Source organism: Rutilus rutilus (genome assembly GCF_951802725.1).
Source record: "Rutilus rutilus genome assembly, chromosome: 20".
Taxonomy (NCBI): Eukaryota; Metazoa; Chordata; class Actinopteri; order Cypriniformes; family Leuciscidae; genus Rutilus; species Rutilus rutilus.
The window spans coordinates 23,315,527-23,442,624 of NC_140225.1; the positions used below are offsets into that span (position 1 = coordinate 23,315,527).

Genomic DNA, 127,098 nt, shown 5'->3' on the forward strand with positions numbered 1-127,098 from the left:
CAGCTACTTGTTTTTATTTGTACATACTTTAAATGTTTACACGTCTGTGAGCTTTATGAGAGAAATGTTTGTGACAAAAGTAGCATGTTCTGTTGATAGTGTATTTCAATTTTACCTCAGAAGGACTGTTTTAGATTCACCGGCATATTTCTAGCAAATCACATCCATAACTGTGCGCAAGGTGGGCTGCACCTCAGAAACAATTACCGTAACTTCCATGCACAGATTTAGAAGCAAACAAGAGAAATTTTAAAACGCCCACATGGAAAAATGCCCTACCATCAAGAGAAAATATTTAACAATTTCCTTAATTACCTAACCTCTGTTCACATATTCGCTGTCAATTGAAAACTAGCAATTTAGTTGTTTGTGTGCCAAAGTTGGTGTGACTATGTGCTTGAATGCAGGTCCTTCCCACTGGGTAAACCAAGACAGGAAGGGGGGGACTGTTAGAACAGCGAATCAAAGAGAAATCTTGCCAACTGACTGGAAGAGAGAGAAACAGAGCCAAAAATATACATCAGCACCTCAAATCAACAAGATTGCTATTTCTACCTATATACATATACATTATATGTGACTCATCATGGGTGGCATACGTGACATACACTGGCAGCCAAAAGGACACACCCACTCATTCCTTATTATTACTGTTTTTCCATGTTTTATAATAATGGTAAAGTCATAAAAACTATAAAATAGCACAAACTGAATAATATATATATATATTCATACAGTAGATTATAGCTGTGTATATATATATATATATATTTTTTTTTTTTTTTTTCATACAGCAGATTATAGCTGTACTCACTCAATCAACTTCATGAGAATTTACAAAATTAAAAGTTACATTGTGAGTTACATAGTCCCAACTGTGATTTTAGTAGCATTGAGATATAGATTCGCTATTATATGGTAATTATAAAGTCACAATTACACAGAATATAAAATGACAATTGTGAGATTAAGTGGCATTTTTTTTTTTTAACTCTAATTAAAAGTCATCTGGATCAACTATTAAAAAAAATAAATAAAAATAATTGTTTTCTAAAGAAATTACTTTTATTTTAACAAATAAGCAAGTGCTCAGTAAATTGACCAAAAGTGACACAAATTATATTTCAAATAAAAAATCCTGGAAAATTTCCACAAAAACATTAAGCAGCACAACTGTTTTCAATACTGATCATAATCAGAAATATTTATTGAGCAGAAAATCATGTGACACTGAAGACTGGAGTAATGATGCTGAAAATTCAGCTTTGCAATTACAGTAATAAATTACATTATAAAATATATGAAGATAGAAACAGTTTAAATTGTATTAATATTTTACAACATTACTGTTTTTTTGCTGTATATGTCTGACTAAATGCAGCCTTGGTGAGCATAAGAGATGACATTTATTTTATTATTAAAAATCGTACTGACTCCAAACGTTTGTCTGCTATGTACTTTCAAGCATTTAAAGCATAAACCTTTTTGATCAGTAACGTTTATAAGACCATGAGAAACAAATTCAGACAAATGCATCCTAACTTTGGCTGTTAGCATACTTCACCTTTAATATAATACAATGCTAGTAGAAGCATAATTAGCTTAGAACACAGGTGGCATCTTCAGCATTATGAATGGACATGTCTAATGGACATAGATGGCAAGTCCTTGTTGACTGACTGTGTGTGTGTGTGTGTGTGTGTGTGTGTGTGTGTGTGTGTGTGTGTGTGTGTGTGTGTGTGTGTGTGTGTGTGAAGGGAAAGCAGAGGCTCTTAAGAGACGCTGCTGTGGTGGGGCGCTGCCTCAAGCTCTGTAATTACCCACCGAGACCCGGCTCTGCCCTTAGCCACAATTTGCGGTGCCATGAAATAAATACATGCTCTTCAACAATAAACAACTGCCTTTTCAAATTATAGCACCTCCTCCGGTTTACCCCCACTGTTTTCTCTCTCTTCTCATGAGTCGCAAGTTTCATAACGCAGGCCTCGCACGTCCATGAAGGGCACCACTGTCTGAGAAAATACTGCCATGGTGTTCACGAAACGGTGCATAAAGCACTGGAGTTTGTTTTGTAAATGTACTGCCAGACTTCAGAGAAAAGTGTTACAATATTGCACAAATACACAATTTTAGTTGTTTAAAAAAAAAAAAAAAAGTGAAGAACATGTCACTACTTTAAAATATCTTCTATTGTTTCTCTGTTTCCATCCGAAGTTGCGAATTTAAAGTCCCCATGAAATCAAAATTGAAGTTGTTTGGCTTTTAGTATGAATATGTTAGCCTTACTGTTATAAGCTGGTGTGCTCCAAAACAATGACAAAATTCACATTTAGAAGATATAAGCATTCAAAACTTACAGTCTCTCACCTCTACCAATATGGATCAATATTTTGATGACATCACTCTGCACTTCAGCTTCTCATCAGATTTTCTGTCCAATCAAATGCTCTCTAGAATCTAAAGTGTCCCGCCCCCAACATTGTAAATAGACGCTGAAGCTGAAGCTAAAATCGGTCACTTGTTCACACATTTAATATTTTCTATATGGTGAATGGCACAAAATACAGAAAACGTATCAGACCCATTCGAATTTTGCACAGAATTCTATATTGTAAAGCGATATGGAGAAGATTAGGAGGAAACTTCAGCTTTACCGAGCTCCACGCTCTGGCCGAGCTGTGATATAAACTAAACACTATTGGCTATTTTAAAAAGGAGAGGAGCTGTTCGATGTGTCCCGCCCTGTCTTCCTGTTTGAGTGGAAATTATGTCAACACATTGAATAATGCTGCGTGCTTCAAGGCACTTCAGTGGGCCTTTAAAGGGATAGTTCACTTAAAAATAAAAAATCTGTCATCATTTACCCACTCTCAAATTGTTATAAACCTGTATAAATGAATGTGTTCTGCTGAACACAAGGGAAGATATTTGGAAGAATGTTTGTAACCAAACTGACTACCATAGTAGGGGGAAAAATTAATACTGTGGTAACATGGGTTACAATTTCCAGTAACTTAGCCTACTACTATAACCTATTTCCTTTGTGCGTCACCGCCATTTAACTATGAGGAATTGCTTCATCAGCCCATTTCACGGCGTGGTTTCTCAGCTGCCACAGAGTTAAATTCGTTAAAGGATTAGTTCACCTCAAAATGAAAATTTCCTGATAATTTACTCACCCCAATGCCATCCAAGATGTTCATGTCTTTATTTCTTCAGTGGAAAAGAAATTAAGTTTTTCTGAGGAAAACATTTCAGGATTTTCCTCCACACAATGGCCCTCATTTATCAAAAGTGCGTACACCAAATTTCCAGCATACACCTGGCCAAAACCACGCATACACCCAAAACCACGGTGACTTTGAGATTTATCAATATGGACGTTGGCGTAAGGCACGCTCAAATCCTACGCCAGCTCAGGAGGTGGTGTACGCACGTTTTGAGTGCGGGAATGCGCAGAAAAACAATTCCTAACACCACAAAACGCACTGACAAACTAAAAGATATGATATATTATGACCCACTGTAAAAAAAACAACAACATAGTAATTATAAACTTCAGTGTTTATTTTTGTGCAACATGGACTTCAATGTTTAATTTGTGTGACTTTACCAAAGCATTTGAATTGTAGGCATACGTATTCCTTAAGTTGCGAGCCTGTGCGCTTTACCTGACGTTTCAAGCCTTGTTTATACTTTCGCCTGGCTCCGCAGCGCGAGTCTCCGCAGACTGCGCGCGCACCTCCCCAAACGGACGAGGCGTTTATACTCGACGCGCTCGCCGTTGTACTATTCTTTGAAACGATGGTTAGGCCAGGGTTAGGCCCGGCAGGTGTGCACGGACTGGGTTCAGTAATGAAAGGCTTTCAATGACCAAAAAAATAATTCAGACTGACAAAATAATAAAAATGACATTCTTCTTCTTTTAAATAATAATAATAATAATAATACAAATAATAATAATAACGACATTTTTCCTCTAAATAACAATAAACGTCATTAATAAAAATCTAGAAATCAATTTTGTTTCTTTGCACTTCCCTGGTTTCGCTTTCTCAAATAAGTTTCTCTTCTTTGCCGTCCGTGTGTCCATGGCGTAAAATGAGGGCGTGGGGGGAGCGGACACTTGAATATATAGGGGCGTGTTATTCTAATGATGCTCGTTTTCAGCCGCGGCATTTATCAAATTTATCAAGACCTCTCCAACGTGATTACGTAATGCCTGGTGCGTCGCAGACCAGCACAAGACGAACAATTGTGGTTAAAAAGTATATACATTTTTATTTTATTTAGAAAATGATCGATCCTTTCGCTAGATAAGACCCTATTCCTCAGCTGCGATCGTGCAGAGCCCTTTGAAGCACTTCAGAGCCCTTTGAAACTGCATTGATTTGGACTTCAACAATTTGCTTACCATTGAAGTCCATTGTGTGGAGAAAAATCCTGAAATGTTTTCCACAAAAAAAACGTATTTCTTTTCCACTGAAGAAAGAAAGACATGAACATCTTGGATGGCATTGGGGTGAGTAAATTATCACTAAATTTTCATTTTGAGGTGAACTAATCTTTTAAAGGCCTTGAAATATGACGTAAGCTACTGCCCAAACAAAATCCAAATTTTGAATACTGTATCAGTCTTTTTTATAGACACTTGAACTTGGCAAATAGGATGCACACAGTCGTATTGTGCCATCATCCCATTTCACGGCAGAGTTTCTGGGCCGTCACAGAGTAGTGTTAAAGCGGACATAAGGCCGTGATATTAAAGGTATACGGCCCTAATGGAAACCACATTTTTATTAATGAATGCACATCCATACTCTCGTTTTCTTCATAGTAACATGGCAGTGAAGCACAAAGGGCATTGGACAATGGACAATCATCTCTAACAAAGTGTAGCCTAGACATTACACAACTAAGAGATTCACTGTGTAGTCAGCTTCACTGATTAATATAACGAAACTTTATGAGACAGCGTTCATTGAATGAGTGACAGCTTTTTAGTGATTATAAAGGAGCGTTCTTTGTGCGCTGTCTAAGCCATAGGATAATAATTTATATAATATATTCATAATTTGAATAAAACTATTGTCTGCCATGCTTGACAAGAGACCACACATTTCAATACATGGCATGGACCCAGCCGCAAATAAATGTGGGATTCGCTCTCAAAATGTAAATGACTGACACTCGGCTAAAAAGATGTCTTCTCTCAAGTTTGACTTAACTCAAGCCTGCAATCAAAATTCTGAAAATCTCAATAAGAACCCAAATATTTCTTATTCGATTCTTTCAAAACCAATCTGATATGACATATCCACAAGCCATTTTACTTTCATAATTCAATAATCTATTGTATTTCAGAGAGAAACACATTTAACAAGAAAAATTGTGAGGCAGCCGCAGGACTGTAAGTTATCATATGTTGATTTAAGATTATAAAGACAATTCTTTTTTAAATTGTGCATGATTCAGGCTGACAAACCATGTATGATAACATTAACACAGGAACATTAAAAGCAAATATGAAAAATATATAATTGGGTAAATAAGGTACATTTTGTTTTCATGATGCCTTTAAAACAATGCCTATATATATATTTTTTTTTTTTTGAGAAGAGCAACACATAAAACGAAATAATAAATAAAATGAAATAAATGGGTATTCATTGAGGTTGTTGCTCAATGCAACTGACATTCAAGTTAACAGATTAAATGCTTTACATGTAATGCTCAATAAATGTCAATTCAGTATAAGAAACACACATTTCCTGGAAAGGTCTGACTTGGGTCACGGAGGCCTCTAACCAACAACTGTATTATCAGAAGACTTTCATAAACAATTCATACATACATACAGACCACAAACCGCTGGCTCTCCAGGCCACAACAGCAGGCTGGTGGTTGGTTAAATATGCTGTAGGTCACATAAGTCTTTTTTTTTTTCTTTTTTTTTCTCTGAGTTGAAACTTGCTTTTAGACACAGTAGAATTTTCCCTGATTCTAATGATTCTCATTTGCAATGTGCTCATATGGAACGCCTGTGATCACACAAACCACAGGTCACTTTCAAGTGCTTCTGATGAAAGAAAAGCATTTTGTGATGCTACAGTTATTTTGGATATTTATAGTCTGACGCTCTAGAGATACTAGATATTTACAGAAATGAAGACGGTAATATTCAGTCACATTATATCAAGATTTATGTTGGAAATTGGAGCACTTTTTTTAGTGTAGCCTACTTAAAATGTATTGTGAATCCTGCGCAAGAACTCCCCCTAGTGTCGACTGATACACTTGGAGTCATTATTCAAAGGTGAGAGAGGATATTGTTTTATATACCAAATATATCAGGTTATTTTTTTAATAGCCTATAACCGATTGTGTTTGACTGAAAGAAGAAAGTCATAGTCATACACACCTAGGATTGCTTGATGGTGAGTAAATGATAGGATCATTTGGGTGACCTAACCCTTTAATAGCAGTGTTTCCAATTAGTCAAAACAACAGCATAAAATATTGCACTTATGCTAAGATGAATGTTTGGTTTTCAATGTTTTCACAGGTGCCGTGAACCAATTTGTCTGCCCAGTCACACTGAGCCGAACCAACCAAAACAATGTTCTGAATTAAACATGAACATGGCATTTCTTTTCACATGCAGAAAGCTACAAACTCTCTTATTGAATTGCACCCCAAAAAAAGAGAAGAAAATCAAGTTTCAATACATTTATTACAATGACTTTTTCCATTGCCGTGCTAAATAGGGGTAAAAAGAAAACATGCTTAGAATATGGAGCAAGAATGTGACTTAAAAGTTGGAACGAAGAGAGAGAAAATGGAGAATGTGATCTTCAATTTAATTATGTGGAGATCAGCAAAACTCTTAAAGATTTCAAGCAAAATGACAGAAAATCCTGCATTTGAGTGATAAATGTCCTTTAACGCATGACTGAGTTATTAACTGCTCTTTGAGCAGCATAACAATGAGAAATTGTCACTGTCAGACTAATTTGTTTGAACACAAGGTATAAAAAAAAAAAAGGATGAAAAAAAACAAGAATGAGAACTATAGCTGTAATCTTCAATCCCAAATCAACATGTGACAGACACACGTAACTTCGTCATTATTCAGTTTGTGCCCTATTTCACAGCCTAAAATATATATTTTTTTAAAACACCTTTTTGTTCATGGGGGACCTCAGCTTAAATATTAATGCTAAAATAACCCGTCTGATAAGAAAGCAAATGCTTTTAAGGCACTCTGGACTATCAAGGTACCAAAAGTAATGACGTTTAAAGCCCAATACAGCACTAGTGTGACTATAGTCTGCATAAAAGCCTATGCAAGTCTTAACTAAAAACTGAGGAAAAAGTCCTAAATAGTGTAATGCACAAAAGTAGCAGATGTGTTTGTCTGGGGTACACTAGGTAAACATTAGTGTTTCTTTGGTTAAGTGTGTCAGAACAGCACAACGAGGTCATACGAGTTTTCAAATGCATTGCAATGAGAATATTGCTTGATCAATTCATTATCGTACTTATAATAAAACAAACAAAAAAATGTGCATGCTGCCCTACAAGAAAATGTCATGAGGTGGAAGATATGACGAACCGTCTCAAACAGCCAACTTCCTTCTCTTCAACTGAACCAAGAGCAAGAACGTTAAATAAAAGAGGAAGTGATGAGCCGATCAACTTTGAGCTGACGGCATGAAAAGTGCCAAAGCCAAGGCAAGAGTTTCTTGTGTCTCAGAGCTCTTGCAGAATATACACAGAAAACCACATGATGTTCTGCTTTATGTGGAGCAGCATGACACAATCTACAACTGAAACCTGCGTTTGTGATCACATGAATGTAAAACCATGTTCATATTTATAGATAAATGTAAATAATATCTATATGACAATGACAGGCCATTAGAAAATACCATGAATCATCAATACTTTTAGCAACACGACTCTTGACTCTACTCATCAAACATCTACTCATGGGGAGGGGGGACAACATCCACCATAGTAAAGTGCAAGACTGCAAGAAAATCAAAAAGGAGAACTGAAAATAATTTATCATGAGTTTGTGAAAGATTCAAACAATTGCTCTAACCCTTTGCAATACTGATATGCCCTCACAGGTCTTGAAATTAGGGCGGTTTGAGAGAAGTAGCCGGGAAAAACATCATTAGTCCGATTAGAAATGACTACAAACATGATGAATGAACAGTTGGAGTGTGTTTGAGGTGGTGGAATCAAATCAAAACACACACGCAAAATTAAGAAGCTAATTTTCCCTGAATGCCCTTTTCTCTCTCTCTCTCTCTCTCTATGTAAAAATCCACATATGGCATAGTATTATTCTTTGGTACGATTCTCCCATCCTCATTTTGAGGGTTTGTGACCTCAAATGCAGTGTGCCAGTCATTCTCTCAGGATGAACTCAAATGTCAGACCAGATCTACGGCTCTTCTTTGGGGTTGGTGGTGTTGGCACAGGAAGAGAGAAGAGAGCGTATGATATGAGAGGCCGTGTAAACCTCAGCAGACGGTGATGCGGCGCAGCGAATCTCTGGCACTCTGCACCACCCAAACCTCACCTCAAAAGAGACACTTTTCCCATAGTCCCGTCTGCTTTGAAACCCCATGAGGTTCGAAGCACTCTGGCCTCAAGAGAGCTTTCGTAAGATGCTGATCCACAATACTGGTCCTGACCTACAGATTATCAAAGTGAAGATTAGAGTCCCTACAGTCATGCAGTCAACTCCCAGAGTTCTTAGGGAGAGGAAGAGAGGCTAGTGTTGACTCAAGGTTGCCAGTCTTTGCCTCGATGATAGGGAATGTGCTTGTAGCGACACCTATCTCCAAAATGACAGCCGGTGGTCCTCCAGAAGTAACACTCATCTCCGTTGACAGGACCTCTGCGTCTTGGCCTGGAAGTAGTACAGAGTGGTGTGGACATTTCTTTCAAATCTTCTTGAAGAAGAAAATAACTGCATCAAAATATATTACAACTTTTGAAACCTCAATTACTTTTCTCATTGAATGGAAAGTTCACCCAAAAATGAAGATTCGGTCATCATTTACTCACCCTCAAGTTGTTCCAAACCTGTATGAATTTCTTTCTTCTGCTGTACACACACACACACACACACACACACAAACAATATATTTTGGAGAATATGTGTAACCAAACGGTTATTGGGCCCCATTGACTTCCATAGTATGGAAAGAAAAGAAAATACTATGGAAGTCAATAGGGACGATCAACTGTTTGGATACACATATTCTTCAAAATATCTTCTTTTGTGTTTAGCAGAAGAAATAAACTTGTACAGGTTTGCAACAACATGAGGGTGAGTAAATGAGGACAGAATTTTCATTTGGGTGAACTATCCCTTTCATAGCATAGAGACTGAATTACCCAGCAGCCCCTGCAGGTTGTTGAATGGCAGGTGTCGGGAGGACCTTCTGAATCCGTCGATCTGGATATCTAACCACTAGCCGGGTATTCTCAATAAAATGTCCCTGTTTTACAAAAGGTTTTGCATTTAAGTATATAAACAATACATAGGGCTCAAAAATGGCTTGATTAAAATACTAATACTAATAATACTCCTACTACTACATTTTTATAAAATATACAGCTCAAAAAAAGACTTGTTTACAATTTTATTTACAAAAATGGCTTTACTATAACTACAAACAATATAATACTAACTATAATACTGACAACAACAAACAATAAATAATGAATTATTATAAGTGTTTCACTCACATTGAGGTTCTCCATTGCACGGGAGGCCATGTTGGCATTCTTAAAGTTAACAAATGCACAGAAACGTTCATGCAGAACCCGAATGCTGTCAATTTCTCCGTAACTGGCAAACATCATCATCAAAAATTAAAACCAAATTCATGGGAAATCATGTTAGAACTAAAATATTGCAAAAGCATCAGATCTCACGATTTGAACAGGTCCCGCAGATGTTTCTCTGTCAGTTCTGTGGTCACGTTGCCCACCCACAAGGAATTACAAGGACTTGTGGAGGCGAGTGAGAGAAAGAAAAAGAGAAATATGAAGATAGGATTAGAGGGAAAGAACAACATAAAAAAAAGAAAAGAAAATAAACACTGCAATCAGCTTACCTTGGCAGGAGGAGAGCACAGTCCTGATTTGAAGCTGTAAAATATATAGATTTGTTTATTACAACATGACAAATTAACCATTTAACTGCTGAGTTATCAGAGGGGTGTTATAATGTATAATGTGAAGCAAAGTTTAGTTGTTTATGTTGGCAGAGCAACTTGCTCAATAATATAGACTAACTGATTTATAAAATAATTGATTTTAACATTTTAGTTGTACTCAAGTTGCACAAAGTTAAGCTTCTTTTGCATTAAAGCCAGACTAATTAATCATTTATGAATAATTATCTTTTGGTTTATATCCATCGGGTTTGAAATAAAGAGAAAATAAATTAGATAAAGTAGCTTTGATTTGTAAAGATTTTTTTATTATTATTTACAGTATTTACTATACACAGTACTGCATAAAACATATACACTTTTTTATTGAGCACAACTGTTTAACATTAAAAATAAGAAATGATGTAATGATGTACTAATGTAATGATTAAGTAGCTGAAGTAATGATGCTGAAAATTCAACTTTGCCAACATGAATAAATTACCTTTTAAAACGGAAATCATTATTTTAAATTGTAATATAATAGAACCGTTTCTACAGTACTGTATGTGATAAAATGACTTGTACTGTGAATTCTGGTCATTCATGGCCCATTATTTTTAAACTAAATTGGCTTGTAGCAACAGCACCCTCAAGTGGTTCATTTCAACGAAAAATCAGACAGGAAAACGAGGAGCTCTTACCCTTCGCTGCAACAACAGCCTGCACTGTATTGTATTTTTCCAGCAATTGAATACTCTGCTCCTCATCATATCCAAGATCCTAATAAGAAGAAAGGAAAGAAAAAGCCTGACTTTTGCATTATTCCTGGATTGCATCATTTTAGCTTCCATAGAAGTATTTTTAAAGCTTACCCCGTTCTCAACGGAAGATCAAAGGAATAATTCCCTCAAAAATCTAAATGATTTACTCATCCTATTGTTATTCAAAACCTGTTTGACTAAATTTCTTCCATGGAACAAAAGTTGTTTTTATTCCAACCAAAGTTATGCAGCTCTAAAAATAACATTTGGATGAGTCATACTGAAATGCTAAATTTTTCCATTGGTGTTCCACTTAAAATAAGAAAAAAACTAAAATAAGTAAATGATTTAGGACTAATTATCTTGCGCTTTTATGTGCTTTCTCATGACAATGATCTACAACTTTGTGCATTCAAAACACACATTTTTTCAGTATGTTTGGTAGTGTGTTCCATGGGAATTGATCCAAAAACCTTACTAATAGCTCAATGGTATACCAATCCTCCAGTCCTTACCGTAAGTTGTTGCACTTTAGAGTACAAGAGGTCATTGACGGCTTCTTCGCAATCTCGATCTAGTTTTAGCACCTGTTCCATGGCTTTCTCAGCTTCACTGTACCTCTATTACAAACAAAACCACATGCAAAGTTATTGACTAAATGCAGATTCACTCCAAATGGAGAAAAAATAAATATGCCAATGGGTCGCACCTTAAGCCCCATAAGTGCACTTCCCCTACGATAATAGCCTTTGGGCCAATCAGGAGCCATGTGAATGGACTTCTCGGCATCTGCGAGGGCCAGAGGGTACTGCTCCAGACAACAGTAGCAGTAGGAGCGATTCCCAAAAAACCTGTTATCAAAATATCAGAGTGAATTCATGAAAACAACAAAAATGGAAATACATGTGATACGGTTTCAGTCAAATCAAAGACTTACCTGTAGTCTTTCGGGTCACATTTGATGGCCTCTGTAAACAGACTAACGGCTTGTGTGTACTGGCCCTCCTGAACGAATCGAATCCCTTTTTCTGGAGTGAAAAGAAAGACAGACTTATATGGAGGAGACTGCATTAGTAAAGAATAAAAAGCACAAATGATTAATTGTGAAACTCGAGAGTGAATACACAGTTCACCTAAAAACTAAAATTAGGTCATTAACTCAACCTCATGTCAGTCCAAACCTGTACTGACTGTAACTGACTGTCTTCCATGGAACACAGTGTGAATGTGGACTAGGGCTGTCAAGGTCCAAAGTAAGGAGCCCTAATGGGACATGGTGAAGGGGGGAAAAAAAATGAGATGGAAAACATATTTCAATGCTTTTGTGTTGTCGTGCAAATGTTTTGCGTTTCCCAGAGAAACATTGAATTTCCTTGCAAAAGTTGTGTGTTCCCAAGAAAACTTTGTGAGACTTTCTCAGAAACGCAAAGGTTTTGTGAGGGGACGGAAAGGTTCTCTTACGAGAGTTCTCTCGTACTGCGTCTTAGCTAAGACGCTGCGGGAAAAGTCTCTTTTCACGAATATTGAAGCAAAAAATTATCCTTAATTTTAATATTTGTAAAACGCATTTGCCACAGTATGCAGCCATAGGCAAGACGGCTCGTTTGCTCATTGGCTGTTGTACTAGCAAATGCATAAGCCTATCGAGCGCAGGCTGATGCAACATCAGACCAATGAGGCCACTTCCCGCCGACGCGGGCGTGGCCTCGCCCTATAAAGGTAGCTCGAAAAGGCTGACTCACTTGATTTTTCACCTCTTCAGCGAACCTCTCACATCGCTGGATCTCGGATAGGAAGCAAGCGTCGTCTGAGTGCAAGCACATCAGCGGGACGAGCCATCTGAAGTCGCTGGCCTTCGCCGCCTTCCACTGCCGTACCTGCTGCGCTTTCCGGCGCTCATATCCTTTTCTGTTTCTCTGTGTGTGTGTGTGTTCGCCCTGCGACACACACTCGTAAAAGAGCTCGCGTCTTTTTAAAGATGCCTTCCTGCGGCTCGTGCCGAGCCCCACTCAGCGAGGGAGACCGTCATGTCATCTGTGTCTCCTGCCTGGGTGAAGATCATGCAGCGCTCGCACTCGCTGACGGCGGCTGCCCTCACTGCGAGCTTATGCCTTTGGCGACTCTGCGGACTCGCCTGGCACTTTTCTCCGAGCCTGCACTCCCCGCCGCGTTGCCGCGCCGTAAAAAGCGCCGCTCCCAGCGGATTCCGGAGCCCTCTACAGCCCGACCGAGCTCGCCGGAGCGCCCGCTCGCTTCGCCGGCCTCGCCTGTATCACTTCCTGATGCTCAGCGCCCGCAGTCTGCCGCCGCTTCATCAGAGGAAGTCGATTTCAAAGCCGCGTCGGGGGATGAGGACACGTGCTCTCTGTTAGCTTCGGGCAGCGGCGATTGGTCGAGCTCTGAGGATCTCGCGCTCGCTGCTCGTAAGCCTAGCAGACGAGCCAACATCGAGAAAGAGTTGATGCGGGTGCTCTCGCTGGCCGCGACGAGTCTCGGCCTCGAGTGGTCTGCACCAGCACCTCCCTCTCGTACCCGGCTGGATGGTAGCTTCCTTCCCGGTGAGCATGCTTCTCCTGAGTCTAAGCCCGCCCCCTTTCTTCCTGAGCTTCATGAAGAAGTGGCAAAGGCCTGGAACGCTCCCTTCTCAGCACGAACTCGTTCGTCTGTTTCTCCAGCATTCTCCGCCCTGGACGATGCTAAAAACAGAGGCTACCAGTCACTTCCGCCGGTTGAACAGGCGATAGCGACGCACCTTTGCCCGCCCTCTGCTGGACGGCGGACGAAACCAGTGTTGCCATCCAAAGCCTGCCGCACGACGTCATCGCTGCTCGCGCGAATCTTTTCCGCTGCTGGGCAGGCTGCGTCTGCACTACACACCATGGCCACGCTGCAGATTTTCCAGGGAGATCTCCTCCGTAAGTTGGACGAGATGGGACCTGATGCAATCTGCCTCGCGGATTTGAGAAGCGCTTCGGACTAAGTCTGCCGCTCAAGCTATGGGACGTGTTATGGCTTCCGCCACTGTGGCTGAAAGACATCTGTGGCTGACGTTTTCAGACATGGCCGAGTCTGAGCGCACCGCGTTCCTCGACGCCCCGCTGAATCCCACTGGCCTCTTCGGATCCTCTGTCAATGAGTTCATAGAGAGATTCGCAGAGGACCAGAAAGCGTCACAAGCCTTCAAGCACTTCCTGCCGAAGCGCTCCAGTTCTGCAGCGAGTCGTGCTAAGCCGACCCAGCGGAGCTCTCAGCCACAGCCCCCTCCTCCTGCTGCGTCATCACGACAGCAACGCAGCGCGAGACCCCGCTCTCGCTCTACCAGCCGTCGCCCCGCGCCGCGTGGCCCACGGCAGAGGATTGTGGTGAAACCGGAAGCCCCGAACACATCCTAGCACGCCTAGGAAAGCGCCGGTGTACAAGTCCCGCTGCGGCCGGACTCACACCCAAGCGCGCCGCTGTTTCAGTTCCAGGTATTGCGACTGTCTCAGCGTCTTATGCAACGCGCAAGCCCGTACAGTTGCCCGCTTGCCTGCACACAAAAGCCGTTTTCACGGCTACCCAGATATATCCCATAAAGAGTGTATTTTCTGGTGTCCCGGCCACGGCCGATGGTGCTGTAAATGTAACGCTGATGCCCACTTCTCAGTGCCCATCCGTACACACAAGCACAGCCCTTCACACAGGGCTCGCGCCCATAAAATCGACTCAAGTCGATCGCGCGCACTGCATAGTAGACGTGTCCACTCCTCAGTGCACACGATCACTATGTCACGCACGTCTGACGGTTTCTGTAAAAACGAAACCTGTGCACGTTCGCTCTGCTCAGGCAGACAACGCGCCAGAAGTAGTAAAGGTGCGCGCTTCCAGCCCACACTTACTCACAGACGATATGAGTCCCACGGGACCCGTTCAGCCCTCCCTCACTCAGCTAAGCGCCATAGTGGGGTCGAGGACGAGCGCTCTGCCCGCTGTCATCAGCGCGCCCCACGCCTCGAATGCCACAGACATAACGCCTGTGTTACAGCACACCGAAGCGCTTCCGTTGCTCAGCCAACAGAGTGCGCTTCGCATCCAACCCTTAGCCATCCATGCAGATGCATGGGCAGCGCTTCCAGGGGTTTCGGAATGGGTGCTAAGCATTATAAAGAGAGGCTACTCGCTACAGTTTTATCGACGCCCTCCCCGCTTTACGGCGCGTGTCGAAACTACGGTGAATTCGGAAGTAGCACACCTACTCCGAGCCGAAATTTCAAAACTGATGAGCAAAGGGGCTATAGAGCCTGTATCTCATGCTCAAAGCGAACGGGGGCTGTACAGCAGATACTTTCTGGTCCCCAAAAAAGACGGGGGCTGCAGACCCATACTGGATCTGAGACAGCTGAACAAAGCATTAGTGAAACGCAGTTTCAGAATGCTTACGACCAGGAAAATCCTCGCGCATATTCGCGAAGGAGACTGGTTCATGTCAATAGATCTGAAGGACGCGTATTTTCAAATACAGATAGCGTCACGTCACAGGCAATACTTGAGATTCGCCTTCGACGGTCAGACATACCAGTATACAGTCCTGCCATTCGGTCTGTCCCTAGCACCTCGCACATTTACGAAGTGCATGGACGCAGCGCTCGCCCCTCTCAGACTCAGAGGCATGCGAGTGCTGAACTATTTGGACGACTGGCTGATTCTGGCTCATTCACGATCAGAGCTCGTGGAGCACAGGACCATGTTACTCGATCACCTCGAGAAACTCGGTCTCAGAGTCAATTGGACGAAGAGTTCACTGAACCCCAGTCAAACGATTTCGTTTTTGGGCATAGTTCTGGACTCACAGTCTATGACGGCGCGGCTGTCGCCACAGCGCGCGCTCGGCATTCAGCGCGCAGCGAGATCTCTCCGCTGCGACGCGTCCTTCCCGCTCAAGACGTTTCAGAAGATGCTAGGTCTCATGGCCTCAGCATCGCCAGTTCTTCAGCTGGGCCTGCTCCGCATGCGCCCCCTGCAGTTCTGGCTGAAAGCGCGGGTACCACGCAGAGCGTGGACTTCTGGTCGATTGCGTCTCAAGGTCAACCAGAGCTGCGTTACAGCTCTAGAACCTTGGACGGTGAACGACTGGTACCAAACAGGTGCAAGCCTGGGGACTTCCTCGAGAGTGAGAGTGGTGTCCACGGACGCCTCCACCTCGGGATGGGGAGCGCTGCTCGAGGGCAGACCGTTATATGGCCTGTGGTCAGAACGGGAAAAGCTCCGACACATCAACTGTCTGGAAATGCTGGCAGTAGAAAACGCGCTGACACGTTTTCGTCCCCAAATCAAGGGCCACCACGTCTTAGTCCGTTCGGACAACATGTCGGTGGTGTCCTACATAAATCGCCAGGGCGGTCTCAGATCCCGAGATCTGTACAGGTTGGCGGAACGCCTCCTGGTATGGGCTCAGCACAACTTGCGCTCGCTAAAAGCAGCTCATGTGCCTGGGATACAGAATGTGGGTCCAGACAGGCTGTCCAGGAACAACATTCCCGCGGGCGAATGGTCTCTACACCCACAAACAGTCCAGCTGCTGTGGGAGAGATTTGGCAGAGCGGAAGTGGACCTCTTCGCGTCCAGCGAAAACGCTCACTGCCCCGCGTTCTTTTCCAAGAGCGAAAGCGCGCTGTCCCAGAGGTGGCCGCGCCGCCCGCTCTATGCTTTTCCCCCCGTCTCCCTCCTTCCAGAGGTGATAGAACGTGTGAGGGAAACGAAATGCTCAGTGCTGCTTGTAGCACCACTCTGGAGGAACCAACCTTGGTTTCCAGAGCTGATGCAGTTGGCAGACACTGCCCCATGGCCGGTGCCATTGAGAAGGGACCTTCTCTCGCAGGCCAGGGGCTCGATTTGGCACCCTCAACCGAAGTTGTGGGCCTTACACGTGTGGGCTCTCAACGGTTACCCGCTGATTTCTCAGTAGGAGTGCTAAATACTATCACTCAGGCTAGAGCACCGTCGACTCGACGGCTCTATGCCTCAAAGTGGTTGGTATTCTCCAGTTGGTGTGGGGCTCGGGGATGCTCACCCCTCGACTGTGAGGTAACGGAGGTTCTCTCCTTCCTTCAAGAGCTGTTGGATAAGGGCAGAGCCCCATCCACGCTCAAAGTTTATGTGGCGGCTATCGCAGCGTTCGCTGAGACAACGCTCGGTCAGTCGATAGGAAGGAACGATTTGGTCATCCGCTTCCTCAAGGGAGCTAGGAGACTGAACCCTCCCAGACCCCCGTCGGTCCCTGTTTGGGACCTCTCTACGGTCCTGGAGGCCATGAAAGGTTCCCCTTTCGAGCCCATCCAGACGATTAGTCTCAAACATCTGTCATTTAAGACAGTGTTTTTGCTGGCCCTTGCTTCAGTGAAGCGCATAGGGGACCTGCACGCGCTCTCAGTGAGCCCGTCGTGTCTGGAGTTTGGGCCTAGTGACTCGAGAGTCATACTCAAACCTAGGCACGGCTATGTGCCGAAATCCCTCAACACGCCGTTTCGGGCTCAGGTTATATCCCTGTCCGCCCTGCCGGTGTTAGAAGAGGAAGGAGACTTGGGCTCTCTCTGCCCTGTCAGGGTTTTAAGAGCCTATGTGTCTCGCTCTGCTGCCTTTAGACAGACTGAGCAACTATTTGTCTCGTTCAGTGGACGTTCCAAGGGAACGGCTGTTTCGAAACAAGGCCTATCCAGATGGATAGTTGACGCCATAGCGTTGGCATACACCTCCAGGGGTCTTCAGTGCCCGCTGGGTGTCAGAGCGCACTCCACGAGAGGCGTTGCCTCTTCGTGGGCCTGGTCTAGTGGAATATCTCTACAGGATATTTGTATGGCGGCAGGCTGGGCCTCGCCGTCTACATTTATCAGGTTTTATAACCTCGAGGTTCCCGCTTTGCAGGCTAAGCTGTTATCGGTGTAATTGAACACTGAGAATGCAAGCACAGTGCGTTACTACTATCTTACGGGCAGTTTTACGTAAGACCCATATTCCCACTTTAGTCAAGAGTGTCTTGTCTAAGTGATGTCTTATATACGTCTGCAGACGCAGCCACATATCAGAACGGAGAGTTCCTCCTCTTGTTCTAGGACTCTATGTCAGTCCCTCTGGTGATTGTGCACTGTAAATCCTGGGTCAGCCTCCAGGTTTATGGTTGTTAATCTCTGCACGCACGGCGTCTTACATTGGGTTCCCGCAGCGTCTTAGCTAAGACGCAGTACGAGAGAACTCTCGTAAGAGAACGTACTCGGTTACTAACGTAACCTCGGTTCTCTCTAGAAGAGGGAACGAGTACTGCGTTCCCTGCCGTGCGTACGATTCACTTTGGTTCGCTTCTTCGTTGAAATAAATCAAGTGAGTCAGCCTTTTCGAGCTACCTTTATAGGGCGAGGCCACGCCCGCGTCGGCGGGAAGTGGCCTCATTGGTCTGATGTTGCATCAGCCTGCGCTCGATAGGCTTATGCATTTGCTAGTACAACAGCCAATGAGCAAACGAGCCGTCTTGCCTATGGCTGCATACTGTGGCAAATGCGTTTTACAAATATTAAAATTAAGGATAATTTTTTGCTTCAATATTCGTGAAAAGAGACTTTTCCCGCAGCGTCTTAGCTAAGACGCAGTACTCGTTCCCTCTTCTAGAGAGAACCGAGGTTACGTTAGTAACCGAGTACGTTTGTCAAACAAACGCCATGTTTCTCAGGAGAACGCAAAGGTTTTGCAAAGAAACCCAAAGTTTCTCGGGAGAACGCAAAGGTTTTGCGAGAACACCCAAAGTTTCTCGGGAGAACGCAAAGGTTTTGCGAGAACACCCAAAGTTTCTCGGGAGAATGCAAAGGTTTTGTGAGGAAACCCAAAGTTTCTCGGGAGAATGCAAAGGTTTTGCGAGGAAACCCAAAGTTTCTCAGGCGAACGCAAAGGTTTTGCGAGAAAACACAAAGTTTCTCAGGCGAACGCAAAGGTTTTGCGAGGAAACCCAAAGTTTCTCGGGAGAACGCAAAGGTTTTGCGAGGAAACCCAAAGTTTCTCAGGCGAACGCAAGGGTTTCGCGAGGAAACCTAAAGTTTCTTGGGAGAATTCAAAGGTTTTGCGAGGAAACCCAAAGTTTCTTGGGAGAATGCAAAGGTTTTGCAAGGAAACCCAAAGTTTCTTGGGAGAATTCAAAGGTTTTGCGAGGAAACCCAAACTTTCTTGGGAGAACGCAAAGGTTTTGCGAGGAAACCCAGAGTTTCTCAGGCGAACGCAAAGGTTTTGCGAGAAAACAAAAAGTTTCTTGGGAGAATGCAAAGGTTTTGCGAGAACACCCAAAGTTTCTCGGGAGAATGCAAAGGTTTTGCGAGGAAACCCAAAGTTTCTCGGGAGAATGCAAAGGTTTTGCGAGGAAACCCAAAGTTTCTCAGGCGAACGCAAAGGTTTTGCGAGAAAACACAAAGTTTCTCAGGCGAACGCAAAGGTTTTGCGAGGAAACCCAAAGTTTCTCGGGAGAACGCAAAGGTTTTGCGAGGAAACCCAAAGTTTCTCAGGCGAACGCAAAGGTTTTGCGAGGAAACCCAAAGTTTCTCGGGAGAACGCAAAGGTTTTGCAAGGAAACCCAAAGTTTCTTGGGAGAACGCAAAGGTTTTGCGAGGAAACCCAAAGTTTCTCAGGCGAACGCAAGGGTTTCGCGAGGAAACCTAAAGTTTCTTGGGAGAATTCAAAGGTTTTGCGAGGAAACCCAAAGTTTCTTGGGAGAATGCAAAGGTTTTGCAAGGAAACCCAAAGTTTCTTGGGAGAACGCAAAGGTTTTGCGAGGAAACCCAAAGTTTCTCAGGCGAACGCAAGGGTTTCGCGAGGAAACCTAAAGTTTCTTGGGAGAATTCAAAGGTTTTGCGAGGAAACCCAAAGTTTCTTGGGAGAACGCAAAGGTTTTGCGAGGAAACCCAGAGTTTCTCAGGCGAACGCAAAGGTTTTGCGAGAAAACAGAAAGTTTCTTGGGAGAATGCAAAGGTTTTGCGAGAACACCCAAAGTTTCTCGGGAGAATGCAAAGGTTTTGCGAGGAAACCCAAAGTTTCTCGGGAGAATGCAAAGGTTTTGCGAGGAAACCCAAAGTTTCTCAGGCGAACGCAAAGGTTTTGCGAGAAAACACAAAGTTTCTCAGGCGAACGCAAAGGTTTTGCGAGGAAACCCAAAGTTTCTCGGGAGAATGCAAAGGTTTTGCGAGGAAACCCAAAGTTTCTCAGGCGAACGCAAAGGTTTTGCGAGGAAACCTAAAGTTTCCTGGGAGAATTCAAAGGTTTTGCGAGGGAACCCAAAGTTTCTCAGGAGAATGCAAAGGTTTTGCGAGGAAACCCAAAATTTCTCACGAGAACGCAAAGGTCTTCTGAAGCCAGTTGATGAAATTTAATTCGTTTTCCAAAGAGTTTCCAGGACTTTTTCAAAGTTTCACGTTCTATGCTCCATGGAAGAAAGAAACCATAGAAGTTTGAAACAACATAACAGTAAGCAAATAATGACAATTTTAATTTTGGGCTGAACTACAAAAAAAAATTAAAAAATACACATACTGGACATACCTCCTTTCTCTGATCTGACAAGTTATGTTTTTTTTTGTGTGTGTGTGAGAAAGAAAAAGAATTACACACCTACTAGTAAGGCACTTCTTTTAGTTTTAGCATCTGATAAGCCAATGACCTGTTAAAAAAAAAAAAAAAAGTTCAATATATTAATTGCGGGTTCATGATATATTACAATAATATACAAGGATAATACATTAATTACGGGTTATTTTCAACAATGTCCGTGCATCACATAGGCATGCTACTGATTACCACTGAAATAACTGACTTATCTTATTTTGTTAAAGCGAAAAGGAAACACATTTAAAGCTGCAGGAAAGACATTCAAATATGTAAATATGTAAATACCAAAAGTATGAACAAACAGTTCTGCTGTGTGAAAATCAGGAAGAATGTGACATAACCCAAAAGCATTGGCTGCATCTCAATTCTAATAGTCTACTCACTGTGTAAGGGATAATGTAGAGCGAGGCGGTTGTTATAGCGAATACAACCCCGTCAGGCTGATCAGGATCTTGAATCAGCCTGAAGGGGTTGTATTCGCTATAACAACCGCCTCGCTCTACATTATCCCGCTTATTACATGGCTACCTACCAAATAAATCAATAATTTGACAAAATATTGATTTAAAAAGGAGTTTATTGATTTAAAAACGATTGTATTCCTTCCACTAAAGAAAATAGTCCGTTCCGTCTCTACGATTAGAATCCTGCGTCCATAGCAATGCTCTGCTTTGCATGGAAACGGTGTGTTATACTTAGCAGCGGTCTTATCAAGAAATAACAGACTGCATTCTACATTAGAATTCAACCAAGCCATGTAATAAATAATTATAACGGATTATAATTACCACATGCCAAATCATAATTTACTACCGTAGTACAATGTTTTTGAAATATACAGTAACATTGTGCAGTACTGTGAAATATTTGAAAACTGTTAAAAAAAAAAAAAAAATCTCTGGAAACTTAGTTATAACACTTGCCAACAATGTTAAAAATGTATGCATAAGACAAATGGTTCATAAGTCATGTTTGTGGCAAATAAAGTTTATGTATCATAGTTAAAGTTGACAAAAGGAAGACTTAGTGTTGTGTAAACAGAATTATGAATGAATGTACCATTGTTTGTCACACTGTGTTTCTTATTGGCTATTCTTGGGACATTTCTGTCTGGGACAATAGTCATCACTGCATCATCTTTTATTTTCAGTCTCTAAAAAGCCTGTCGAACTATGTCTTGTTTATAAACGAATCCACAGTAAAAATGAAGTGAACACGAACCGTGTTTTACTGGATTTGACTGGAACTTTGTTAAAAATAAAGTTCATACACGTTTCCTTAAATGTTAAGGATCACAAGGAAGCCAATGCAAAGACTCAAAATGTCTTGTAATCCTCAGAGGAATCACTTCAGTTTTATTGATGCAGCAATCCTGTGTTTGCGTCCGTTTTGTATTTACTGCTACATGTGGTGCAAATCGGTGGGCCGGGCTAAAGAGGCAATGGTGAAGAAGTAGGCGTTGAGCTTCTGCAGAGCAGGTCTTTCGTCGCACTGTGATGTAATGTGACAAAATCCGAAACAATTACTTTTGGAAGCTTGGTTTTAAGCTGTTTTTGGACTAACAAGGAAGTTTTGAGTTCTGAAATGTACAGGATATTTGTATAGTACAATGACCTCTTTTATGTCAAAAGATCAAGGAATACTGGATTTCTCAATTCATGAACCCTTTAAAATATCATATTTTAATGTTATTTAAAAATGTATTCCATTGGTGTAATGATGCTGAAAATTCAGCTTTGGCATCAGTCTTCAATGTCACATGATGCTTCAGAAATCATTCTAATATGCTGATTTGCTGCTCAAGAAACATTTCGTATTATCATCAGTGTTGAAAACAGTTGAGTTGATTCATGTTTATGTGGAAACCATGATATTTTATTTTTTTCAGGATTCTTTTATGAGAAAGGTTTAACAGCATTAATTTGAGATAGAAATCTTTCGCAACATAAGTGTCTCTTTTGATCAATTTAATGCAAACTTGATGAATAAAAGTATTTTTCATTTCTCCAAAATGTTCCTGTTCCCAAATGTTTAAACGAGAGCACGCTAAACGTAACTAAGAAAAACAACATTTACAGAAACATGTAAATATTTTGTTTTATTATTTAACAAAATATTTCACAACAACCACAAAAAAGACAGTACTGTACCTACTGTAGAGGAACTAGGCATGTGCAGTATTTTCAAAATCAATGAAACACATTGGTCTTGCTACACTTTTTTTTTTTTACTGGTTTAAGTCTATTTTAATGTTGATATGTCATAAGAGCACAACGCAACTGAAAGAAATGAGACACTGCAATAAATCAAACTGATGCCGGGTAGAGACACTGCACGATTTTAGCCCCCATTTTAGCGACAGTTTTGTGGAAATAAACAAATGTGCAAAATCGGGAGGCAACCGGGGCTTGTTCATGTGAGTGACAATTGCGTAGTGTATGATCAAAGAAAATATTTGAAATATCTGACATATTTAGCCTGCTAAATATCTGGACCCGTCTCTGCGACTCAGTCATGAAGTGTGAAATGTGTTTTGATTTGAAATTAAATCTGCGATGACCTACAGCCAATGAGAGAGCAAGATACAGGGCAAGAGAAAGTTTACAGGGAGGAGTCATAGACCTGCAACAGAACATTACAAGCATGGCTTCTGCAAGCAACCATTCTCTCATTTGTAGTCTTCTTTTTTTTCATCATTTCAACAAGAAGTCCAGTCTCGCACAAGAACCCATTTCTTATTTCCTGTATCAATTCTCGTTTGTGTGTGGTTATGAAACGTAGTTTGTAGACCAGACAGAGTTGTCTGCGGTTCTTCCTATTGAAATGTTGTGTATTATGTGACCCCCTGTCGCCGATCCGTCGTGTAATGTGCACACAGCAGAAACTAAACAGACACTAGACTGTATTGTAGTGTGTGAAAATCGAGCAGTGTACATCCAGCATAATGTGAACTGGGCTTGCTGGGTAGATGCATAGTATGGTGAAACATGCAATCTGTCACAACAGTGGCAGCTCTACCAGCTGAAAGAATAAAAGCTGTCATTCAAAGTCGACAGTGACAGCACCTTACAGATTTTTAAACTACTTTAATACCGAATAATCCCAACACCCAGGTTAAGCGGGCTCCACCTTTACAACACAAGAGTATGTTCAGCCCCACGGATGGCAACAAACCACAGAACACTGAATAAACACTTAAACTCACTTCTCCAGTCCTGCTCTCATTTTCCTTGTTCTCTTTCGACTTGTGAGCTCCTTTACTTTTAGCTTTGGGTCGAATGTGATTGACAGCATTGGCAACAAAAGCACTGTTCACGTCCCATCCTGGGTCCTGAACATGAGGAAACAGTGTCAAAGTCAGCAATTTAAACAATAAAACATTCAAACAGCAAACTCTGGAAGTCCATCAGCTATGGCAGTATGGTTGTCTCCGTGTTCATACCTCCTCACTAGAACGGGCCGTCGGCTGCCGGTTGCTTTTGTTCCCTGAAGCCAGTGGAGGTCCAGAAAGACTTTTACTTGGAGGAGCGACTGGCTTCTCTTCCACCTTTGAAAGGCCAATATCTTCCACCACCTCCTCTGGCTCAGACTCCTCAGACTCGTCGAGCTCAGAATCAGCTCCAGCATTCTCATCCTCCTCCTGAAAGAAAAGAAATATCACATCACATTTTTTAAAAGTGTGTGTTGATAGAGCTAGGGGCGTATACATAAAATGTACAGTATATTAAAGTTACAAAAATGACAGAACAGACTGTTATAGAACTAGTAAGCTGCATTTAAAGGCATCAGTGTCACGCAAATGCCTGGCCTTCTAAAATATCCTGTTTCAGCCAACGGCTAAAGTTAAATACAATTTGCATGCATTTTAAATAGTTTGGGGGCAATAATATTTAAGAATCTTGAAAAAAAAAAAGTATCACAGTTTCCACTAAAATGTTAAGCAGCACAACATTGAAGAAATTCGTCTTGAGGACCAAATCAGCATAAAGATTTCTGAAGGACCATGTGACACTGAAAATTCAGCTTTATCATCACAGGAATAAATTACATCGTAAAATCTTTAAATAGAAAAGAGCCATTTTAAATGGTAATACTATTTTACTGTATTTTACTAAATTAGTTTATAAGGAAATTACCGTCTCACCCCCAGTAAATTCTGATTGGTCCATTGTTTTAAAGGGGTGGTATAATGCCCTTTTCACAAGATGTAAAATAAGTCTTTGATGTCCCCAGAGTGTGTATGTGAAGTTTTAGCTCAAAATACCCCACAGATATTTTTATATAGCATGTTAAAGTTGTCACTTTTTGAGGGTGAGCAAAAACGCTCTATTTTTGTGTGCGTCCCTTTAAATGCAAATGAGCTGCTGCTCCCGGCACAGAGGGCGGAGCTTCAACAGCTTGTTCTTAGCAGCTTCGATTACCTCACACAGACATGCAATGAACATTTCAAAAACTTTTTGCCTTTTATGTTCAAACCGGAGTCAGACAAAGATTGAGACACTAAAGAAGTGACAACATGTAGACAACATTTCTGAATGGTAAATTGAGGAATTTATGTAGCTTATGTGTAGTTGTCTTCAAGTCATTGATTAGCATATTCTGTCTTGATAATCTATAAATCGTGTTCCGGGACGGGGTTTATGCAAATTTTAGGCTTTGTGATGTCACTAACCTGGGAGGAATGTTGTGTAGTTTGTTGTAGTCCTTATAAAACTACTACTTTAAAAGAAAATATCTCCCTTTGCTTTGAACTTTGAGCGTTGTAACTTTTAACATGCTTTTTTTAAATACTCAATAACCGTGGTTGAAAGAGAGGAAAAAAATGAGATGCACTGATCTGCAGAAATGTATTAAAAAACGGTGCAGAAGGAACACATCCTGTGTCAAAGCCTTCTCACACCATCCTAACCATTAAACTAGTTTCAATTTACCTGTTCAGCACTTTCATCCTTTTTAACCCGTTCTAGTTTCTTCCGCTGCCGTTGACGCTAAAAAAAAAAAAAAAAACTTTTTTTTTTGGCCAGCAACACAATGCCTGCAAAAAAATCCATCTTATTAATGGCTCCGTTCACAATAAGAACAAATTTAAAAAAACAATGCATAATAGATCTGCCCTGACAGTAAACTGTGTTAAAGGTGATTCATTCTTATACTTAGTGTGGCAAAGTTTATCTCCTCTCACCTTCCTCTTGGCTTTGCGCCTCTCTGCTTTCCGTCTGGCCTTCTCTTCCTCACTAAGACCCTCCTCACCATTTAAGACATCCTGTAGAACATACACAAACCCAAATGAGACAGTATCAGGAGCAAACAGACACGCAGGTACTTTATTTGCTTCAGAAAGCAAAATAGCAGCAAACAGAGGTCTGTTTCAGAGTAGTGCATGTTCTTAAAGGAATTTTACCCTATTTGAGAAAGACTTCTTTAGTTGTAGGCACTAAAACAAGGTTGAAAATGTTGCAAAACCACTGTGGAGGACTTTGGCCTCTACAAATCCATATGCTGATTGACAAAGCACAAATGTTTAAAGCCAGTGTTGCGCTCACTATGAGTGGTTAACCCAATAAAATGTAACTCAAAGCTTAAATTCTTAAAGATGACCACAGTGTAACAGTTTTGTGTGAGCAGACAACTCTTACAATGTCTGATATTATACAGCCTGTAGAAGAATGCACACTATATCATGGGTAGATAAGACCATTTGAAAGTTTCAGCAATGAATGTGAAGCATTCACTAAATAACAGTGTTTCTTGGAACAAAAGAGCCTCAAAACAACTGCAAAGAATATGCTGGGAATAACTCTGTTTGGAGCACACTGACCCGACCTTGACCCAAATGAATAGTTGAGACATGACTAAAAGATAAAGTTCATTCACTTCTTTCTTTTTTTCTTTTTTTTTGAAAGAAGTCTCTTATGCACATAAAGGCTATATTTATTTGATCAAAAATACAATCAAAACAGTAATATTGTTTTGAAATATTATTACAATCTAAATAACTTTTCTAGTTTCATATATTTTACAATTTAATTTGTTCATGTGATGTCAAAGCTGAATTCTCAGCATCATTACACCAGTCTTCAGTGTCACATGATCCTTCAGAAATCATTCTAATATGCTGATTTGCTGCTCAAGAAGCATCTTTATTATTATCAATGCTGATAACAAAAGTGCTGCTTAATTCTATCTATCTATCTATCTATCTATCTATCTATCTATCTATCTATCTATCTATCTATCTATCTATCTATCTATCTATCTATCTATCTATCTATCTATCTATCTATCTATCTATCTATCTATCTATCTATCTATCTATCTATCTATCTATCTATCTATCTGGCTGGCTGGCTGGCTGGCTGGCTGGCTGGTCAGAATTATTTGCCCCATTGGTAAATATGATCAAAGATGTCTGTAAAAAAATATTTTTTGCATTGTTTATCCTTTTGATATTTTATTTAAACTAAATGCAAAAATCTAACCTTTTATTGAAGTAACAGAATTGAAAGTGGAAATAAAATAAAACTTAAAATTAAAATTCACTTTATGAAATAAATGTTTTTCTCAAACACATTGGGAACAACACAGTATCGTTGTTTCTGTTACATAAATTATAATTATCACATATTCAAATGTTATAGTTCAGATATAAACACTGATCTCTACGGTACCGGTCAAAATAGAGAAAATCACCTTATGAAAGCAAGTTGGTGCTTCAAAAAAATTTTTGATTGTTGTTACATCACTAGGTGGTGACAGGTGACTATTAAAAAAAATGTATGTGTCATTGAATCATTCACTCATGAGTTGTTTTTTTTAAATGCTGTTCATCCAGTAATGAAGCAAGTGAAATGTCATCGAATCATTCATTCAAACTGATTTTTTTTTTTAAATAATTCATTCAAATGTAATGTTTGAATATACTGTGTATATATATAAACACACACATACTTAAAATTTTCATATAGCCTACACTTTTAAGGCCACTATACATGTCGCTATGCAGGAATCGATCAGGTATAGTTAAAAAGATAGCCAGTTAGTAAAAGACCTGAATTAAGTTAATTCAATTTCAGACTTAAAACTAATAGTCAGAAAACATATGAAAGCAGTTCATTCAAAAACAACAGGGAAACATGCAGGTCTTTTGACTCTCATTCCTGATTTTATGTAACAATTCATGAAAAAAGCCCAGTGTTCTTGTACCTGTGAGAGCATGTGGTCATTCTGAGCACCTGTGTCCATCTCCTCTGGCCTTTCATCACTGGAGCCTGTGGAAAGATCCAGAGAAAACAATCCATAAGTCCAAATTCAAGCAAAGAGAATCACTAGGCCTATAGCCTTAGCCAAAAAAAAAAAAAACTTTTTGAGAATTAAAATGGTTAATAATGCAGAAAAGAGAATCAACACAAGCCACTTGTTTTGTATCATGTTGTCAAATCCCAACATTTAAGCCTACCATTTCCTAGTTCTTTATTCACTCCAAATGCTCACGACACACGGAAAATACCATTCATTTGTGACTATGAAATGACATTTCAGTCAAATTGTTACAAACCCTTGAAAACTTTCCTCACAAATAAAGTCTTGGTTTTACTTCTCTACTTGCATTAGTCATAGGCTATATTTTTAACCTTGACTGCAGATGGTTTTGTTTAATTAGCATTTGCAGGGTCAAGCTGTGCAAAGATTTTAATTTCACATGTCTGCCACAGAAAAGCCAACTAAACCAGTGGGAAAAGAGTCATCAGCAAAAAGAAAAACACACTCCCTCAACAAACATGGGACCTAAAGCCCTGCAGGATTGCAATTCATTTGTCAGCTATCTTAAAAGTTTCCTTGCTGCAACGGTAAAATCAGACCTTGCAGACATTTCTCTAAGCTACACGGCCTCACAAACTACACAGCTCAAAACATTCCACAAGAAAGCCATTTAAACAACGGCCTAGTAAAACAATACTTTCTCTGAAGATCGTCCAATGACAGATATTTGGATTTTGCCATTAGCTAATCTAAGCAAATGGTTTTCAGACCAGGTTTTAGGTTTTGTTTTCTTTTATGGGATTCACGATAGCTCAGTGATAGTTTTATCCTTGATTCAGCCCAGGCTTTTGATGATCATAATACGCAACCATCTGCACAATGTCCGAAAACCTACATAAACAACACAAAATGACCAAGTCCAATTTTTTTTTTTTTTTTTTGCATTTCTTAGCCAAACAATAACATTCCTGTTTCAGAAAGAGACAGAAAGTTGCAAACTTGTTAACTGATTCCTTTCGTATAGAGAAATGAAGATCACAAAACACGTTTTCCGTGTCTTCAACCACTCCTATTAGCCATTACAACACTAATATCCCACATAAGTGTTCTCATACAGCAAAGAGATGCACACAGTTTGCCTTCAGTTATTAATCACAGCCAAAGTAGCATCACAAATCTCAGGCAAATGCAAATGAAGCAGGCCGTGATCTGAGACGAGTCCTGCGGTTGCAGAGAAGTGATGCATCGACCAGCAAACTTCCCTTTAGTGACACATCTCACACTTCGATGGCCTCGTGACAATGGCGGTCAAAAAACTGATTTACCTAGGTAAGATACAGAAACCGCAGTTGGCCCCTGGCTAGTCACGTCTTCCTTGGATCATGCAAACTCTTCCATGCAAAAGATCACCACTGATACGGTTTTCACTGCCACCAGTCAGAATGCTGAATCCATCTGATTAAAACAGCCGTGGAAAATCTTGATTCAAGCTACAAATAGGTGGCCTAAATACTTGCATGAAAAGGACTGTAAGGATGTGTCACAACCACAATGTTAACAAAGATGTTTAATTAAGCTACTTGGTAGATACCCTGCCAACCTTCCGATCATCCCTTCCAATCTCCGATAATTTCACTGTGAATGCAACAGACAGGCAAATAGACACTTACAGCAACAGCCCTGGTGGGAAAAAAACTATGTACACTTCTGGATCATGCTCTTAAGCATATTTACATTTCTACCACCAACTTTGAGTACAGACCAATATTAGGCTAGACAACACAAACTAGCAGTACTTCATGTAATGACAATGCGCACACACACCTCAATGAAAAAAGGTTCCAAATAAAAGCTAAAGGGGCTTTACAGCCTGATGTCATTGGGGAACCTTTTCAAGTTCCCTAAAGAATTCTCATTTTCTAGCTTTTTATGAAACCATCAATGTATTCCTTCTTTAAAGAGCCCAGACACCAAAACTCTGGTCTGAAGAATCCAGTTTTAAGGGATAGTTCACCCAAAAATGAAAATGCTGTCATTATGACTCACCCTCATGTCGTCCCAAACCCGGAAGACTTTCGTTCATCTTTGGAACACAAATGAAGATCTTTTTGATGAAATCTGAGAGCTTTCTGTCCATCCATTGACAGCTACGTAACTGACACTTGATGCTTCATAAAGAGATAGTAAAACTAATCCATATGAATTGAGCGGTTTAGTCCAAATTTTCTGAAGAGACTTGATCGTTTTATACGATGAACAGATTGAATTTAGGTTTTTATTCACATATAAACATTGATCAGCGAACATTAACAGTAGCTCAACCGAGACCCAATTGGAGACCCAACGGACCAGAACAAAATGCTCAAACGTGATGCGTAACACGAGAATGAACCTCATTGGTTCTTGCAGAAGCTCAAACGTGATGCATAACACGAGAATGAACCTCACTGGTTCTCGCCTGTCAAGCGAACATGCTTGAGCTTCTGTTAACCAAAACTGATGTGTGAGTTGATATGTGAATAAAAGCCTAAATTAAATCTGTGTATCACAAAGAGATTGAGTCTCTTCAGAAAATTTGGACTAAACTGCTCAATTCATATGGATTAGTTTTACAATCTCTTTAAGAACTTTTTGAAGCGTCAAAGAGGTAGTTGCACAGACTGTCAATGGAGGGACAGAAAGCTCTCAGAATTCATCAAAAAGATCTTCATTTGTGTTCCGAAGACGAACAAAAGTCTTAAGGGTTTGGAACGTCATGAGGGTGATGACAGAATTTTCATTTTTAGGTGAACTAACCATTTAAACTGGTAGCTGTTTTGGAACATTAAGAGGTTTCTATCTGATCATTGGCTGGCCTTCCCATGTAGATGCCACCACCCCAGACACGTCATCGACATGTCAGCCATCTTTTCAGATGCTGTCATCAGTTTGCCACAAAATTTCTCAACTTCTGGTTGTAAAAACCACTGAGAATTGAAATTGGATAACCTTTCACAGATGGGAATGTGTTGGTTTCTGTTTTTTTAAGTATTAACTCAATATTACTGGGTTTTAAACTATGTAGCCTAACTTTTTAATGTAATGTTAGCCAAAGCCTGTGTCGTCTTGTGTCTAAGTTTCGCAAAGTCATCTGCTGAAGTCTATTACAGATTTAGATATTCATACATGCGTCTAACTATGGTTGCAGTCAACTTGCTCTCAAATGTTCACAAACCGGCTTTGACCGTTCCAACATGGAGAACGGCTTAGGCCTACGTATAGCGGCCAACAGCTGCATCTATGTGCCTCATATATACATATACACACATGCGTCTCCAGCTACCACATTCCAAAAACTAGGAACCGTGATCATGTTCCGAACGCAGCTCCCAGCTAGGATTTTCCAACATAGATCAAGAACTTGTCAAGAAAGCAATCAAGAAAGTCTCCAAAGAATCATATGGGTAACTCAAGAACCCCAAGTGGTCTTTGATAAGAAGGATTGTTGATTATCCTAAAGAAACGTTATGTTTATTATTGTATGAAAAGGCAATTTTTGCCATTACACTTGAGGCAGCCTTTAACTCCCGTGCGCTTAAATTTGCAAGAATGCTAAAACCATTACAAATTATAACTAAATTATGATGCATCTGAAATGGTTTGTCTGAGAAAGTTTATTCTTAATAAAAACACACTCAAACAGGAAATCATCAGCAGTTAAAACCACATTTAGTGTGTCTGTGAATCACAGGCCTGTTGCATGTGATTTATTTGAATCAAATTCAAATAAAAGCCTGTGGAAAACGTATACATTTAATTTCTTTAATTAATTAACTGTAAATAAATTAATATATAATATGTGAGAGATTAGGCTAGCAAAGTTTAACTCGAGTTCGTTGGCTAGTCTTTGTAATATTAATATTAAACATTAAATATGGATTTGACACATATTAAGGCTTAGACAAAATTCCCATCGACAAATAAAAGCTAACCGGGTGACTAAGTTACCGCAGTTACATTGAGCCTAAAAAATATTCGCAAGTGGCATCATGATTTCTTCAACACGCTTTTATATCTATATAAAACTGACGCACATTAGGTGCACTGTCACTAAAGTGCGTTACGGCGAGATAAGCATATCGTGCCCTTTGTTTTACGCTCCTCTGATTCATGGAAAACTAACTTTATAACTCGGACAGACAGAAACAAAGTTTACAAGCAGTCGTGAAACTCACCGCTGAGCCCCAGTAACCGGCCGAAATCCAAACCGAACTTCATTAGTCCAACCATCCAGCATTATTACCCTCAATAACACCACAGGAACATATACACGACAGAATACATGTTAAAACAACAAATGAGTCGACATCTTTAAACTTGTAGCGAGCTGTTTCTCTTCCTGGGCGTCGAGCGGAGCGTCAGGCGGGTGTGTTGAACTGCACTCAAGCGCCTCCCAGAACAAGCGTCTTAAAGGGCCGCAGGGGCCATAGTGTGCTGGAGCCACACTTCTCGCTAGTCAAGTCAATAGCATTTTATTTGTCATTTGCACAATTATATTGGGGAAACTAGGCACTGAAATGCTTGTGACGATGCTCAGACTTACTTAAGCAATATAAGCCCCGCGAAGCCGTGTTTTACAGTGGATTTAGAACAGCTAAGGGGTTCTAAGGGGGTGTTGTTAGAACAAAAAAACCCGCGTCGTGCCTAACAGTCCCTTAGCTGTTCTAAATCCACTGTAAAACACGGCTTCAAGGGGCTTAGTGCTTTTATAAGACGGTTACTCCATAAAAAAAGATGAATTCATTCAACAAAAAAATAACGTTAAAACTCCTCCACCAAGCAATGTAGTTCCAAAGAGGTTGCCAAGCAAAAAATACTATGTAATGCGGTCACATGTATATGTTTGTTGGGTAATTTACAACGTCTTCGAACGCGGCTCAACCAATCAGAATCAAGGACCGGAACTACCCATTTCATAAGATTAACAGGACCATACACACATATTAGTAAGCACGACCACAATAAAAGTGGTGGGCACTGGGATATTAAAGTGGCATGCTATGTCGTAGGCAGAACAATAAATAAGTGGCAGTAACAAATACGATAAAGTAAAAAAAAAAAGTATTAAAAATAGAGTACGAATACTGAGGTAGAAGTCTCAGTGTCTGAAGCGGCAGTAAAAAGTGTCTGTAAAGTTTTGCAGAGCTAAATTAATAAATACAGAAGGTGGGAGTGACAAATACAATAAATAGTAAAAAAAAATAGTAAAAAACACTTTGGCATAAAACTGCTCCTTAATTTCAGAATCCTGTCTGTCTGGATATTTCCATCATAGGTTAAGGACAAAATCTAGTCCAGGCCTTCTTTTTTTCCTGGTTCAATTTCAAGAAGCAGTTTCACTCGGATATAGCCTACATCACAATAGGAAAGAAGACACCATTGCATCTTGCATTTCATGCTGACTTTAATCCAGTTACCGTACAAATAAAAATAAAAATAAAAACATTTTTAAATTCACTATGTTGTAGATTTTGGCAAATCAATCAAACAAGATTAAGATATGTTAAAAACCATGGCTGAACTTTAAATCACACTTGAAATTACTTTTGTGCTTTGGTCTGTTGTTTACTGCACATTTGGCATGTTTACTTAATGGATTTTCTGGATTTTCAAGCATTCAGGACATTTGCATACTGTGTGTAGTTTACATACTACTGTATAGGCTACTGTAGAAATAGGAAGAGTTGTACTCAAGTTAGAAAGTTATTACGGACATAGCCTTAAATTAATATTTGTTTTTCTAGAGTCTTGCCTGCATGCTGTGATGTACATTGAGAAATGACATGCATTAAAGAAATCATTTTATATTATTTTATGTAATTAATTTATTTGAGATGAAGTCTGCAGTCCTGCATCATTGGGCAGAGCAGAGCAGAATTGCAAAAATTAAGAATTTAGAGGAAAACAATAAAGCTTCAAAGACCTTTTACTTTCATAGCACCAAATGAGTTTATCTATTATCAAAATGATATCATTTAAGTTATTATCAAAACAATGTCATAGCTTGTTTTCAGTTATATTTATTATAATTGACTACATGATCTCAAATTTCACAAAAAAAAAAAAAATGGAATAGGGTAACATTTTGGGAGTGTTTCAAAAACTGTGCAAGACAGAAAAAATATTACACAATGTCAACAACACTTAAAGGGATAGTTCACCCAAAAATGAAAATTGTTAAAGTTGTTAAGTTTAGTTGTCTTAAGTTGTTCCAAACCTGTATGAGTTTCCTCCTCCTGCTGCACTAAAAAGAAGAGATTTTGAAGAATGTTGGTAACCAGACAGTTGGCGGCACCCATTGACTTCCATAGTATTTTTTTTTTTCCTATATGGAAGTCAATGGGTGCCGTCAACTGTCTGGTTACCAACATTCTCTAAAATATCTTATTTTGTGTTCAACAGAAGAAAGAAATTCATAAAGGTTTGGAAGAACATGAGGGTGAGTAAATGATGACAGACTTGACATTTTTGGGGTAATCTACCCCTTTACTATTTGTCTTCATCTCTCTTTTCATTGAAATATCCCATTGGAAAGGTACATTCCCTATCGAAGATCACAGTCGCTTGAAATCTGCCAGAACATTGAGAGCTGAATTCCAGCCGGCTGCGCCCATAACACCTCCACCTGAATGAGACAAGCTAAGATAAATGCTAGAGAACACAAGGGAGGTCATGCATGTCAAGCTCAACATTTACCTGACCTGGTTTTATGATACATGATATCACACTGATAACATTTCTAAACCCAATACGTACTGTTTAAGCTTTTATTTATTCAGGAACAGACCTGGATGGCTGCCACTGCCACATAAGTACAATCCTTTGACGGGTGAGCGGTAGTCTGCGACAGAGGGCAAAGGTCTCGCCAGGTAAAGCTGATCCAAAGACATTGAGCCATGAAATATATTCTGTTGCATAAAAAATACATGTAATTAATGTTTTGAATGATATGACAAGCACATTTACAACAAATAACTGAGATTTTGAGACAATATTATATATTAGATTCTGTAATAATAATTAAAAAAAATATATACATTTATAAAAAGTCCATGTCAATGTCTATTAAATGAATTAAATGATATGTTCATACCCCTCCAGTGAGACCAAAGACCCTCTCAAGATCAGGAGGGGTCAGGATGTCTTTGCCCACTATTGACTTTTTAAATCCAGGTGCGTAACGTTCAACCCAGTCGAATGCTGTGAAACGGGAAACAAAGAACCTATTACAACAAAGATCGTATTACTTCAAGGCATGTGATATCACAGTGGTAGCACAAACTGTGTCACTGGTTTAAAAAGTAGGTAGTTCCTGCCCGCCTGTCAGAGTGGGAATGTTGGGGCGGTCTTTAAAATGCAGAAAATATCACATAAGAATCTAGGCAAGAAACCCTGCTCTTGTATTATACATTTTATATTATACATTTCTGAAAGATCATGTGATTTTACTGTATTTTTACTCTGTATTTGATTGTATAAATGTAAAAATAATAATTTATTATAATCTTTTGACCGGTAGTGTATATATTACAGTGTTGGGGTTAACGCATTACAAGTAACTTTATTTTATGTAATCAGATTACTTTTTTTGATGTAACAAGTAAAGTAATGCACTTTACTTTTTTTTTGTTTAATTAAAATGCTTAAAAAAAAAGTTTGCTGCTGATTTAAAATTCTCTCTTTTCTCCATAATGTAGTCACTTATACATGCACACTTGGCAACAGACAAAAAGTACAAGACACATGACTTTCAACGTTCAATAAAAAGAGTTGTACAGTATGTAATATAACCCGTAATGAGATGTAAATCTCTTAAAACTTATCTTTGATCACCAAAAGGACATTCTTCATGCCTTAAAATAGCTTGAATGTAACTCTACACCCTTGCCTAATTTGGTATATGTGGTCCTATGAATATGCATATTAGCCCCGCCTCCACTCACTCGCACCAGCACAGAGATCCACTCGTTGACGATCACACGTTGACGTGATTGGTTACAAGGTAGTTTGACGTCAGAAACGCCGGCGATTTCAAACCGCATTTTTGAGACTGTCTTTGGTTCACTGCAGTTTTAAGGAGAAAATATTCAGCAATAGCCTGGCTAACGTCAGACCTCGTCTCATTGAGACGTGGTCTGGGAACCACATGTTCATTTTCTCGTATTTGAGGCGTGGTTTACGAATGCCCAGAGCCGTTTATTGGGTGCTACGAATGTCTATCAAATGCGCCTGTACGTAGCTCATAGCCAATCGTTTCAATTATACCAGATGACGTATGTAGAGCGACAGAAATTCGACGAGGAAGAAGACGAAATAAAAACTACTTCTAAGGCTGCACCGAAAGGTAACTTCGCGTCTGATGCCATGTTGGATCCATAGATATAAACAAACTGCTTCGGTGTGTCGCATAGACGTCGTCATCGTCTTGCTGCTCCCTCCCCGTTCTGTGATTGGTGCCCTTTTTGAGGGGAAAATCTGGTCCATGGTGTCCAGGCTGCCTAGCAGCGTGAATAAAATAGCACTACGCACAAGGCAGCATGGGAAACCCAGGCTAATTCAGCAATGGTGTTGACTTGTGAATTTGCACATGGTTTGTCTTAAAGCATATAAAAACACCACATAGACATATGAACAACATTGAAAGCTTGATTTTCACCACAGGGGGACTTTAAGAGGTATTTTGTTTGTCATATAGTTCCAGGGGTCAGGAAATATTCTAAGTGGTCAGAATATAATAATATTTTAAATGTGTTTTAAAAGAAAATGAAGGTGTATTTTATTTAGGCTATGTTTAGGCATTACTGCAAAAAAGAACTTCTCAGTAAAGAAGAAAAAAAAAACATCTGCAAGGCCTTTAAGAGAGTGAGTCTCAGAGGAGAGAAAAAGTAACACACAAGTAATTTAACGCATTCCTTTCCATAAAATGTAACATTCACACTGTCCGTTTTTGGGATTGAAAAATGCATTTTGAGTCTTGAAATGTCCTGTTCAAACAGCAACTTATAGTGTCTCGAATACTGTCTGTATGAATGTGCAACGCGAGTCAAGCCTGCATTCTATGAACCATAGCGACATTGACCAAATATCAAAGATGGCGACGTCCATAAGACTGAAAAGTCTTATCACTCTTGATACTACAAGAGTCCAATCAAGCCGTGAGTCGCACTTAGAACACAAAACTACACGTGAAATCCACACGTACCAGATGTGGGCCGGATCTGGGCCGACAGTCTGCGTGACATCATTAGATTTAGGTGACATCATCATAGGTTTGCGACAATACGTTTTCGGAAAACAGTTGTGACAAGCTTGACTTCTTTAACGAATAACGATGCATCGTACTATGAAAGTTAAGCAGCAAGTTAAAGGGATACTTCACCTCTGGGAAGATGAATGTGTATTTAAAATAGGTCATTTAAGTAGAAGAAATGTTAAGAAATTTTTGAATTTGGAGCTTTCTAGACTGAGAAAAGCCAGAAAATTTATTTTTGGCTTATGTGGATGAAAGACAACAACTCCCAGAATGCACTTGCTTCGCTGCCTTAGGAGGCCACGCCTACCGGTAAGAGTGCGCAGTTGTTGAAAACAACAAAGCTAGCCTACGTGATGAGTTTGCGAGGGATAGAGATCGTCCAAAATGTCCGGGATTCGGCTTTTGCGTTCTACAGTCGCCATTCATCATGTTTACTGTGGCGAGCAGGACGAGGCTGACGGCCGCGGGAGAACGGCGCGAGGCCGGTGGCGTCATTACTGAGACGCGCCGGGTCTCGCATCTCTCACGGAGGAGCGGGAATTTTTCTTAGCAATGGTAAAACGCACATCAACCGATCACTTGTTTAGCGTTCATGTAAACACTACATTCAAATTCACCAATCGGAATGAATTCAGTTAGATTGAAAGGTGTGCATGTAAACAAGGAATAGCGACCGCAGAAAGCAAAAGCTGAATCCCGGACATTTTGAACGATCAAGTCCGGGAAAAGGAGGATGGTTACTTACTCAGCTTTCTCCTACTATTCAGCTTTCTCCACAGAACAAGAGCTTGCTAGCTTAGCTTCCAAAGAAAGGCTGACTGTGTACATTCTGTGAGTGAGATCCCACCCTGTATGGGCGGGCTGAAAACATGCGGAACAACGCCATCTACTGCCTGTAGTCTTTAGCCTCTGTCCAGAAAATCCTCCGATGACGCAAAATGACGATTTTTGCGTCATCGGAGGATTTTTTCCAGACAAAAAATACATAAATCTCTTGTCTCAGGGTCATATGAGGGTGGAAAGCATGGTAATTCGAAAATACTACAGGTTTTCTACTAATACAAAGCTTAATGCTAAATCCTGAAGTAACCCTTTAAGTCGCTGTACGGAAAACGCAACTCTGAATGACAGACAACTAGTTTAAAATGTACGGGTGTGAATTTGGTTATATTATGCAGTTATCACTCTCGTATATAACTGAAGTGTGAACATAACCATATTAAGGACTTAAATACAGGATTGACAACTGTATTCTGCAGCTGTGTGAACGTGGACTAAATAACGTAATTAGTTACTTTTTTAAGGAGTAGCGCAATACTGTACCACATTACTTTAAAAGTAACTTTCTCCAACACTGTATGTAAGACATCCAAGATCTTTTACGGTACACAAGAATGCAAGTAAGGTACTAGGTACTTGTGTCAGCAAATCTCTCCCTGTCCTCGTCGGTCCAAGAGCGGCGACCCTCCATCAAATATGGCGTAAACTGGATGAAGAGAGACGCCACATGACAGCCGGGGGGCGCTAGAGTCGGATCTAGCACTGAGGGAATGGTCATTTCTATCATGGGCCTAAACAAAAACACCAGAAGATGAATCAGGATATAAAGTAAATTGCTGTGGTTTGGTGCAATGAATGGAAAACCATCACCATAAACCCCAAACCCAGAGCAACAGATCTGCTGTCTGTGAAACCCTGGTCATGACTTGTAAAATTCACATATCCTGACGCCTTCATGTGTGTGTAATGTGCAAATATTAGTTTTTCCATTATATGCAGCACTGCCGGTTTTGCTGACCTGGAGGATGGGCGTCCCTGCTGGCCCTCCATGTAGGCCTCCTCCAGAATCTCCACACTCTCACAGTTCAGGTGGATTGAACACTGATGATGTGGACCTGGTTTTCCATCCGCACTGTTCGGAGCAGCCAAGAAATTAGGCAGCTTGTCCAAAGCCACTGTGCATTTGCAAAAACAGAGATCAGATAATCCCAATCAACTATTTCTTGTAAGGAATCGACAGCTTTTGCAAGGCAGCACTGTTTATATTCCTAAAATATAAATTTGTTCTACATATCAAACAGCAACTTAATTAGACCCAAATGCTTAACATACAAGGCGTTTAGTTTTTTATAAACTTTGTCCCCAGGTTTCACAGACAAGGCTTAAAAGCCCACTAAAGTGCTTTATAACGCACAGCTTTGTATGATGCGTTGACATAATTTCCACTGAAACAGGAAGCTAAGGCGGGACATAATGAATGGCTCCTCCCCCTTTCAAATAGCCAATAGCGTTTAGTTTACCTCACAGACTGCAAGTCCCACTTGACAGCACCATGGAAGCGAATCCGAGCTCTGATGATACATTGGATTCAATAGTAGAGGTGTGAATAAATTCTAGCCATTTCATTTTTAACCAACGCACAGTTGGAAAATGGAATAAAACTGGAGCGTTTAAGCAACCGAAGACACATCTCCAACCCATATTGCTCCGTGACGTGTCAGAGGTATTTATAGCATGGGGGCGGGACACTTTAGATTCTAGAGAGCGTTTGATTGGACAGAAGATGTGATGAGAAGCTGAAGTCTGCGGTGATGTCATAAAAATCCGTGATCCATTTTAGCGGAAGTGAGAGACTGTAAATGTTGAATGCTTATATCTCCTAAATGCGAATTTTGTCATTGTTTTGGAACACTTATTCATAACCTTAAGGCTAACCTTAACCCTAAACATATTCATACTAAAAGCTAAAAAACGTACATTTTGATTTCAGGGGGCCTTTAAACCTAGTCCTAGACTAAAATGCATTATTGAGCTGTTTTAACTGAAAGCAATTTGCACTGACATATCTTGAAATATGTCAGTGCCATTGTTTTGTCTCAAGATGCACATCAGTAATGTTTTTTTCTAAGGCATGTTTTTGAACTCAAATAAGCTTAATCTAAGCCCTGTCTGTGAAACCAGGCCTATACTTTTTATTATAATACTATAATTATAATTAGTATAAATTATTGAATTATTCGTTAATTATGAATTCATATTTATTTAAATTAATAATTGGAATTATTTAAGAATTATTGAATTAATAATGAATATTCACCATTTAAATTAAATGACAATGAATTCCAGCTGGTATTCTTTCATGCTTCTATTGCATAATGAATTATTTTTGGTCTTGTCTTGTTTGCTTGCTGAGTGTCAAGATAACGACAAAGCTTCCTGGAGTATTTACAAAGAACCAACACTCTTCTTTTGCTGCCTTGCAAACATGTTTTTTTATGAGAAAATTAACATTTAGTTCAATGAAATGAGTCGTAAAATTATCTGCAATCATACCGTTTATCTTGGTAACAGGAGAGGTGTAGTCGATCTGATCTACGGCTCTGATGAATGCCTCTGGCAGGACACCCTTTACCAGGACAACCACAGACATCAATTATTCAGAATTGTCATTTATTAATATTATTTTTTACATTGGATTAATAAAAAGTAGGTTCAATGGGATTCTTAATTTTTGCCTATATACTGTATACATATACATATATATATATATATATATATATATATATATATATATATATATATATATACTGTATACATACATACATACATATATATATATTTCTACTGTAAACCGAACTAACACTCGCATGTGGACAGTCAAGTCAAGTCAGTTTTACAGAGATAACAGGAACATAATGCAAAAAAAGTTTGTTTCCAGAAGAAAATAGTGTCACAGTCCAGCTTAAAGGGATATTTCACCTCTGGAAAGATGAATGTGTATTTAAAATGGGTCATTTATGTAGAAGAAATTGAAATTATTTTTGAATTTGGAGCTTTCTAGACTGAGAAAAGCCAGAAAATGTATTTTTGGCTTATGTGGATGAAAGACAACAACTCCCAGAATGCACTTGCTTCGCTGCTCTACGAGGCCACTCCCAAGCCACTCCTACTGGTAAGAGAGCGCAGTTTAAAACAACAAGGCTAGGCTACTAGTGAGTCTCCGTGACGAGTCTGCCCGGGATTTCGAGATCGCCCAAAATGTCCGGGATTCGGCTTTTGCGTTCTACAGTCGCCATTCATTATGTTTACTGTGGCGAGCAGGACGAGGCTGAGGGCCGTGAGAGAACGATGAGAGGCCGGTGGCGTGATTACTGATAAGCGACACCTGTGAGACGCACCGGCCTCGTATCTATCACGGAGGAGCGGGAATTTTCTTAGCAATGTTAAAACGCACATCAACCGATCACTTGTTTAGCGTTCATGTAAACACTACATTCAGATTCACCAATTGGAATGAATTCAGTTAGATTGAAACAAAAGGTGTGCATGTAAACAATGAATGGCGACTGCAGAAAGCAAAAGCCGAATCCCGGACATTTTGGACGATCTCGACGGCCGGACATGTCCGGGAAAAAGAGGATGGTAAGCTTTCTCCTACTACTCAGCTTTCTCCACAAAACAAGAGCCTGCTAGCTTAGCTTCCAAAAAAAGATGGCTGACACTATGTGTACATTCTGTGAGTGAGATCCCACCCTCTATGGGTGGGTTGAAAACATGCGGGACAGCCCCTACTACTGGCTGTAGTCTTTAGCCTCTGGCCAAAAAATCCTCCGATGACGCAAAATGACGATTTTTGCGTCATCTGAGGATTTTTTCCAGACAAAAAATACATAAATCTCTCATCTCAGGGGGATATGAGGGTGGACAGCACGGTAATTCGAAAATACAGGTTTTCTACTAATACAAAGTTTAATGCTAAATCCTGAAGTATCCCTTTAAGTAAGTTCAGTGATGTTTCATTTTTGTTTTAAAAAAAGTTATTAATTTAGTTAATTTATATACATATAGCCGCTCTGGAGTAAACTGTGGTGTCATCGTCCAGCTCAGTTCAGTTCTTGTATAATAGTGTCAATGCAGGCAGATCAATATTATTGATGAATATTAAATTAAATGTTAAATTTAATGTCCCCAACTAAGCAAGCAAAGCCAATGGCAATAAAGGTGTAAACTGGTGGAACTGAGAGTTGTCAGTTTAAGAATGAGGTCACTCCTTGAGTAAACAGATAAAGTGACTCTTGCTCAAGGCAACAACAGAAGTTGACAGAATGGGATGACAGTAACTGTGGAAGGAATGACCTAGAAATTTCTATAATCATGAGGTCATGACCATATCTAAATGCACTGATGTAAAAACAAATGCTCTTCATTACTTTTAAACATTTAAAAATGAGCAGAACTGGCATGATCTCGGGACATACCATCAGGGCTGTACCTGTGGGGTGAGCTGTTTGAAGGTGACGTAGGGAGTGGCGTTGGACAGAACCACTTTACTGCGGACTTCAGTTCCATCTTTCAGCACAACACCCTTGGCAGAACCACCCTGACCGATAAGGACTCGTTCAACATCCTACAGGCCCCAAGAAAGGCGACAGATTAATATCCGAGGGACAACCGGTTCCTTTGAATCAATATGGCTTGCACGGAAACAATGGCTCAAGAAAACGGTCACACCTTCTTCCTGAATACTTACTCTGTCTGTAAAAATATCTGCTCCGAGAGATCGGGCAGAGCTGGCGATTGATCGAGACACCCCACCCATTCCTCCTTCCACGTAACCCCAGGCACCTTTCTCCTTCTCCAGCTCACCCATCACATGGTGCAGCAGGACATATCTACAAGATTAACCACAGTTTATCATACAGTATCCACAACGTCAATTACAGGATATTCAGTTCAAACACAGAAATGTCAAACTATCCTCCTCACCCACTTCCAGGATTATTTGGGCTCGTGTTTGCGCCAATCACAGAGTCAGTGGCTAATGTGGCTATCAACGGCTCTGATTCAAACCAGCGATTGAGCACCTACAGACAAAAAAACTCTAATTTCAACAATACTGTGTGCAATTCAGGAAACATCCTCGAACTTTAACTTATTTATCAGGCAATGCTCAAAATAAATGATGCATATTTTGATCTGTATTTTTTTTTAATGTATTTTCAGATCAAACTTTTGAATATACAATACTGGTCAAAAGTTTGGAATAATTATAATAATTTGTAGTACTTTTGAAAAAGTTTCTTATGCTCACCAATAAACACAATAAATAAACACACACACACATATATATATATACAGTATATATGTGTGTGTGTGTGTGTGTGTGTGTGTGTGTGTGTATGTTTATTTATTGTGTTTATTTACAGTATATATATATATATATATATATATATATATATATATATATATATATATATATTAAAAAATCTTAATATTGTGAAATATTATTACAATTTAAGTTAACCTGCATCCATCAGTAATCAGCAGCCATTAATACAATACAGTGACAGACTTATTTTAACCTGAGCACAATCCCAACAATCTGAGGACTACAGACTGAAATGAGCAAATATAAATGTACACTGCTTGACCACTAGGGGACACAGTCCTTAAATTTCACAGAGACACTCAGACCACTGTTAGTTTTACTTTTTGTTTGGCTTACTTTGTGTCAAATTTCTAAGAGAAAAATAATCACATAATTGTTTTGGGATTGACAAAGGTTCTGGTACTTATTCAGTCAAATATATTCAAAAATGTCATGTATTTCTTTTCTGTCAAGGTCGGGAGGAGGCATAACCCACCTTCATAACTGGAGCTGTAACAAGTTCATAGAAATCTGGTATATTCTTTCCCAACCTCAACCCTTTAAACACAGAAGCACATGGATTTTACTTTATTGCTTCAGTTTTATAAGCCTGTTTTACAAGACTTGCTGGCTTATTTCAGCAGCAGCAGAACAATTGTGGAAAATCTGGTTTGTTGTCTGTTATATAACCATGAAGCATCATTACCAGACTTCACCAAAGGTTTCAAGCTCCTCAGGGCAGATATTCTCTTTCTCAAAGAGCCTTGAGTCAGTCCTGGAATGTCAACGGGTGGAGCATCTAAAAGAGGGTGGATGGCACGGGCCAGTGTTTCCAAATAGGTTAAAAACTCAGGATAGACCTTTAGTGATAGGAGAGAAGAAAAAAAAAAAACATATAAAATCCATATTGCTTTGTCACATGCAAGTTCATGAAAGTGCTCTTGCTAAAATCTAAGTCCTCTTGACATTGACATAAAAACCTTGGCATCTTTCTCTGAGAATTTGCCAATCTCTTTCTGGGTCATTGCCATGTCAGCTCCAAGCAGTAAAGACCGTGGTGTCCGCCCTCCTACGCCCTCCTCCAGCATCGGGGTAAATGAAAAGGGGTCCCTCATGTACACCTTCAGGCCATGTTTCTGCACAGAAAGATGCACTGCTGTCATCTTAGATTAAAAGAAAAAAGCAATTAATCAAAAAATAAGTGTGCTATTATTAAGGTGGGTTACGTGTAAGGTTAGGGACAGGTTTGGTGGAACGGGAAGGTGTAAGGGAAGACTCAACAGTGTAATTATCTATCTATAAATTACAGAAACGTCTGTCTGTCTAAAAACGTTACTAAAAAATTACTAAAAACACACAAAAAAACTGATTTTGCACGGGCACTTTGCATTGCTCCCTGAATCTACGCGCTTATTCATTTGTGGATGTTAACTGAATCTGTAAGTCAGCTATGCTGTTTACTTCTGAATATTATATTCTATTCTGGTGCGCTTAATGTTATCGCTACTGTGTAATAGTAGCCTATGCTATTCACCAACTAAACATATCCTATTCAATGCGTTCACAGTCTCTTTCACGGGCAACAAACCATCAATTACTAAAAACACACACAAAAAGCTGATTTTGCATGGGCATTTTGCACTAGTAGATGTAATTACAGAAATTGATTACAGCTGTAATGACATGCAGGTGTTTTTTTTAAAAGTAAGTACAATGCAAAATATGTACACAATAAGTGCAATGTACCAAATGATTAATTTAAATGTTAGTGCATCTTTAAAGACACCTCATATAAAGCAGGACATTTGTTTCCTCCCCTTGTGAAAAAGAAGTGTGATTATTGTATTGAATGTACACTTGTAGTGTAAGGTGTCTTTGTTACACTGTAAATTATTACATTTAAGTACTGAGTAATATTAAGTAACTACACGTACTTATCATAGGGTTATGATTAGGGTTTGGTGTGGTTTAGGGTTAGCTGCATGTAATTATGCATACTTAACAGTTATTACTATAGTAATTGCATGTAGCTTGTAACAATGACACTGTAAAATAAAGTGTTACCCAATTTCTGAACTCACTTAGGTTTTACTTTTAAAGTACATTTTAAATAATTGTTTTAATAATATTTTATCATTCTTTAAGTACGCTTATTTTGATGTGTCGGCAAACATACTAAACTAAATTTGAGTATAATTTGAACAGTAGTGTGTTATTTGATGTTACATTTAAAGATAATATATTTTAAATGTACTAAATTGCATCTTTCATCATTACAAATGTGTAATTACAAATGCATTTAATTACAAGTTTCAATAGAAATAACATTAAAGTATATTTTAGTTTACCATTAATTTTTGTCAGTATATTCAAAAGTACAATAAAATCATATTTCAAAGAAACCAGGAGAAATTATGAAATTACATATAAAGATTTACTTAAAGTCAGCATAAAACCGATGATTTATTTCCCTATTGTGACGTATATCCGAGTGAAGCTGCTTCTCGAACAAGAAAAAAAATGTAAGGCGGGACTTGATTTTGTCCTTTGGGAATTGATTGGATGATTGTCGTTTGCTATTGCTGTGATGTCATGTGAGTGACAGGTTGCCACGCCCTTACGCCAGTAAACACATCATCACAGAAGAGAAGAGAAGAGAAGTCACTGCAAGGGTAGCGGAAGTTATTTTGATTAAAGATTACCAGAGCACATGAATTAAAAAAATTATAATAATGATGTTCACAGATAAATCATTTATAGTAAATACTGCAATATTCCATAAAGAAACAAGAATTGTCAATTTGGATTTCATGGAGACTTTAAGTCCAACTTAAGTATGTCAAAGAAAAGCACACTTAAGTTAATCTAATTACAATATTTACAATTAAAACATTACATTCAGTTCACATTTAAGTTTGATCTTTTAAAGTATGCTATATTATTTTCGTAATAAGTAGGCTACTCCATTTAAAAGTATGCTAAAGTGGTCTGTCTAAAGCGCTACACTAGAGATAGTCAAAAAAGGAAGAGGAGAATGGGGCATGTAACACCTTGAGCTCCAGGTCCTGGTAGATGTGTGGACGCAGCAAACTGAGCAGATACGAGGCCCTGGAAAAGTGGAACCCTGAACATAAAAATAAACAGCCCATTACAGTCATGCAAACTACAGTGATCCAAAGCAGACACTCTTTTTCAATCATCAACTTAAACCTAAAATTCTTAGACTACATACTGTATGAGTTCTGAGTTTGTAATTACTGATGAAAACAAAAGTGTTTTGAGAACCAGAACTTGGCCACCAGTCTGTAAGGGATTCAGGCAACCTTGGTCTGGGTGATAAACCAAAACTCACACCTGGAACAATCTCTTCAGATACGGCTGCTCCTCCAAGGACATGTCTGCGCTCCAGGACTGCTGTTTTCAACCCTCCCTTCTGCAGATATGCTGACTGGGCAAATTACAACAGAACGTTTCTTGAGATGAAACTGTTGCGCAATCATTAGTCAGCAACATATGTTGAGAACATATCTAGTGTATACTTACAGCGATAAGGCCATTGTGACCTGAAAAGAAAGAAAAGGGTTTTAGGCTGTTCAAAAGAGTCTAAATTCTACAATCTTTTAACTATCTGTTGAATAACTGGTTTTGATGTATTGAATGCTTCTAAGTTTTGCAATTGAGACAATAGAGATTCTGTATAGCTATAGCCTATAGTGCAACACCTCATGAATGCGGCATTATTTTCTCCTGAAATGATTGTGAAAGAGTGTGAGTGTGGTTCAAAGTATGCAGGAGTTTGAGACAACATTTTTAGAAATGATTTTTTAAAAAGTATAAAAAGTAGAACACTGCATGTTTTAATTTACAGTACGCAAACTTTAATTCCTGCAGGGGGAGCATGGGGGCTCAGCAAGGCGAATTCCATATTAAATCACATTAAAATCTTTGGACGTTTTTGGTCTCACTGGAGACGTTTGTTAATAGAAACCCTTAATCGTTTAAAAAATATCGATCCCAAAGATTAGCATATGGAATACACATTTAAATTCCCTCAAGTTTCTATGAAATTATTTTAACAAAAACAATCCTCACAACGACTCAAACACGACTGTGATTGGCCCATTCTGAGGAGCGATGAGAAAAGTACCAGGTCCCACGTGACTAAGTTGTCTATGCGATACTTCCATAACAGACTGAATAATAATTTATAGTCAATAAATAGTACATTTATAATAATTTAGCCAACGATACTGGAAAATGTAAAAAATAAAAAAATAAAAAAAAACACTATAGAGGAGTTCACATAAAATAATAATTATTTACAACCATGTGACCAATCGGAGAAAACGCACGGGCAGTAAGCCCCGCCCACTCAAGCACTCAATTTCGTGCACATTGCCATGCTACATTTTTATTGTGTTTCTTTAGTAGTCCGTGCATGAATGTCATAGCATACCTGCGCCGATTACAATCGCGTCATATTGAGGTTTGAGGGCAGTGCAGCTGTGGTTACCGCGCCGTGACACTGAAATAAACCCTCTGTGCGCGCGACGTGCCCCGACAGCCGCAGCCATGATGAGTCCTGACAGACCCTCAAACCCGAACCCGAAGCTTTAGCTTAAACTCCTCAACTCCTCCCCTCAACACTGTATATTGGGGGAAAACTCTTATGGAAAACTCCCAAGTCCAAGGTGTTGTTCTCCTTTTCTGAGAACATCCCGCCCCCACATGCAAAACAATTCTCAACAATCAGAGGCTAAAGATCAGGGGCCCGCGCTATAAGGCATCTGTGGAAAAGCAGGGTAAAAATGTAAAAATAAATAAATTACACAAATAAATAACATTAAGTTCAATAATATTAAATAAAATAAATGTAATAATGTTTTATTATATAATTATTATATAAATAAAATATTATTTTCCAAATTGTATAATATTTAATATTTAAATAATATATTTTTTCATGGTAAATTGGCTCTTTATGCATAAAAATATATACGCTATAGGCCTATTTTTACATTTTAGCATGTAAAAACACAAGGATTATCACATTTGGAGATGATGCTATATACTAACAAACAAATATCATGTTTTTGGACATAATACCATGCATGTTTTATGAACCAGGGCTGTCATTCACATTCAAGTTTGGTGGTGACCTCACTTTAGTAGCCTATAGCAAGGTAAAAAAAAAAAAAAAAAAGTTGCTGCCTTATATTTTTAAGTACAATCAACTTGGATGTTTAAGTCATTTCAACTTAAATTACATTAAACTGACTTACAATTAGTTGAATCTAGTATAACTTAAAAAAAATAAGTGTAAAAGTACAAGAGTTAAAGCAATGTAAAAAACACATGTTGTCATAACTTATTGATCATATAATTTCTTACAGTGAAGGTTTTCTACATGCAGTCCTTGCATTGATTCTGCTGTAAAGCATTTCTTTTGCTGGCAGTCACTTTTATTACTGTTTTCCAGTGACTCAAATTATTCAGAGGTCTGAAAATGTGCAGAATATAGCATTTTTGCATTTACTAAGTGACTACAAAAGTGAAGTGAAAAAGTCAGTTGGATTCATTGTAAAATCGCCAATCTCTCAGCTTGGTAAATCGTTATTCATTGTTAACTGCATGTTGTTTTGCGTGTCTGGATAACTATTCACACACTGAACATCTAACTTGTTGATAGTGTTAGATCAAGGTCCATTGTTAAGTAGAAATGTTGATGGTCAAAGGGTGATTTAAAATAAACCTGGTCTTTTCATTAACCTTATTGCATTAACCGTGTTTTATAATCTGTACTAATGGCATACCGTAATATAAACAGTTAACATAAAGTGAGAGAGTGTTTGCTCCTTCATAAGCACATAATAAAAGTAACATCAAGATAAAGTTATTTGAAAGAGCTTTGTCCTTTAATACCCTGGTACTCCAGGCACAAGGGAAAATCACAAGACAGAGCCAAATGATCTCAGATCAGAGCCACAGAAGCTCCATTGTCTTGATCTGCTTTCTTAAACCAAATATGAGAGCAGTGTGACAACTGATTATATAAGATAAACAGATATAACCTGTCTGTGGCGTTCTCAGAGTTTGCTGTCTGACCAAACCATGTGATCAAAAAAACTACTTTGCAAGCAAAATAAGAAGCACAAAGTTATATTAGAAGTCTTGTGTTCTTTCACATCTCATTTAAGAGGATAGTTCATCCAAAAATGAACATTTTGTCATCAATTTCTCACCCTCATGTTGTTCCAAACCTGTTTTGAGTTTCTTTCTTGTGTTGAACACAAAAGAAGAAATTTGAAAGAATGTTGGTAACCAGACAGTTTGACGGCACCAATTGACTTCCATAGTATTTTTCTTTTGCCGTCATCTGTTACCAACATTCTTCAGGATTTCTTCTTTTGTGTTCAACAGAAGAAAGAAACTCATACAGGGTTGGAACAACATGAGGGTGAGTAAGTAATGACAAACTTTTCATTTTTGGTTGAACTATCCCTTTAGTTTTGATTATAAGAAATGAGAGGTGAAATGGCATGCAAAAGAAACAACAACATTTTTTTTGATCAATTCACTTTTATACATAACTTTATATGCAACAATTCCATTTTATATATGATTTTATAAATTACCATGGGTGGCTACCACGGCTGTTTAATTTGAATTATAGCATACAATTATTTTTATTAAGTAAAAATATTTGTATTTAATATTTATTATTTTGTATGTTTATGTAATATTTATTATTTTAAATAAACATATAAATGGTTTATTTTTTAAATAAAATAGTAACCGCAAGGGTAAAATAGTAGTTCATTATTTAACATAATATGAACAAAATGATTTGGCAACGGGAATATCTTGGCATGTTGTGCAGAGGCATTCGTCCACTAAAAGCCTTAGCAGTTAAAAAAAGAGCTGAGATTTTCACAAAGCCACATTATTGTATTCCAGTAGGTGGCAGCAAAGTCTTTGAGATGTCAGGGGCAGGACTCTTGTCCTCAAGATCCTTAATTTAGAATTTAGATCATTTAGGCCTGGTTTCACAGACAGGGCTTAGATTAAGCCAGGATTAGGCCTTTGTTAAATTTGGACATTTAAGTAGCTTTTATAAACATGCTTTAGAAAAAGAAACATTACTGGTGTGCATCTTGAGACAAAACAATGACACTGAAATATTTTAATATATAAGTAAATTGCTTTGGGTTAAAACAGCTCAAACATGCATTTTAGTCTAGGACTAGGCTTAAGCCTTGTCTGTGAAACTGGGGTTTATTCTTACAGATAAGCCTAATCATACCTGAGCTATTTACACTGAGAATTTTTTTTTTGTTTTACTGCTTGAGCAAATTGCTTAATTAAAATGAGCTTAAGCAACACAATTGCTATACATTTTGTCCTAACTTAATTTGATTGTGTTCAATCCTCTTAAATATATGTACAATTTAAGTTTACTTAATCCGTTTGTGTTGGATTACATGAATGATTTGTGTTGCATTAACTGAAACTGGGCGGTAGTTTCCAGTATGCATTGCATATGCACTGTAAAAAGAAAATATGATCAGTAAGTTATGACAAGATATGTTTTTACATTACTTTAACTCATCAAAATTAAGCAATTTTCAACTTTTTTTTATTTATTTATACAAGATTCAATTAATTTTTTTAAGTCAGTTTGATGAATTCAAGTTGTAATGAATTAAACATCCAAGTTGATTGAACTTTTAAGGACACAACTTAAAAAAACAAACAATTACAGTGTGGTTGAATTAGGAGAGAATAAATGTTAAAAGTGTTATTTTATGTTGTTCTTTTTTTGAAAATGAGAAAAAGGGAAGACTTGATAGTGTGTAACTGTTTAATGTTCAATTACACTGATTAGAACCATTGAAATTACAGTGGGTTACCATTGTGGAGAAGAGTGGATCATTTTGTTAGACTGATTCAGTTACTTTCAATTGCTTTGGCTGAAGGAGCATGTAAATCTTAGCATTTAAGATGCTAATATGTGCTACTGCTGGTAAATAGTTAGCTATAGTCAATCAATCCAATTGTGTGTCCCTAAAATAAATGATATCTTAAAGGATGAATGAATATGAATACCTGAATCATGTCAGAAAGCCTTACTTAAATGGGTCGCTTAAAATGACTTCATTCCCTGATGTTGAAGTTACTTGAACAAATTATGTTTGTTTAACGTAACCCAGTTATGTGGAACCCGCTGACATAAAAAAGTTAATAAAAGCCAACATCATTTTATACTATGATTGAAGTATTAGTATTTCAATTCATGTAGGCTTAACACCTTACAATAAGGTTTCATTTGTTAACATATAGAACTAACAACGAACGATACTTCTAACATTTCTGAATCTTAATGTCATGTTCAACATTTACCAACAATACAGTTTTAAAATCAATCAGTTAACGCGCTAACATAAAGATTGCATTTTTATTAACTAACATTACCAGATTAATAATTGTTAGTGCATAATGTTAACAATAGAATAAAACCATATTGTAAAGTGTTGGCTGAGATTTACAGTTTCAGCATCAGCCTTTTATATTAATTCTTGTTCACTTGACATTTGAGACGTCATAGTTAATTGGAATACTGTCTCCTTCTATTATAAGACGCATCAGATAAAGATGCTTCAAGGCCATGCCATCAGAAGAATTAAGAAATGTTCTCGAGAAATCATCTTGACTGAAGAGCCCGTCTCTTCAGATCATAAGTGCTTCTTTCTCTATGCTAAACATCCTAAGAGATGACGCATCGACGTCATGCTGATGGGACTGCAGACAGCTTTCAGAGACACCTTTTAAAAAACAGGAGGTTTGTGGCTTTGTGCATTCCACTCAAGTAACAGAAGATAACCAAAGCTTAGGCCTTAAATGAATTAGAAACTCAATTCGAGCCTGTATGCTGTGTAATTGCTGTGACGCGGTATACGCAATATCATTGAACTTCTATTTGTTTTGCTTATGCTGTGAAAAACAACTCCTATTGATTCAGGTTCTCAGAAGGAAAAGGAATAAAGTAGCCCGCTATTAGACAATCTAGGGTTTCCCGACACCTCTATCATCGGGGAATTATGGTCAAGACTGAGAGATACTCTACAGGCACGCCGGCTTGGCTTTCCTTGAAGGAACACATCTGGTCAACACACAGTCAACGTTAATTTGATCAAGGCCAGGGAATTTTGTTCTTGTAAGCGAAAATTAACACTTCATTCCCTTCGTCGGCAGAAATCCTACACCGTGGGCTCGCGTCCGAAATGAAATTAGCTGAAAATGGTCCTGCTTTAAAGTATAATTAGCTCATTGTTAAGTAACCTTATTAATTTTCTTCCAAAGAGATGATTTTGAACCTTTGGGTCAAGATAATGATGATGTTTACTGTCGAGGCTCTGTACCGAAGGCCGATATGCTTTTTGTTATTTTTATTACGAGTGCTACAAAAAAGCTGGCATTCAAAATCTCATTATAAAGAATGCATGTAAGAATAACTATATAGATATCTAAAAATCATCTGCAAAAATGAGTAATGACATTCGGAGATGTTTTTTTGCTCTTTCGTCAAATTATTTTTTGTGTTATTCAAGAACGGTTTGACTAATCAACTTGAATTCCGTAACATTTTGTCAGCATGGTATGAAGATGATCTGAGCCAATTTTCGAGAAAATCAGATCAACGGTCTAGGAGTTTTTCCTGAAAATTCAGAACGGTGGAAAGCGATAGTTTAACCAAAAATGAAAATGTTGTCATCATTTTCTCACCCTTATGTTGTTCCAAACCTGTATGAATTGCTTTGTTCTGCTGAGCACAAAATATATATTTTAAAGAATGTTGGTTTTCAAACAGTTGACGGTAGACAAAAAACTATGGATGCCAATGGGGTCCATTAACTAGTTGGTTGACTAGTTGGCTTTATCCCTTAAAGCCGGTCTATGAGCCTGGCAGAACTATTATTTTTCACATCCCAAAACCCCTCGAAAACTATCAAAATAAAGACCAGCTAGGACCAGCAAGCCATCTTAAGATGGTTTATGTTAAGTACATTTCCTTAGTTTTTTGTTTATAACCTGACAATTGCTTTTCTGAAGCATGGGTGCAGCTCTTGTGAGTCAAATCTTTTCAATCAACCAGTCTGAACAATGAATCAGACTGAATCAGAAAACCGATGAAGAATCGATGAATCATCTAAAAGTATCAGAATTAACTTGACTGCATCACGGTTTTATTCATAAGAAACAGAGCTGATAAATACCTTTTAGCAAAGACATGTAAATTAATTTGAATATTGTTTATAGTAAATGCAAATTACATTTAGAGTCTAACTGAATTTTAAGAAATGAATCAGTGCTGCAACACAATAAACACCCTTTTTAATAATATAATTAAATACAATAGAAAAATGTGTCATCCCGGTGTAATAGTTTCTGGAAATTTCTGGGATAAATCTTGGCATTTTTGATGTTTATTAAGGCAGCTACAAAACAAGGTGGAAAAATATTCAGTTTTGACGGAGTTGACCTGTAAGCTGATGGAGTTGACAAGTGCTCACACAACTTTTATTTTATTTTTGCATATGGGGAAATAATCTATTGTTGTTTCATGATTTGATTTACATATATATTTTGCCTGATTTACATGCCTTATATACATGGCATCTTTACTGTCACCATGAATTGAATAAGAAAATTGATGATTCTTATTTTTATGGAATATTGCAGTTCTTATTACAAATATATAATTTGTACACATCTTTTTTTTTTTTTACAACCTGTCACTCACAAGATCACAGCAATAGCAAACCCTGATGCAATGGACTCAGAGAGCGAACATGCCAGTTTCCGACAGCTTAAGTCATGCAGGTCAGCACAAATAATATGTACGTAATTGATGCAGTTTAAAGACAAGCTACAGATCCTTTGGATTCTCAGTGGGAACATTTCTATTTCTGCTAGAGCAGCACATAATAATGCTTAACATTACACTCAACCATTCTTGTATATATGAGCTACTGAAGACCCAGAATGAGATGTAGGCCTACTGTATCGTAAGAAAAAAAAAAAAAAAAAACATTGGAAGGATTGTTGTATTAAATTAAATATTAGTTCAAAAATTTGTTGTTGTCTTAATTTGTTGTCTTGACAATCAGTTGTTGCTTAAGTTGACCTGAAGTTTTTGTCAACTCCCTCATTAACACCATCAGATGAAGGTTTCAATTAATTTTGAAAGAAATATTGTATTCTTTTTTTCATCTATTCTGTTAAAATATTAAAACATCAAGTGAACTACACGATATACGTCTGATTTACCTAAGAACATTGGTTATATATGTTTAAGATTAAGCAGAGATTTAAGGAATTTAGGAAGTGGATTGTTATTAATAACCCTAACCCAGAAAAAAAAAAAATGCAGAGAATGTATTTTTTCCACTTAGCACCTTTACTGAACACCAGATTACATAATTGAAGACTTTATGCTGTTGTTGGATGAATCAAATTAAAATAGCATTCTTTTTAATGCATCTGAAGGAGTTGACACAAATGAAGTTATGAAGTGAATTAATGTACATTTTTAGAACAAAAACTTTTTCAGAAAAACCTGTTCCCTTGAAAGGTTCATTAGCTGAGACCTGTCTACAAATATATCAGTTTATAGTTTATGCATTATTAAATAATAAAAAAAACTAACTTCTAAAACATGTTTTTTTTCCCTTATCTCAAGAATCAGTTAAATATATATATGGAATTTTTTTTTAATTTTTTTTTTTTATATATATATATATACTGCATGCGTATGTGTGTGTACCTAGCTGCTTTCGCTATGTTATGTCACTGCGCGCGTTCTGTTTTGAATGGCAACGGCTTCTACCAATCACAGAGCAGGACAGAGTGAGAGGGCGTTTCCGTTTCCCTCCGCGAGTCCGCGGCCTGTTCTGTCGGTCACCTCCTGCTGCGCAGTTCTCGCTGAACGAGACGCGTCCTCTCCCCGGTGCGCAGGCGGGAGAGGCCTGAACGAAACGCGTAAACATCGGGCGTGGGACGCATGATTTTAAAGGACAGGGTGCTGCAAATGGAAGCGGATGGTTTTGTGCGCAGGCGGCGGATGACAGCGGACACATCGGGCGGCGATGCCGCGGTGGCCGGAGCTTCCGCGGGCGCGGAGATACACTGGCTCGGCGGCAGGTTCTGGGGTGTTTCGGAAAGTCTCGTTGGCACTTTGACACCTCGGTTAGCAGCAGAACCGGAGCTTCATGTTGGACATGTCTATGGCTCCCAAGAGGCCACTGATCTCTCGGAACCGGACTATGAGGGTTTGCCCCAGGGCGCCTCCACCAGCACGCACATGTTGGCAGGAGCAGTGGCAGGAATCATGGAGCATTGCCTGATGTTCCCTATTGATTGTGTGAAGGTAAATAAATGAGAGATGAGAGTTTTATAAAGAATTAAAAAAAAGAAAAGAATTCATTAACAGGTCTGATGTGACCAGCAGGCCCTTGAAAGATCCAGCAAGGTCGAGTTAACGTTAGTTTCCCTGTGATCTCCTCTGTATTTTACAGACTACATACTTTTCAGACAGTCATTTCCCTCACGCCCTTTCTCAGATTTTAGTTTTTGTACTTTTAAACTTTACTACTGCACTTCACCGTCCTTGCGGTTATTAATGGTAATGCTCATTTGTAGTTCTGTAATCTCTTAAACATCAAGATCTGTCTGGACTAATCTGGTAATAACTAACTCAAGTCCCTAGTATGTAATTCCAGCAGCAACTTGCCTCTTTTTTTGTTTTGTTGTTGCAATATGATTGCGTCCTGTGGTTGGGAGTGTTTGTAGTACCTTTCTTTCAACGAGGTGTCATTATGAAACATGAACATGAGATTAGAAGGTCACACGTGGCTCCGCTCTTAAACCACATGACCATGTTGACGCTGCTCTGGGCTAGTGCGCATGCGCATTGATTCCGCTGTATTTTTAGTTCTAATATGGTCTGTATTTAGATAATTTTTGTCTTTTAAGTTAAAGGTTACCATAGAGACAGTACATTAACTAAATATATGTTTTTTTAAATATATGCACCACAGCAGATCTGTGATATGCTCTAGTTCTGTGACTAGACCAATATCAGAATGCATAGGGCTGGGTTTAAAAGTATCGATTTTAATAAATTCTGATTTTGATGATCCCATGTGGAATAGATTTTAAGCAGTTTTCATTTGATAAATGTACACAACTTTGTAGCGTGCCTCCCATTCAATACATCGCAGTAAGCTTAGTTAATTTTGCAACGAAACAAAGTCTCAGCTTTCAAATTCACAAAATTTCAACAATAAATATTGTGTGGCGCTCTTTAATGTGGCGTGGCAGATCGCTGTAGTAGAGTCTTAGTTCAAGCGGCAAACTGACCATCTCTTCCTCTTTACTACTAGTTATAGCATGAAATTAACTTGAATGAACAAGTTATAATCGCTCAGTCAGTCAATAAAATCAATAAAAAAAAATAAAAAACTTGTAAACAGTGTCACGCGACTTTACATTTACCTTGCAAAAGCCATTTATGTCTATAAACTTGGTAGTCAGCTAGAAAAATGAAGTCTATAGAGAAGCATTTTTATAAATGTAAGCATTATATATTCATTAGGCTATATTTTTACTTAACCTGTTCTAAAGTATATAGCTTAATGTTTGAAGAAATCTGTCATGAAAACAAGTTTTTATGACGGCCACCAATTAAATGGTTATAATTCAAAAAACTAATTGGAGAAGAAACATAATTATGTCATTAAATGTATTATTCTAACGTCGTTATTATACAATTTTCTTTTTCTTTTATATATAACTGTACCTGATATATAGGCCTATCTACATGAATCAAATTGAATCAAATCATGAAATCTGTGTCATTACCCAGCCCTAATTCCCCTGAACAGGACACTGTCATTTGTCACGTCATATCATATGTAATGGAAGCTGCTTTGCAGGAAAACTGTAAGGCTACATTCACACTGCGAGCCTTAGGGCTGAATTACGATTTATTTATTTTTTTGTATAGCAGTTGACGTTGTTTCAGATGTGCTCAATATCAGATTCCAGTGCGAAAAGATCATGGTCCCGGACTGACTGGGTGGGTTAAATCTGACTCCCATGAATTGTGATGAATGTTGATCTAGAGTGATGTAAAAGTTGGATGAATTCTGATTTGACTGTTCAGACTGAGGTCGCATTGCAAAACATCTGACCTGTTTCAGATTTAGGACCACTAAAGCCTTGTTCAGTCCAAATCCGATTTGTGTGCATATCCGATTGGAATCCGATCATATTTAGCAAGTATAAATGTAAAAAATATTTACGAATCTGTTTCGAGCTACAATCATATATGGTTTGAAATCTTTTTCAAATTCCATTTCTGGAAATCCATTTCAATCTGAGCACTCTAATGGGATTTAGCGTGGTTTGTCACTTTATCACGCCATGTAAAAGTCGTTGTTATAGTAAACATGCTGGAAGTCGCTGCAGAAACAAGGTTGTGTTGTCACAGAGTGCTGGTCTAGCAGAAAGTGATGTTTATATTGGAGACATGCTGAATTTTAAGACTGGCGGAGATGGCAGAAGGGAATAAAGCCGCGCATTCCAGCCTGCTATCTTTCTGCCACCGCCTCAGAAGACGTAGCAGTCCAGCGCGGGCGGCGACTACACATTGTCAATGTTGTAAATAAGACAACATCTGTATTGCACACCCCTCCACATGGCTGCTGTTGTTTTTGGCGTATACTAACGCAAGGTCATTGCTGTAGAAACCAATGCAGATATTCCGGAAAATGAAAGTGCCCCACGGGACATGCAAATCAGACCCAAACAGTTTCGATACGCAGTCAATAATTTAGACCAGGTACACAAATAATCAGATTTGGACTGACAGTCTGTAAACGTAGCCATATGGAAGTAGTCCTGAGATTTTATGTGGTTTTTGCCATTCACATTGTTAGGAAAAGCAGATATGAGTCACACATGAGCAACAAAACTCTAAAGAAGTTGCTTTGAGTGTTCAGCTGCTCTTGTCAGGATAATGTGAAGGGTTCTTTACAGACGAAGACACTTTATCATGTCATTTACAGCTGTTCTCTCCTAAATTAGCCAGTCCAGATTGTGAATCTAAAAAACACAGATCTGTTTTGCATATTTGAACATGTATTTTTTTTTTTTTTTAACCCTAAATATAAATATTTGCCATAGCCTACATGTTGGGCTTTTTTCCTCAAATTTTCATATGCTCAGAATGCCACAATGCTCCAACTGCCACACATTTTACAAAAATGTAAAATTCTCTTCATCTACCGATCCGAGATCACGTATTATGGTGCAGTCAGTTTTTAATATATCAATCTATCAAATCAAGTTCGCGCCACGTTTTTTCTTTTTCTAATTTTGAAACATGTTAGTAGTAAAATTGGTTGTAGTATTTTCCTGTTAAATTTTGTTTTGGTCTGTGTCTCTTTGCAAAACATGTAAATTCCAAGCTGAGGTTGATTCACACCAGTATGAGTCATTGGGGAAGGTAAACGTAGAAGGATTTACACTTGAGTCAAAGGTTAAGTTTAAATCACTGAACACACAGGGTCAGGGTGGCACACTGCACATTGGCCCTGTTTAGAGCAGAGACTTAGAACAAAGTGTAGAACGCCAAAGTAATATATATTATTTGCAAGTGCAGATGAAATTGGTTAGTTACTTTAATTTGTACAGATCTACTTTCTTTTTAAACCAATATTATGTATTCACCTTTTTTGAAAGTTGCTTTGTTTATCAAATGTGAGTTGTGAATTATTATTTTTTTTTGGATTATGCTTCACTATAATAGCAGAAAATTAATTAAAAAAAAAATTCAGTAATCACAAATGACTAAAACCGTGTGGAAGGGAATTCATTTTGAAAATGGACTTAATCTTAGTACGCTATTTCTTAATGGAAATGAAATAATTTCCTTTGTTGTAATAAAAGATCAGTTCTTTGTTTTGCAAGGTTTCACATCTAATCTCTGCACTTCAGTCTATTTTGCAATCCTGAGCATTTCAAGAGCAATCTTGGAACTTCCTGTCGGAGGTTGCAGTTCCTCACTCCCCTGTCATGAGGAACTGGTTTTAGATATGATTTACGCACATTTATTGGCAAATAGAATTATTTCCCGTGCCTTTTATAATGGAAGTACTGTTTATTCCTTACAGGTATAATACTACTCATGCAACCACTGTTGCCATCTCAAATTTCACCACATTGCAGCTGCTGCTTCTGAACTAATATTTTCAGCTACTCTAAATCTGACCTTGTCAATACAAACATGACTTTTGTGGTAGTCTAAAGTTCACAACGTAAACCTACTAAACGTGCATTACTGGCTGTTTCCAACATTTCGTTTTCTTCGTGTTGAAAGCCAGTGTTTCTCTTCAGTGTTTGTCATCTTCAGGCATTGATTTGCATCCATGTTTCTGATGTACATCAGGTGATACAGTAGCGCTGCAGGAAAAGAGGATTAGTTAGATTAAGTCCCTGTGTGACCTTATTGCTTCAAACTTCGGTTCTGATCTACAGATCCAATGACTCAGCATTGTAATGCATTGTTTGCAAGGCTGGATTCAATCATGTTTGTTTTATTTTTTGCGGTCTACAGGTTTTTTTGGTCTATTTTAAATTGATTTACATAAATGGTAAACCTTATACGTACTTAATTTAACTCACTTTTTTTTTTTTTTTTTTTGTGTTGGAGTGATATCACTTTTTTGCAGGCCTGAGATAATAAATAAAAAATAAATAAGGACATTTTGGGACACTTGCCCTCAGGGTCGTCGCTAGAAGGGAAGAAAGGTGGTGGCGATTATCGGGGCCCCTGGCTTTCGTGGGGCCCCCCGTGATTTCAACCGAAGGGGGAATACTCTCCCCCACTGGAATGCAATTCTAACCAAGGGGAATCACCACCAACCTATAAAATTATGCAAATCCTGCTGATTTAAATGTCAGCAAGGTAGTATGTGGCCTGATTTTAAACTCTGAATTGAATTAACAAAAAAAAGACAAGCAGTCAGTAATAAAATAAGGAGTAGCACAAATAAATAAAATAGAATAAAGATACAAATAGTTTTTTTTTTTTTTTTTTCATGTATGTCTAACAGTAGTATTGAAGTAATTAAATGTCTTTAAAATTTCTAAGGAATCAAATGTAAAATAATGTATGATCTTCCCTGAATAAACTAAATACACAATTAAGGTTACAAAAGTTAGTCATTCAAGAGCCGCACGTCATTAATGTCCTTCAAACAATAAAAGACTGAATAAAAAATCATAGACCGCTGCAGGATTATTAGGCTGCTGTCACTTTAAGACCGAATGCACGGATCCGATATACTGTTACACGTGCAGTTACACAACTGTTTGCATTCACTTACGACAAAACTGACTGTTTGTGTGCATACTCGTCAAGACGGTAATTTTGTACGTATACATTTGGCCTTGATAGAGTCCACCAAGGGATTGTAATAACATTGAAATTATTTATAAATTGTAGATGTATTATTTCGAGCTATTTTCGCAGATTAAATATATAATATATTGTATGATGTATGTATGAATACATCATATGATGTATGCTAAAAACTTTTTATTTTTGCGTGGGACAAATAAAGTATCAGCAGGTCTGAATTAAAAATCCACATTTCTAATATTTCTATATCCACGTTAAACTAATACGTTAATCTACATTCCGGGGCTTGTAAGTAAACAATTGTTCTTTGTTGCAGACACGCATGCAGAGCCTTCAGCCGGAGCCAGCTGCCCGCTACCGTAACGTGATGGACGCTCTGCGGCAAATCGTGAGGACAGAGGGAATCTGGAGGCCAATCAGGGGCCTGAATGTTACAGCTGTAGGGGCGGGGCCTGCCCACGCACTTTACTTCGCCTGTTATGAAAGGTTGAAAAAGGTCCTCAGTGATATCATCCATCCAGGAGCAAACAGTCATTTGGCGAACGGTACCAGTTTTCCCGCCCATCAGCACTGCTGATTTCCTCTTACCTGCACACCCACAATTCTAGACTGTTAGTTGGCATGCATTTCTACGTAGGGCAATCAGTAAACGTGTTAAGTTGAGCTCTTTTTTGCTCTTTCATAAGGCCTTTTCAAATTAACTGTATTCACATATTAGATGCATTGGTAGTGTCCATAGTAACTAAAGTTACTAAAGTAACTAAGGCCCTGTTTACACCTGGCATTAAGATGCATTTTGGTCGATCGGATCACAAGTGGACGACGTTAAATACAGGTGTAAAATGGGTCTAAAACTTTTTGAGGGAGCCGAAAGCGCATTCAACCGTAAACATTAAGGGAATAAACGTTATTGGAATTATCTGAAAAGCTAAACCTAATGTAATACGCAAGCTAACCTGACCTGCTGTATGTCCATATAATGAAAAGTGTTCATTATAAAGCTTAAATTATGCATAGTAATGGAACACTAGTTTATTGATAATTGATATTGATTTATATTTTATTATTGCATTTATCAAATTGTGTTGTAGTGGGTATTTAGACTTAGGATGCTTTCACACTAGCACTTTTGATGCACAGCCGACTGATGGTTTGGACCAGGCAATCGAACCAAGTGTGAAAGCATCCTTAGGGCCAGATTTACTAAACAGAGCAAATTAGCATGTGGCCGCAATCTAATAAAAGCACCAGTGGGAGTGGAAAGTTCTGCAGGTGATCTTCTGAGAGTGTGCAAATTCAGTCATGTCAGGTGCAAAATCTGTTAATTCACCCAAAAAAAACAAAACAAATTTGTCATCAGTACTCACTCTCATGTCGTTCCAAACCCATAAGACTTTCGTTCATCTTCGAAGTGCAAATGAAGAATTTTTTTTTTTAAAGATTGTAAAACTAATCTATATGAATCGAGCGGGTTAGTTGCAAATGTTCTGAAGAGACATGATGATCGCTTTATATGATGAACAGATAGAATTTAGGCTTTTATTCACATATAAACATTCATCAGCGAACATAAACAGAAGCTCAACCGTACTTAATGCGTGAGAAGAAACCTCATTGGTTCTTGCGAAAGCTCAAACGTGATGCGTAACACGAGAATGAACATCATTGGTTCTCACACGTCAAGCGAACATGCTTGAGCTTCCGTTAACCGCAACTGATTGATGAATTGATGAATGCTTATATGTGAATAAAAGCCTAAATTAAATCCGTTTATCACATAAAATGATTGAGTCTCTTCAGAAAATTTGGACTAAACCGCTCAATTTATATGGATTAGTTTTACAATTTCTTTATGAACTTTTTGAAGAGTCAAATGGTAGTTGCGTAGCTGTCAATGGAGGGACAGAAAACTCTCAGATTTCATCAAAAAGATCTTCATTTGTGTTCTGAAGATTTTTGGGTTTGGAATGACAAGAGTGGTAAATTTGGGTGAGTAAATGATGACCCTTTAATACATGCTTTTTGGGGGGGTGGTAAATAATGGTGAAAATACCAGAAAATTGACTACTGTAAACCTTAGTAAATCACATTGCATGATTCTTTTAAATACTCTCTGCCCATAAATGTAGCTGTCTGGCATGGAAACTCCTACATATTCAGTAAGGTCAAGCACAAGTATAACTGTGTCCACGGCTTTTCATCGCCTATCCCGACGGTAGTTTTTTTTTAACGGCAAAAGAGGCTTTGTGCCGCTCGCAAGCTGTTAGTAAATCTCGGCCTTAGACTCAACATTGCGGCGCTCATGGTAAAAGTCATTGTTGGTGTTGCTGTGTCTCTTTTCTTTCTCTTTCCTCCAGGTCAGGGTGAAAGGGTGGTAAGTAACTGCTGGCATATTACCGTTTACCAGTAGAATACACAGAAAAGGGATAAAAGTAATTTGGCATCATATTATTATTACTTTTGGATCATGTCCTGTTAGCATCTCTGCATTTTGATTGTATTCTCAGAAGTAGCAGCGGCAGTTTTTGCTTTTTACCGTAAAACAGACACGATGAGTGAAGTAATTGCCAGTATTCTGAACAAAAGACTCTTTCTTTCCTGACTCCACATTCCCCAGAGTTTATCCAGTCAATCCTTAATCTCTCTGTTAAATCATGGGGGGTATTTGGTGGCTGTTCAGGTTTTTTGAACAGTTTTTGTTTGACCGTGATCTGATCCATCTGTAGATCTGATTGTTGTATTTTGATTCCTGTGACTGTCCACTGTGTGCATGCCCTAATTTTGGTGCTAATGTCTGAGGGTCTGTGTTACAGGGACGGCTGGATGTGTTGCCACATTGCTTCATGATGCTGCCATGAATCCAGCTGAAGGTATATTAGCTTTAATCTTCACTTTATTTACTATTACACTTCACTTCTGTGGAAAAAGTCTTTAATATATACTGCCATTCAAAAGTTTGGGTCAGTAAGATTTTATTTTCTGGTAAGGTATACTTTTATTCTGTAAAGATGCATTAAAATTGTTCTAAAGACATTTATAATGTTGCAAAATATTTATATTTAAAATAAATACTGTTCTTTTGAACATCCTATTCATCAAAGATTCCTGAAAAACGGTTTCCACAAAAATATTAAGCAGCACAACTGTTTTTAATAATAATTTTATTAGAGATGCACCGATGTATTGCCCGGCGATATTTCTCGGCCGATTTTTATTTTATTTTATTTTGATCAATTTAAAAACCATCAGCTATAACATGAAATAGTTGTATAATGTCGGTTTCATAATACAACATTTTTCTCTGGGTAAAATACGTTTTTTTTTTCATGAAAGTTTATTCTTTGCACATGTTTTTAAGCCTTGTGAATTTAAATATTCAAGCGCAAGATAGTGTAAAAGAGCACTCAATTCCACTTAATTATGCTCATTTGATTAAACAAAAGACAAAAAAGCTCACTATTCTTAACCAATTAACTTTAATGTACATTTAATCTATAAAATGAATAATATATTACATTTGACTACTTAAGTTCTGTACCTGAAAAGCACTGTTTATTTCATATGCATCTTTGCTCTGTTGTATTTATGAATTTATGTTGGCCTTTTGAATGTTAAATGGATCCAATCCATGTTCAATTGAAATTATTTAACGATAAAGCAATAAACTAATATTAATATCTTAATGGATGCTAATTTAAAACATGATCAAAACACTAATCTACTTTAATGACAAAAGTTCAAATAAGTGACAAATATTGGATTCAGCCAATAGTTTGTTAAAATCGGTATTGACATATTTTCAAGACACTTTCAAAAACATTTAAAAATGACCCCAAACTTTTGAATGGTAGTATGTTTATTGTTCTACTTTGCATCTGTATCTAGTTTACATGGATACTTTTTTTACTTGAATGGGTCCTCTTATTTTTTTTTTATGTTGGATTTATTTCATGTCATGGCAATAACATTTTTGGGGCACATACCATGGTAGGAGAAAAAGATAAGATGCTTTCTGCAACCAGATGATGTAGCAAACTGTCCCATGCTAATTAGTAGGACTGCGACTGCTTATTTTGGTATTTAATCTGTATAAAAAAAAATTCTCCTCTAAAGAATGCACAAATTGTGCAGCAAACCTTAACCTCCCAGCCAGGAGGTGGCAGAAAAGATCTAAATTCACTACAAAAACTCTCTCTCTCTCTCTCTCCCTTAAAAAAAACACACATTTTCAAAAGACAGCCTTGTGAGAGCAGATTGGCCTTGCTCTAATTAACAGCTGTGCGATGTTGAAACGGTAGCATTAGCCGAAATCCCCCAGCGACCCGAGTCTCAGTCAGACCGCAGCGTCTGTTTCTGCACTCTCGAGGCTCAAGGTTAACAGCGCAGGTGCCAGACTAAGACCTTGCGTAGACACCTGCTCTCCTTCTGGTCTGTTCCCAGCAGACCGCTTGACTGTAGGTCACGCAGGAGGCTCGTTTGATCCGCTCGCGTCCGGATGAAACGGACATTTCTCCTTTGATGGGCCTTACTGTATTTCAATCACGACCTGACTTGTTCACGCACTTGATTAACGTCCCCCTTCCTGTCCTCTTTTGTTTCCTGTCTGGGCCGCGGCGACCTCCCCTTGTTCAGTGGTGAAGCAGAGGATGCAGATGTATAACTCGCCATACCGTGGCGTCCTGGACTGTATGCGCTGCGTGTGGCAGAGGGAGGGGATGTTGGCCTTTTATCGCAGTTACACTACGCAGCTCACCATGAATGTGCCCTTCCAGGCTTTGCACTTCATGACCTACGAATACCTGCAAGAGCTGTTGAACCCCCAAAGACAATACCACCCCTCGTCCCACATGGTGTCGGGCGCGCTGGCGGGCGCAATCGCCGCCGCCGCCACGACGCCACTGGACGTTTGCAAGACGCTGCTGAACACGCAGGAGTCTCTGGCTCTCGATTCTGTCAGCCAGGGCGGAAGACACATCTCAGGCCTCGGCCATGCCTTCCGGACTGTCTACAGGCTTGGCGGCCTGCCCGCTTACTTCAAAGGCGTTCAGGCCAGGGTCATATACCAGATGCCCTCGACCGCCATCAGCTGGTCCGTCTACGAGTTCTTCAAGTACATTATCACCAAACACCAGCACGAGAAGCGCAGGATCCAGAGGGACGGAGAGAAGTAACCGGCAAGAACCCTGGCATAACCAACCTGATAAGCACTCGAGCTGCGAATGGACTGATTTAATAAATGATACGCACATATAGAGTCGAAACACTCACGTCTGTTTACTTCTTTTCATTCAGCATTTAATACTTTCCTGTATAATTCAGCTAATAATCATGACCTAAGTTTTCACTGTGACAGCTCAAAAAAAAAACCCATCTTTGTGAGTCCCACAAGAGGGCATCAGAGGCCTCTTCAGACTTGATATGCTAATAAGGGGGCGGTCCTTTAAATGTGTGGGTGGGCATCAGAATCTCTAGACTTCTCCAATTCCTTTTTTTTTTCATCTAAACAGTACCCACAAGAGTAAACCTGAAACAATTTTTTTAATATACCCAGCCAAAACCAATGCGCACAATTGAAGACGTATCTGTACATTCAAATCGGGATTTTAAATGTCATTTAAATCATTGTTTATGGCAGAATGTAGACCTGTACAGTAATTTATTGCCTTCTCTGGATGAATAGCACTCAGAGGTTATGAAAGATATATGTTAGAGGTATTTTTGTAGTGTTTGGCTGTGGCATTTCGTCAGCACTTGTGGGAAATGCTCCTGCAGTTGTTCCAAAGTTTTGAGGCGGAGATCGCTGCCCCTCCACAACTTCTCGAAATAGTTTTGAGGTCTCTAGGGGACGCCCGCATAGATGAGCTTTAGAAAGACACACAGTCCTTTCTGCCCAGCATTAGTAATATCTAGTCAACAATGCCTTACACATGCAGATCACATGGCCTGAGCGTCATTTAAATCAGATTCTTTATCTATCGAGGTCCTTCAGAGTAATTACATGAATATGAATTGGTTTGAGTTATTTCCTGATGGACACTAGAATGTATTTTGGTTTGCTCTTAACTGAATTTGAGCTCTTGTTTTTGAAAGTTTTATTGACAGCAGTCTAACTGCCCCGTTCCATTTTGTTCCTCAGCTTCCAATAAATTCGCAGTGCAGGAAATTCCTTGGCATGCATAAAGCTGATGTCTGTGTGATTTCAATTATTTATATGTAAACTAATTTAAGTTGGGAGTTAAATGAATGTTCTGGGTTAACATGATTTATTACGTTTTTTTGACTGGTTTGTATATAAAAAACTGCACTCATTATATCATTCAGAAGTTTGGGGTTGGTATAATTTATGTTTTTGAAAGAAGTCTCTTATGCTCAACGAGGCTACATTTATTAGATGAAAAATACAGTAAAAATAGTTCTATTCTGAAATATTGCAAACTAAATGATTTTCTGTTTAAATATGTAATTTATTCCTTTATCCACATTATCTAATATACTGATTTGCTGCTCAAGAAACATGTATATCAAGAAGTATGTATAATGTAAAGAAGATATATAATATAAAACTGGTTAACATTAAGAAACATCCATCCACAGTGATTACAATGGTAAAACATTCATCTAGAACAGTATAGTCCCAGTTCTTAGATTAATTTGTACCATTTATTTCCAAGTGCATTACTGTATATGGCAACCCTTGATTTATTTTGTGCATTTTTTATACTTGTTTCATGTGTTAACATTCCTACTTGGATGCTCATAAGTTAGTCATTACCTCCTGAAAAGCTATCCAGTATATTTAGATACAAATGGCCTAATTCCTCTGTGTGGATTGTGGAATTCCTCTGCTGGTGTCCTCGGGAATGAAGGAGCAGCACCTCTTAAGCAGGAAGAGTTGAAAGATCTCTGTTGGTGGCAAATTCAGTGTTTGGTCTAAGACGCAGGTGCACATGTGACCTTTGACTTCAAGTTTCCGAACAATTGCCAGGGGTGTACATGGAGGAGCTCTCACTTTACCTGCATGCTAATGTCTGGACAAGAGGGTTAAATGTTTCTTTTTTTTTTTTTATGAGACAGCCTCTAATGTGGCGCTAAAAGTATTTGGACACTTAAACAACACAGTTTCTTAGTCTTTTTGTGTGTGTGTGTTGCTGTCAAGCACCTGGTGCCAAGGTAAGTTTTTAGAAGATGTATGTCAGTTCCTCTCAATTTTGCACATGTGTAATTAATTACTGGTATTAACCACTAACTTTTGACAATCACAAAGTGTGTGAGTGTGTTAGAATTTTGTATTTATATATAAACAAGAGAGACAAAAAAAGACATTTATAATGTTACAAATGATCTCCATTTCAAATAAAGGCTGTTCATTGTTCAAAGAAGCCTGAAAAAAAGTATCATGCTTTGATTTTACACCAAAATATTAATCAGCAAAAACTATTTTCAACATTGACAATCAGAACCATTATTAATAATTGAACACCAAATCAGCACATTAGAATTATTTCTGAAGGATCATGTGACACTGACGACTGGAGATACAGCTTTGACATCACAGGAATAAATTATGATATGTTGTTTATGGTTTATAACAGTGGTCTTTCTTTGATGTTTTTCCTTGAAAATGTTTAAAATCCCTATTGATATTTTACATAATGCAATAATGCATTTTTTAAGTGTATATATTATTTTAAAACCTGTCACAATAATGTCCTAATGATGTAACAGGTAGGTAACAGCATGCCATTGATGATGGGGTTAAAAAAAAATCCTCCCTTTTCTCTAAAGCTATGAGAGAGAGCAGATGACAGACGAAGAACCATCAGTCCCGCTCCTGAGAGCCGCAGGCTCAGCCGGCTGAACGTGAACTTGACTGTCAGTCTGCCAGGTGGAAGAGCTGGACTGTAATGGAGACGCACAAGGATGTCACTGTGAGTTAGACCTGATTCAAATGCCCAAGGCAAAGGAAAAAGAGTCAAACGATCTCAATGCAATTTTGTACTTGGTTTCAATTCAACTGTACACTGTAGATTATTAATCTGGGTGCTCTTGCACAGTTTATTTTCTGGGACTAATCGTAGAATGTCAAGGTGGTGTTGACTTTAGTCTGCCATTCTAAGAACTTATCAAATTTGAATACAAACCTGACATGGAAATCAGGTCTGGAGTTTCTATCCTTGGATGCCTCAGTGGATAGATACACAGGTCTAACGCCAGTCATAACCATTGTGTTCATGTCCTTTAACTGACTTTATATTATCCTGTATTAACACATTGCAGGACATTGAATCATTTGCTTTCGGAAAGAATCCATATCCATCATTAGACATCATTGTTCTCTCTTTTAAAGTAATACGGGATTTAATGAGAACATTGGGTATCATTGAAAATATGTACAAAGTTGGATTCAAAAAACAAAATCTGGGTGATTTTGCTTCTGGTTCCGTTTGCAGGTGCAAGATGATATTTTTTTATACAGTCTTTATTCTCTGCTCCAGACGTATATCTTGTCAGGTAGACATCTGTTCAAACAGGGAGTGTTAATGAACACTCTTTGAATGTCTGAGAGTGTGTGATGGTGTGTTTCACCCCACCCTAGCTTTCGTTTATGTCTCTCCTCCCATCCGTGTCGCGGGTGGCCCGCACGAGCTTGCCCACAATGGTGCTGATGAGCTTCCTCTGCAGAGTCTGTAGGGGATTACGAGGAGGTGTTTATGGTTCCTGATCCATCCAGTGATCGGCCCTACGCAGTTCTTTAAGGAGTCAGAGATGGTGAATGAGGCATTTGTTGGGAATTAGGTGATGTTATTGTTGTTTTAGAACATGTGCCTGGGCTGATGTTTGATCAGCTGAGTCAGAGAGAGACTTGGAGTAGTTTCCTAAGTGGGAGAATGTGAGAAAGTGTGTGTTGCTTTAGTTGTTGGACTGCTGACAGACAGTGGAGTGTTTGCTTTTTCTTCGAACTCTAATAAAGAGCCCTCACGGCCTGGTAGAGGATATGTCTCACGAGACACTTGTTTGTTTGGGTTGTTCTCCATCGATTTACCACACACACATTAACGTAGTTTTATTGCATTTGATGCTCAGCATTTCTGCATGCAAGATTCCGATCAATCAAACCAATGGCCCAATTGGTGTTACTAGCACCATGTTTGAGCCAAAACTGTATATACCCTTGGTCTTGATTTTTTTATGCCTTTATGATCATCAAATATTAAATTATTATTTATCAGTCACTGGATTGTCCTGCAGTGAAGCTCTATTTTGTTGAATTCTTCCCCACAATTGTTCAGAGATGTTGAGATCAACCTATGACTTGTGCAAAAATATCACAAAAGCAGTCATTGGCCTTGTTTATACCTGGTATCAAGATGCCTTTCGGTCGATCGGATCACAAGTGGACAACTCTAAATACAGGTCCGGATTGCTTTCGTAGTGTAAACGCTCGAATGTGTTCGAAACAGCCACAAAAGACCGCCTTCTCTCCACCTACTGACCTAATAATGACCTAATATTCCCCTGAAAGTTATAGCCTATTTATGCTTGAGTAGAAGTACAATAAAACATTTTATTGCATTTTTTCCCCAATCACATATACAGTCATGTGTAAAAGAAAGAACACCCTTTTGAATTCTATGGTTTACGTATCAGGAGGACATAATAAAAAAGAATCTGGTCTTTGGCAGGTCTTAAAATTAGGTAAATACAACCTCAGATGAACAACAACACATGACATATTACACAGTGTCATTATTTGTTTAACAAACACTTTGTCAAAATGGAAAAGCCATGTGTGACAAACTAAGTACACCCTTACTGCTTCCATAGGAATTAAGAGGGTAAGTAGCAGTCAGGCCATTCTAAACAAATGCCTTTGATTAATTGATCATCGGCAAGTGTGACCAACTCTATAAAAGCAGAAGTTTTGGCAGTTTGCTGGTCTGTAGCATTCAGGTGTGCGTTAACAATGCCAGGGAGAATAGACATCAGCAATGATCGCAGCTATTTCTTGCTGCACATCAATCTGAAAAGGGTTGTACGGCCATTTCCAAACAATTTGAAGTCCGTCTTTCTACAGTGAGGAAGATTATTCAAACATTCAAGACAGTTGCCAATCTTCCCAGGAGTGGACGTCCCAGCAAATTCACCCCAAGGTCAGACCGTGCACTGCTCAGAGAAACTGCAAAAAACTCAAGAGCTACATCTCAGACTCTACAGGCCTCAGCTTACATGTTAAATGTTAAAGTTCATGACCGTACAATTAGAAAAAGACTGAACAAGTATGGCTTGCTTGGAAGGGTTGCCAGGAGAAAGCTTCTTCTCTCTAAAACGAACATGGCAGCACAGCTTAAGTTTGCAAAGTTGCATCTGAACAAACTTCAAGACTTCTGGAACAATGTCATCTGGACAGACGAGACCAAAGTGGAGATGTTTGGCCGTAATGCACTGCGCTACGTTTGCCAAAAACTCATCAACACAAACACCTCATTCCAACTGTCAAGCACGCTGATGGAGGGGTGATGATTTGGGCTTGTTCTACAGCCACAGGACCTGGGCAGTCTGGGCACCTTACAGTCATTGATTCGACCATGAACTCCATGAAGTCAAATATGAGGCCATCTGTCCAACAGTTAAAGCTTGGGTGATACTGCATCATGCAAAGGGACAATAATCCCAAGCACACAGGCAAATCTACAGCAGAATGGCTGAATAGGAAATGCACTATCCTAGCCAAAGCCTAAACTCAAAATGCTGTGCAGGACCTTAAGAGAGCAGTGCATAAACAAATGCCCACAAACCTCAATGAACTGCAGCAACACTAAAAAAAAAGTGGGTCAAAATTCCTCCACAACATTGTGAGATACTGATAAAGTATCATATAGAAAATAATTACTTCAAGTTATTGCTTCTAAAGATGGTTCTACAAGCTATTGAATCATGGGGTGTAGTTTGTCACACATGGCTTCTCCATTTTGGCTTTATTTATGTTTGTTTTTAAATTACACGGTTTATTTGAGGTTTTAATTTATTTTAAGACCTGCTATAGACCAGATCTTTTTTTACTATGTTCTGATACATAAAACAGAAGGGTGTACTTTCTTTTTCACTTGACTGTATAGCAGTCATCATAAATTAATTCTAAATTGAAAGCTTAAACACTAAAAATTCGCCCTTTGAAAACCGGTTTTAAATTGGACATTGCGTTACAAAGGAAACTGTATTTTACATGATTTTAGCGGGCTCAGTTTTGGTGGTCTTAACTTCAAATTTTGAACACAAATTGTTTTCCTTTTGCAATAATCTGCTGAGGATTTTCTTTAAAAAGAGACCAACCTTAGGTCTGTGTTAAAGTGAAATAATGTGTGAATATAAAAGAGCATTCATGAATTACAATCATTTGAATTCAGATCTATGCTCAAAAAGGTGACAGTATCTATTAAGTATCAAATGTAAAGTGAAGCTAAGAAAACTTTTAGTGATAATTCCCTTACAATTAGTTTTCGTAGCTTTCTTGGCAGTGTACTTTTTTTATTTAATGTTTGCAATTTATCTATAAGGACAATTTATTTATTTAGTGCATTGCAAACAGTATGTTTTTCTGAAAAGTAAGATATTATGCTTTGGAAAGTAAAACTTGTTTGATTTGTTCCAACCGGATTATTGAGTGAGTGAGTCATTGCAAAAACAAAAAATTTGATCAAAAGAATGATTCATATTACATCTTGGAGCGGCTCTCTTTTTATCCAGTTTGAAATAACAATGAACGGCATGTTTTTATTAAATGTGCTAGCAGTAAAAAAGTACAATATTATGCTTTGTTTGGAATGTAGTAAAGTAAAACTTGAGATAGGGGTCAAAGCAGAGAGTTGTTAAAGTGTCCTTATGATGGCATTTTATTTTAAAGGTTCCTAATTTTGCTTTGGAGGTCTCCTACAATAGGGTTAAATGCATTCAAGGTTAAAAACTTTTATAATCCTCATAATATACACATCACATAATTTCTCAATGAGTCTGAAAATGGTTAGTTCGAAGATTCAGTCTCTCTAAACCCCTTCATTCCGGGAGCCTCCTCTGCTCTGATTGGTCAGACGGCCCAGTCTGTTGTGATTGGTCTTCCGCTTACAGCGTGTGTCAGAAACTAAATGCCTTTTACCATATCTGAATTTCATCTCCAGAGGCTTCCTTAGCACTTTCAGTCTGTCCTTATTCTTTTGAAGTGCATGCAAAGTGGATTTGCATCACTAAAATCCCAACTTATCAACATGTTGACAGCACGAACCAGACTCTTCCAGTTTCAGCTACAACTACAGTGTTTGAGGATGGCTTAAAGTAGACGTTGTTTGTTGGCAGCCAATTTGTTATATTGTTACGTAGGCATGTAACGGGAAGTCAGACTGGAAAAATCAAAATCGATTCTTTCTTTAGGAGACATTAGGGGCATTCGCACCAAAGGAATGTTTTCATAGTTCCTATAACTATTGGCAGAAGTACATGCTTTTTGGCATGTTCGCACCACAGGAACTAAGAATGGTTATAGTTATAGGAACACCTTTTGAGTGGACTAAATTAGCTTCTACTTTAGACCAGGGTCTAACTCAGCACTATAGGAACCAGTGCTGAGGGTAACGCATTACAAGTAACACGAGTTACGTAATCAGATTACTTTTTTCAAGTAACTAGGAAAGTAACGTATTACTTTTAAATTGACTTTTTCAAATAAGTAACGCAAGTTACTTTGTTTTCCCATTTATTGACTGACAGCTCTCCTGTCCCTATGTTGAGAGAAATTGGGAGTGCTGAGCATAGGCGTTGTTTCCACTGTGTGAACATGATGGTTATTGTAGCTCTAGACTAAATGTGAGCGTACATTTACTCACTTTGCACTTTTAGATTTGCCAAAAATAGATATTTTTTGTTGTTTGAAGGGGTTAAAAAACAATCAAGTAAACCCAGCCCTGCCCAGGAGGGAAAGAATGAATGCAAAAGGAACGTAACATTACATTCCATAAAAAGTACTAAGTAATGCAACTAGTTACTATTTTAGAGAGTAATGTAAAATTATAATGCATTACTTTTAAAAGTAACTTTCCCCAACACTATTACCGTACCAGTGATGTAAGTGTGTGTCAATTGGCCCAACGCATGTTACACACCGTTAACAAACTCCATGAACTAACTCCACAAACATGGAAAACAGCAATAGATGGACCAACGCCAAAGTCCAAGCACTTCTCAAGCTTTACGCTAAGGAGGAAATCCAACACGACTTTTAAAGGACCAAGCGAAACATGATTATGTATTTCTGCTCAGTTAGCAACATTGGCAATAAACCACACGGCAAACACTATAATAGTTTTTCATATACCATTTACTTTCTTGGTAACACTTTACAATAAGATTCATTAGTTAACATTTGTTAATGTATTAACTAACATGAACTAGATCAATACATTTGTTACTATATTAGTTAATCTTTGTTAATGTTAGTTAATAAAAATACAGCTGTTCATTGTTTGTTCAAGTTAGTTCACAGTGCATTAAAGGGTTAGTTCACCCAAAAATGAAAATTCTGTCAGTAATTACTCACCCTCATGTTGTTCCAACCCCGTAAGACCTTCGTTCATCTTCGGAACACAAATTAAGATATTTTTGATTAAATCTGAGTGCTGGATCACTCCTCCACAGGCTTCTAAGACACTATAACGTGCTGGCCCAGAAAATGCATTAAAGACATCGTTAATATAGTCCAAGTGACTCCAGTGGCTCAATCTTAAGTTTATAAAGCGACGAGAATACTTTTTGTGTGCAAAAACAAACAAAAATAATGACTTTATTCCACTTTTCATTTCCTTCTCTCTGGGCCTCGAGTCTTTTCACGTAGTGTTTAAGCGTAGCACATCTGTGTTGCACGTCACCACGTATCACACACATGACCAGCGTCGCCCAATAGTGAGCCTACGTGGTGACGTGCAACACAGACGCGCTACGCTTAAACACTACGTGAAAAGACTCGAGGCCCAGAGAGAAGGAAATGAAAAGTGGAATAAAGTCGTTATTTTTGTTTGTTTTTGCGCACAAAAAGTATTCTCGTCGCTTTATAAACTTAAGATTGAGCCACTGGAGTCACTTGGACTATATTAACGATGTCTTTAATGCATTTTCTGGGCCAGCAAGTTATAGTGTCTTAGAAGCCTATGGAGGAGTGATCCAGCACTCAGATTTAATCAAAAATATCTTAATTTGTGTTCCGAAGATGAACGAAGGTCTTACGGGGTTGGAACAACATGAGGGTGAGTAATTACTGACATAATTTTCATTTTTGGGTGAACTAACCCTTTAACTAATGTTAACAAATACAACCTTTGATTTTAATAATGCATTAGTAAATGTTGAAATTAATATTAACTAAGGTTAATAAATAGAAGTATGTTCATTCTTAGTTCATGTTAACTAATAAACCTTATTGTAAAGTGTTACCACTTTCTTTGTTTAACAGTTCTATCTAATAACGCATTAGACAGGACTGTTAAACAGATCGCAAACAAATGAAGATGGAGAATGGGAGCGCTGTGTGCTGCAGGCTCTGCCGTTCTCAGCGCCATCAAACTAAAAGTATTGCACAACAACCAGAGCGGCAGAGCTTACGTCACTTCAGACTTCCTACTGGCGGTGCAAATGCAACCAGAAAAATGGCCCTAGGTGAAAATGTAGTTCTCAAGGGACCGTCCTGGTGGCTATAGTTCCTATATCTGAGTTCCTATAACTACCCGGTGCAAAAGCCCCTAAACTTTATTTGTTGTGAACTTTGATCTTTAAACCTGGGCAGACTTTGTACATTAACAAACTGCAATTGGATCTGTCAAATTCACAAATGAATCATTTATCGTGATGTTTCAAACGAGTCAGTGAAAAGGAAATGGCTCAAAAGAACGATTTGTTCATATATTGCGTCTCGGGGAGTCTATTGATTTCTTCAGTTCCAAATAATAACAAAAAAGTATGCTTTTCCTGAAATGCAGTGCAGTAATACTCTGATAAAGTACAGATACTTAAAAAAAATGCACCAAAAAATGTTCACCATTGGCAAGGAATATGTGATTGTTTGAGACGGAAGCCTCTCACCTGAAATCAGGCCAATTACACAGGTGTGATATGAAGTTTGCCTTGCCTGAGGCTGACTTTATATCTGAAGTTGACACCTTGTCATTTGAACTGACAGCTGCTCTTTTTGGCCTCTTTAACATTAACCAGAGCCTTCTTTGCCATTCAAATTATCCACACCAGCCACTCTTGCAACAACCTTTACCATCGTTCAAGGAACAGGATTTCCAGCTGTGATGCATACTAATTGGTCTTGTGCTTTGCCTTTACAGATGTGTTTGTGCATTGGTTGACCCCGGAGACCTGATTGTGACTGTGAGACCACTTGACTGTGAACTCTGACGTGGTGGTCATCTTCATGTGGCCTTTTACAGAGGTCTCCACCTTTGTGTCTCTGTAAACACACACAGTCTTACCTAATCTAAACTATTTAGTCTGGCAGTGAAATCCTCTCAGCATCAGTGCTCTTATGCAAAGAATTACTCCTCTTCGGAAGCTAGAGCCATTTTAGTAAAGATAAGCTGCCAATTTACAAAACAGCAAATATATACTACCGTTCCAAAATTTGTTGTCTTTTATTCAGCTGGGATGCATTAAATTGATCCAAAGTGACAGTAAAGACATTTATTAATGTAACAAAAGATTTCTATTTCAAATGAAAGCTGTTCTTTTGAACTTGCCATTCATCAAAGAATTATGAAAAAAAATGATCACTGTGAGCAGCACAGCTGTTTTCAGCATTGATAATAATAAGGATCATGTGACACTAAAGACTGGAGTAATGATGCTATGCTATCACAAGAATAAATACAATTTTAAATATATTAAAATAGAAAACAGCTCATTTAAATTGGAAAAATATTTCACAATATTACTGTTTTACTGTAAATGTGATTATGCCCTCTGTATATATGATTCATCTGATTTCCATTATTTATTTGGATTGCCTCTTTTTTTTCTCTTTAATGGTGGGCGATGTTTCGGATAAGACGCTCAGGTAGGTATAGGATAAATGTTCTTTTTCTATTTTCTTTTCTTTCTTTTTTTTTTTTTTTTTTTGAACATTAACAGACCACAAAAGCCTTGATCTTCTTTTTAGTTATAGCACCACTTAGCAGTCATGGTGAAAGGCGTATGATTAATCAGAGAGACGCACTTATAGTTTTGACAGCAGTAACTGGCAGGCCTGCAGGCTTTGAGGAAGCTCTTGTGTTTACCCAGTTTTCCATCACAGATCTGCTTTCAGACCCTCACACAACTCCATTTGTTTTCATTCCCTACAGCAGACACCTCCCCTCTTCAATCCATCTCGCTGACGAACAAGAGTTATCTTCTTTCTCTTTTGCAGGAGTCTTGAATGTCGTCACTGCTTGTGAAAATGACTGACTTGTGTCATTGGACCTGGTTTTTGTATTCACCGCCATTTACTTTGCCCCGCTGATATGGAGCATATTTCATATTAGAAATATGGAGGATGATAGGAAAAAGTCACATGACTGAAACATCAGTCTGAATAGGTCAAATTTCAATCACAGTGAATATTATTTTCATTTTCAATTCAGTTCCTTTTAACTGAATTTTTCTTATAGAACCATGTAAAAAAATTAAAATAAAGTGTGCCGCATTGGCATTTCCGAATATAACAAGGTTGGCACAAAACATTTTTAAAAGGAAATTTCACGTTTATCTATTTATTTATTTATTTTGTGTGTGTTAAATTTTATTCATTTATTTAATTTGTATAATAATTTATCACAATGGAAAACCAAATCCGATTGATATACCAGAAATTACTTTAATTTAAATGATTAAAATTGTATTAGTTAATTATTTAAATGATTAAATATTTGAACTCCAAACTTACTTGGTTAAAATAATGTAGTGTTTCAGGGTTAAATTTAGTAACAATAAATAACTATTTTGCAAGGCCGTTAGCACAAATGTACGATGAGCCTAATAGTTTAAGAATCTGTTGAGCACTAATCTTGTTGAGATTGCCAGTGTTTTGGGGTTATAATATACGTTTAGCTGCTGGATAATGTTCAGCTCTCATGTTAAATGTGATGGGTGAGAGGCAGTCTTTCCTTTGGCAAGGTTTTTGATCATATCTTCCTTCTTTCACAGAGAGCGTGTTTTGGATAGACAGTATGGCGCCCAGTTGCTTCTGTGTACATTACAGACAGACGTGAAGCTCTCAGCTGAGAGGGGAGACCTATGCTGGATCTGGATATACAGAGCTGCTCTGCTGAAGAATCCCATTGTCTGGCTTCCCGTGAGTGGTGAGCGGTTCCCAGGACTTGCCTTGTCTAAATAAGCCATGACAGAGTGGACTCCCTCCTGCAATAGCCTCTCTGACTCACTTATCTCTGGCAGACGCACTCTCAACACAAACCAGTGCCGTCTCTCTGTCACACAGCCTAATCTGTAATGTCATGGTTCACTGAAACACTCCCACTCTCTCCGAAAACTGGCACTACCTTCTTCAGCTCTCTGATGATCCAGTACAATTAATACAATACTGTTCAAAAGTTGAAGTTTAAATTTTTGTCATACTGTCATATTTTGAAATATTATTGTATTATTGTTTAAAATAACTGTTTTAGTTCAATATATTTCAAAATGTAATTTATTCCTGTGATGGTATCATTATTACTCCAGTCTTCAGTGCGGATTTGCTGCTCAAGAAACATGACTTATTATTATCAATGTTGAAATCAGTTGTGCTGCTTATCATGATACATTTTTTCACAATTCTTTGATGAACAACAAGTTCAAAAGAACAGCTTTTATTTTAAATAGAAATGTTTGTTTTTTTATTAACTTTGTGTAAATATCTTTTTTGATTAATTTTAATGCATCTTTGCTGAATAAAATAATTAATTTTAAAGAAATGTGTAAAACTTAGTGTATACAGGGTGCAGAGAAATCAGCACAATATGTGCATAACACTTTTAGCAAAATAAAACCTTTTTTTTTGTGTGTTAACTCCAGTTATGTCAGATATTCATTTCAAATAATGTAGATATTTAGAGACTGGAAATCAACATTTAGTCTAAGTAGCCCCAAAAAGTGTTGGCCAGCACTTAATGTAGGAATATCATTGCATTAGATAACAACATATACATTTCAATATTAAAGCATTTAAGCTGTGGAAGTGTTTCTGCATCAGAGTAAAAAAAAAAAAAAAAAAAATTTATTGTGACTTTTTGTGATATACAGTACACACGTGTATATATATATATATATATATATATATACATATATATGATATATCACAAATGCGACCTTAATTCTCATAATTGTTTAATCTCACATTGTGACTTAGTTTAAAACTTTGATATCTCCCAAGGGTAGCATGTACAGGTTAAAAAAAGCAACGGTCCTAGTACTGAGCCTTGTGGTACTCCATACCAAACTTGTGATCAATACCTCTTAGTTTCCTGCTACAAACTGGTCAGAAAACGGTCAGAAAACGGTCAGATAAGTACGATTTAAACCATGCCAATGCAATTTCACTAATGCCAACATAACTTTTGAGCCTATTCAAAAGAATGTTGTGGTCGATGGTATCAAATGCAGCACTAAGGTCCAGTAAAACTTATAGAGAGATGCAACCACGATAGGATGATAAATCCTGACTGGAAATTCATGAAGTCATTACGCTGTGCTTTTGGGAAATGTTAGGAAATTGATTTGTCATTGATTTAGCCTCTGTATCAAATAAATACTTAGGGTTGTGTTTGTTTTCTTCTAAAAGTGTCGACAATTAAGCAGATTTAGCAATAAGTATGTTACATTATACAAGCCACACGTGCAAACAAGCTCACACACAATCTCACACAATCTCAACTCTCTATCCCTTTTGTTGTGTGCCTAAGCTGATGTTTTGGAAACATAATCTATAGGTCAGAGCCCCTCAGCGTGTGCACCTGCATATGGAAGAGGGTATTGACAGCCCAGGTAGAGTAAAACCCCTTGACAACGTGCACCTTAAAAAAGAGAAAGCAGCAATGGCCTAGAATCCTCCAATGATACTGTTACATTGCTTTACAGAATCTCTGTTGACAGACAGCCTGTCTCGTCCCATGTCTATTAGCCTGTAGGCATGAGACTTTATCCAAACTGCAGTTCTGTTTGTTCACACATCAGTATTCAAATACTTTTCTATTATACTGTTGACAATCAGAAGACAGTGAATCATTTCGGTGAATATTAAGATTAAACTTGACAAATTCATTTATAAGTCACACTCTAACACTCGCACGATACTTACCGGCTGAGATGGGCACATGACAAGTCTTCATTTTGACAGATTACCTGAAGCTTTGTGGCTCTGTGAGTCAGGCAGAAACCCTGAAAGCTGTTTGAAAACACACCTGCCCTGCCTTTACCTTCCCTTCCCTTCCCTTCCCTCTGCCTGTGCTGAAAGCTGCTATCTGTCTGTCTGTTTCTGGTTCCTCTTCAGTTTGATAAACCTCACGGCCAAGCCGAAGGACATGACAATTCCTCAGTTCTTTGAGTTTGTTTGCTACGTTGGTTAATCTTTTAGACTGTCTTTCTAAGACACTAGTGTTCACATGTTTGAGGTTGGTAAGATTTTTTAGGTTTTTGAAACTAGTCTCTTATGCTCACCAAGGCTGCGTTTACTTTATCAAAAATACAGTAAAAACAGGAATATTTTAAAATATTATTAGAATTTAAATGAGCTGTTTTCTATTTTAATATCATTTAAAAAGTAATTTATTCCTGTGATAGCAAAGCTGTCTAATGAATAATTTCAGCATTATTACTTCACATGATCCTTCAGAAATATGCTGATCTGGTGCTCAAGAAACATTTATTAATATTATCAATATTGAAAGCACCTTTATATATTTGTGGAAACCATGATACATTTTATTCAGGATTATTTGGTAAAAAGTTTAATAGAACAGCATTTTAAAATAGAAGGCTTTTGTAACAATGAAAAAGTCTTTATTGTAACTTTTGTTAATGCATCCAGGCTAAACAAATATATAAAGGTTTTTTTAACTTACTAACTCCAAATGTGTGGATGAAAATATTGTAATGTGATAACAGATGATCAGCTTACAGTATTTAACAACCTCAGTTCGCATTTTGACAATAACATGAATGTAGTATTTGGACACGTTTTTTGAATGGCTTTGCATTGATAACATACAAAACAAATTGGACTTTAGTAAGAAAAACATCATATGCGTATTTTTCAAGATTATTTTTAAACCGTGTTTTTTTTTATCAGTCAGAAAAACTGCAACAACAAGCATATACAGTATTTGTAAATATTAGTGTAAATTGTAATATATTGTGATATATGAATAATATCCACTACAAATTGGTCCAGCTGGTTTAAAGCAGGGTTGCCCAATCCTGTTCTTGGAGATTACCTTTCTGACAAGTTCAGCTCCAGATCAATCACAATGGAAGCAGCTAATTAAGATCTTCAGGAGCACTTGATCATTTCCGACAGGTGCGTTTGATCATGGCTGGATCTGAATTCTACAGGTAGGTAGATCTCCAGGAACAGAAACGAGCACCCTTGCTTTAAAGTGCGTTTCCTTTGCGTTTTTCGTGTACAGCATGTTTGGATCCAAGAATACACTGTATTCTGCTGCCAGGCCAGTAGTTGGCGATGTCATTTAGATTAAGACTGAACATGCGCATGACGTTTTTGTAATTCACACAGAGATGATAATGGTAGCGTTTTCAAAAACTTCACTTTGAAACCCGTTTGTAAAAGTTAGCATTTTCAGGCCCCCAAATCTGTTTTAGTGTAGATAAACGGCCAAAATGCATAAAAAGTTATCCGTTTTTTTAGTTGAAAACGGTGTTGGGTAAACGGTCCTTGAATAGCAGGTTCTTTATCTAGATGCCTGAAGATTCACCCAATGTGAGTGTTTGGATTTTGTTTTTTCATGTTTTAGCAAAGTGTTTTCAAAGTGTGTGAAGGCTTGAGTTGTGTCACTGGTTTAGACTTGTAAAACAGGCTATTTCACACCTTCCATGAAATAAAAGAAACTCATGCAAGGCTTGCTGTGAACAGGGAGCTTCCCCTAATAAATCCAGCTGTTTATGGTTGTGAGACACTCTTAATGGCCTAGAGTCTTGAGAGCACAGTGCACCGTCTTGCTCTCACAAAAGTGATGTATTAATACCACACAGAGAGTTGGCATTTACGCATGAAGACAGTTGTGAAAATGAAAGAAGGGATTGGAGAAAATGGGCTGGTCTTATTTATTCGAGATCACAGTATCCCAAAGAAGAAAATAAATGAAAAGACACTACATGTCTGAATGCATGGTGAGTTTTGACTCAAACTTAATATCAAACATCAAAGAAAGAAAGAAAGAAAGAAAGATTTGCATTCATGGAACAGTTCACTCATGAAACATGAAAATCTTGTCACCATTTACTCACCCTTATGTCTTTTAAAAACCTGCATTAGTTTCTTGCTTGAGTGGAAAGCAAAAGGAGTTATTTATAGCTGAAAGTCAGTGCTGATGAAAGTGAATGGAGCTATCAGGAAACATTTTCAATAACTTACAAATTATATTTAAATATGTTACACACAAATGTATGGCTTCAGAGGACTTGGAATATAGGGCTATTTTTTTCTCTTTTTAAACCCCATCCAATTTATAGTCTATAAGAAAAGGGCAGCTTGGACATTCTGCTAAACTTCTTTTTGGGGAAAGACATGAGGGTGACTAAATGATAACAGAATGTTCGTTTTTAGGTCACTCTCCCTTTAAGGCCACACATGGTTTGATGATAGTGAGCTGTATGCTGATTTTGTGTGCAGGTGGCCAAAACTTTCTCTCTTTAGCCCTTTTACGCCTCTAGCACAGCTTTTTTTCTACTCTCTTGACAAATGCCTCTCAGAAAGTAAACAAGGACATAAAATCTCCCGACAAGACCCTCAAAGAGAAGTCTCTCTCTCTCTCTCTCTCTCTCTCTCTCTCTCTCTGCACAGTGAGCCAGTCGTCAGGTGACTCCTCTTCCGCAGGTGTGGACAGGAGAGGAGGGGTCTCAGCTGGTTGGATGAACAAAAGCGCACCGGACAGAGCTGTCTGCTCTGTTGACCTTGAGCAACAAACCAACGGCTGTCTGTCATTGAGAAATGTCTTGGCTTGCCTCGACTGGCCATTCACGACCTGTTTAGTGAGATGCAGTAAATTTCATGGCTAGTCTTGGTCCGCTTTGCTGAGATAGCTCAGAGCAGTGATTCCCAATCTTGTTCCTGAAGCATTCCAGCGCTGCACACTTTGGATGTCTCCCTTATTTAACACCTGATTCAGCTCATTAGCAGAGACTCCATGACTGAATCTGGGTGTGTCGGATAAGGGAAACATCCAAAATTGTTGTGGGACTCTAGCAACATGCATGGGAGACACTGACTCAGAGCATAATTTAATGTACATTTAATGTATAGGCCTACTTCATTTTCTAAAAATTGCATATATTTTTCTGATTAATTATGTGATGAAAAATTAGTCTTCTAAAATTTGATTGGGTGAGTTTTTAATTCTGTGGTAATTTCATTTCATGTTTATTTTTTTAGTCTGTCAAAACTGCAACTAGTGGGTCCATATATATTTGGACAAGGCACACTTTTTTTTTCCAGGTATTTACCAAAACATATTCCAGCTATAGTTCTATAATGGATATGGGCTTAATGGATATGGGCACACTCTCAGCTTTAATTTGAGGGTATTTACATCCAAATTGGAGGAAGGGTTTATGAATTGCAGCTCTTAAGATTAGCTACCACATCCCCCCTATTTTTCAAAAGAACCAAAAATAATTGGACAATTGACTCAAAAGCTGTTTCATGGACAGATGTGGGCTATTCCTTTGCTTATTCTTCATCAATTAAGCAGGTAAAAGGTCTGGAGTTGATTCTAAGGGGCTGTTTACACGACACCGGTTTCAACTAAATACATACAACTTTTTATGTGCTTTGGCCGTTCGTTTACACGACAATAGCGTTTTGGGTGCCTGAAAACGCAAAATTTTGAAAACGTACTCGGTTACCTAACGTAACCTCTGTTCTCTTACGAGAGGTTCTCTCGTATTGCGTAAGTTTAGCTTACGCTACGGGTAAAGTCATCTTTTCTCGAGATATGAAGCCAAAAATTATCCTTAATTTTTATATCTTGTCAACGCAGTGCGGCAGCAAGCAGACCTAGAGCAGGCAATCTAGCGTGCTGATAGGCTGCTCTGCGGCAACTGCAGCAGCCTATCACTGAGCCCTTGGCGTGACGTCACGCCCAATGAGCGCGAGCAGCGCGCCTACGCGTCACGGCCCGAGGCGGGGCGTGGCAGAGGGTATAAATATGGGCTGAGAGGCTGCTTTCACTGGTTTTTGTCGCAGAAGCGAGAGAGCTCGTGGCGCGAGCACGGCGGGTTACGCAATACTCGTTCCCTCTCTAGAGAGAACAGAGGTTACGTTAGGTAACCGAGTACGTTCTCTTACGAGAGGTTCTCTCGTATTGCGTAAGTTTAGCTTACGCTACGGGAACTCCCTTGTCAACGCCGTGCGCGCCCGGCATCCACTGAATGAGTCCCAGGGAAGCCCGGGGAACACGAGAGTGTGAGCCGGGCGGCCAATGATATGGCTAGCGCAAGTACATAAGCCCATAGTGGGGGGAACAGAACGGCGCGGCCGGTCTGACTAACCAACCCTATATTGTACAGCTCAACCAGGAGGGCTAAATCAAACAGCAGTAGCCCGCGCACAGAAGTGGGCCGGCCTACGCGAGATTTAGACTGATAAAAGTTTAGCCTGCAGGGCGGGAACTTCTAGATTGTAAAATCTAACAAATGTAGACGGGGAGGCCCAGCCCGCCGCCGTACAAATGTCATGAATAGAAATTCCGCTAGACCAAACCCATGACGAGGCCATGCCTCTAGTAGAGTGGGCTCTGATGCCCAAAGGGCATTGCAGGTCTTTAGACGCATAAGCAGCTGCAAAAGCGTCCACTATCCATCTGGACAGAGTGTGTTTCGAGGCGGCGAGACCCTTGGTGCGCCCACCAAACGAAACGAAAAGCTGCTCCGAGCGCCTCATGGCGGCGGAGCGCGTAAAGTAATTTCTCAGCGCTCTGACAGGGCAAAGGAGATTACTGTCGACTTCGCTGCCGGTAGCCGGCAAAGCTGAGAGAGAAATGACCTGTGCTCTGAAGGGTGTGCCCAACACTTTAGGGACATAACCGTGTCTCGGTTTGAGAATGACTTTAGAGTCATTAGGTCCGAACTCGAGACATGCCGCGTTAACTGATAACGCATGCAGGTCACCCACACGTTTGACTGAAGACAGGGCTATCAGAAAAACGGTTTTGAGCGTGAGGTATTTCATATCCACAGTTTCCATGGGTTCAAAGGGATGCGCTTTCATGGCCTCTAAGACCAGGGAAAGATCCCAAATAGGAACCGAGGGGGGTCGCGGGGGGTTCATCCTCCTAGCTCCTCTAAGGAAGCGGATAATGAACTCATTCCTCCCTAATGCGCGGCCCAGCGCCGAGTCGGAAAAAGCTGATATGGCCGCAACATATACTTTGAGCGTGGAGGGGGACCTGCCCATGTCCAACAGCTCTTGGAGGAAACAAAGCACACGCGACACCTCACATGTTTGTGGATCCAGCCCTTGGGCGGTGCACCATTTATTAAACACAGACCATTTAGATGTGTAGAGCCGCCTCGTAGAGGGAGCTCTAGACTGTGTGATCGTGTTCACAACCCCTATTGGCAAGTCAACGGGTATCCGTTGACTACCCATACATGCAGAGACCAGCGCTCTGGATGAGGATGCCAGATCGAGCCGCGGGCTTGAGAGAGAAGGTCTCTTCTCACCGGTATCGGCCAGGGGGGTGTGTCCGCCAGCCGTATTAGATCTGGGAACCACGTTTGATTCTCCCAATACGGGGCTATGAGGAGCACCGTGTGGCGCGCTTCCCTGATTCTCCCGATGACTTGTGGCAGCAGAGAGACAGGGGGAAAAGCGTAAAGCGGGCCGCTGGGCCAGGTCTGGGCCAGCGCGTCCTCGCTCTTGGAAAAGAACCGTGGGCAGTGCGCATTGTCTTTTGACGCAAAGAGGTCGACTTTCGCTCTGCCGAAACGGCGCCACAGTGACTGGACTGTTTGGGGATGCAAAGACCACTCGCCCAGGGGAACGTTGTCCCTGGACAGTCTGTCTGGACCCTCGTTCAGGAGACCCGGCACATGCGCGGCTCTCAGCGAGCGCAGTGAGTGCTGAGCCCACACAAGGAGGCGTTCCGCCAGGGCGCAGAGTGTTTTGGATCTGACACCGCCCTGACGGTTCACATAGGCTACCACTGACATGTTGTCCGTGCGGACTAGTACATGGTGGCCCTGTAGGTATGGGAGGAAGTGCTTGAGCGCTTTCTCGACCGCCAGCATCTCTAGACAGTTTATATGAAGGTGACTCTCCTGGTCTGACCAAGGGCCATAGACCGGTCTGCCCTCTAATAGCGCTCCCCAACCTAGGTTGGACGCATCTGTCGAGACAACTTTCCAGTGCGAGACAACTCCCATCGTCACTCCCGTGCGATACCATTCGGCTGCTAGCCAGGGCTGCAGGGCTGAAACACAGCCATGATTCACTCTGACTCGTAAACAGCTGGCCGTCCAGGCTCGGTGAGGCACTCGCGCTTTCAGCCAGCGTTGAAGCGGGCGCATGCGCAGTAAGCCCAGCTGGAGCACTGCTGCAGCTGAGGCCATATGCCCCAGGACTCGCTGGAATGTCCTCAGCGGAACCCGACTGCCCGTCTGGAAAGACGCGGCGAGATGTCGAATGCGGCGCGCGCGCTGCTCTGACAATCTGGCCGTCATAGCCACCGAGTCCAGTTCTATTCCGAGAAAGGAAGTCGACTGGCGGGGCAGTAATGAGCTCTTGGTCCAGTTGACTGAGAGACCCAAGCATTCCAGATGGCTGAGAAGCGCTGTTCTGTGAGACAAAAGCTCTGCCTCTGACTGCGCGAGAACTAGCCAGTCGTCCAGATAATTCAGTATCCGCATTCCTTGTCTCCTCAGAGGAGAGAGAGCCGCGTCCATGCACTTCGTAAATGTACGGGGTGCTAAAGATAGACCGAACGGCAGGACGGTGTACTGATATACCCGACCGTCGAAGGCGAATCTCAAGAATGGCCTGTGACGGGGTATTATCTGAATCTGAAAATATGCGTCCTTTAGATCGAGAGAGATGAACCAGTCTCCCGGGCGAATTTGCGCGAGGATTTGTCTGGTTGTGATCATTTTGAACGGCCGTCTCATGAGGGCTTTGTTCAAATGTCTCAGATCTAAAATAGGTCTCAGCGCTCCGTCCTTCTTGGGTACGAGGAAATAACGGCTGTAAAAGCCCGACTCGCTCAGAGAAGGATGCACCTGTTCTATAGCCCCTTTGTGCAGCAGCTTTGCTATTTCTGCCTGAAGCAGATGCGCTACTTCTGTATTCACTCTCGTCTCTGTCCGTGTCAGAAAGCGCGGGGGACGGCGAGCGAATTGAAGCGAATAGCCGTGCATTATAGTATTCAGCACCCATTCTGACACGCCCTGGATAGCTTGCCATGCTTTCGCACACATAGCTAGGGGTCGAATGATCTCTGGGTTCGGATCGCCGCGTTGGGCGGGATGGGGAACCTCTATCAGAGAGGACGGGGCGGCGCGCGCGCTGCCGGTGCTCGAATACGGGGGCTCGCGAACAATGGTGACTGGCTGTACAGCACATAACGGCTCGGTCACTGGGGACGGGGCACATTCTGATGCTAGAAACCCGTGGCGCGAGAGCGGCATGGGGTTTAACGTGTTTGTTAGTAAGTGCGCGCGCTCGTGAGCGGGCACAGGGCTTACATATGCAACACGGCCAGTGTAAGGGAGCTTTAGAGGATCTGCATCCCGGGATAACTGTGTGACAGAGCGGGCAGTGGGTAGGTGTGGGCACGGGAGGGTGGGCACATTCTCTACCTTTAGCACTCGAGCGGCGCGTGCCCGCTTTATGAGAGTGCGCTCTGTGAGCGTTACCGGGGAGATCGTGTTTGCGTGTAGTGGTGAGCACTGGGGCGTGGGCACATATCCTACACTCATGACACCTTCGGCGTGAGCCGGAAAACCCGAAACCATACTCTTTATGAGATTTCTCTGGGTCGCCGTGAAAACGGCGTTTGTGTGCAGGCGAGAGAGTTGTATTACTGGCTCGTTGGCTGCGATGTAAGCTGCTGCAGTAGCCTTTTCTAAGGGGACTGACAGAGCTGGGCGCTTTGATGGCGGTCCGGCCGCAGCGGGACTCAGCCATCTTTTCCTCCTTGCAGCCGCTAGGAGGACTTCGCGGGCTCAGGCTTGAGCGTCACCTTGGGCCGGGGTCCCCGAGGGGGAGGCGGTCTGTGACGGCTGGTTGAGCGCGATCTAGGGCGGCCGCCCTGTCGTCGCTGCGAAGACGGAGGCTGGGCAGAGCGCTGAGACGAGCTTCGTGCAGGAGGCTGATTCTGAGAGCGGCCTGCAGAAGAGCTCGAGCGGCGGGGCAGGAAGAGATTCATCGCCTGCGACGCCTTCTGCACCTCCGAGAAGCGATCGACGATCCCGGCGACCGCTGGGCCGAACAGGCCGGTGGGAGAGAGCGGTGCGTTGAGAAACACGGAACGCTCAGATTCGCTCATATCCGCCAGCGTCAACCAAAGGTGCCTTTCGGTGACGGTGAGCGAGGCCATAGATCTCCCGATGGCTTGTGCAGCGGACTTTGTGGCGCGAAGGGAGAGGTCCGTCGCGCTGCGCAGGTCCGTGAGAACGGCGTGATCCGGGCCTTTCTCGTCCAGCTCGCGGAGGAGATCGGCCTGGAGGATCTGGAGCACAGCCATAGAATGCAGGGCGGAAGCAGCCTGGCCGGCGGCGGAAAAGGCGCGGCCGACGAGTGCTGATGTGGTCCTGCAGGCCTTGGACGGCAGGGCAGACTTTGAGCGCCATCTCGCGGATGGCGGGCAAAGGTGCGTTGCCACAGCATCTTCCACCGGGGGAATTTGAGTATATCCCTTCTCGACGGCCCCGTCCACTTGGGAGAGGGTCGAAGAGACCGGTGAGCGGAGTCTAGCGGAGAATGGGGCGTTCCACGACTTAGAGAGCTCAGCGTGGAGCTCAGGCAGGAAGGGTGCTGACCTAGAGGCAGGCGCTGGGCGGCGGCTAGGCAGAAAACACCCGTCGAGTCGGTTAGGCGCGGGCGCCCTCGGTGGGGACCAGTCGAGTCCCAATTGGTCAACCGCTTTGGTGAGGAGGCGGAGAAGTTCCGCGTCGACACTGGCGCGGGACCGGCTAGACTCCTGTGCAGAGGAGGTGGAGCGGAGAGATCCAGACCACTCCTCGCTGTCCGAGGCCAGGAGAGAGCAGCTGTCCGTTAAAGCAGCGTCGTCCGCTTCATCCCCCGAGGCGACGGCAGTGCGGGCGAAGGCCGGCCGCTGCGCGTCGGGAGGGGGGGGAGAGGAAGGAGACAGCGAAGCTCGCGGGAGGGGTTCCGGCGAGCGCTCAGCTGCTGCTGCGGATTCCGGTGGCCTCTGAGAGTGGCGCTTCTTCTTGCGCGGCCCGGTGGAGGCAGACGGAGAGACAGCTGGAGCGTCGAACAAGGCGAGTCGAGCCCGCAGGGTCGACATCGGCAGTTCTTCGCACAGTTCACAGCCGCCCGCCGTGAGGGCGAGGGCGGCGTGGTCCGGTCCCAGGCAGAGAGTGCAGATAACATGGCGGTCTCTGTCGCTGAGCGGAGCTTTACATGAAATACAATGCATAGTGAAAAGGATATATTCGCCGGATAGCGAAGCAGGCAGGGATTGCTGAAGGCGGCGAAGGCGGCCGGCTTCCTCAGGCAGAATCCTCGGCTTGCAAGGCGCTGGTTTCAACGGCGGCTTCCTCGAAGATCAGCGATGCGTAGAGCCTCGCTGAAAAGACAAAAATCAGTGAAAGCAGCCTCTCAGCCCATATTTATACCCTCTGCCACGCCCCGCCTCGGGCCGTGACGCGTAGGCGCGCTGCTCGCGCTCATTGGGCGTGACGTCACGCCAAGGGCTCAGTGATAGGCTGCTGCAGTTGCCGCAGAGCAGCCTATCAGCACGCTAGATTGCCTGCTCTAGGTCTGCTTGCTGCCGCACTGCGTTGACAAGATATAAAAATTAAGGATAATTTTTGGCTTCATATCTCGAGAAAAGATGACTTTACCCGTAGCGTAAGCTAAACTTACGCAATACGAGAGAACCTCTCGTAAGAGAACGGGTTTCAAAGTGCAAGTTTTTGAAAACGGTCTCATTGTAAACAACAAAAACGCCAATCTCTGAAGGCGATGATGTCATGCACATACGTATTACGTGTTCAGTTTATGTTTCATCGCCATCTAATGGCCTGGCAGCAGAATACAGAATTATTTGTCATTTTCGCGGATCCGTGTGAATGGGGATGGTTTTGATAATAGTGTCGCCTGTACGTGGAAAACTGAAAGGAAAAACTTCTCAGTTTTAAGCATATCGTTGTTGTTAATGTACCCTTACACCACACCATTTAAAAACATACAACTTTTTATGTGCTTTGGCCATTCGTTTACACGACAATAGCGTTTTGGGTGCCTGAAAACGCAAACTTTTGAAAACGGGTTTCAAAGTGCAAGTTTTTGAAAACGGTCTCATTGTAAACAACAAAAACGCGAATCTCTGAAGACGATGACATCATTCACATGCGTATTGCGTGTTCAGTCTATAGTATTTCATCGCCATCTAATGGCCTGACAGCAGAATACAGTGTTTTTTGTCTTTTCGCGGATCCATGTGAATGGGGATAGTTTTGACAATGGTGTCATGTGTACATGGAAAACTCAAAGGAAAACCTTCTCCGTTTTAAGCATATCGTTGTCGTGTAAACTAAGTGTGCTATTTGCATTTAGAAGCTATTGCTTTTAACCCACATCATGCGTTCAAAGGTGCTCTCCATGCAGGTCAAACTGGCAAAAACAAAACAAATCCATCAGAGAGATAGCAGGAACATTAGGAGTGGCCAATTCAACAGTTTGGTACATTCTGAGAGAAAAAAACAATGCACTGGTAAACTCAGCAACATAAAATGGCCTGGACGTCCATGGAAAAATTCAGTGGTAGATGATTGCATGGATCCTCTCTATGGTAAAGAAAACCCCATTCACAACATCCAGCCAAGTGAAGAACACTCTCCAGGAAGTAGGCGTGTCATTGTCAAAGTCTACAATCAAGAGAAGACTTCACAAGAGCAAATACAGAGGGTTCACCACAAGGTGCAAGCAATTCATTAAACTCAAGAATAGAAAGGTCAGATTAGACTCTGCCAAAAACATTTAAAAGAGCCCGACCAGTTCTGGAAAAGCATTCTTTGGACAGACAGATGAAACTATAAGATCAACCTTTACCAGAATGACAGGAAGAATAAAGTATTAAGAAGGCTTGGAATAGCTCATGATCCAAAGCATACATCATCTGTATAACATGGTGGGGGGCGGTGTGATGGCATGGGTGTGCATGGCTTCCAGTGGCACTGGGTCACTGGTGTTTATTGACAATGTGACAGAAGACAGGAGCAGCTGGATGAATTCTGAAGTGTATAGGGATATACTGTTTGCCCAGATTCAGCCAAATGCAGCAAAGTTGATTGTATGGCGCTTCATGGTACAGATGGACAATGATCCAAAACACACTTCAAAAGCAACCTAGGAGTTTTTGAAGGAAAGGAAGTGGAATATTCAGCAATGTCCGAGTCAATCACATGATCTGAACCCGATCTAGCTTGCATTTCACTTGCTAAAGACAAAACTAAAGGCAGAAAGACCCACGGACACACAACAACTGAAGACAGCTGCAGTTAAGGCCTGGCAAAGCATTAGAAAGGAGGAAACCCAGTCTTTGGTGACATCCATGTGTTTCAGACTTCAGGCAGTCATTGCTTGCATAGGATTCTCAACAAAATATTAAAAATGAACATTTTCTTTATGATTATATTCATTTGTCCAATTACATTTGCATGATTAAAGTCTGCACTTTCATTTTAATTTTATTCTGGTGGCATACAGAGCCAAACTTGTGAAAATTGTGCATGTGTCCAAATATATATGGACCTAACTATATCTACTGTGTGTATATATATACTGTATATATATACAAATTATTATTAGATATTTAGTAGGCTATAAATGAATTTGTATATCCAATGTTTAAAATTGTTGCAAAGATGAAAAGTTCTGAGAGAAAACTTGCATCATGTTCCCACTTTTAATATTTTGCATCATATGGTATGTGTGGTTTATGATTTTTCAGCACCACTCTAACCAAATAGGCCACAAAACTGCCTCACTTTGGGCTTTTTTAGTCTAATAGAATTAGGAATCATTTCAACTCATGTCATCACTGTAAAGATTGCATGCATCAGTAAAGCATAAATTAAGTTTTCTAAAGTTGCTTTCCCAGACAGAAACATAGTGTCATCCCAGATCCGGCCCACATCTGGTACGCGTTGAATCCACATACATACATCCACATCCGACACTACTGTATGTTGCTGTCTGGGTTGTTATTTGACAACTGTAATCAACCTACAGTTAGTCTTGTAATATAATAACACATAATATAACATAACATAATATAATAATAGAAGTAAATACTGGAATAAATATTGTAATTATTGCTATTAATACATTTAACAGGTGTATTTTATCATATTGCGATTGCCACAGTGAAAGCCACTTGATATAATGCATTAGCTGATTTACTTTACGGTAATAGGCCTACAGTGTATCATTTTAGTAGTAAAACAGATCATATAAAAATGCAAACAAAAAAATCCAGCTCTTTCTCATAGGATTACTGAATCAGTTCAAGGTCAGGGTGTCTTTGTTAAGCTGGCAGGATTAAAGGCCTTGAATTTTTGCATGTTACCTGCCTGACAATAAAGCTCATGACTCAAGCAAAGCAAGGACAGCGGGACACCATTCCAGACAGTGGAGGAGAGGATGTGTGCCAAATCAGAGCTGGTGAGCAGCCCTAAGAGGTTCTAAGTGGAGGTCCTATCTCTGCTCAGATAAGTGAAGTTGTGTCAGTGTTTTTCAACGCACTCCTTGTTTTTCCTTATCTGCGATAATTAAAACATTGAAATTCCTTTCACAGCGCCCAGGGAGTGAGAGACGGACCTGTTGGGGAGCATCTTGTGGAAATGTAACAGGTTGGAGCATATCAGAGCCCTTAGCAGCCCATCTATGGCCAGAGGAGTGTAGAAATATTCACACACTGGTGCCAGAAAACACCATGTTCCCACACTCACGAACCCATCATGCAGCCCAAAAAGGAAAGCCACTTTTCTCCATCTTTGTATGGTAAACATAAACTTTATAGTAAAGTTCTGTTCCGAACTTTTTCTCGTAGAATATTCAGGGTACCAACGATTATTTGTTTAATTCACCAAACGGCAGAAAGCCACAATAGGGGTGAGCTTTATCTTTAACCATATCAAACACTCTCAACCCTAAAAGAAAAACATTTGTGCATTGAGTATTTTTTTACATTAATTTCCCTAACCGCACACTTTACAAACCCTATACATTTAAATCTGTGGAATTTCAAAGCAACGCTTGTGGTTAAAAAGCTCAGTGTGTGTTTTCACAGAAGAGAAGGAGAGTTTATGGCTGATAAATGCATCACACTGGAGGAGAGTTCATCTCTTATGGTTTTACTGTAAATGTTTACATTCCAGCATGCCGTGATGTTATCAGCTAATCGTTTTTGGAACAGACAGTGGAGTCCTGTGGGTCGGATTATTGGTGGTGGTGTCGGAGGGATTCGCCTGAGGAGACAAGGTCAATGTGAAGTGCTGCTCTCTCCAAACAAAGGTATTAACTTTGGGCCATTTCTTTCCTCTTTCATGCCCTTTCTATTGCCTCGGTAAATGCATTAACGTCTCTTTTCACTTTGCAAATGTGAAAATTTAGCTTCATGTTACGCCCTTCCACCTCGATCCTTGATCATCTGATCAAGCACCATAGTAAGGCAGTTATGGACTCCATGCCTTTTTATTTTGAAGGTCATATGTGTTATGTCCTAGCTTATATAGAGACAACTTTGAGTTACCAACTTAAAGGTAGGGCAGATGATTTGTTCCAGAATCATTTTTTGTTATGCAGTTTGAAAGTCTTTTTACATCCTGATAGCAATCACTAAGTTAAGTGGTCTAAATGTATTTGTATATATATCGTCTGTGGAAAGTGTAGGACAATAAAATGTTTGTCCAATCAAGATGTCCTGACAGTCAACGTATGTATTTCCATTTCTCTGCACACCCTGCTCGTGCAGACATCACACATCATCAGCGCGTTTCATGCTATGCAGAGTTAGACAGACATCAGTCACTGAGCACCGCAAACGAAACAGCAGCCACCTTTTACAGTTCCTCCTGAACCATTACAACAAGCTTATGCTGCGTTCACGCCATAAATACTGTAATTTGGAAGAGATGGAAACCTGTGACGTAATACTCTGAGCAGTTCGTGTCTCGAATTTATGTATTTCAATGGTTCTCTCGTGACGCTTTTCATTGCCCCCTGCTGTACACGTTCATGTGTTTTGGAGGAGGCGTGTCTTATCTTGTGCTTTCAAAGCTAGCTCGCTATTGCTCTGAAAATTGCCTACCCTGTAGTTATACTTTTATAGTTCTCTAAAAAAAAGTTTTAACATTGTTGATCTGTAGTAGCCTGACAAGCCAGACCCACATCAGGATGTTGGGTCTGGGAACACACCATTAGCCGCGTTTCCACTGTCGGGCCAGGGCCGGGCCGTGCTAGTGTGTGCCAGGGCCAGTCGTGTTTCCACTGTCACTTCCGGGGCTTGATCGGGGCTTACTCTGGGCCAACGGCCAGGATTTCTGGCCCATCGAATACCTTGGGCCAAAGCGGGCCAGCTCGGGATAGAGGAGTGGTTACGAACAGAGGCAGAGTTCACCTGAGTCGGGAGACGGCAGCGCCGGATGATTCTGTCAGCATTAAAGACTTTTAAAAATAATTTAACTCGCGTTCATGTTTGAATGCCTTCTGTTTGTGATGCAAAAGACTATGCGCGCTAACCATTACCATAGTAAACGCTTGAAGATACGCATAGTAAAAAAACATAGTGAACGCTTGAAGAAATCAGACCAATCATAAAGGCTATCACAGTCATGTTTTTATTTTATCTGTCAGTAGCCTACGTCTCGTCTCTTTATACATATATCTCTAAATGTATCACTTTTTATTGTAAACCTGTGGTAAAACATCGATGCTTGGTTTTTTAAATATTCAAGTAAACAAAAATGCCAGCAAATGGCCGCATTTATCATGTTTGTTTTCAACGCTGTTTTCAGTGATTTCTGATTAGTTTTCTGATAAAACTTCCATTTGTTGGTGAAATTATGGGTTAGTGTGACATTGTTCCAGAGAGGCGTGTTTTAGTGAAGCGCTGTGGAGCTTCTGGCCCGACAGTGGAAACGCAGGCCCGGTGCTATTAGCCCAAGGCTATTAGCCCCGCACGGCCCGTTTAAAGCCCTGGCTCGCACTGGCCCGACAGTGGAAACACGGCTATTGGCAGGGCTCAAACCGAGGGGCGGGATAAACGGTTGTCTTTCAAATTCCCTCTGCACACAATAGGATAGCGCTACAACCAACCAGAGCATTTTCCCATCAGCGGAACTAGTTGATAGATTAAACTTTTGCCGTATCCGGTCGGCAAAACGCCGAACACATCTTCCTTTTTTAAGAATGACTTCAGTGCCGTTCTTTGTTCTTTTCTCAAAGAAAAGCTTAACTCCAAGTCTTCCAGAGTCACGGCCAAAGCCAATTCGAAAGACCCATCTTCTTTGTTTTCAAGGAGCAGGGAAACTCTGCCGTCATTATGTTAAGCTCGCCCACCGACTCTATACACGATGTGATTTGGCCTGACTAGAGTTTGTTTTTTCCAGCTCGCAAGCCAACGGAGAGTTGCTAGACGACCCTGGGTGCGTCTAGATTTCTAGGCTAGATCTGTGGTCCTTTCAAAACAAACTTGGCTCAACCAATGGCATGAGTTGTGTTTTATCTTTAATTGCCGAAATAGGGGAGCATTTGTAAAACCTGTTTGAAAACAGTCATTACTTTTGTGGTTCCTTTTTGGTGACACTAATGGTGCAGAAATTAAATGGTGCCTTTTAAGATGAGCATTAAACCTTTGTCTTTTCACTGATAATGGAAAAAATAAGCTGTTTCCGTATGCTCTTTTCCGTATGAAATTCTGGAAGCACTTACAGGTCTTTTGTGTGAAATCCCTCAGTCAGTGTCCTGGCTGAAGACAGACTCTTTGTTCTTCAGAAGTTAAACTGGGAGGGTTCGACTCATGCTTGATGTGTTTTGAATCCATTCTCTGTCACACCTATTTTAATTTTCTCACAAATGAATGTTGGAGTGAAAAATGGCAAAGTAACAATTTGTGTGGGGTTTGTTTCATGTCAGTGTGAGGCTTAATTGCTTAGGGGTTTTGTTAAAGCAGGTAAAAATGAACATGCTCTAGGCAAACTCTCCTACCCTCTTTTGTTTTCTTTGTGAGGGTTTATGAGCCTGCTCACTCTAGTCTGCATGAATCGTCTGCTCTACTCAAAAACTGTTTACATACTTTTTCAAGATACAAATTTTGTATAAACACAGACATCCATATGGCGCTCAACTGTGCCCTAATTCCTCTTCAGAAGCTGATCTATTCACATGTTTGTGTAGAGGACAAGAGTACAGCAGGCCTTGTACATATAAAGGCCATCACCATTAAATCCTTTTAATGCCAAATAGAGAATATAACTTAAAGAATAAAGAATAGACACAAACTTGGGATGCATTTAATTGTTTAAAAATTCAATGTCTTCAAAATCTGATAGGCATTAATGAGGTTAGAAAAAATTGCATGGTTAATTATTCTTGCTTATATATATATTTTTAGTCGTTTTATTGTTAAAACGTAATATTTACTAGCATTTTTTGCATTTCATTATACTATTTTAGGTAATGTAAATGCATGTGCAGGACATTGGCTTGGAAATTTACTGATTACACAGGTGGTATAAATGTAGGTAGGATACAGATTAGTTTTTGTCCATAAATATCAGTATTTAATCACTATAGACTGAGTGACACATAACGGAAATCCATGTTTTGCCCTCAAATGCCTTTCATGCAATGAACAATACACGGTATGTTACTATGATTTCATCCATGAATCTAGATATAGACTGTCTAAAGCATTGGATGCAGGTGTCAGACGGTGTGACTGCAGATGGATGCTGTATTTTGGTGATAGTGAACCTCCTTTTTCTTGCCTTTATGAGGGTGTTGTCTCCTCAAACGCACATGATTAATGTACTCTGGGATTTAGCCAGACTCTGTTGTGCAACACAGACATGGTCTATTGACTGTATCTGAATCATGCAGATATCACGAAAGGGCTGCTTAAACTCATGTGAACTGCTTTATATTGTGATGGTTGAAATAGATTCATATTTCTCTGCCAGCCCCAACCATTTTTTTTTTTTTTTTTTTTTTTGCAAAAGACAGCTTACTAATCCTTGGATGTGTGCAAGGCAGGACAGTCTCAGTCACATGGAACAACACACGTTAACATTTAGATTGACACCTGAAACACTGCAGATATTCATTACAGTTAATGAAAATGCTAAATTAATTGGCTAAAGTTGAATTCATTTGTTTTGTTCTACAGTTGCAAAATGATTATATGATCCAAGTGTCAATGAAAAGAATCAGCAGATGATTTACTATTTTGGTGTTTCCGTAAAAATATTGTGACATATCATGCATTGTATTATACAACCTGAGTTTTGCTTTCCTGTTTATTTCAGTATTTTAGACATTTAATAAATATACTAAGAAATTAATAGTAATTAATATACTTTGGAGAAAGAAAGAAAGAAAGAAAGAAAGAAAGAAAGAAAGAAAGATTGTCATTGAATATTCTCATATAAAGCCTTATATACAGCATGCTATTTGGTACATACACAGCATTTAATTTGTAAACTTGTTTGACCTCACAGTAATACTATCCTTCGCAAACATGGGACGGCAGACTTTTCAAAACAGTCTGTCTGACACTGTTGTTCTTCATGAAAATGACCTGCACGTCTTGCATGCGAGGTCACAGAAGGTATAGATAACAAGATGACTTGATATTTAAATTGTTCAACTGTAAAGGCATGTTCACATCAAGAGCGATAGCTGTAAATATGACTAGGCTATAACGATAACTAGCTAGGCTATATGACTGTCACACCAGCGGACGATAACGTTTTGTTTCTCTGTTCTGTTATCGTTATAGTTGTGGTGTGGAGTGGGCTATTCTTATTTAGAACGATTTTCAGAACTATCTTTATCGTTATCATTTTTGGTGTGAACAGGCCTTAATTCTGACTTTATTATTAATAAATATTTAGTATTATTTCTTAATAACAAATCGTCCTTGTGTAATTTAAGTGTTTGTATTCAAACTTCATTTTAACCTTCAATATTAGGCTATTTTAGGCTAATGTAGCCTATCTAACTTCTGTAGTTTACAGCATTAGTTCAAGATATATCTTTTTTTTTCCTTGAGAAAATTTTCCGTGCACTGTCCCTGATTACGAAGCCATCCAAAAATAATCAATATCGCATCAAATTGAATCGGAATCGCTAGCTTGGATCGAAATGCAATCGAATTATGAAATTTGTGTCAACATCAAGCCCTTTTATCATTTAGGCTACTGAAAGTCAGCCAATCTTAGATTAGAGTACTAACTTTATAATTACATAATTATGTTTCTACTCCAATTCGTTTTTTGAAATAGGCTAGGCTATATGCTAAACATTTAAATGGTTGCCGTCATAACTTTTATAAAAACGGATTTATTCAAACATATTCTAGGCCTACATTAGGCCTAAATTTTGAAGAACAGTACAAATTATAAGGCTATGTGATATGGTGCATATATTTAGCAAAATGTTTCTCTCTAGAGTTCATTATTGTAGCTGACTAGCAAGTATCTCCAGTAGCCTTGGTCACTGAATGGCTTTTCTGAGGTAAATGCAACAATCAAGTGACATTGTGTATTTCCAACCCAAGTTGAAACACTGAATGGGCGATTGCATGAGACATGAGACACAGATTTTTGTAAGTTGTAGCCTACTGATTCTTTTCACATACCTTCTGGTGTTCATTCATGTTCAGTTCGTGCTGTAAGCAGTAAATCGGAAGGGATGATCAGTTCACGAGCGCTTCGTGCTTCACATGATCTGAGGCGACAGCGATCTGCTACGCCACATTAAAAAGCGCCAACACGGTATTGTTTGAATTATGTAAATAAAACGGACAGAATTTGAAATCCGACCCTTTGTTTCATATCAAAAGAAACAAAGTTCAACGCTTATTATGATTTATTGGATGGCATGGCAAGCACCATTCCGTTCATTCGTCAGTTGAAAACAGGATCGACCAAAAGATTGATTCTTGGGATTTAAGAGGCGGTTCATAAGAAACATATTTAGTCAGTATGGCCTCAGTACAAGATTTTGGTGTTGGTTTATCTAAAAATTGTATTGATTATGTTCATGTACTGAGGGTATTTTCATTGGCTTTTATCTGTATGACAGGTTGTCACATGTCAAGCCATTATCCACAAAGAATCTTTTGATCATGGCTTCCTCTTAAATGATTGCCTTTAGGTCATTAATCTCCATACTTTGTGTTGACAAACCCTCTTAAGCTTTACACTTTTGCGGTTAGATTGTCTCAGACACAAGATAGTTTTTTTCTTTTTTTCTAAAACCTACTGTAACTTTATTAAACATGTATTTTTTTCTGTACAGAACAGTGACTTTTAGAGTGGATTTAATTTAGGCATTGGATTTAAACAGTCAACACATAAGACAGTGCGCTATACAGTGTATTTTTCAAGTGATGTAAATAAACAAGAACTTTAATCAGTGACAAATGCTAACAGAAAGCATAGTAGCCTTTTTAAACACTTAAAAATGCATGATGCCTTTGCATTAGACAACAAATATTACACCAAATTAATATTAAGTGGCATTCAGTCATGCAAAACAATTAATTAATGGAAGATTGTTCTGACTTTGTCAAGTGGAATATGTGCATCCACTAAATCTGTTTTCAGATGCCACTTTTCTGGTTTGATTTGTCATCTAAAAAGCAATGAAACTAATAGATTTTAAGTGTGCATTACATTTGCACTGTATAACATGACAGAATTGTCTTTGCTTTGGCTTAATGTCATTATTGAAATGATTGAAAATCACATTCCTCTTTTGGTTTCATGGTCATTCTACAGTTTATTATGTTTTCTGCCTTTATAATCCTGCTGGAAGAATAGCATTGTTTGCTGTGTTCTCTTCTGCATAAATGCACTTTGGCTGTTCGTGTCTCCACAGTCACTTTCTAGCTTTGATAAATCAGTACATGCCACCACTTAAATTGTTTCCTGAGATCCACGGCTGGAAGCAGAACATGTAAGGATAGCACGGGAATGACTGGTATAAGGGAGGAACAGAAGGACTGGGAAGCTCCTCTGCGTTATATTGCCTCTGGTCGTTTCTCACCAGTACTTTCACTGCCACTCTCTTTGCTAGGGCTGTTGTGGGAGTCGTCGCGAGCTCGGCTGCCATTTGTCGCCGTTTAGTTTTGTATCTCCTGTTCTGGAACCAGATCTTCACCTGTGTCTCGGTCAGTTTGAGCGCTCCTGCCAGGTCGGCCCGCTCTGGGCCAGACAGGTATCGCTGCAGGTTAAAGCGCCGCTCCAGCTCGTACACCTGTGCATGAGAAAACGCTGCCCGGGACCTTTTCTTGCTCGATTTGGAGTGGTTTTCTTCAAAGTTGCAGCTCTGTGGTTTCTTTTGGTCCATGTTGTGATCTGTATAGATGGACAGAAACAGATTTAGGCTCTGTTCTTGCTGTAGACCATGTGATGAATTAAAAAATAGTCCTACAATTGACCAGTGACCATTTAAGAACTTAATAGGCCTACCATACATAATGTGGATTGGTGTGTATTTGAGGAGATATTTACTGTAAAACAATGAGAATTTCTTTTAGAGGAGACCAGGGATTGTTCTTTGTTTCAACTTCTGTTATGTGTCTTAAATATTGATATATTGTGTAAATTAATGTAAAGTACAAAACTTGCTGGGTTTTTTTTTTAGTCCCACTACACTATAATTTAAAACATGGGTATTATAAATGTTGTGATTTAATTTATTGTGCTTTTATTATGATTTATTATCCTCTCATTCAATTATAAACACTTCAAAATGGTCACAATGTTTTTTGTAACTTTAAACAGAAAATAAAATGAGAAACAAATACAGAAAAACACAAAACATAGGCTAAAAGAGTAGTTTGTGTTGGTATATATTTCTTGTGTTTTGCAAATTTGTTTGCAAATTAAACAGGAGAATCTGCTAAAGTTGTTGATACCAGTTTTATCCTTTAATGTTGACTTAAAAAAAAGCATAAATCTATTTATATTTCTCTTTGTAAAAACATTTACAGATGGAAAAAAAAAACGATTTAAAGCATAATTTCATGTCTGTCTTATAGTTAAATTTGTGATCATGGATGACAGAACTGGTATTATGTGAATTAGCAGTTTCTTTTATTTATTTGTTTGTTTCTATTGAACCCATAAATATTCAACAAAAATTAGACAGTGTATACTATATATTTGCCACAACTCACGCTGTTTTTAGACTTAAATAGAGGTTAGCTTTTGCTATACGTATTAGAATTGTATGCAATTGTATCTGCATTTTTTATATATTTGTGCCGTTTTGAATTAAAATGTTGAAACTGGAATTGAGTGATGCGTGTTATATATATATATCTATCACAATAAATTAATTCATGAAGCGTAAAATGTCAGGTACTGGCAACAGCACTCTTTGCGTTGACGTTAATGTACATATTTCATGCATAGGCCAATGTATTTTTTCTCAAATTTAGCAGACAAATATTATAGCCTACATTATATTTTGTACGTATAGTAAAAAAAAAAAAAAAAAAAAAAAAAAAAAAAAAGAGTTACAATTTTGAAACCAAATGTTTTACAACGCTGTCCACTCCCCGTATAGGCTACAATACAACATGCTATAGGCTACGTCAAGTTCTTTTAATTTCTCACCGTGTCGTCTTTCTAGTGAGTTGTCTTCTCCTCCTGTTGACTCTTCCTCGCATGAATGTTGGTCAGAGGATGATGAGTCCAGCACGAGCACGCAGGAAGAGATGCGCCTTTGCGCGCTCTCAGCTCCAGCGTTCCCGGCCGGCAGAGATGAGCTGGAACAATCCCGCGCTTCTGCGTATTCCTCATCAAGACGACAATGTTTCTCGCATTCAAGTCCTCGGTTTAATATGTTGTGAATGGAAAAGGAGTTGCGGTTATTCGCCATTTAAAACATTTACATAAACTGCTCGTCAATTTCCGATGACCTGCAGTTTTTGCGCTTCTATCTGGGAAGCTCCTGCGCTTTCATGGCGATGGATTAGTCCACGGTATAATGGAATTCTTCTTTGCGTGTCATTTAATTGTTGCAAAACTTCTTCTGACCCAATCAACAAGCAAAGTGTCAGAAAATGTCATGTGCGCATCAGTCCCCTCTGTTCTCTTTCCAGACGCGGTGCCAATGGGCTTTCTGGAGCACTTCGCTCCTCCCTCTGAAATAGATGTGTAGAAATAGAAAACCTATCGAAATCGGTTTACTGCCACATGCTCTTACTGGCTTTGTTAGTTTGTTTGGCCATTTTTGTGTTTCGATGACAAAGAAGGATGGTCGAGTGTATAAAAAGGATAAATGTGTTTAAGATTGATTTTAAAACACAGTGTTGTAGGCTAGGCTATATGTGACCCTGGATAACAAAACCAGTCAGAAGTAGCACGGGTATATCTGTGGCAATAGCAAATCGATTTTTCTTTTATGCCAAAATTCATTAGGATATTAAGTAAAGATCATGTTCCATTAAGATATTTCGTACATTTCCTACCATAAATATATAAAACATTTATTTTTGTGAGTGAATGCAGCACAATCGCGGACATAAATGGACAACTTTAAAGGAGATTTTCTCAATGTTTCGATTTTTAGCACCCTCAGATTCCAGACGTTCAGATTGTTGTATCTCGGCCAAATATTGTCCTATCCTAACAAACCATACATCAATGGAAAGCTTAGCCGATGTATTCAGCTTTCAGACGATGCTGGCTACATCTCAATTTAAAAAAAAATGATGCATTCTAGTATTTATAATACGTTTTTGAAAAACATAAAAAAAATAAAAAAACAACAACATAAAACTACAGCAAAAAAAAACAACAACTCTCAAGTGGTTATAAAGTAGCCACTAAAATATTCTGGAATTTCACAGGATTTTTATGCTTGAACAATTAACATAGACAGTCTTGAATTTAAGAATGTACTGTTAAGAGGTGCAATCAAGTCATTTTGAATGAATTTCATAATTTATGTATTTTATTATTTTACACTTACATTGCTCAGATAAAGTTATTCGATGACTAGAATTATTCGAATTCTTTCCTTTTATTCAGGCTTTCGTTTCTCATCAGATGTAATGCAGTTTCAGGCATGTTCAGTTTATTTTTATTTTTATTATTAATTAGGCTATATTTACATTTACATTTACATTTATTCATTTAGCTGACGCTTTTATCCAAAGCGACTTACAATTGCTATATATGTCAGAGGTCGCACGCCTCTGGAGCAACTAGGGGTTAAGTGTCTTGCTCAGGGACACATTGGTGTCTCACAGTGGATTCGAACCCGGGTCTCTCACACCAAAGGCATGTGTCTTATCCATTGCGGCAATATATAAATAATTCAAATGATGTTGTTCCATAACACATTTGTTCTTTAAAACTCAAAATATAAAGTTTTTTCCGTTTGTAGAACTGAAACTGTTTCAGCTTTTCTTTCCCCTCGAAATGCTCTTTTGTAAAATTCAAACGTTATCTTATTCTTTTAGCATATATAGTTTTAGTATAGGCTTCTACACTAGCTATATTTATCAAGCATGTTAATGTAATGAGCTATTTACATATATCTTCAGTGAAACGTAATTTATTTTATAAAATTGCTTTATTGGCAGTGGAATTTTACCTTTGCATCTTGAATTCAAGAAATTGTTTTTTTAATAAACTTATTAATTTGCTATGAATGCTTATTTTTCGTAAATTCTAATTTGTAAAGCACATAAAATGTGGGTTTCGATTTGTCTTTCGCGAAAACGCTCTTTATAGGCTACCTGTATTTTATTATTTTATTTTTTAGGCTATTTTTATTTATTTTACTATGCAAGATTTGTGAAATCTCTCTCGGTTCCTGGCAGGGTTTATAATGAGTTACAGAGAATAGAAAATTAGGTCTAGTTTACAGCTAAATTCCTATGAATGTGCGTATTTCGATTCTGTATGAAATTATAAGGTAAAATCTCAGTTTGTTATAAATGATTTTCAAAGCTATTGTTCTCCCGTTAGTGTTCATGAACTAGGCCTACGATTGTAGCGCCTCCATGTGGCCAGCTGGTGTTCATCTGCTATCTGTGTGTTTGAATATCTGGTTGACTAGAAACCAGCTGCAAGAGATGGATTTCCCTGCATTCCAAAAACGCCACAGCTTTTTTATATATAAAAAAAAAAAAATCCTTTGTGACAACATACGCTTGCAATAAAAATGTGGCATAGCATATAGGTGGATACTGATTATGCTTTTAATTGGGAGTGTTGTTTACTCACCCTATACTGATTTGGAGCTTTCACAGAATCTATTGCGCTACATATTTGTGCATACCCCGTGTATAAGACACGTGTAAAGGTATAGGCTAGCATAGTGAGCTAGCTTTGAAAGCATGAGATCAAATCCTCCCTTCAGAGCGTCTACAAAGCCACGGCTCCTCCAAAACACATACAGTCGAACCAAAGTTTATTCAGACACCTTCAACATTTCTCACATTATCACAGTTTATTCGCTATAGTTTAGAAAATGATAATAAAATGACAAGAACTCCGAGTTAGCAAATCAGTTGATAGGCTATTTCACTGGTTTTGGCCATCCTTAGCTGTCAGCTGTTAGCCTACATTTAAGTACACAACGCTACCAATTTAGGTCAACAAATTACCAAGCAATGCTTCATTTTGTTAAGTATGTGGTGTAAAACGGTCGCATTAGCAATTAAAGAAAAAACATGTAGGCAAAACATGGTCAGGTCAAAGTGTCTGAATCATTTTTGGTCCCAATATTTTATACATTTTACTGGTAGTCCACTGTATGACGAATGTTTGGGTATAATATGTAACAGTTTACTTTATTTTGCTATCGTCACTTACATAAATGAACTATAGTGTCCTGTACCCACTAGTAAAAAATATAAAAAATTAGATGTCTGAATAATTGTTGGTTTGACTGTGCAAACAAAAGCGTTAGGAAAGACGGCGTTAAACTACCTCATATCTCAAAGCACATGACATTACAATAATAATGAACATAAACAATTTAAAGAGTATTGACCTAGGCTACCACCTGACTGCTCCAGATTAATTTCGGCGTTGATAGCATTTCCATTGAAACCCATAAATTCGAGTCACGAACTGCTCGGAGTATAACGTCACGTTTTCATCTCTTTCAAATTACAGTTGGCGCGAAGGCAGCTTAAGCTTGTTTTGGTTCAGGAGAAATTGTAAAATGTGGCTGGCTGTTTTGGTGCTCCTGCTGATGAAGTGTGATGTCAGGAGTAACGCAGAGTGCAGAGGTATGAAAATACATTTGACAGGCAGGCAGGACATCATATCATTGCATTCGGGCCGAATGAAATGATTGGACGAACATTTTATTGTCCTACCTACGCCTTCCACAGGCACATATAAATACATTTAGACCACTTAATTTAGTGATTGCTATCAGATAGGCTATGCAAAGAGTCTTTCCACCAGCATGACAAAAATATCTCTGGAACAAATCACCTACCCTAAAAGTTCATTCTTTAAGACAGAAATATGACAAAAACTTGTGGCGCTTGTATATATTTGGTCTAATGTCTAATAGCTCACAAACCAAACTAAGCCAGATCTTGTAAGTGGTTCGTGTTTAAAACAACTTTTAACAGGATGCCATTCTTTTGTTTGCACTTCCACCACAGTCAACCAAATAAATATTTCTCTGCTTTTGTTTATGTTGACTATAAGCTATATCGCCATATTGGGAGGTCTGAAATGTTGTAGGCTAAGTGTTTTTCACTCTGAAGAAACATTATAATTCATCAGGTCAGTTACACAGAAAAAATCATCCGGGGGTTGCACATCAGATTCGGTGGCCAAGTTTATTTTTCTACTTGTTCAGATGTTTCTGAAGAATACAATTAATTTATGGTCAAATAAGTGAAAAAAGGTCAACTTTCACATTAATCATATTACCAGGACCCTAAATAAACAATTACAATCATGACAGGCAGGCCTACCTCGTCTTTATTTCTAAACTTTCTTGTATTTTGTGTAAATATTTAACATTGACCAGAACAAAAAGTGTGTTTGGGTGGGAGATCGGAAGTGACGTGACCAGCAGGGGGCGCGTTTCACCCTGTAACACCCAGTGTAAAGGTGCTGACAGTTTAAATTACATTTAGGATAACACTCAAAGCTGTGGTACTCAACCTTTGTGGATTTCTCGTAAGATATGCCATTTATCACACAAGAGATTTTTGACTAAATCAAGACCTGTTATAATCCTTTATCTGCAAATGCATTTCCTACCCATAAACGCAGATGAGTTGTTCATTATTTATGGTTAAAGTTGTGATGTTTGAGATCAGTGTGAGATAACATTCAAATGCTGTGATTTGTGCTTATGCTGCTGTGTTCATCACACACTCACCCCTTTCCACTTTTATTTCAATGTTAATCTATGCTAATTATCATCACTTTAATGTCTTTTAAATTTCACGCGGCTTATTTACTTCATCTCTCCTTTATGTCTCCTCCATAGACAATCATTTGTTTGCAGTTCAGAAAATGAATCCATTGGCCTTATAGCTTTGACCTCGTGTTCTCTTAAAATAATTTGTGTGCTCTAAATCAGCTTTTCCTTCCTTTTCTTATCTATCTACAGCCCATATAGATATTTTCCCCCATCCTAGCTGATTTAGGAAGTCTGATCATTTTAGGTAAGTTTTCTGTATAGTTGGAACAGGGAACATTCTCAGAACTGTGCTATAACGTTCTGGCAAGGTTCTCTCAAAGTTACGAAGAAACGTTAATAGAACGTTTCTTCAAAGTTATCTCTTTAATAATGTTCTCAAAACGTTAGCACAAAAACAAAACATAGCCTAGCTACATTGTCCATGCAACGTTTTTCCTCAAACGTTATAGATGGACGTTAAATGTTACTTTTTGTTTCAGAATGTTGAGAGAACATTCAAAAATAACAATCCCATAATGTTTGCAAAATGGAATATTCCCTTAACGTTTCATTACAAAATCTGGGCGTTTTGAGCGTTGAGAACATTCAGAAACATTTTAGCAAAACGTTCTTAGAACATGTTTTTGTTAGCTGGGATAACTAAGTTCAGAATTATAAATATTATTAGGCTATAATAATATTGGTAATACTTTATTTTACGGTGTCATTGTTACATGTAGTTACTATAGTAATAACTATTAATTATGCATATTACATGCAACTAACCCTGAACCAAAACAAACCCTAATGTAGTTAATATTACTCAGTACTTGAATGTATAATTACAATGTAACAAATACGCCTTAAAATAAAGTGTAACCATAATATTTTACATTTTAAATGTGCTCAAGCCAACAGTTACCCATAGCAGATGAAATCTGACCATCTATCTAATATTTGGCCCTATGACACACTGTTTCTGGGAACTAACCACACCCTCTCCTGATATTCGTCCAGAAATCCTTTCTATAGATTGATATCTGTAGTCCAGCACTCTGTATAGCGGCTCATCCTGAGGCATCGCCGCTGTGTCGCCATGAGTATTTACACTGAAGTGTCTGGCCACTTACCCTGACAGCAGGTATGTCCAATGGGAGCTGTTCATTCTTGCTATTAGTAGAGACAAACCCCGGGTGACTATGTTTACTTTTCTATTAATCTTCATTATTAGAGTGGGAGCTCTGGTGAACCCGTGAATGGACTGAAGGATAAACGAGTTACGCCATGCGTAATGGCCGAACATATAGGCCTACCTGTTTCCATCAAAGCTTTGTGTTTATTAATACGAAATCAAAATGATGCATTAGGAACTGAAATTCAGTTACTCCAATGAATCACGCCATTTCATTTGTTTAAATAGTTGTCCTTTAATAAGTTTTTTTTTTTTTTTTAATAGGCTACTTCCGTATGATCTTATAATGATGTTTATTGATATTGTTTCTTTACTAGTGTGCATCGATGCCGAATTTAGTCCCAAATTTTCTGTTTCCACAACGCTAAAATTGCTAATTGCACTAATGCTGATATGTTTTGTCAGGTTATAAATCGATCCGCCGTGGTAACATCCAAATTAACAGTTTTTACTAAAAATTATATGATCAATAAATTATGACAACATATGTTTTTACATTGCTTTAACTCATCAAAAAAAGTTAAGCAATTTTCAACTTTTTTATAAGTTGTACAAGATTCAACACATTGTTTAAGTCAGTTTAATGTAATTTCAGTTGAAATGACTTAAAATCCCAAGTTGATTGTATAGCCTACTTAAAAATTTAAGGCAGCAATTTTTTTTTTAAAGTGTAATTAACTTTAATAACTCGGATTGATTTCATTAAGATTGGACAGTTGAAAGTATTTTTTAAGAGTCAGGATACAGTAAAAAAAAAAAAAAAAAACTTAAAGGTAAACATTTTGCAGTGATTCAAATCTATCGAGATAAACGCTTATAGTGTGATTAAACACGATGTGTCATTATAGACTCAACATGCAATGCCTTTTGCAGACAGGCTTTACTTGAGAAGATTGGGACCCGCCATTGGAGGACGAAGAAAGAAAGAGGAGGACGGAGGGAGTGGGAAATGATATATTCAAATCTCCCAGCATTGTTTGTTATATTTGAAACCAGTTGCAGATCACGTATTTATTGTGAAATTGTTATTACTCAAAATATGTCATACCTCAAATGTAGTTAGTCATGCGTATCAAAATAGACCTACATAAACTTGTATCTTCTTGTCTGACTTGAAGTCAGGTTATTGAAATATCGATTTAAATCAGTTTTATACCGGCACGATTTATTCACTGCTATTGTGTGCATCGGCTCTCTACAAATGAAGTTATTGTCGTTTATTTTGTGAACCCTTTGTCTTTGGAAAAACTGAGGAACAAAAGTGAATTGATCGGTTTAATTGCGCGTATTAATTTATGAAACGTCCGAGTCTCTCGTTAATATACGAACATATTCAATTGCTATTTAAATAACGATTTGTTTCGAAGACTTTTGAAATGCGCATTATAATATTTTAATTTCATAATCAAATAAAACGTATTTCATACACGTCGTTTTGTTTAAAATACATTTTACCATGAACGAAACACTTTAAATGAATAGCCTATTTAATATTGCAAGAACATTTTGACTGGTTAGTAGGTTATTGCTCATATTTTCTATAGCAATACCATTCGCAGAATGTTGGGGGAAATATCAGTATTTAGAATTTTGTCTTCACCTCTTATTGAAACTTTTTTTTTATTATTACTTTTCTTGATTTTTATGTCTTTGTTTTCTAGCCTACCACTCGCTCTCTTCTTTAAAATTAAATATTGTAACTTAAATGTCCTTTAAAACTAGACTCTTATATATCCGTGTTTCAAATAGTAAATATTTTTAGCAGGACTTTTTAAAAATAAAGTTTACTGTTTTTATTCTTTCAATGTAGGTTTGCACAAAATCATCACACACACCGGATTGTCAATATTTGTAACATTTCTTAGGTAATAACTTTTCATCTATAAGTGCAATGAATGAAAAAAACAAATGTCTCTGAGTATGGATACAATGGTGCCAGTCTAAAAGTTAGACCCGCGAATGTTCAGGGAGTATGTTGTCCAAATAGGTTGTCTAAATTGCTATGAATATTCATGAACATTCGTTCAACCATCATGGAAAGAAATTCACTCATGTTTATACTGAAAAGGTAGACTATACACGACCCCTAGGCCTATAAAACATGGTTAACTTGTGTATATTGGAAAGTTGTCATTTATTTACAGACGGCTGGGTTGCAATGGCACTACCATGCCCGAATCCCCTGCAGAGTCCCTTGGCACGCGGACACGGGGGTCCCTTGTGATGTTTGAGGTTGAGAATATGTTCCGAGGTTGTTCAGACTCATGCTCATCAGCGCGTTAGTGGATGTGTTAGCCGGGAGAGGTGGAAGGCTTGGGTATGTACAGCTGTAAGGGTTTGTGTAAGCGGCGTTATTATAAGACGAATAGCCGTTATATGTGTACGGGCCTGGGTTCACCGCGTACGTGGCGTTGTAATTCTGCGATCCCGTTAAACACGGTTTGCCATCCCGGACCAGGACAGGCACCGCCACTCTCCTGGGCGGCGGCGGGTGATGGTGTCCTGCCATTTCCAGTGTTTTGTCTTGACGCTGTCGCTTGCATTTGTATCTGCGGTTCTGGAACCAAATTTTGACCTGCGTCGATGTCAGTTTCAGGGTACTCGCCAAATGTTCTCTCTCAGGAGCCGATAAATAGCGCTGTTGTTTGAAGCGCCGCTCGAGCTCGAAGACCTGCGCCTGACTGAAGAGCACCCGCGGCTTCCGACGCGTCCTCTGCCGCTGAGCGCGCTCCGTGTCCGAGTGCGCCTCGCCTTCACACTCCGGGGATCTGAGGATGGCACCGCAGCTTTCTAGAAAGACAGGAGACAACAAAGATCCAAAGCGAATCCGGTTAACTCTCACTTAACGTGATTCATGCAAGCATTTCCTTGCATAAAAATATAGGCCTATGTATTGCGTATTACACGAGCTGAGTCTGCCAAAGTCTCTTGTCACTCACAGACAAAATCACCCAGACTGTGCATTATTTAAAAAATAATGTACAATAAAATTAAACTTAAAGTATATTATCAAGATAGCCTATGTCAAAAAAAAATGTTTTCATGATTTGTTATCACAACATTTTTTTCTTTTGTCAAATCAACCTAGATTATCTATGTGGTTGAAATAACATAATATGTTGAGTTTCTGTTGATTAAACCAATCTCCTTCATTGTATACACATTTTTTTTTCAATGAACTCAAAATTTTAAGGCAACCAGGTTACTTTCTTAAGTTAAACCAACAATATTTTTTTACAGCGTAAAACTTTATCACTACCTTGAATCAGAGTTAGTGCAAATTATGAATATGTGCAGCGGTCAATTAGTCATATAGTGCAATAAATACTGTAAGTGGTCAGTCAGTGTCATATATATATATATATATATATATATATATATATATATATATATATATATATATATATATAGGCCTATATTTATGCATACAATGTCTTTGACAGGGTAAACAAAAAGAAAAAAAAAGAAAAATCTAATAGGCCTACGATCATTCTAAATTTCAATATTCACTATAAATAATATAGCTTCATAATAATTGTTTAACTTGAATATAATGACACTTTAACGAGGTTATTTGTTTTGACTTGCATTGAAGACGCATTAAAATAGGCCTACGTTTCAAAGTTGCTTTTTATACAATCACAAAACAAAAATTGAATATTGAATTGAAATTTTTCCTTTTCAAAACTATAATTTAACTTATCTGTTCCATTTTTGCGAAAGGTTGATAGGCATGTTTTATGCATTTTAATGCTAGTCAGTACAAATAATCATTTATGATAAAGCTGCATGATTCATGCCATTTTTTATATTTGTCAAAAATAATAATAACAACATTGCAGGCAAACATAGCTACATTGACGCTTTGAATTATTCTGAATTTCTTCCTATAATATTCAGAGACACGTGCAATTCGAACTCCTCGTGCGGTTTCGAAAATTCAAATTCATTCTCGTCAGTTGTAAAACACAAAATCACCCACTCGTTTCGTGGTCCTCAAGTTCATCTTCAAGTTTAGTGTCGACGTGTCCCAGGCCCGGATGGACGAACATCGGAGGGGAAAGGCTGCTCTCCACTAAACTATCCTGCATGGAGAGAGAGTTCAGAAAAGACATCTTCTCCTCGTTCTCAGAGAAGCCGGGGCTGTCTCCACCTCCGAGAAAACAGGATGATGGTGCCTGAAATCTGTCCCGCAGTTCCGGATGCAGAGATTGAAGGTGTCGAGACTGTTGCTCCAGTTTCAGTATATCCTTCACAGAAAACGGCGTTGATGTAGCCGGGCTCGGAAGCATCATCAGGCGCTGTTGGATTACATCTACAATGTTATATTCCTGATTCAACCGGCAGCTTCGAGAAGCAAAGCCCCTGTTGAACAATTGTTTAGATAAGCAACAATTTCAAGTAAACATACCTAAACGTGTCGATTAATCTCCCATTGTGTCATGGCTGCTTGATTTGCATGAAGAGAGGTGAGGACCGCCACTCGTCGGCGTGAAACTGGTGTGTGTGTGTTTTCTTGGAGTCCGGCAGCACAAGGCAGTTCTTCTGCCCGGTGATGTCACGTTACCGGGGCGGGATGTAATGATCCTTCCTACAATCCACAGAGGAAACGCATAGCCTATACACTTTCATACCAGCAGAAAAACAGCCCCTAATGTCACACGATACTTTTTCGATCTAGCTACAGCGTAATTATTTATGCATCCTTTTAAAAAGAAAGGTTCTTCAACGGTTCTTAAATTTTTTGGGGAAAAAAACATATCATGAACATGCCTACACAATTTTGAGTTTGTTATACGATTCTTTGGAGATTAAAAAAGTCTTTATATCACATTATAGTTTATTTTTTCCTTTCAGATCAGTATTGATTGGTTTCTAAACTAGAAAACCCATTTAGGTTCTAATCGGAACCATTTCATAAGAGTGTGTCTGGAGGATTCCAGTGTGTCTTGAATCATTTCGAATGCAGTAGACTTGACATAGAAAACAGCTCAAGAATAAATCCCCCCACATGCAAGGTCCTTATGGAAATGTAAATCATGCTAAGTGATTCAGTCATGCTTTTATGCTCAATGCAAATTCATCTGTTCTGCACAATTTAAAAAACAAAACAAAAACACTGAAGATGTTTTCTTTACCATACACTCTTAAAAATAAAGATTTACATGTGCACCAAAGAGAGTTTTAGCTTGATGCCATGGGATAACCTGAAAAGAACTCAAAAAGTAGAGGTGCTTTAAAGAACCCATATCAATTTTTATAGATTACCCATCCTAATAACATATATGGATGGACTTGATGGAACCTAGATTATGACATCAAGAGTTTTATGTTATATAATTTTTCATATATAATACATAACCACCAAAAAAGGTTCTTAGTATGAAGAGACTGAACCCAAGTTGCTGATGATAATTAAAGAACTATTAACTTATTTTGTATACTTATTTATTAACGCATATTCTGTGAGTTTTGTCTGGAGTGGACGCTTATCCTGCTGTTGCTATTATCCCATTTAAATCTGACCTGCACCACACTTGTGTGCCATTAGACAGTCAAGCTGGAGCAAAAACAGCTGCAGACCTTTGACAATTAAGAAGCAAGCGGATTTAAACATAACTTTGTTTGTCTGTGAGAGACAAATGGTGTGTGTGTGTGTGTGTGTGTGTGTGTGAGAGAGAGAGAGAGCGAGAGAGAGAGAGAGAGAGAGAGAGAGAGAGAGAGAGAGAGAGAGAGAGAGAGAGGGGCCTTAACGTATAGTTATCTAAAAATAAATAAGGGGACATTTCCTTTAGTGGTCAGACTTTTTTTTTTTTTTTTTTTTGGGAAACGCAAGTTTTAAGTTCAAAGAAGTCGATTCGAGAATTTTAATCTAATCTTGATTCCAGATGTGGATTCTAGATTTATCTTCTACATCATCATTATTATTACTGATTCTCGTTGAAATGTCTTTTGTCCTTAGAACATAATTCTCTCTTCACCTCTCCAAAGGTTGTAAGAGTATAATAAATAATTAAACATTTACCTTTGGGTTTTGATTATTTTATTAAACATTGTCTCCATAAAATTCAGTAAGATTGTCGCATTCATCACTCTAAAAAAATGATAGGTTGTTTCAACCCATGTTTCGATCAAATCCGGACAAACCCAACCGTTGGGTTTCAAAATTGAATTTATAAATGTAAACCAGTGGTTGGGGTTTTCCATATTTGACCCATGAAACAACCCAGCATTTTTAGTGTGAATCACTAAAAGGAATATTACGCATAACCATATGTCCCCTCCACCCCAATCCACCTTGTTAATGGCCGATTTAAACATGCCAGAATTGTCGTCTTCTCAAAATCTTCATCCTCAGCAATTTTGGAGATCCGAGTGCTTCCTTTACGCCTTATAATAAGAAAGAGAAATTGTAGGCCGTAACGTTTTCTATATATTTTTCCTCTATCCTGTATTACCAGCCATAGGCCTACGTATCGATCACTGATTGTGAGGAGGGCGCGCAGGAAACCTGTTTGAGGGCGCAATGATGCGCAACGGTGTCTCTCTGAGCTTCTGCTCCGGCGCCACAGACAAAAGCCTGCCAGAGACTAAGAAGAGGAGAAAAGAAAAGAAAAGAGAGACGAGATTATCTCATCCGTTAGCTATCAACAGTGCTGTTTAGATCAGCTTTGTGTCCTCCCGTCCCAAGACTAATGGCTCAGGAGGAAAGTCGGAGTGGTGGGCTTCTAGCTTTTCTTTTAAGAACTGAATGGCAAGGTACATTATTTTCATGATATTTGCTGTAATTCAGTCTCTAATCATTGCCTTGATTTACTGCAATAAGTATTTGATGCTTGCTTGCTGATTTACACTATAGTTGTTGAATAGTTGAATAGCATGCACAGGACAGTTGGCTGTATGACTCATGCTAAATTATTGGTGGACTAATGCAGGCAGAGGGCCTAACTTTTTGTTTGGATTTGTGATTTATTGCAAGGTTCATGAAAGTCTTTAGATTCCCATCCTCAGAAAGATCAGTTCAAGCTTTTTTATCAGCACCGGCACTTATCTGTCACAGTTTTCAAAATGCTTTCCATGCATCATGATATCTTCATGTGTGCTGAGTGCTGACACAATGACAAACACCAAAGCATTTTTTTTTTGTCATGTTTAGATGACAAAACGCGGATTACAAAAAAAATAAGAAATAAATAAAGATAAAAAATTACGTTTAGGCAGGTTTAGGCAGGTACATGAGCTTTGGTGTCCGATCACAGGATTTGGTTGTTGTCGCGTGTTTTTATCTGATCTTTGCCCCACACACGACTAAAGTGTGTGAGTGTTTTGTCTGGTTAATAGCACCATTAGGATGAGGATAGTCTCAGTCAAGCAAGAAGCCAAGCTGACCGTGAAGAGCGCATGTCTGCACAGGACTCTCCTCTGGGGTCTCCAGTGTCCTGATGGATAGACATATTGATGATATCAACATCGGAAAGTAACAATAACGGAAACGCTTCCGTTTGGTTTACCCGACTTATGTGTCTGTAGTCAGTGGCAATGTTATAATCATCAGTGAGATTATTATCATAAAACAGAATAAGGTCGACAACAATTACACATAAACAAACACAACTTAAAGGGATTTTACAACCCTCGTTGCGCATTATTAATTAAATTCAACGTTTCTGTATCAGATTGGAAAAATCTTGGCATCTGTTTTTATATTATATTATATTATATTATATTATATTATATTATATTATATTATATTATATTATATTATATTATATTATATTATAACTTCGCTTCGCACACTTAAATTGCGTATTCATCTAAATGAAGTGCAACATTTTTAATTAGTATTACTGCAATACATTACAACGAAAGTAATTTCAAGGGTCAGATCAGAACAACTGCGTTTTCACTTTTTACAATATCGCATGCCTTAATGGGTTGGGTGATATATTTTTTACGACTTTTTAAATGATAAAATAATATGACGTCTAGCTATACGTGATATCTGATACTTTATTTCACTATTTTGAGCACTATCTCATAATCTTCTTATCATGCCTATTCATTTAATCAATTTACTTGTTTGCAGGATATTATATAAATTTTTTTTTTTTTAAATGTTCAGACATTGTAAATTAAATTCATTCGTTTATTCTGTAAAAAAAAAAAAAAAAAAAAAGTCCTTAGCATAAGTAAACGATTTATTGTCAAGATATTGCTGCTCCTTACAGTTTATTGTGCTGTACTTGTTGTCAGTTTTATGTTCACACTTGGAGTTTCATTTTGCTTATAATTTCCCTTTCCATGCTCGAGTACAAATATGATTTATTTTGTAGGCTATTCCTTCAGCTATAGTGCGGCACAGCATACTTGTATAAAACATCTTTGTCCAATAATTGAATGCTGTCATGCATTTATCTTAAATTCCCCAACCCTCCAAAATGTTTATGGTGCTTCAGTGTTTAAGCATCAACGTTTAATTTTAGTATTTAATAAAAAATAAAAACATTAAAAAAAAACATACTGCCTTAGTACCCAAACCACTGAGATACTGGTTGCGTGCCGATGCCAGTCCTAAAAAAAAAGAAAGAAAAAAAAAGTTATAAGCCTATGTTTATATGAAGGAAGAGCCTGTTTCCTGGACCTAACAAAACCCAGGCCTGAGCACCATGACAGTGAGGCGGTCAGAAGAGGGAGGGAGAGGGCAATAGATCATCTTCATCTGGACACTGACTGAGGTTAGATGTAGAGGTACCAGAAGTGGGTCAAGGGCCTGCGTCTTTTCGGACCATCAACTGCTCATTGACATCACAGCATTCTGTGCAAACTCAAATCCAGCGAATGCTGTGAACAGCGGGAGAGTGTTTAGGCTCACATCCAAAGTCTGTGAGAATAAAATGTGAATTCATGTTTATGAGTTCTGACTCGAGTGAGAATATGTTTTGATGAATATCTGCTTTGTAAATATGAATAAAACTCAGTGTTTAAAATTCATAAATATTTTAGGTTTTGTCGAATTGATGGGTAGCTAATTCGAACATGTAGCCCACGATCTCATTAGGACAAGCTGATGTTCATGGCATGCCATGTAGTAATTACCATAGAACTGTAAAAAGCCGATCACGCGCTTGTAGAACTTGTAATTACAACGTGTAAACTCATAGCCTCATTTTCTGAGAGCTACGACTTGTACCACCTGAACACTGCAGATTTAAAGTGTGTTTGACTTAAAGCGGCGCTGTGCAGACCGATCGGTGTATGACATCAAAGTACCGCGAGAGGATTCGAAAGCATTCCGAGCTTTATTTATGGTAATTATGTCACGACATGAACGCAGCATTACACCTCGAATGTTTAGAGCTGAGGTTAGCTGGGGTTATTTTTTTTCTAATAATTGTACATTTTTGTATGAAGTAGGTATTCATACGAAATCGCCAACTTGTATAGGCTACGTTTTCCCATTAGATCAAGTTGAATTTACTGTAGCCTATATAAAAAAGGCAGCTGTGGTTGCCAGACCTTTACTGTAAAAAGCAGGCTATGGCAGCAACATTTTAGATTTAAGGATTACAGTAACTTTAACAGTAAAAAAAAAAAAAAAAAACTGATAGAATGTTAATAAACCAACTTAGCCTACTGAAGTACTAACATCTGTTTTGGGATACAGTGGCGACTGACAAAACAAATACGGTAATGTAAAAAATCAAAGCTCAGCTTTTCCACAAGTTGGTTCACAGTGTCATCATGGTAACGCATGACACTAAAATAATACATTGATTTTTAATTTAACAACATAAGAACATATATAACTGAAAAAAAAAATGTAAATAAAAAAATAATGCCAAAGTACGGTTTTTCCACTGTAAATTATTTGATGACGTTCTTTTTCACTTGCAAAACGGTACATTGAGCAGTATTTTATGATTTTATGTGATGTATTTTATTTGAATTGTCCCGTGTCATCAAAGTTTTCCACTATACCGTAAACCCATTATCAGGTTTTTCTTTAACCATATAAATATGATCATGTTTTTAGAGCGTACCCAGGACTCGTTCGCAGTGGCCAACAGGAAGAAATTTCCTCACACGGTTCTCAGCAGGCCCAGAAAACCTTCCATATAAACACAACACGTATCTGAGGAGGTGCAGATCCTGTTGGGTCCCGGAAGGTGAGTCTTATCAGCTCCTGGTTTCAGTGCCGTGTGCTGCGCCAGGCCTTGAGACCTCGCCTGGAACCATTGTGCATCTGACCCAGGCATATGACTGATAGCCTTCCCCGTTTCTGCCTCAGACTGGGGGGGGGAGGAAAGGAGGGAGGCGAGGCACTGCAGCACCAGACATTCCCTGTCACACCACAGCTCTGAGTTAGGGAGGTCTGGTCTGGAAGCCCGCTGACGGAAGTCAGGCCAGGAGAAATCCACAGAGCCCCTCTTGGGACTAATAAATTAGACAGCTGTATTTTCCCTCATGGCCTTAACCCCGCAGGTGTGTGTTTGTATACATGTGCGCAAATTACCGAGCGTTTAGCCCGTAATGTGTGTGACCTACGCCGCTGGTAATGTGGTGAGAGAGGAAGGCCGTAACCTAAATATTCGATTACGACAGACAGCGGTGATTAAGACGCAGCGAAGCCACCGTCTTCGAGTGGGATGTGAACGGCTAGATTTCCTCTCTTTTTTTTGTCTAAACATTCCCTTGGCCGTGCCAGAGAGGCTAAAATAAAAGGAAAGGTTGCTTCGAGTTCATCTGACCGCTGGTATGCGCACCGTTTACAAAGATTGTCATTCAAACAATAATACAATTAATTTTATTCAGATTTATATGTTGTTCATTTGGGGATGCACACCACATGACCTTCCACTGGATAAACATGTTGCGAGCGGGGAGCCTGTGTTACTCAGAGCAGCCAGTGTGGCGTCTCCCATCAAACTGACAATTTGTTTCTATTCGAGCATGAGATCCCATTCATTCGCCGTCGCAGCTGTAAATAAAAACCAAGCTCGTTTCTGCTCCTACATTTTCCTTGGGTTTTTTGGAACGGCTCGTTTCTGTTGGGAAATATACAGTTTGTGACCAGCCTCTAACATCGCAGTCCTGGGAATCCTTTGGTTTGTGTAAGCAGGCCTCCAACAGGGAACGTTCTCAGAACAAGGGTTTCTCCTTAAGTCAGGCCTACGATAAAAACATTCTTCCAGTAACGTTAACAGAACAGTCTTTAATAACGTTTAAGACTGGGTTTGGTTGTAACACTTTTTGCAAGTTTTTAAACAAGAGTGCTCAAACTTTTATACAATGTACCCACATTTGTTTACTACAAAAGGCCTCGATTCAGACCTCTGTAAGAATATCACAGCCCTTATGAGTTGATGTCAAATACATGTTGTGGCTTTGTTACAATGTAACATGCTGGGGTAAGTTGTAACAAAAAGAAGCAAAAACAGGCCACAGTATGCAATATGCTTCAAAATCCAAAAGTACAATACAAAACAATCTCTCTCTTTCTGTGACTCAAATCCATAAGACTCATAGCTTATCCCTGATTGGTGGAATTGGTGGTTACAGCTCTCCCCATGTTACAACCATACCCCACTTTTAAGAAACAGTTTTAGTTGGACGACTCTAATGTTTTTGTATCCTTTTTAGATGGCATTCAAAAGTGAATGATGAATGATAAAATAGAGAAAACATTCCCTTATTGTTTCATTTTTCCAAGATAAAAAAAAAAGTGTACATTCAGAAATTGTTTACATATCAATGTCTCAACATATTAAAGTCAAAAAGACTTGTTGAGATCACATTTAATACCTTGAATGTCTATATCTGTTTGGCTCCTGAAAGAAATGGCATTATGACAGTGTGAAGGACGAAAAGAGAAGGCTGCATGTGGGGATTGAAACGCCTTTTCCCAGCGTTCAGATTTGGTTGATTTTTCAATTGATGGTTATTTCTTCAAGGTTTATGGTTCAGCTTCTTTTTGTTTAACGAAGATCACATTTGCAATTACTCAACATATCAAAGTCAAAAAGCACATATCAGATTTATTCCCTTGAACGTCTATATTTGCTTGGCTTCTTGAGAAAAAAAAAATGACAGTGTGAAGGACGAAAAGAGGAGATCTCAGAAGTATTCACAGCAGACATGTAGGAACTTGCAATCTTCCAAGTTGTCGGGGCGCTGTGATTGCGATGGATCTCTTTCACTGCCGAGACTTTACTATTTATTGCTGAATAATCAGAAGTGTTAGGGTGCTACATTTATAATCTCCGAGACCATAATAGATGTGGTTTCTTAATCAAGTAGTCAAATTTGCTTTGCAAATATTTGTGATTAAACATTTGTCAGAACTAATTCAAACCAGCATAATTGTGTGATTTCACAACCTCTAAGAGTCATGGCAAAAGGACACAGTTTGTTGTGTTTCAATCCCGGCGTTCTCTAAATCTGGTGACTGAAGTAAATAAAGGCGAATTGTGGACAGTTGCATGCATCAGTTGGGTTTCTGCTGACATTATGACATGTTTGTGGTGAAGTATGAATTAAGACAATGTTTGTACGGTCCTTTCGTGTATGTTTATTTGTTCTTTTCAATAAGACGTAAACCAATTGGTGGCAGCAGACTTGTAGACATGAGGTTGCACTTCCTCCCATTGTTTAAAACGGTCAGATCGAAAAGTAGTCGAGGTCACAATTGGAAGAAAAGGAACATCTGTTCAGTGTGTGTGGACAAGCGTACACATATCTGTGTTTTGTTACAATGAAAGTCATACAAGTAAATGTGTTCAGCCTTCAATAAATAGGGTGTGACTTGGTCTGTTTGTACAGAACTGTAATGGATTAGCCTTTCAATGAGTAATGACACTCTAATCGCACTTAACAGCACTTATGCATCATACTTTTATTCATATTGACATACTGGGCCGTAACTAGCATTGACACTGAGGAGGACACCTTTTCTCAGGGTTCAGATTAGTTCTGATTTGGTTGATTCTTCAGTTGATGGGTATTTCTTCAATATTTATGTCCCGAGGGTTGTTTAATTGTAGATTTTAAGAACTTCTTTTTGTTTAATGAAGATCACATTTACAATGTCTAGATAATGCTTTTCAAGTGCCTGGTATTTTTTTTAAAACATATACTGTAGGTATTAATTCAATAACATTTAAAGCTATGATGAGCTAAAGTGGGCTAAAGCTAATCTAATCATTTGTGATATCATTTATTTTATAAATATTTACGCAAATGTCCCACAGCTGTAGTGTCGTTTCCACCACATACAACAAATTTGCCCCAGTAACAGTTTTTATACGTTAGTATATACTTGGTTACCAAATAGAGTGAGCAAGATATCTGAGCATATTAAAAAGAAGAAAAATCTAGGTAAATATCACTTGAATATGATATTCTGCAGAATATGCATTCAAAATATGCATTAAAAAAGAAAATATGGTCTAATTGTGTGCATTTAGGAGACATGATAGTTAGGAAATTGCCCTTAGCAAGAGTCTGTCTATCTAAATAAATAAATTATGTTACTTAAACTAAAATAGAAAAATGTAAATAAAAACTAATAAAAAATGACACAATTTTATATATAGCCTATGTTTGTATATGCTAAAACATTGCCCGTAAGTGAATAAACATTCCATTACGTTGATGTGCATGGTCGAATTGTTTCAGATCAAACATGTTAGTAAATTAAATAAACAAACTAGTGTGTGTGTGTGTGTGTGTGTGTGTGTGTGTGTGTGTGTGTGTGTGTGCCTACTTTGCTATATTTTGGGGCCAAATTTGTACCAAGAAATTACCAGAACCTGACAAAATCTCCAAAACTTCCCTTTAGAGGCGTTCTCATTTGTAAATCTGGTATAAAAATAAAGTATATAGCCTATGTTTGTATATGCTAAAACATTGCCCGTAAGTGAATAAACATTCCGTTACGTTGATGTGCATGGTCGAATTGTTTCAGATCAAACATGTTAGTAAATTAAATAAACAAACTAGAGTTATAATGAATGTGTGTGTGTGTGTGCCTACTTTACTATATTTTGGGGCCAAATTTGTACCAAGAAATGACCCGAACCTGACAAAATCTCCAAAACTTCCCTTTAGAGGCGTTCTCATTTGTAAATCTGGTATAAAAATAAAGTAAATAAAGTTTTTTTTTTTTTTTTATGTAAAAATGCAGAAAGTTTTGTGTGATGGGTAGGTTTAGGAGTAGGGTTAGGGGTAGGATAGTTTGTACAGTATAAAAACCATTACGTCTATATGAAGAGTCCCTGTTTAGATAGCTAAGTAATGTGTGTGTGTGTGTGTGTGTGTGTGTGTGTGTGTGTGTGTGTGTGTGTGTGTGTGTGTGTGTGTGTGTGTGTGTGTGTGTGTGTGTGTGTGTGTGTGTGTGTCTCCCGGTGGGGACTTGATGAAACTGAATGCACTCTGACTCATGGGGACTCGTGTCACCGTGGGGACCTAAATTGAGGTCCCCGTGAGAAAACAAGCTTATAAATCTTACAGAATTAATTATTTGAAAATGTAAAAATGCTGAAAGGGTTTAGGGGTAGGGTTAGTGTAAGGGGATAGAATATACAGTTTGTACAGTATAAAAACCATTGCGTCTATGGAGAGTCCATCAAAGATAGCGAACCAGACATGTGTGTGTGTGTGTGCGTGTGTGTGCGTGCGCGCACTAAAATAGCCATAAGGCCAAACATGGCCATAGTTAAAGAAACATCCTATTACATTTGTTGCCTTGATAATGCAGTTACATTGAGATACAAAGAGTTGCGGTGCTGTCAGATGAAATATGTCGTTGGACATTTTAGTCCATTTCTCCAACTATACACCGTATCTCTTACCAACATGTCTTTCGTAACATGCCCACTCTGGATCTCCTGCAACATTTTTTTCTACCCCTCTTTCTTTCTTCTTTTCTCTTTCTCTTTTTAAAGAATGACTCATGATATTTAACCTGGCCTACTTACCGAGCTCCACCTATAGCTGCTCTCTTTTGCTCTTTTTTAATAGGAACGTCTCGGGTCCTCAAAACTCAGAATGCAGTGAAGGAAAAACATGGTGGTCTTTCAGTCAAGTCCATCAAACAGAATTGACGAAACCGGCAACAGAAAACAAAATAACCGACATGGAGTCTCGAAAAGGCCGTCTCTCAGCGAGGTGCGCTGACCCTTAGCAGGGAGGCTAATGTAACACGTGAACAACACGAGAAGGTCCTGCGCTGGAATGTCGCTCTGTGTACATGTTTGGTATGAGTTGCTGACTTCCCGTCATGGTCCATGCATGGTTTTGAAGTCAGGAAGACTTCTCAAATTCTACCTTTGAACGCTGTGTCGTGTATGTGTTTTTTTGTTTTTTTTTGGACTCCATCAGAATGAAGCTGATCTTAATTCAGTATTTCAGATGTTTGTTGGTGTTATTCCAAACCTCTAATGTTGTAATGTTTTCATATTTGTCGGGTCTCTAATGCATGTTCTTTGATATGGTATTAGCTGACTGAAGCTGCAAACGATTCCCCAGAAGGCACTTGTGTCGTTGCTTCTGTGCTCTCAGACACTTTCTCTCTCTCTCTTTCTCTTTCCCTCTCTTTCTCTGTCTGTCCCCAGGCCAACAAACCTTGTGCTGGAAGCTTCAAATCCCATAATTACAAAGCTGACAGTTAACACACAGGTAAGATACGCTTACTGACCGGCAAAGAATGCAAACATCTTTTGCATGGGGTTGAGAGAGACATGCGAGATGGATGGAGGGCATTCTGCAGGTGTAGAAGTTACTCCTCCATATCTCCTAGGGGTCGTGGGGGCTTATAGATCCATGACAGGTTGGTTTACCCAACAGAAAACTGAGAGATATTGGTATGTAATCTTATCCTAAATCATTATCTGTATTATCTTATATCTATTTGCCATGAGCATTATGCATATTATATAATGCAGAAGTCTCTCGAAAATCGGATACTTCCCTACTTCGGATACTTTGGATACTTCCCCAATAGTAGGTTCTGCATCCGAAATCACGTACTGTCTGGGTAGGTAGCCTACTACATTTGAATTTGTACTTACTTCACGACCGTTAAAAAGTATGAACTATCTAGTATGAGTGTGTGTAGTATGAATGTAATCCGGATGTTCTACTGTACATCTGCCATGTTGTTATTATCAGTAGAAGTAGGTCATCCACTTTTCGCCTACTGTTCTATGGCTGCGTCCAAAATCGCATACTCCCTTGAGTAGGTACTAATTTTGAATAACTTCACAACAGCTACAAATCATGTTCTATATAGTCTGAATGTGATTATATATAGACTACATTCACCATGCTGTCATTATCATGCGACCTACCACCGTCGCTTCACTGCCATTCATATAAATCCTCTGCCGTGGCCTCATGGGAAAGTAGGCTAAAGTGTCCATCGAATACACACTTCAGAATCTCGGCGGAAGTAGTAGGTCATCCGGGTACTTTTTGCCTACTATTTTATGAGTAGCATATGAATTCGGACACTTCTTTTGTCACATATAGGCTACTGTTTTCAGGGCTATTTTTACTGTCTGACACATAGTTCGGACTATCTATTTGGACTTTGCGTAGGCTACTTTTTTTTAACATAGCCTAGTCGGGATTTTGGACGCAGCGATAGTATTCGAAAAACACGGATGTGGTAGTAAAGTGTCCATCGAATACACACTTCAGAATCTCGGCGGAAGTAGGTCATCCGGGGACTAGTTTTTCGAATACTATGCTGTAAAAAAAAAAAAAAAAAAAAAAAAAAATCCCCATAAAAAAACGGAAAATAACCAACACGTAGGCTAATTACAGTATTTTTTTTTTTTTTTACATTTTTAAATCCCCGTAAAAAACGGTAATATTCCGGCAGCTGGGGTGCCGAAAAAACCCGTAAAATGACAGAAAATTACCAACACATAAAATTACAGTAATTTTCCTTTATTCAAAATTATTATTTTTTTTGCTGTAATTTTACATAAAATGTTCTGTATTTTCTTGAGCTTTTTAATGTTTTATTAAGGATCTTAAATATTGTGGAAATTTATGTAAAAACCATGAACTTACCAATATCGCTGAATATCGTCCGAAATCGAATGCTTCCCTACTAGCTATATAGTATTCTTGATGGAACCACATGCCAATAAAGAACCTTTATTTTTAAGGAAAAAAAAAAATATTATACCAAGAAAAAAAAAGTTCTTTCTGGTCACTGAAAGTTCTTTGGGGAACAAAAAATGGTTCTTCTATGGTGTTGTAAAAATTAGAACTTTTATTTAAAAAAAAAACAAACAAAAAAAACACTTTCCACATTTACAATAATGATTAATAAAATTCCTGTGATTTTGCAGTGTATTTAAATAATTAGCTAATTTCTCACATGAAACAGTCTTGAAATACAGGTTTGGCTTGTGCAGATGATTTTAGGTTGATAAGTTATCTGATGGTGCTGCCACTCTCTCTAAGAGGGAGATTGCAGTTTCATATCTTTTTCGGGTTCATGTCTTTTGCTAATAGCAGGTCAGGAAAATACAAGCACAATCTCTTAAGCTGACAAAAAATGTAGATTTTTAAGATACTCTAGGCTGCCTGGAGTGGCTTTCCAACATCTGAAAATTTAATTTATTTTAAAAGCACATAATCAAAAACAAAAAGATAAAAAAAGAGATTAATATTTGTATCTCTTTTTAACTCTTTTAACCCTAATGTTAAGCTAAAAAAAAAAAAAAAAAGTATTATTATGATGGGCAATTAAGGAAAGAAATAATGAAAAAGTTGTAAGATAATGGACAATACACTATGTGTTGTCTGAACATACTTAAAGACCTTCATGATATAAATACCATGGCAGAGCAGCTCATGTTTCCCTTTTCCCTCTTTGGCCTTGAATTATGATTCCATTAGAGTGGAACGGGAACAAAAACTCATGTGTTTACTTGGGGAACAGTAGCAAAAGCTTAGACCACCACCTTGTGGTCTCTTAAAGACATGACATATTTTCTTCTTCTTCTAAACATCTAACTTTATTTGTATTTGCACAAGTAAAAAAAAAAAAAAAAAAAAAAAAACCTGTATAGAATAAATACATAAAATAAATAGGTAATAAAATAAAAAAGACATTTGCATATATTTGGAAAGCCTTAAAAGTTTAGTTTTTGCATTTCTGGAAAAGTTTCAATGTAAATCTTTATTCAATTATAAATAAATAGTGTCACACTTTTGGTGTGAAAGGGCCAAAAATAGAACAAACAAGTAACTCAGAAGTATTGTAAAGTATAACTCTCCATAAAAAAATAAATAAAATGAATTAACACAATTAGTGTTAATTAATGTTAACAATTAATAGTTCATAAAGAGATTATAAAACTAATCCATATGAATTGAGGGGTCTAGTTAAAATTTTCTGAAGACACTTGATCACTTTATGAACAGATTGAATTTAGACTTTTATTCGCATAACATTAATGAGTGAACATAAACAGAAGCTCAACCAAACCGAACCAAGCCATAACAGTTAACAAACCTCTTGCTGAAGCTCAAATCTGCTGAGTAACACAAGAGAATGAACCTCATTGGCTCTTCCTGAAGCTCAAACCTGCTGTGTAACACAGGCGAATGAACCTCATTGGCTCTTGCAGAAGCTCAAACCTGCTGTGTAACACAGGAGAATGAATGGAATACAAAGAATGCTTCAGTACACACACACAAAAAAGTAAACTAAAAATGCAAAAACTTTACCAAAAAATTATTTGATAATGTCTACATGTGTATCTGAATGCATACTAAACAGAAACTGTCTTTAGGACCCAGGGGAAACAGCTAATTTGCTCCAAATAGTGCTATAAGGCCATAGTGGCAAGAATAATAACAGAATTTTCATTTTTGGGTGAACTATCCCTTTAATATAAAATGATCATGTTGTAATTTGATAGCAATATCAAATGTTTTTTGATTGATCTCTAAGGTGGAAGACTACAGAGTAGGCCTACAAGGCTACAACTATCATAATTGAACTAAGCATGAAGTTATGTA

The 127,098-nt window shown here is 38.9% G+C and overlaps 5 protein-coding genes across 7 annotated transcripts; 1 reads left to right on the forward strand and 4 right to left on the reverse strand.

Annotated features, from left to right (window-relative positions):
* Positions 1-6,714: 6,714 nt before the first annotated feature.
* LOC311279194 (uncharacterized protein) lies at positions 6,715-32,253 on the reverse strand. Of its 3 annotated transcripts, none has more exons than XM_084390518.1 (16): positions 32,035-32,253; positions 27,764-27,828; positions 25,743-25,823; positions 25,492-25,548; positions 24,003-24,200; positions 23,766-23,891; positions 20,564-20,612; positions 11,883-11,973; positions 11,655-11,796; positions 11,461-11,565; positions 10,886-10,964; positions 10,143-10,176; positions 9,961-10,035; positions 9,772-9,874; positions 9,418-9,521; positions 6,715-8,926 (listed from the first exon to the last, which is right to left on the reverse strand). In XM_084390518.1, the coding sequence occupies exons 1-16, from the start codon at positions 32,087-32,089 to the stop codon at positions 8,800-8,802; spliced, it is 1,491 nt and encodes a 496-aa protein (XP_084246644.1). In that variant the 5' UTR covers positions 32,090-32,253; the 3' UTR covers positions 6,715-8,799. The 3 variants fall into 3 exon arrangements, with proteins under 3 accessions (XP_084246644.1, XP_084246646.1, XP_084246645.1); XM_084390520.1 differs by having other exon boundaries at positions 6,715-8,966; XM_084390519.1 differs by having other exon boundaries at positions 6,715-8,969.
* Positions 32,254-33,861: 1,608 nt separating this feature from the next.
* Positions 33,862-47,918, reverse strand: pyroxd2 (pyridine nucleotide-disulphide oxidoreductase domain 2). Its single transcript, XM_084390521.1, has 16 exons — positions 47,717-47,918; positions 46,804-46,823; positions 46,615-46,708; positions 46,311-46,384; positions 44,241-44,396; positions 43,967-44,120; positions 43,757-43,818; positions 42,879-42,976; positions 42,643-42,784; positions 42,385-42,519; positions 40,446-40,518; positions 38,911-39,067; positions 38,529-38,683; positions 34,953-35,059; positions 34,647-34,767; positions 33,862-34,484 (listed from the first exon to the last, which is right to left on the reverse strand). The coding sequence occupies exons 1-16, from the start codon at positions 47,832-47,834 to the stop codon at positions 34,414-34,416; spliced, it is 1,737 nt and encodes a 578-aa protein (XP_084246647.1). The 5' UTR covers positions 47,835-47,918; the 3' UTR covers positions 33,862-34,413.
* Positions 47,919-55,148: 7,230 nt separating this feature from the next.
* Positions 55,149-66,931, forward strand: slc25a28 (solute carrier family 25 member 28). The gene is made up of 4 exons (XM_084392277.1): positions 55,149-55,687; positions 61,062-61,290; positions 63,559-63,615; positions 65,378-66,931. The coding sequence occupies exons 1-4, from the start codon at positions 55,322-55,324 to the stop codon at positions 65,914-65,916; spliced, it is 1,191 nt and encodes a 396-aa protein (XP_084248403.1). The 5' UTR covers positions 55,149-55,321; the 3' UTR covers positions 65,917-66,931.
* A 32,783-nt stretch (positions 66,932-99,714) lies between these two features.
* On the reverse strand, positions 99,715-102,569 carry nkx3.3 (NK3 homeobox 3). The gene is made up of 2 exons (XM_084390658.1): positions 102,089-102,569; positions 99,715-100,822 (listed from the first exon to the last, which is right to left on the reverse strand). The coding sequence occupies exons 1-2, from the start codon at positions 102,351-102,353 to the stop codon at positions 100,365-100,367; spliced, it is 723 nt and encodes a 240-aa protein (XP_084246784.1). The 5' UTR covers positions 102,354-102,569; the 3' UTR covers positions 99,715-100,364.
* A 7,145-nt stretch (positions 102,570-109,714) lies between these two features.
* Positions 109,715-112,565, reverse strand: nkx2.3 (NK2 homeobox 3). The gene is made up of 3 exons (XM_084390748.1): positions 112,469-112,565; positions 112,040-112,358; positions 109,715-110,847 (listed from the first exon to the last, which is right to left on the reverse strand). The coding sequence occupies exons 2-3, from the start codon at positions 112,350-112,352 to the stop codon at positions 110,222-110,224; spliced, it is 939 nt and encodes a 312-aa protein (XP_084246874.1). The 5' UTR covers positions 112,353-112,358; positions 112,469-112,565; the 3' UTR covers positions 109,715-110,221.
* Positions 112,566-127,098: the final 14,533 nt, after the last annotated feature.

Excerpts from the sequence above, each read along its gene's own strand:
- LOC311279194 (XM_084390518.1), bottom strand. The coding sequence starts at position 32,089 with ATGGTTGGACTAATGAAGTTCGGTTTGGATTTCGGCCGGTTACTGGGG. Across the intron at positions 11,797-11,882 it reads TGTGACCCGAAAGACTACAG|GTTTTTTGGGAATCGCTCCT; the intron begins GTAAGTCTTTGA and ends TTTTGATAACAG. Across the intron at positions 9,875-9,960 it reads CTGCGGGACCTGTTCAAATC|TTACGGAGAAATTGACAGCA; the intron begins GTGAGATCTGAT and ends GATGTTTGCCAG.
- pyroxd2 (XM_084390521.1), bottom strand. The coding sequence starts at position 47,834 with ATGGCTGCGGCTGTCGGGGCACGTCGCGCGCACAGAGGGTTTATTTCA. Across the intron at positions 44,397-46,310 it reads ACCAGGACCTGGAGCTCAAG|AAACATGGCCTGAAGGTGTA; the intron begins GTGTTACATGCC and ends CTTTCTGTGCAG. Across the intron at positions 34,768-34,952 it reads TCTTTGGTCTCACTGGAGGG|AATATATTTCATGGCTCAAT; the intron begins GTATGAACATAT and ends TTTATGCAACAG.
- slc25a28 (XM_084392277.1), top strand. The coding sequence starts at position 55,322 with ATGATTTTAAAGGACAGGGTGCTGCAAATGGAAGCGGATGGTTTTGTG. Across the intron at positions 55,688-61,061 it reads TCCCTATTGATTGTGTGAAG|ACACGCATGCAGAGCCTTCA; the intron begins GTAAATAAATGA and ends TCTTTGTTGCAG. Across the intron at positions 63,616-65,377 it reads TGCCATGAATCCAGCTGAAG|TGGTGAAGCAGAGGATGCAG; the intron begins GTATATTAGCTT and ends CCCCTTGTTCAG.
- nkx3.3 (XM_084390658.1), bottom strand. The coding sequence starts at position 102,353 with ATGGCGAATAACCGCAACTCCTTTTCCATTCACAACATATTAAACCGA. Across the intron at positions 100,823-102,088 it reads CTCACTAGAAAGACGACACG|ATCACAACATGGACCAAAAG; the intron begins GTGAGAAATTAA and ends CCATCTATACAG.
- nkx2.3 (XM_084390748.1), bottom strand. The coding sequence starts at position 112,352 with ATGATGCTTCCGAGCCCGGCTACATCAACGCCGTTTTCTGTGAAGGAT. Across the intron at positions 110,848-112,039 it reads ACTTGAGGACCACGAAACGA|AAAGCTGCGGTGCCATCCTC; the intron begins GTGGGTGATTTT and ends CTGTCTTTCTAG.